Here is a 144,179-nt window from a genome sequence, read left to right as displayed (position 1 = left end):
TATTCCACTTATGAGTAGCTATCACCACAGATTCACAGATTTGGAGATTCCAAGGCCAGAAGAGATCATTGTGATCACCTAGTCTGACCTCCTGTATAACACAGGCCATAGAACTGCCACAAAATAATTCCTGTTTGAACTAGTACATATCTTTTTTTTTTTTTAAATCTATGAATCTCTGAAGAGCTCTATTTCTGGGAATGATCTGATAGCACCATATGTTGGAGAGTTTCCAGTTTCTAGCACCATATTTTAATTCTCCTAAGTCCTATCTTTTTCCAGAGGATTCACTTCTGAGAAAGATAACAAATATGTTCTTTCCCTCTTAGATTCATAAAGGTACCAATATTCACATACCCTCCATTTGTAAATGGATACATACCTGTGCCTCTGCAAAATCCTTAGCAATAGTATGATATCACACTGGAGCACCAAAAATCACCCATTAGTTTTACAGAATACACATTACCGGTCTCCAACCAAAGCCAACCATGCTTTCAACATAACAATATTGTTTTAGAGTTTGTCCAGAAAATTCTGACAGAACAGTTTTCTGTCAGAGTAAATAGAAAAATCTCACTGGAACATTTTGCATTTGTTGGACATTTCACAGGAAATTGACTTTTATAATATCATATAGAATGATAGAAATGTAGGGCGGAAAGGCAAGCCAAGGGTTCTCAACATTTTTTCCCTAAGGCCACCCCCCGCCAACATGCTATAAAAACTCTATGGCCACTTGCGACACAACCAAGGCCAGTGTTACAGGGTGGCAGACAAGGCAATTGCCTGGTGCCCCATGCACAGGGGGCCCCACGAAGCTAAGTTGCTCAGCCTTCAGCTTCGACCCGCGTGGTGGGGCACGGCCTTCAGCTTTCTGTCCTAAGCCCCAGCAAGTCTAACACGGGCCCTGGTGTCTAAATAAGATGAGGTGAAAAGCCTTTTATAGGGCGCACATGACAGGCCTTAGGGCTTCAGCCCTGTGGTGGGGCTCGAGGCTTCTGCCCCGTGGGATGTGCCTGCCAGGGCTCCGGGCTACTGCCCCCTGGGGCACATCTGCTGAAGCCCTGAGCATCTCCCATAGGGCAGAAGCCCCGAGACTCCCCCCTTCTTGCAGTGTTGAGGCACTGGCAAGCTCAACCCCTGGGGCAGAAGCCCTGAAGGCCCTAGCCCCACCACCCTTCCATGGAGTTGAAACCCCAAACTCTCTACCCAAGCCTGGTAGGAGGAGAATGGGGGAGGAGGGGTATGTAGAGGGCTCCACGAGCTGCAATTTAACAGTAAAAGAGCCATATGTGGCTCCCGAGCCACAGTTTGGCCACCCCTGTTTTATATGCTCTCTGGTTTATTTTGGCGGCTCCTCTGAACCTGTTTGCAGCCCCCTAGGGGGCCGTGGGCCCCGGCTGAGAACCACAGGTCTAGTTCATCCATCTACACTGAGGAAGGATTAAGTGTATTATTTATAATAAGATATAAAATAAACAACACATTTCCATAACATTCAAATGAATTATTTTTGGAATATTTCATTTCATGAAAAATTCCAAGATTTTGACTTTTCATCCTGATTCAAGATGAAACCAAATTTTAAAATTTCAGAATTTCCTGCAAGAGGGAAATTCCATTTTCTGACCACCTGTGCTCACATTACATTTCTCACACAGTGCAAGTCTGTGTATATGATGCAGGCGATGTCATAGCTGGATGAGGTAGGTATCTAAATACTTATCCAGGAAAGTTCACAAGTCCCACTATAATCTCTGTATTCAGTCAGGTTCCTGGTCAAAATTAACCAAACAAATATATATTCAAATGTTGTGTGAACTAAATAAGGACAGTGCCAACCACTGAAAAACAGCAGAATTTCACAAGCTAAGGCAAGATTGCATGAGATCTTGTATTTGATAGCTGAATTATATCATTAATAAATGTATAAGATATTCTTTGTATTATTTATTTGTGTAATCATTAGCCTAGGAGCCCCAGTCATGGATCAGGACCCCATTGTTCTAGGCACAGTACAAGCACAAAACAAAAGATAGATAATAAGCTCTTTGAGGCAGGAGGAACTAAGTACAAGGCATAGGGTAAATTCCTTTCTGGAATCACTGTGGCAATTTGTGAGAATGAGGCTGCATTATCTTTGACGCTGGGCTCCCCTTTGGCCCCAGTTCAGCAAAACACTTAAGCATGTCCTTAAACATCCTGCTTAAAGTTAAGTACTTTTGCTAGACTTTTACTTTTGCTAACTTTTGCTGTTACCTTTGCTAGATCAAGGCCTTTAGAGGCTCCAAAGGATCCATGCAGCTAGAAGCCATAGGACCTCGGTAGAGATTCCCATGTGACTCTTACACATTTGGAAGGTCATCTGCTTCTTCAGGTGGAGTAAGATGTTAGGGAGAACTTCATCCTTCCAATGGAAGAGTTCAGAGAAAACTCCACTAGGGAAAAGTCATGGAGTTTTCTTCTTTCTCCTGGTCCTTTCTTGTGTGTTTCTTCAGGCTTTAGTAGTGGTAATTTGTCCTGAGGATTGTGAGATAATATAATCAGCTTTTATAAATTAAAACTAATTTCATATCATGTCAGTTTTCCTTCCTCTTACCATGTTATCATGACTACTCATGAAGCTCAGGCAGGCTACCAACTCATCAATTCACAGCTTTCACAAACTTCTCAGCTGACAGGCTGAGGCCTGGTCTACAATAGAAAATTAGGTCAGTTTAACTACCTAAGTCACACCCCTGAGCAGTGTAGCAAAACTGAACTAAATCCCCATGTAGAGAGCACTAGGTCAACGGAAGAATTCATCCGTTGACCTAGCTACTACCTCTCAGGGAAGTGGATTACCTATGCTGACAAGAGAACTCCTCCTGTCAAGGTAGGTATTGTTTACACTGAAGTGCTGCAGCAGCACAAGTGCAGCAGTGCTGCAGCTCTTCTGCTATAGCATTTCAAGTGTAGACAAGCTCTGTTATTATGTTACACCATGATTTTTTTTGATAGCATGCAGAAACACTTGAAATGGATTGCGAAAGATCAGGTTGGTGGTAAATGTCAGTGGAATGGGTCAAGGATCTGCCGTTGCCACAATGGGAACACCACATACATTTTCATAATGTTAAGTGATGAAAAATGGAACATATAAGCATTAAGTTTTTATCAGGGTTTTGTAATCTTTTCTGATTTATTATTCTTTCTGGTGGTTTTTCTTTATTGCCCACAGTTGTATTTCCTTCATTATTTAGTCCAGAATTATGAGATCTTCTCCAGTTTTGGGAGTTTATTTGATTTTTTCCTCCTTGATGCAACATATTAATGTGCACAGAGAAATCATCTCAGGGTGATTAGTATCAGTCATATGTAAAGCAATCACAGGAATTTCTTTGAAGGGCTAGTGACAGCATTTCTGATTCTCACTGCTGTCAGGATCTTCAGCTTCTTTTTCATTTTCCTTTCAAGAGTCTTGCATAATAAAAGAAACTCACATGTCATAATAAATGCCTAGAGAAACAGAGGTTATTTGGTCAAAGCTTCACAAATTTTTGCCTACTTGGAGAATTATGGAAGTTATTATTTATTTTAGTGTTTGCCTATATTCCAGGGAGATCGACAGATCTCAGAGGGGGCCCTATCCTGCAAGGTGATGAGTTGTAGGAAGAGCCCTATGGAGCCTGACTCAGCATTACTGAAGCCAATGTGAGTTTTACCATTTACTCCAGTGGAAGGAAGATCTGGGCCTTGGTTTGAAGGTTAGGTTGATTCCAAATGAACATGTAGGAATTAAGATATTTTTCCAGTGTAATTTATCCAAATTACTGTGACCTCTTTATCCAGATAATTGGGCTAGAGCCTAGAGAACTGCCTTTCTCATGCATTTGCATATGGCCTGCTTTCAGATGAGCTAGAAATAATGTAGGAAGTGCCCTTCTTATGCCATTTTGGTAATTTTACTTCTGGTCCTGAATGAAGGCGTAAAATGCACGTGTATGCGATTTTAAAGAGAGGTTTGGGAACTTACTGGAAATCAGAAAAGGTAGGAGGTCAGTTTGGTTCAAGTTTTGAATGAAGGCTCAGACCATTCTGATTTTATCAAAACCAGTTTATTCCTTCCTGTGCTTAAATTACAGTTTGTATTAGCTTGGTCCTCTTTCTAATTATCTGCTCTGAACACCCTCCCACACACTGAGTACCTAACAGGATTCTTCCATTGCACTACATCACCTCCAGTACTGAAGGCCACCTTCTGCCCTTGTGCAACTCCATTGACTTCAGGTTCTGCTTTGAACTGTACCTGTGTAACTCAATTAGCCTTCATTCTGTCTGTGGTAGGTACTTATTGGGCCCCCATGATTTGAGTGCGTCACAATCTTTAATTTATTTATCCTCCAAATACTATGTGAGGTAGAGAAGTATTATCCCCATTTTATAGATGGGGAACTGAGGCATAGAGAGGCTAAGTGACTTGCCCAAGACCATAGAGGAAGTCTGCAGTGGAGCCGGAAATTGAACTTGGGTATTCTAAATCCCAGGCTAGCACCCTCTTTACCAACTTTCTTCTTTAGGATGGTTACAAAATAAACAATGGCAGAATTTGGCCTGTGGCATCTGTATTAGCAAAATGGTGTGGGAGAAGAAAAGAACCCAGCTGACTCTCAGGTACATCTACACAGTAATTAAACATTCACGGCTGGCCCAGGTCAGCTGAATCAGGCTCACGGGTCTTGGACTGCAGGGCTGTAAAATTGCCATGTAGACATTTGGGCTAGGGCTGAAGCCCGAGGTCTGGGATTCCACAAGGGGAGGGTCCCTAATCCGGCCTCCAGCCCGAACATCTACATAGCCTACACAGTAATTTTTAGCCCCGCAGCCAAAGCCCTACGAGCCCAAGTCAGCTAACCTGGGCCAGCCACGGCCATGTGGCAGATCTTTCATTCAGAGTAGATGTACCCTCAGAGCCCAGGGTAATTTTGCAGAATGGACAGTTAGGAAAACCATCCCTTTATTTGTAGCGTGAACACATCTGCTGAGAGATATAAGAAAAAGGGATTTAGCTTGAATTATACTTTAATTTCTGCAATCTCTGCCTCTATGTCCCCATCTGCGAACTGAGCATAAGAATATTTATCTACCCCACAGGCCAATGGTGAGGCTCAATGAATGGATCTTTGTAATGCTTTGAGATCATCAGATAGAATCAAACTGATCCTCCTCATGTTTTGTGTTTCACCCCAAACTAGTTAACAATAACCTTACTGTGGGGTTTTTCAAGGGTTCTTCAGATACTAATTTAGCTTCTAATTATCTTAAATAATCTTTCTGTCGTTTAATATACTCCAAATATATTAAGGTACTAATTCAGTAAACTGATGAGTAAGCTGTTCATGCTTACTATAGCTAATATCTTTTTAGCCTATTGAATATGAATATGAATTTTTATATGAATATGAAAAATATGAATGTTTAGCCTATTGTTCAGACAATGTTGAACTGAAGTTTAAATGGACTTTATCCTTTTCCTGCTGTTAATTAGCAATTTCAATGGGGAAAATTCATGTGACTTTGAAACATGTGAATCTGACCCTCTCTTTCAGCCCATGTCTCTGTAGTTGTTTCAAATGGTTCTTCCCTGTCAGCCTCGGAGGGAGGCCACTGTGCCTCACTACAGCACCGAGCTGTCAATAATCAATTGGCAGGGGATTAGCAGTCTATGGCAACAGTTAACAGTCTAGAACCCCAGCCCTTTGAGGTGGAGCCGAGTAATAAGCTGCCTGGCTTAGGCTGACAACAGACACACTCAGACTCTGGCCCTCAGGTGGGGCAGAGCAGTTAGCAGTCTTTAGGCCAGCTTTCTGGCTGGGCCAGACAGCAAACAAACACAAGTCATCCGGCCTAAGGCAGGTAGGCTACCACCCCGGGGATGGAGTTGTCAGCAGGGGGTAGGAGGACCTGGGCCCGCCCTACTCCACTGGGACCCAGCTCTGGACTCGAACAGTTGTGAGTGATACCACCACTGGGTCAGCGGGGATCCCACTGCAACACACTGACTCAACTCTTGGTAACACAACTAGACTTACTGTCTGGTTTCCCCTGGCTACTTCCTACTCTGTCTGTTCATAGGGCTCCATCGTTCACAGGTCTTCCGTCTCCTTGGTACATAGCAGGCAACAGTACCAGCAGCTCCTCTGGGTATTTGGCAGATGGCAATCCCAGCAACTCCTCTCTCCCACAGGTCGGGCACTGCACAGCTCAGTTCCTGGTGCAGGGCTCGGCAGCGAGGCAGAGTCGTCTGCCTTCTTCCTTGGCTCATGCTCAACTGAGCTAGAGGCCCCACCTCTTTTACTTCCTTTCCTTCTCCTCTCACCACGGCGTAGGAAGTTCCTCCCTGTCAGACTCAGAGGAAGGCCACTCTGCCTCACTACAGTCTCTAAGCCCCTAATTTTTAGTTCAATGTCATCTCTTTTGAGAGATTCTATCCCATTAGTAGCTTTTCCATCGGCCTCAGTCTTGCTTTGCAGAGCTCCTTAAGGATGTACACTGTCCACCCAACTCAACTCCCGAAGCTTGAGAGCTCACACTGCAACATCCACATTGCTATATTTAGCATGCTAGCTGGAGCTCCACTAGAACAAGTCTGTCTACCCAGGTTGGGAGGCTCATTCCCAGCTGCAGGGTAGACATACCCTAAACATACAACAGAGTAACAGGAGCCTGATTCTCTGTTGCTCTTCACCTGTTGTAGTCATTAACACCAGCACAAAGTGTAAAGGGGGTGCAAAAACACTACTAGATCAGTACTGTGGTGTTTTGCCCTGCTTTGCACTAGCCTACATGACTATACAAACCGGCCATTTAAGAATAAGGCTCTAAAGGTGAAATTCTGGCTCCATTTAAGTCAGTTGCAAACCTCCTACTACTTCAACAGGGTCAGTGTTTAGTCCTAGGATTTGCAGTGTATTCCTCTCAGTGCTGCATCTTCCATCACAAGGGATAGGTCTGAGTGTGTCAAGGGCAGTGGCAACCACAAAGGCTAAAACAGTCTCTTGCAATTACATTTCAAACCCATTACATTACCTAACATTGAATTCAATTACTGCACACAAAACTGAAATTCCAAAGCATCCTATAGAAATTTTACATGAGCCATTTTAATAGAAATTTGATCCATACATTTTCAGAGGGATCTCAAACTCAAGCTGTTATTTTAAGCCATGTTATCTGTCAAGAAGCACTGAGGAAGGGAGAGCACAGGTGAGATGGACGATATAGGTATTTAGGAAATGGATCTGATAACAAATGGATCACAAATTAAAATCACAAGTAATGTTGGCAAGACTATTCTGAAAAGAGGCTGCCCAGAGAGAAGGATTATCTCTAATGAGATTATTCGCTTGTGAATTTATGCTATGAAGGTTAGACCTGAAAGACAATTTTAAAATAATACAATAAAGGTTACATTACAGAGATGGGTCTCCTCTCTCTCTACTTGCTTTTCAGATATTGTGGAAATCAAGAGGGGATAGGTAAGAATGTGTTAGTACAAAACAATTGCATTAGAATTCAAAGTAAACCTACAATTATTTCAAATTTGTGATCTTTCTGTTTTCTGAAGATAATTTTTAAAAACTTCCTTCCCATCTATGGATGCTTTTTTATGGGATTCACAAGATGACGTGACTGACATCATCATTAGGCTGACAATAGTTGACAATATTACTAGTTGATCAAACATATTGACTTCAGGACAGTATGTTGATCTGATGCATGTGATCTAAATAATTACTTCCTTCATTTGTTTAGGCCCCAATTTGGCAAGGTTCTTAAGAACATACCTGAATTTAAGCACCTGAATAGTCCTGGTGCAGCAATATGCAGAAGGTATAGCAATCATTTCAAGGTTTAATATACAGCACTTGTGAGAACTTTGGGTTTATATGGTAGGAATATGCTAGTTCCTCAGAATCAGAAGTAGGTCTTGGACAACAGATGTCTTGAAGGACCGCCAACCAATAGTCTAGAGTTTCTCAACCAGCAGGTCGTGACTACCAAGGAGGTCATGAAAGGAAATCAAGGGAATGGGGGGGAAGTCATGAGGTGTTGAAAATGTGGTTATAATCTAAAACAAAGAAAATCCCACTGCCCACACACTCTTACCCTTCATGGTCAATTATTCTCTGTCAACCTCTCAAAACACACACAAATAAATTAGATAGACTGAGCACTGTTATAATTGATAGGGTTTTTACTCTTACTTTTATAGTAAATGTAAGGGAGGGGGAGTCACAAAACATTTTGACTTTGAATAAAAGGTGGCCAACTTGAAAAGGTTGAGAAACCCAGTGTCAGGCATCAGTATAATTTGATGATCAAACTACGTAGCAAGTCATTATACAGAAGAATCTTTTTATAGCTTGGCGTCTGCATTCTCTCATGAACAGAGAAGCTCAGATACTCTGAACAACATTTCGCAATCAAACCATAGCAGAAGTGTCTTTACTGTTTTTTTAAATATAAAATTAAGCTATTCCAAATTAAATATTGTCACTCCCATAAACACACGTCTTAGTTATAGATACATTAAAGACCTGATTTCCAGAGTGCCCATGCCTCCTATTAACTTTAAGTGAAGTTTTGACAATCAGGCCCCTAGTCACGAAAAGAGGTAATTACAAATGTGATATTTCTAATGTATTTACTATTTTATTAAATAAACCACAATGCACACTTTTAAAACCTGGGTGCTTGGTGTTTTTGTTGTTCATTTACTTTTACTGTCAATGTGGACCACCATAAGTAGATTTGTCTAGGTAACTGTTAATATCCAGTTTTCAATGATGCTGTATAGATATCACCTAATTAATCCCCACAACATTTCTGTGCAGTAAGAGGGTATTATTAATTCCATTTCACTCATAGTGAAACCAAGAGAGAAGAGTCCAGGGATTTACCCAAGACCTCCTGACTGCCAATCTTGTACTCATTTTTCCAACCATACAGCAGGCGAGTGCTCTGCTGCCTCCTTCCAGATAACTGCTAGTGACCCTCATGGGGACAACTATTCACAGTTTGAGATCTGACACACTACTTTATAATGGAAGCTTTAATTTTAGCAAAAACCATTCAATGCACTTTCACACTGTACTTATTCACCATTACCTTTTTTTTTTTTTTTTTTTTTTTGCTCTAATCTAAAGAAGAAGACCTGCAGGTAAGATGTGTTGTTTGGCTGATTTGTCTATATTCTGAGAGCCAAATCTTGCCTCCTTCTACTGGTATGTAAATCTCTAAACAAAGCAGAAGTTCATCGTTCTACTGGAGGGGTGGGCAGAGTGCAGAGAAGTAGTGCAGGGGAATGTCACTGTAGCAGCACGAATGGGAATTTAGGGGTGAAACAAAGTGTGGTCAGTTGGGAAGTGTGGGTCAAAACTCCCATGAGGAAAGAGATGAGCAGTCATCATGTCTACTACTTCTTATAGGCTGTTCTAAACATATGAAGTAGCTCGTGCTGTTGTCTCATGATCCATCAAGGGAAGGTGGGGCAGATTCTAGACCCCATGGAGCTACCATGCTCACAGCCTGTTTATTCTCGTTCTAGGACTTGTGTGCCTGGCCCATGGGCCAGGAGATACAAGTCTGTCTATATCTCGGTAAGGGCCATGTGGCTCTGATTCTTGGGTCTTTGGATCAGCCCTGGTATTTGAAGTTTCTGAATGGTTAATCACTCCCTGTTGGTGAGGGGGTGGAGATGAACAGTGAGGCTTAGTACATAAGTCAGTTAATAGCTGAACTCATGAGCAGCAAACATGGGAGTTTTGGAGAGAGTTCAGATAGGGTATGTGTAATGCTCTCTTTTCTAGATACCGTTCTATACTTAATACAGTGATGACCAGGGATGGAACAGGGTTGTGTCATGCAATGGATGTCCCATATTTCTTTCCTAATGGAAGCCAGAAAGGATTTCCTCTTTAGGAAGTGCAAGCTGGTGATTGTGCTGGAAGAAAAGATTCCTGATCTGGAAGACCAAGTACAGACACATCAGAGAGGCTGAGGAGTTCTCAGACTACTAGACTGGGGAAGCATAACAATCCCAGATTCAGGGAAAGAAGGAACTTTCCACCAAGGGACAAAAGGGTGGAAACAGAAAGGATGCTTGGCAAAACATGGTTGAAATTTCTAAAAATTATAGCCAATTATGAGCCAAATCAGCTGTGAGAAAGAATTTAAACAGAAAAATTTGAAGAATAATAATTGGGAACTGTTTTAGAATATTTTACTAGCTGCCCAGAAAGCTATAATCCCACATTCAAGAAAGAAGGCAAACTTTAGTTATAAAACCTACTTGTCTTAAAGGGGAAGTGAAAGCATCTCTCTCTCTTTCTCTCTTATATAAATGAAAAAAGACATAGTTGATAGCAGTTAATATAAATTAGAAGCTAAGAATAGTAGAAAATTGATAAGGGAAGCAAAGGACACAAGGAGAATTCAATGGTCAGTGGCATTATGGACAATTAGAGGAGTATTAGAAAAAAAATAGGAATCCTTACAGTGACTTTGTTCCTATTTAAATAGGAAAGGGTTCAGAGAAGAGCAATGAGAATAATTAAAGGACTGGAAAACATGCCACATACTAAAAGACTCAAGGAGCTCAAGGAGCACTGGAATGGGTTACCTAGGGAGGTGGTGGAATCTCCATCTTTAGAAGTTTTTAAGCTGCAGCTTGACAAAACCCTCGCTGGGATTATTTAGCTGAGGTTAGTCCTGCTCTGAGCAGGGGGTTGGACTAGATGACCTCCTGAGGTCCCTTCCAACTCTATGATTCTATTTAGCTTATCAACGATAAGGTTAAATAGTGACTTGATGACAGTCTTTAAGTACATACATGGGAAACAGAAATTTAATAACAGACGGTTCGTCAATCTAGCAGATAAAGATATAACGAGATCAAATGGCTGGAAGTTGAAGGTAGACTAATTCAAATTCAAAATAAGGTGCAAATTTCAAACATTGAGAGTAATTAACCATTGGAATAATTTACCAGTGGTTGATTCTCCATCACTATAAATTTTTAAATCAAGATTAGATTTTTTTTAAAAGATATGCTCTAGTTCAAACAAGAATGAATTCAGTGATGTCTTATGGCCTGTGTTATATAGAAGATCAGACTAGATGATCACAATAGTCCCTTCTGGCTTTATAATCTATGATCTATAAAAGGGTGTTCAGGGTTTCTCCCTAACACACTGTGCCCATTTTTGTGCCAGGGTTTGCAGGATGTTGTTGTAGATAGCTACAAAGAGGAGTTCAATGGATTTAATTCCTTTTCTATAATATTTCAGCACAGAAGAGGAAATAGATTTCCCTTTCTATAAGGTCTATAGAAGAATTGTTATTGTACTCAGGACACCCAAATTCATTATGAAAAGACTTCTTGAATTTCTTGGCTACTGAACAAAAAATGGCACAGAGGCATGTTTTTAAAGAGCACAAGTGCAACTAGTCCAAACTCTGGAGCTAAATTGGAATAATTGACACCTTAGAAATCTATCACACATTTACCTTTTGAGTAAAACGCAATAGAATGATTTTTCCCAAACTCCGAATGAATGAAGGCCTGAACCAAGGAGATGCTTGGCATGTCCAGTGGCATTCTGAGCATCCACAATCCCCAATGGTATCAAAGGTCACAGAAGACACTTGGCACCTAGCAGCCAGGAGAAAGTCGGTACCCCACAGGATCAGGTCCTACATGCACCACGATGAGAACAGCAAATGACAGCTACTGGTTGAAACTCTATGCGATTCAGCTGAGCTACATGTGAGAATTTATACCACCCTCCACATCAAAAGGGGAGGAAAAGAGAACTGGGGGAAAAAACTTCTTGGCAGGCCCTTGAAAATGTTACTATTTGGGTTCCGGGCCTGCCCACAGCTAAAACCCCCTCCCCCAACCTAAGGGGAGGAGCATCTGAGCCCAGGACTCAGACTTGAAAGTAATCTTCAAAGCCGTTTGCAAAAAATACTTTACAAAGTCAACAAAGTTGAAATAATGCACTCGGTGCTGTCAAATTAATAGAAAAGCCTATGTGCGTCAGTGGATTAATGTAAAGATAAGACTAGAATCTGACTGAAACAAATCTAAACACATGCCCTTGTTACCTCTATTTCTAATACTTTTTTGTTTTTCAACAACAAAGTTATTATTATTAAAAGTCATCTCTGTGGCACCATAAATTTACACTGTAGTTTGCAATCATAGATAAAAGCACATTGGTGGTGTTTTTCTTGCCAAAATGAAAAACTTGGGGAAAAAATTGTCAGGTCAAACCAAATGTTGCAAAAACTGTCATTTCAAATCAACATTTCAAAAATGTTGCTTTGAAACAAAATGTTGAAACATTTCATTCAAAAAATTGCTCATTCTGATAATATCAGATGGAAAAAATCAATTTTTTCCAGCCAAAACTACTTGCCGAATTTGACTTCAATTAGTGCTTTGTTTCAGTGCATCCCTCCCAAAAATGCATTTTTGGGGCAAATGTACTGTTTGTCAAAGAAAAAGATCACCCAGCTCTAACTCAATGATCTTATAGTTTAAGGCAGACAGAATCACAAAGATGAGTGAAGACATCCCTGTGTGTACTGTAGAGAAAATAGACCAGCTGCTTTGAAAACATGGCTGTGTATAGAGTCAGGCAGGACAGAGGTGGAGCGAACACAATGAGAGAAGACAATGCTAAAAGACTTTGGAGTACAGGCAAAAATCTAGGGCAAGGTATACTGACCAGAGGAGAAAAGGGGATAATTTACCAGCAATTTAGTAATTGTCAGGCCATCAATGAAAGCCAAAGTTTAGCCATAAAAAGCCTTTAAAATTTCTACAAAACATCAGTTAAAAGGGGCCTGTTTTAAAGAGATTGTAATTGTTAAAAGAAAAAATATATATAAATATATTGGCTAATGGGACTAATTCTAAACCCAGCAGAATAGAAAAGGAAAATACTCATGTCAGACTAAAGACAAATTCGTAGGGGAAGAATAATCTGCTATGTCCCATTAACCCAATTGTGTACTAATGCACATCTCTCATTTCTGTCAACAATTTCAATAGTCCGCACATTCAATCATTGTTATTATGTTATCTTTTTAGAGGAAGATTGAACATATGGCCATGGGAAGAATTGCCATTTTTTTCTGTGGATTATTCCTGTGATGAATGGAAAAATTATTTTCTCTAAATTTGGTATAGAATATTTCACTTTTTGATTATATTGTTTACTAGACAATTTTTTGCAGCTGGATTTTATGTACCTGACTAAAATAAAAAGAAAATCAGTTCAGTGAGCCTCAGACTATATTCATTTACTAAGGACAATATTCAGCAAGGTACTGAAGCACACATGTAACATTGACTGACATAAACAGAACAACTCTTATTATGCTTCAAGTTATGTACGAGCTTATGTATTTTGCTAGATCAAGATCTTACTCACTGGTAATTGGAAATAACTGTGGCTCCCATGTTCCTGTCTTAAATGAAAATGTAGAAGGGAAAACACTAGTAAAAATCCATTTTTCCCGCCTCTGCACACTACACACTGTGGACATGGTCTGAAAAAAATCACAGAAAAGAGTTTTTAAAAAAATCACAGAAGAAAGTAATCCAGAGAAATCCCAAGTCCCAATTCCATGGCTCCTTAGCAAGACATGAGAATGGTCTCCACATATCCCTCCTGCCTTAAACTCCCTATCTTCTTGCCCCATTTGCCGATATCTTGAGTTGCTAGGAGTTAAGTATCAGGAAATGGGGGCAAAGAAACAGATCTCCTCAGATATCTGTCATCTTATGATGTCCTATAATAGAAGCTGTAGTCATGGATGTGCTATTGACTAATGAATTATTTCTCAGTAATTATTCTGTATTTTTTCAGTCTAAGTCATATTGGACTAGTTTGTTGATCTAAACAGCATCAACAAATCTTCTCCTTCTCCCCCAGATTTTTTTTTTTTTAAATAGAGGGGACATTGATGAAAATATCCACACAGCTGTCTTTTCCCCTGATGCATTCTGCATTGTTTTGTTCCTTTGCATGCCATAAAGTAGGAGGGAAAACAGATAGACCTGTATTAACATCCTTAAAACAATAGAGGATCTGGATAGGCCTAAAACGGTTATATCATAAAAGGGAGCAGGCTTTCTAAGGAGATGTGAAGAGATGAAATGAGAAGAGGAGTAGGGTATGAAAAAGAGGACCAGTTAAAAAGAATACATACATGAAGTGTACATACTATTTTAACCTCTTTTCATATCTAAAAAAAAAAAATTCCAGAGCATGATATTAAAAAAATGCTGACAGAGCGTGTTGCTTGGATGTGCTTTTCAAATTATTACAACGTACTAATTAATTTACGGGGAGATAAATCTCAGTATGTCAAATAATGTATTGAAACATCAAATAAATAAATGCTCACACTTCTGCTGAATCCTGCAATGCAACCTGGAGTATATTAATAAATATTAAAACACCAATAGTATATGTGTTATATGTTTTAAAACAAAATAGTGTAACGAATTTTAGGGCACTTCAGACTCCTGGGCTGTTACTATGCTGCATACCATAGCCACTTGTAACTTCCTGGCAATAGGAAAGATAGAATTCAATCCTCCTCCTGCTATATGAGCTACAAAAGAATCTGCTTTAGCTCTTTTCAGTACAGGGGATATGATATGAAAGATAACGGAGCAAATAATTAAGCAGTTGATTTGCAAATACATAGAAGATAATATGGTGATAAGTAACAGTCAGCATAGATTTGTCAAGAACAAATCATGTCAAACCAATCTAATAGCTTTCTTCGACAGGGTAACAAGCCCTGTGGATGGGGCGAAGCAGAAGATGAGGTATATCTTGACTTTAGTAAGGCTTTTGATACTGTCTCACATGACCTTCTCGTAAATAAACTAAGGAAATACAACCTAGATGGAGCTACTATAAAGTGGGTGCATAACAGGTTGGAAAACCATTCCCAGAGAGTAGTTATCAGTGTTTCAAAGTCAAGCTGGAAGGGTGTATTAAATGAGGTCCTGCAAAGATCAGTCCTGGGTTCTGTTCTGTTCAGTATCTTCATCAATGATTTAGATAACAGCATAGAGAGTACACTTATAAGGTTTGCAGACAATACCAAGCTGGGTGGGGTTGCAAGTGCTTTGGAGGATAGGACTAAAATTCAAAATGATCTGGACAAACTGGAGAAATGGAATTCAATAAGGACAAATACAAAGTACTTCACTTAAGAAGGAAAAATCAGTTGCACACGTACAAAATGGAAAATGACTGTCCAGGAACTGGAGTATTGTGTCCAGTTCTGGGCACCACATTTCAGGAAAGATATGGACAAACTGGAAAAAGTCCAGAGAGCAACAAAAATTATTAAAGGTCTAGAAACATAACCTATGAGGAAAGATTTTAAAAAACCTGTTTGTTTAGTCTGGAGAAAAGAAGACCAAGGCAGGACATGATAACAATTTTCAAGTACATAAAAGGTTGTTACAAAGAGTAAGGTGAAAAATTGTTCTCCTTGACCTCTGAGAATCAGACAAGTTAAACTGCAAGTAGGGAAGTTTAGGTTGGCCATTAGGAAAACGTCCTAACTGTCAGGGTAGGTAAGCACTGGAATAAATTTCCTAGGGAAGTTGTGGAACATCCGTCATTGGAGATTTTTAAGAGCAGGTTAGATAATGACTTGTCAGGGACAGTTTGGATAATACTTAGTTCTGCCTTGAGTGCAGGGAACTGGACTAAATGACCTCTCATGGTCTCTTCAAGTCCTATGATTCTATGATACACACTTTTTCAGTTCTGATTCTGTTTAACAGGTGGCATCAAACACTGCATTACAGTAATTTAACCACAACTAATTATTAAATATTATTATTATTTGTATTGTGGTAGTGCAAGAAACACAGGGACCAGGATCCTACTGAGCTAGCTGCTGCACAAACACAGAACAAAAATATGATCTATAGCATATAGACCTTGCAATATTTAAGCAGAAAAACAGTCCCTGGCCCAATGTGCATATATCAAGACAATGGGGGGATGAGACAAACAGAAAAGGAGGAGAGAAAGGATGGTGAGGTATCAGTGAAACAAGCAAGCACTGTACAAAAGAATCAGTTATTGCTCACCAACCCAAGGAGGATAAAAAACTAATGTTCCATGATTGTTTTGACCAAGTGAGATATCCCTCATTGTATTACAACAATGTTTAAGGCTATCAATATGCAAATCAGTGTACATATTATTATTGTAGTTTTACATTTAAAATAGTCACATTGGTGTGGGGTTTTTTAATTTAGTTGGCCCATTCCCTGCATCCGTTGATGTTTTCACCATTTGTTGTTACTTCAAGGACATTCACATAAGGGTTTGCTTGAGTTGTGCCTATTACAATAGCAGAAGTACTATATGCCATGGTAACAGGAGCACATTTACTTTTGTGATCCTTGACAGCATTGCAACAATCACAGGAGAAGCATCATGCCAGAATGGAGAAAAATCAAGTTAACCCCTTTGTGAATGATGTGAACAGATTTACTGTCAATCTATCAGAGAAAATATGGAGAATTATAGTATAAACATACAGTGTGCTTTTCTGTCTTAAATTCAGAAGCATTGGAGATTAACCATAAAATGTAGTAGGTATTTGTATCATGTGAAAACACTGAGTTCAGGACATTGGCAGTATGAAAATAGATATTTTCGGAGTTACACAGTAGACACAGATGCCATCCTTGCCAGAACTGCACTATAAAATGTGTCACAAAGGCAGCTTGCTGAGTGTCTCTTGAGAAGTGTTGAGTGGCTTCAACTATCATTGAGTCAACTGGAGCAGGATTGACTTCTAAACACCCAATCCTGCAAGATGCTGATCATCCTCAACTTGAAGTTATTTTAACAATCAGCTTCCTTCTGATACCCCCCAATCATCGCAGTCATCCTTGCAGTCCCAGGCTACTCCTGTTAAAGTTAAGACTCATATCTGTGACAAACTCATTGGATTCACTTTGTGGAAGTTCCTGTGAGCATCTTCCTTGGCCCAGTCCACCTGGGTTTTCAAATGAACCCAAAATCTCAAAATAAAACACAGTGGAAATCATTGAGTTTCACCCACGTCTGCATTAAAACCAAGCAAAGCTGTGAATCTCTTGAGGCGCAGTGCAAGGTCATAAATCAGCTCAGGTGGGCAGTACAAAAGTTCCCAAATTCAAGAGATCCTTTCAGCAAATCTTGTCCAAATTCCAAGTTAGGCAAGATCCACATGCTTTTGGAAATTAGTATAAACATTTCATCACTCTAATATATGTCACAGTGGTCTAACTCAAGATTAAAAGCACTGAAGTAAAACTAGAATCTTTGGTCTAAAACTATGGTAAGTATATAGTTACTAATTACAGCTGTAATATGAAGCCTTACAGCTCATTCTAGTAAAGAGGCTGATAAGGGCTTTGGGAAAGCAATGCTACTATCACCCAGTCACCCGCTCACTAATGTTCATTTCAGTGCGGACAGAGAGGATTGTTCACGTTGCTGATTTCTCTGCACTATGCAGAAGCTTGGCACCACATGTGCTCAGCACCAAGACTGTGGCTCTCTGCACTGATTTCAGTGACACACTATAGGATCAAACCCTTACTTAGGAACCTTTACTGTCAGCTCATTGTAATTAAGGTTCTACAAGTAGCCCCACTAGCTATGGAATGAAGTGTTATTTGACATGAGTAAGGCCAGCAGAATCAAGCTCATAGACTCCAGAAGAGACCAATATGATCATCTAGTCTGACCTCCTGCACAGTGCAGTCCACAGAACCTCACCCACTCACTCCTGTAAATAGACCCTCCTAACTTATGACTGAGTTATTGAAGTCCTCAAATCATGGTTTAAAGATTTTAAGGTAGAAAGAATTCACCAGCAAGTGACCCGTGCCCCTTGCTACAAAGGAAGGCGAAAAACCTCTAGGGTCTCTGCTAATCTGCACAGGGGAGAAATTCCTTCCCGACCCCAAATACGACAATCAGCTAAACCCTGAGCATGTGGGCAAGACTCACCAGCCAGACACCCAAGAAAGAATTATCTGTAGTAACTCAGAACCCACCCTATCAAATGTCCCATCTCACACCATTGGTCATATTTACCACTCATAGTCAAAGGTCAGTTAATTGCCAAATTAGGCTGTCCCATCCTACCATTCCCTCCATACATTTATCAAGCTCAGTCTTGAAGCCAGCTAGGTTTTTTGCCCCCAGTGCTACCCTTGGAAGTCTATTCCAGAACTTCACTCCTCTGATGGTTAGAAACCTATGTCTAATTTCACATCTAAATTCCCTGACGGCCACTTTATATCCCATTTGTTCTTGTGTCCACATTGGTGCTGAACTTAAATAATTCCTCTCTCTCCATGGTATATATCCCTCTGATGTATTTATAGAAAGCAATCATATCTCCCCTCAACCTTCTTTTGGTTAGGCTAAACAGTTCAAGCTCTTTGAGTCTCCTTTCATAAGGCAGATTTTCCATTTCACAGAAATTTTCCATTTCATCCTAGTAGCCCTTCTCTGCACTTGCTCCAGTCTCTCTATCTCTACTGGAAATACTTCATGCATCCAAGGACTGAATTAGCTTTTTTCACAGCCACATCACATTGGCAGCTCATGGTCATCCTGTGATCAACCAATATGCCCAAGTCCTTCTCCTCCTCTGTCACGTTCAAATGATGCATCCCCAGCTTATAGCAAAAATTCTTGTTATTAGTCCCTAAATGCGTGACCTTGCACATTACACTATTAAATTTCATCCTATTTCTATTACTCCAGTTTACAAGATCATCCAGATCTTCTTGTATGATATCCCGATCCTTCTCCGTATTGTCAGTACCGCCCAACTTTGTGTCATCCGCAAACTTTATTAGCACATTCCCACTTTTTGTGCCAAGGTCAGTAATAAAAAGGTTAGATAATATTGGTCCCAAGACCGATCCCTGAGGAACTCCACTAGTAACCTCCATCCAGCTTGACTGTTCATCTTTCAGTATGACCCATCGTAGTCTCCCTTTTAACCAGTTTCTTATCCACCTTTCAATTTTCATATTAATCCCCATCTTTTCCAATTTAACTAATAATTCCCCATGTGGAACCGTATCAAATGCCTTACTGAAATCTAGGTAAATTAGATCCACTGCATTCCCTTTGTCTAAAAAATCTGTTATCTTCTCAAAAAAGGAGCTCAGGTTGGTCTGGCATGATCTACCTTTTGTAAAGCCATATTGTATTTTGTCCCAATTACCATTAACCCTGATGTCCTTAACTACTTTCTCTTTCAAAAATTTTTCCAAGACTTTACATACTACTGAGGTCAAACTAACAGGCCTGTAGTTACCTGGATCACTTTTTTTCCCTTTCTTAAAAATAGGAATTATGTTAGCAATTCTTCAGTCATATGGTAAAACCCCTGAGTTTACAGATTCATTAAAAAATCCTTGCTAATGGGCTTGCAATTTCATGTGCCAGTTCCTTTAATATTCTTGGATGGAGATTATCCAGCCCCCCAACATAGTCCCATTAAGCTGTTTGAGTTTGACTTCTACCTTGGATGTGATAATTTCTGTCTCAATATCCTCATTCCCATTAGCCACCTTGCCACTATCCCCAAGCTCTTCATTAGCCTCAATAAAAATGGAGGTGAAGTATTTGTTTAGCTATTGGGTCATGCTTAGATTTTCCTTAACCTCCACCCCATTCTCAGTGTTTAGTGGTCCCATTTCTTCTTTCTTTGTTTTCTTCTTATTTATATGACTATAGAACCTTCTGCTATTCGTTTTGATTCCCTTTGCAAGGTCCAACTCTACTTGGCTTTTGGTATATCTCACTTTATCTCTACATGTTCTGACCTCCAAGTGGTAGCTTTCCTTGCTGATCTTCAGTCCAGTCCACTTCCCTAACTAATTCCCTTAATTTTTTTAAGTTAGCCCTTTTGAAGTCAAAGATCTAATCACAGATCTATTTTTATTTATCCTTCCATTTAGTTTGAACAGAATTAGCTCATGGTTGTTCAAACAAGGTTGCCCCTACAACCAGTTCTTCTATGATGTCCTCACTACCTCACCGATACCAAATCTAAAATGGCATCCCCTCCTGTCTGTTCAATAACTATTTGGTGAAGGAATCTGTCAGCTCTCACATCCATGAAAATGTGGGCCCTATCATTACTACTATCACTTGTCCTCCAGTCTATATCTGGGAAGTTAAAGTCTCCCATAATCACACAGTTCCCAGTAGTATTTACTTCATTAAAAGCATTAAAGAGGTCTCTATTCATGTCCACATCAGATCCCGGTGGTCTGTAGCACACCCTAAGCACTATTCCAGGGGAAGCTCTAGTAGCTTTCTTCCCCAATGTGATTTTCACTCAGATGGACTCTATCTTATCTATTCCATCACTTCTAATTTCTTTACAGTCTACCTCATTATTGATATACAATGCTACTCCACCACCTTTGCCTTTATTTCTGTGTTTCCTAAAGAGCACATAACCTTTTATACCTGTACACCAGTCATGACGACTATTCCACCATGTTTCTGTTATCCCTATAATATCTGGTTTCACTTCCTCTACCAGTAACTCTAGTTCCTCCATTTTGTTACCCAGGTTCCTCACATTGGTATACAAACATCTTAATTTTTTCTGTTTGGCTTCGCTCACATTCCTTACCTGATTTGGCACAGTCATTCTACTGTCAGTATCGCCTATTAGACTGGTATCTACACTACTCTTCCTCTTAATGTCCATTCTCCTACCCACTGCTGTGTCCTTTCTTACTTTCCTCCCTCTCAATGTTAAAATCAGGTGTGGGGATTCCCTGGGCATCTCCCCCAACTCCCTAGTTTAAAGCTCTCTTAATCTGTTGTGCCAACTTCCATCCTAGAAGTTCATTTCTGTCCCTACTCAGGTGAAGTCCGTTTCAAGAGAACAGTCTTCTGTCCATGAATGCCTCCCAGTGACCATACATCCCAAAGCCCTCCTTATAGCACCATTGCCTGAGCCATCTGTTGATCATCATAATCTTGTCATGCCTTTGTTGTCCTCCTCTAGGGACAGGCAGAATCCCACTGAAGATCACCTGAGCCTCAATTTCCTGAAGAGTCTTCCCCAGCCTGGCATAATCTCCTTTGATATGTTCCAGTGATAATCTAGCTGTATCATTTGTACACACATGAAAGACAATCAGTGGGTTCTTTCCTGCTCCTTTTAGGATCCTTTTTCAGCCTCAGGTCCACATCCCGTATCTTAGCACCCAGCAGACAGCACACCCTTCTGTTCTCCAGATCAGCTCTGGTTAAAGGCCTATCTGTTCTTCTCAGTAGGGAGTCTCCAATCATGTAGACCTGCCTTTTCCTGATGACGGTGTGATTCTCCGGCCTATCCCCTGTTCTTTCTGGCTGCAAGTCCTCTTGTCTACTATTCTCCCTTGCAATCCTATGTAACCCTTCCTGTATCCTTGTGGGGCTCTTATTTGGTGGTATCTCCACTGGCTCATCCATTCTTTGTATAGGACTAGCTGCTCTTCACTTTTTCCTTGCCCTCCCACCTTCGGTTACCACCTGCTCTGCCTCTTCTTCTTTTTCCAACTCCGCAAACCTGTTCCTATTCACCTGCCCACAGGCTCTCACTCTGTGAATCAGGATCCTATCCTACTCCCATTGAAGACAGTGAATTCAGTGGGAGCAAGACTGGGCTTCCACAGAGTAAAATTAAAATCAAATTAGAAGAGAAAAAACACTAATATGAGAAAATACATTGAAATGTAGCTCTACATTAGCCTCTACATAACCATAATGTTACAACAGAGACTACATTCAAATACAGTTTCACCATAAAAATGATGGTTTTAAGTTGTGTCGTGGGTTTTGACATTTGATAACAATGTAATATATTTTATTACATGTGTTTTTTGTCAGGTCTTAATTTGCAAAACCCCAGGAATGCAATATAAAACAATAAAACTTTTGACTTGATATATTAATTAGGTGATTAAACTATCATGTAAGATAAGTTTATCATTTGTAAACTGCTAGTCCAATCCTAACAATTTGTAATTAGAGCAAATCATAAAACAAAAGATTTTTTTCACCAAAAATACCTCTAAAGCTTTTGCACAAAGCCAAAGAAGCCATGGAAAATTGATTGATCAAAGTTTCCACAGCCATGAATAGGCTCTGCTTCGTAGCAGACTTTTAGGGAGTCAATCCAAAACTCATTATTACTACAATCCTTTATGAACAACATGTGTTTGCTTTGTTTATGTGAAAGGGCATTGACATTATAATCTCATATATAAAAGGAGGGAGAACACAAAGATATTTTAAGCACTTACCACCAAGGTGTAAAATGCTAATCCAACATACATTGAAGTCAAATAGAAAGATTCCCTCTAGTTTCAGTGATCATTGGAGCGGGCCTTAAATTGGAACAGGCCAGTTAATTTTACCAAGTTTTTATAAAAGGAATCTTTTTGGAAAATAAATGGTTATTATTAAAGCATAGAATTACAGAAATGTAGAGTTGGAAGGGACCTTACGAGGTCATCTGATCCAGTCCCCTGCACTGAGGCAGGACCAAGAAAACCTAAAACATCCCAGTCATTTGTTTGTTTAATCTGTTCTTATTTCCTCCAATGATGAGGATTCCACAGCCTCCCTGGGCAACCTATTCCAGTACTTAACTAGCCTTATAGTTAGAAAGTTTTTCTTAATATCTAACTTAAATCTCCCTTGCTTTAGATTAAGCTGATTACTTCTTGTCTGACCTTCAGTGGACATGGAGAATCATTTTCTTTGGAACATATTTGAAGACTTATCAGGTCCTCCCTCAGTCTTCTTGTCTCAAGATTAAACACGCCCAGTTTTTTTAGCCTTTCCTCATGGATTCGGTTTTCTAAACATTTTATCATTTTTGTTGCTCTCCTCTGGACTCTTCTATTTGTCCACATCTTTCTTAAAGTGTGGGGTGCCAAACTGGACACAATACTCTAGCTGAAGCCTCACCAGTAATGAGCAGAGCAGAACAATTACCTCCCCTATTTTATGTCATACAGAGTAGAACCTTGCACAAAACCTTGTTGGGTCTGTCCAAAGAAAACAACAGAACCCCACTGGCCATCACCTCCAGTCCCCAGCTAAAATCTCTCCAACACATCATTAAAGATCTACAACCTATCCTAGCAGATAGTCCATCTCTCGCTCAGGCAGTGGGCGGCAGACCCATCCTGGCTTATAGACAGCCCCCCAACCTGAAGTAAATACTCACCAGCAACCACACACCCTACAAAAAATCCTACCCAGGAACCTATCCCTGCAACAAACCCCGTTGTCAGCTCTGCCCACACATCGTCTCTAATGACATCATCACTGGTCCTAACCACATCAATCACACCATAAGGGGCTCATTTACCTGCATATCCACTAATGTTATATATGCCATCATGTGCCAGCAAAGCCCCTCTGCCATGTACATTGGCCAAACTGGACTATCACTATGCACAAGGATAAATGGACACAAATCAGACATAAAAAATAATAACATCCATAAACCAGTGGGAGAACACTTTAATTCCCCAGGGCATTCTGTCTCTGACCTGAAAGTTGCTGTACTTCTCCAAAAAAACTCCAAAAACAGACTTCAAAGAGAAACTGCTGAGTTAGAAAAGATCTGCAAACTTGACACATTCAAACTGGGTTTAAACAGAGACTTGGAGTGGCTGTCTCACTACCAAAGATAAATTACTTTGCTCACCTATTCTCACCTCCTACTCAATGGTCGTCATTAGGTCTTAAGTACCGGACTCCACCTCCCCCTTTGTTCTCAATGCACCTGTATATCTATAAGATGCCTCTGTGTTACCTATTTTCTGTATTGCTGCATCTGAAGAAGAGAGCTGAAGTCTCTCGAAAGCTTATGCCTGCAATTATTAAATTTGTTAGTCTTTAAAGTGCTACAGAACTCTCGTTGTTTTTACTTTAGTACCTGGTATTTTGCACTGTAATCAAGTCACATCTCAATCTTCTTTTTGATAAAATAAATAGATTGAGCTCTTTAAATCTCTCACTGTAGAGCATTTTCTCCAGCCCTCAAATAATTTTTTGTGGCTTTTTTCTGCACCTTCTCTAATTGTTCAACATCCTTTTTAAAATGTGGACAACAAAAATGGGCCCAATATTCCAGTAGCTATCTCACCAGTGTTGTATACAAAGGGAAAATCTTTCTCCTACTCACTACTCCCTTGTTTATACATCCAAGGATTGCATTTGGGAGTTCATGTTCAGTTGCTTATCCACTATGACCCCTAAATCCTTTTGACTTTTTAACTCCCCCATCTTCCTGCACCTGTGCAAGTGTGATAATTTCAGTGATCCTTTAATGCACACAAAAATGCATGCCTCTCCCTCGTTGCTCAGATGAAGACTTCTTGTACCCTCTCCTCAGCTCAGAGAGGGAGGGAAGCTCTCATTCATTTCCTATTCCTGTCTTGACCCGTCAGCAACACTTTTCTGCTTTTTGCTGTCCTGGGGCTTCTCCTCCCTCAAATTCCAGCAGCACCACTTCCCCAACTCTCCCTTCCCTTGCCATCCATTGCCTTAAGACTCTCTCTCACTGTTCTAGGGCCATACATGAAGAAAGGATTTAGTGGCAGGGCAGGTCTGCGTCCCCAGCCCCAAGAGTCTTGCTCAGAGTCCTGCCCACATCTCCAACCCTGAAAAATCACAGGATCTGAGGAGCACCTCATGTCTTTGCAACAGTTCCTCCTGAAGGCCTCAGAGTTCCGTGATTCACCATCGGTTCACAAAAATTGGCTGCCCTGCCACACTGCCTTCCCCTGGCTGCTTGGAGGGGACTTTTTCTCTTCTACCACTACCATTCAAACCCCCCCCCCCATCTGCTACCCCATCACTATCTTCTGCATCCCCCTCAGCCTCCTGCCTGCCCCAAATATCCCTCTGCACCCCTTAAATCTGCCTGCTGCTCCCACTCATTCTCCCCATCCACCTTTTATTGTGTCTCTGCTGCTCCTCACAGTCACTGTGTCCTGGCTAGCCACCTGAACCATAGAGTGGCAGCTATTTTGCTTGTGAGCAGGGCTCCAACCTCACTGAAAACAGTGGAAGGTGACAGCTCCCGGGTCAGATTGGCAGAGACCCTGTGGGTTTTTTGCCTTCCTCTGCAGCATTAGTCATGGGTCACTTTCAGGTTTCAACTCGTGTAAATAGTGAATTCTCTGTAACTTGAAGTCTTTAAACCATGATTTGAGGACTTCAGTGACTCAACCAGAGGTTAGGGGTCTATTTCAGGAGTGGGTGGGTGAGGTTCTGTGGTCTGCTATGTGCAGGAGGTCAGATCAGATGATCACAATGATTCCTTCTAACCTTAAGGTCTATTAGTATATGAGAGTCATGGTACAGGCAGCCTGTCTCAGTTTCTTGGACTAAACTTCCCTTCAGGCTTTTTCTTAGTCAGAAGTACCCCTCTTTGGGGACGCAAATAAAACACAAAATCCCAGAACAAAGTCCATTCCTAAATTCACACAACACAAGGTTTCCTCTTCCCAGGCCCTGATTGTTCAGGATTTCTCCCAGGCATCTCTGCTTGTGGCAACTCCCCTGGCTCAGGGTCTTCCCTTTTATCCCACTCTGCAGATTCTGTCAGTTTCCTGAGCTTCCCCTATCACTGCAGCCACCTACTGCCCTTTATCAGGAATTACCTGACTCAATACAGGTATGCATCCTTCCGTAATCAAGGTTGGCTAGCCCCAGCCCTCAAAAGGTGAGCCACCCTGTTACCATGACACTGTCTTCTGCATCGCTTGTGGTGTGTAAACAGAGCCATGTTTCCCTGATAGTTTAATGCTCATTATGTGTGATGAGATGCATGTATAGCTTTTCAAAGAACTGTAAGCTTTTTCTGATAGAATGCTCAATTCTGTGAGCATTGTCTGTCCTTTAAGAGTAAATGATTTTATGGAACTTTATAGAAAGTTTGCTGCTTCCAGTCCAACGTGTTTCACAAATACCGAGAATGTCTATGGAAAAGGATGTAGCTCTAGTTTCTAGTTCATCAATTAACATTCTGGCATTCATATAGAGTTCTCATATCCCATGTTCCAAGGTGCATTCTTGTTTTGGTGCTGAACAATCTGTTATTTCCTAGTCAACTTTTTGAAGCAGCTGAAATTCCCAAATGGTTGGCATGGACATTTTTAGACTGGGAGTCATCCAATCGAGAATGGATATTATTTTGATTTTTGCTCATTTTGTTAGTTTCTTGGGTTAAGTACCAAGACAGCCAGACACCTCGAGTCTAGGTAGTCCCTGCCTATTTGCTACCCATTAAGATTACTAGAGTTGCACCGCATAGAGGTTGGAGTAGGACACTAGGTTTGTGGCCTGGTCAGGTTCCTGCTCCTATTTAAGGTACCATTGAGTTTGACTTGCCAGTAAGATCAGCTAGTAGGAAATCCACTCCTGCTTTGCAACCCAGAACACCATCAGTGGCCACTTTTCCCCTCTTTGAGACCTAGAGTATACAAGAGTAGAGCAAGTCTGGGCAGAGTTAACAGACATCTTTAATGCCACAAGCAAAGTGGTTATAGGGATGAGGTTATATCCACAAAGGAAAGACTGGGTGATGCCAGAGATTGAAAACCTATCAATAAGAAAAAAGGAAGTGTATCAAGAACATCTGAAAGCTGAAAATTGTCCTGAGGAGAAAAACAAATAGAGACAACTCAATAAGGAACAAAAAGAATGGTTAAAAAGACTAAGAAAGGCAGGCTCAAGAGAGAAGGCAAAGCACTTGAACGAATAATGTGAGAGGGCTTTTTCAGAAAGCCAGATAACTATCAAAGAATTTAACACCTGTAACAAGTCAGCTACAGGATGCTCAAGGGAACGATACAGTAGATGAAGATCAAAAGTCTAAAGGATGGGAAGAATATTTTTACTGTCTATTGAACATAAATAGTCAAGTTGACCCAGCTGTCCTTGATGATATTTACTGTAGCGTCAACCACAAAAAGAAGAAAAACACATAAAGGAAGCAGAAATTGAAGCTGCAATGAGATCCCTGAAAAACAAGACACCTGGCCCAGATGTTATACTACCTGAAGTGTTAAAACATGGTGGAAGAGGCATCGTCATGCTCCTTTGAAAACTTTTTAACCCAGAGTGGATGCGTGAAGGGACCTCCCCAGATTTCTGCCAGGGTTTATATGTCCTGCCCTTAACCCTGCTGCATACCACCAGACCTTTAAATTGTGCCCTCACCACTATCAAGAATTATACATTGTCTCTGATTTAACCTCATTCGGATGAAGGGTGAAGTCCATGAAGACTGGTAATGCTCATTCATTGTACCACTCTTTAAGAAAGGTGACCCGACAGATTGCAACAACTAGAGGAATAAGGCTTATAAATATTCCTAGCAAGGTATTCTGTGAAGTGATTCTCAGCTGAATGAAAAGAGCAGAGGAAATCCCTTCTGAGTCACAAGCCGGCTTTAGACCTGAACATTCTGCTATAGCTCAGATATTTGTCTTTCATTAAATCTTGGAGGGACAGAGTTCAACAAACCCTTGCCTTGCACTTGGTTGACTTTAAGAAAGCATTAGACTCTGTTAACAGAGAGGTTCTGTGAAAAGTTCTCAAGTAGTATGGTTTTAGCAACAAGCTGATTCAAATTTTGTGGAGTCTATGTAGCAGAGCTTGGTATTCAGTATAAGTCAGTGGTGAGCTGACAGAGTAAAACTGGAGTGAAAACTGAAGTCAAACAGGATGCATACTAAGTCCAATACTTTTTGCATTATATTTAGAAAACATCTGGTCTGACTCTCTTAGTAATATTGGTGGATCCTTTAAGATATCAGGGCAAATTATCAATCACCTTGATTTTGCAGATGATATCATAATAATAATGTCTATGGAGGAACAGTTAATATGTACACAACAGCTGGAGAATGGGAATTAAAAATGAATGAGTGAAAAACCAGATTAATGAAGAATCAAGAGACAGGCTAAACTAGTCATTAACAATGTAGACAACAAACAAGTGGACAGTTTCTGCTACTTGGCCTCCATTATAACATATGTGACAACCACCATGAAGCTGACATCAACTAGCAGAAAGCTACTGTCAACAGAATGTTAACATGCCTGAATAAAAACGTTTGAAACATTAAATCAGTGTTGACAAGAGTTAAAACCAGATTATAACAATGCTCACTGTACCCACATTTTATGGGTACTGACAAAGCATTTGAAGCAAAAGCTGCAAACAATTTAAATGAGGTGCATGTGTCATATCCCAGGTGTAAGAAAGCTAGATAGAAGAAGAAATGACAAAATCCATAGAAGACTGAAAGTGCAATGTGTTACTACCGTCATCAAAGGGCACTTACTACAGTGGTTTGGTCATGTTGCTAGAACGGCCCCATAGCAACAGTCTAAAACTTTTCTCTATGGAAAAGTACATAGGGAGACAGACCATGGACATCTAAGAAAACAGTTGTGGAACACAGTATATAATATCCAGGCAACACCCCAACAGTCTGAAATGGCGCCTCAAAACAGACATAGATGGAATCTACTCATAATCTCCTCCCTATGCAAGCTTGGAAAAAGGACATGATGATTGAAGGTGTGGTAAGCACGGCATTCAGTAGTAACTTTTTAATCGATTCATAGATTTTAAGACCAGTAAGAATCATCTAGTCATTATTTACCATGCCACCAATTTTTATGTCATCTGCGCATTTTACCAACAATGATTTTATGTTTTCTTCCATATCATTGGATATTGGATAGCATTGGTCCAAGAACAGCTCCCTGTGGGACTCCACTAGAAACCCCCTCACTGGACAAGGGTACCTCATTTACAATTACTATCTGAGATCTATCAGATAACCAGGTTTTTTTATTTATTTCATATGGACTGAATTGATTTAATGTAGTGCTAATTTTGTTTAATCAAAATGTCATGTGCTTCAAAGTCAAATCACAACCTCACAGAAGTCTAAGTAATAATATTATGTCAGCACAGGTACATTTGTCAACCAAACTTGTAATCTAACAAAACATGATACCCACTTTGTCTAACAAGACTTATTTTCCTTAAAACCGTGTTGACTGGCACTAATTATGCCACTGGCATCCTTTAATTCTAACTGATTACCTCCCATGTCAGCCTTTCCATAATTTTGCTGAGGCTTTATTTCTCAAAATTCAACAAATTCCATAATTCACAGTGGGTCTCCCAGCTATTAGTATGGGTCAGTTAGGTACTCTTACATTGAAAAAAATAATATTAAACTTGTCAATCTCAGGATCCAATCCTGCAATCCTTACTCTGATGAATATATTTTACAGGTGGAAGAAATTGAATGGTCTGATAAAAATTATGGGCAGTGACTGAAATGCAGCATATTTCACTGCTCAGAAATCAGATCTCATTACTTAGAAGTAATAATTTCAAAAGTAAATATAGCATTTTTGGAAAGCGCAGAGTATACTACACGTTTCCGCTCAGTAATATATTTTAAATAGCATTATGAAATAGTGGTAATGCATTCTAGAACGAGAATTATGTCAGATCAACATCTGCAAGTTTCACAAGATGTGAAATAGTACAACACATGCTCTGTTTTGTCTTAGTACTTAAATACATTGCCCTTATACCAATGGAATAATACATTTTTCTCTGTCTACAAAGCAATTCTGAGAGCTAAGGATTTTGTTTGTGTAGTTTATGTTAAACAGAAGGGAGAGATTATAATGTAAAATTAAATTTACAGTGAACTCAAATATTATAATTACCTGAATACTTCAAGTATACTGAAAAGCTCTGTTGCTATAGTAATATTAAGGCTTTAAGGCATTAATTGTCTCTCTCTCGTGGAAAGTGAACTACATTTTGTCCCAATATTGCAGATATTAGGGAAACTGAGCCCAGGAGGTTAAATGACTATCCCAAGGCCATAGTCTAACAGTCAGCATGTAGCACACAGGAATTCCTGGCTCTCACCTCTCTCAGCTAAAGCTCTGTATTTCTGGGATTTTCTTGTCTGCAGTCCTCTAATTCAAAAATCCTATACTAAGAAAGCCACAACCAGAATGGTCATGTAAGTTCAGTCATGGCCCTGGTAATGTCAGCAGCCAACATCTGGCACTGGCCAATGTCAGGTAGAATACTGCATTAGATAGCACACTGGTCTAATGAATTTCTATGTTCCAGAGTGACCTATCAACTGGCTTTCCCGTCACCAATAATGTTTGCATCTATCTATTTGATGCACAAAATGCAACAAGCATGCAGGGTGGAAGAATGGTAAAACATTGAGGATGACATCCTGGCTCCATTGAAGTCCCATTGAGAGGGACATAGTGTCCTCTGTATATAACATGGTGGAGATTGATAATAGAATACTGTATACAGTTCTGGTATCCAGTTTTTAAAGGATATTGAAAAATTGAAGAGCGTGCAGAAAAGAACCACAGAAATGATTCACGGTCTTGAGAAAATGCCTTACAGTAAGAGATTTAGAGCGCTCAATCGGCTTAGCTTATCAAAAAGAAGATTGAGAGGTGACTTGATTACAGTGTATAAATACCTTTTCAGAGAGAAAACATCAGATTCTAAAGGGCTCTTTAATCTAGCACAGAAAGGCATAACAAGAACCAATGGCTGGAAGCTGAAGCCAAACTAATTCAATTTGGAAATGAAGCACAGTTTTTTTTTTTTAAGTGAGGGTGATTAACCACTGGAACAAACTGCCAAGGGAAGTGGTGGATTTTCCATCTATTGATGTTTTCAAATGAAGATTGGATGCCTTTCTGGAAACACAAGTTATTGGACCTTTACCAAACACAAGTTATTGGACCCCACGCAGGAGTCAGACTAGCTAATCTAATGGTTCCTTCTGGTTTCAAACTCTGCAAATCAATGAACTTCAGCGGGGCCAGAATTTCACCAAGAGTGAATTACAGGTGTCTGAATGAACCTCTTGGGTCAAAAATCCAATGCTGAACAGGCCTATCAACTTAGTCAGGCACCTAATTAATGAGGCCTATGATAAGCAAGCCCAGAAGAACAACATTATTAAGGGCTGGAACTCAATCCATCCTAGCCTACTGACTCTAGACTGGTAGTCTGCTAAGGACATTATGGCTCAAACCGTGAGAAGCAAGGAATTTTGCAGTTGTCTTCCTGAAACTCTTATTGTTATATTTACAGTGCGTCCCCATATTACATGATCTCATATGAGATATGGTGGGCTGCAATATCTAAATGCAACAGCATCAGTTGAGATGAAGTTACAGTCTTAGTTTCCTTGCCTACATCATTTTGAGACAGCATCAAAACATAACAAATTTTATTTTATGCGTTAAGACCCATGTTGATTGCAAAGGGCCTTGTGAGTATATGATTGTGGCAGAATGTACCCGTGTCCACACCCTACACACAATTGTAATAATCTTTGTACAAAGTATGCCTCATGAGATACTATGTGAAAACTCATAATTTGCTGGTCATTATTGTCCTGGTAAAATATGTGTGGCAACATTGTATGTGGCGTTCTAAGATTTTGCTGAATGATGTTATTAACACATGTTCCAAACCACAGTCCTACCCAAGCAGAAGTTGGCAGCCAGGTCTGTCCTAAACAAAGGAATGTGTGCTCTGCTTAGTTTGCATTTAAGTAGTAAATAGAGTAATCAAGCAGGAAGTGGAAACAAAGAAAGCTCAAACAGATGAGAAAAAAAGCAGCAGGGACAACCTTTCACATAGATTTTGTGTCTCCTGGTACCCAGCTGGAAATGTTTTTCAAAACCGGGACTGAAACTATGAAATGGAGGGGAAAACACCCCAAGACACCCCTTCTCTATCTCCCTGCCCATTGCATTCATGGCACCTGGGGCAAAGAAGGAAGCATTTGTTCAGTTCTGGGAGAAGGGGTCCTGACCTAAGACGTTTGGTCAGTAAGACTGCTAACAGCATGTGGTGAGAAAACGTTGCTTTGAATTTAACAAAGTTTGTTAAGTTAGGCACTAGCTGCATTTTATCTTTCACTTTTCTTGTAACCATTTCTGACTTTTATTCTCATTACTTGTACTCACTTAAAATGTATCTCTTTACTGTTAATAAACTTGTTTTACTGTTTTATCTAACCCAGTGTGTTTAAATTGAAGTGTTTGGGAAACCCTATTTGGGGTGTCAAATTGTGTGTATGTTATTTCTATTTAAGAAATAACAGACTTTATATAAACTTGTATTGTCCAGGAGAGGGCTGGGCAGTATTGGTCATACATTCCTGGGGTCACTCTGCAGGATACCCAAGGCTGGTAAGAGCCAAAGTATGGCTGGCTGGCTGGCTGCAGGACACACACAGACATAGCTGGGAGTGTCTTGCATGCTGGAGGCTGTTTGTGAGCAGTGTAGGCTGGAAGCTAGAGCACATATCATTGTAAAGGACTCCCCAGGTTAAAGGACAGGGGTGACACAGCTACTCATTAGTCTCGATTGTACCATGGTATGTCACAGTGATGTTAGTTTATCATCTTTATTTCCTGCCGCATCCCAAGAAGGAATCCAAACATTTTGAGAAATAAGATGTATACCTTGTCTTAAATATTGAAATTTAGCATTTGGAAGGGATACTTGTATTTCTAAAATATCAGTGTGAATAATTCTATACAAAACAAAAATAACTTTCCTTATGCCAAGATTTTTTAAACTGAGTTAAAGTTAGGCACCCAACTCCAAATTTAGGCATCTAAATAAATGGCCTGATTTTCAAGTGTCTTGAACATCAGGTAGTTCCCATTAAAGTCAACGGAAGATGTGGTTGCTCAGCACTTTAGAAAGTCAGGAGAATTATGTAGGCAGGTAATATGGATTTAGGAAGCTATCTTATGCACCCAGTATTTTGGAAATCTTGCCAAAATATTTTTCTGAATACTTATAAATCCCTCATATCACAGCACATCAATATGATTAGAGCTGGGTAGGGAAAATTTTGATGAAGTGGTTTGTTATTGTCAAAATGTGCTGTTTTGTCAAAGCCAAAAAGTTTTGTGGAAATTTATCAATTTTGGCAAAGTTTTCAACACAAAGGTTTCTGAGTCCAGGGAGGACTTTCCAGTCACTGAGAGAGAGAGAGAGAGGCCCCAATTGAAAACTTGATCTTTTCAATCAAAAAATAGATGTTTCTACACAATTCCATTTCATGAAAATGTCCAAAAGGTTTTGTTTTCTCACAGAGTCTAAGGCCAGAAGGCACTATCATGATAATCTAGTCTGACCTCCTGTACCCCACAGGCCACACAGCCTCACCTAACAACTCTTGTAATACACCCATAACATCTGGCTGAGTTACTGAAATCCTCAAATATTGATTTAAAGACTTCAAGTTACAGTGAATCCACCATTTTCTCTACTTCAAACCAGGAAGTGACCCACAGCCCATTCTGCAGAAGAAGGTGGGGGGTGGGGGGGAAACATTGCCAATCTGACCTGGGCAACAAAACAAATTTTGAAACCTTACAAGTTGCCCTGAAGCAGAATAGTCTTCCATTGGATATGTAAATGTTGCCTTCTATATATTTTCTGTTTCTTATTTTGTTGTATCATTTCTACCAACTGCATCTGAGGAAGTGAGCTGAGGCTCACGAAAGCTTATGCCTACTGAAATTAAAATTGTTAGTCTTTAAAGTGCTACAGAATTCAAGTTGTTTTTCCTGTACACAGACTAACACAGCTACCCCTCTGGAACTCTTCTGCCAATATGCCTCTTCTTCAGATTTGAGCTGGATGGGCTATCTATACAAGCAATAGGGTGTGCGTCATTCTTCTTGCTCATTCAGTTCTCAGTCTCTGGGAGATGGAAGCGTCTCTTCCCTAGGAACTGCTCTGAAACCCCCCTCATCTACTTGTGTTCCTGTGGTAATGATTTTATACTTCTGCTGTCCTGAGTTGGATTAGAACCTGTAATCTGTAGGTTTCCATCCAAACATCTATTTTTGCCAGTATCACTGAAGGAGCATGAATAAATTAAATCACAAAAGTCTTGTTTTTGGAGAAAATTTAGGATGTTACTTGCACCCAAGGAATAAAGTTTTAGAATTCAGAATAAAAATCGATCCCTACCCAAGCCCACCCAGCCAATGAATTGCCAGGATCTCCAAGCACAACGTCATCTTACAGGCTTGACTGTTTCAATAGCTAAGCACCATGGAGTAGGTGTTTAAGGAAGGCAGCTTTTACTCTTTTTAATTTTCAGACTAAAGTCAGAGTCTTTACATGACTAGAATATAATATTATTTGACTGAATACAAAATCAGAAGTTGAACAGGAATTTTTTAGCACCAGAAGAAGATAAAAGTGAGTTACTGCTTTAATTGGCTTGTTGAATTAGCTCACATGAATAATAGCTTGTGGCCTTTCAAGTTCTGTGGTTTAATAAGACTCACTTTTACTTCTTTTTCTGATGATTCACTGCAGCAGGCTCATTCCTTCTGGCCATAGTGATTACATTGATATTCCAGACTTGAATTCCAGACTACAAAAAGGATACAGCCATGCAATAGAGAAAGCTGTGTACATTATATACTGATGGCAACGCTGTGTCATTCTGCCTCCTTCTCCATGGGTGGGAAGGACCCATTATGGTTCCATTAGGCATAGGGGGATGAAGGCAGAATTTGCGGTGAGCACCTGTTATATGTCATGGAGCATAGCTCCATGAGGGAACCATACAGAGCTGCAAGAAGAGAATGTTGAGAACCGGGCACAAGGCAGTCAAAAAGGGCAGGACAGGCACACACCACTAGGCAGCATAGGTGCCATAGAGCTGTTACACAGGCAACATAGGGACTACTGCAGGGTTAGGGCTTCACTAGTTCCTCTACCAACTGGAGAGATTGGATGTCTTCCCTCCCAGTCCCACACAGATAGAACCAGCACACAGCCCATTCCTTGGCACCCAGTGTGAGTGATACAGCATCCAAGCTACAATACAAGCCTTCAGTACTTAAGGCAATTACTTTTTTTCTTTTGAACAATTATTTGTCAAAATGTAATAAGCCAGTTGCTGTATTTCAGTAGTGCTTTGCATATACCTTTCAGGCCAACGACTCCTTGGCACAAATTGCATTCATTTGATCAAACAAATTAGAACAACTCACTCGTTTTCACAGAGAAGGAATGTTCCCTCAGGAGACATAATTCAGAAATAATGCAGTGCTCCAGAGTTCAAGAGAGGAGTTAAATCATATTTTTACAGCTTCAGCAATAAAAATGTACCTGTTTCTTCCCAGAGCCAGCTTCTTGAGATCTCCAAAAGTCTGTGACTGAAGGAACCCAATTTGTGTGTGACCCTCCAATTTGCAAGATAGGCCAGGGTAGAATGTAAGGGCTTGTCTACACTTACCTCAAAGATTCGGTGGCAGTCGACCAGAGTTACGCAAACTACGCAAAAAACTTGAGTAACTCCCATTGACTTCTGTGTTTCTGTTCTGCGCTCCGTCTTCAATGCGCTGCGCCACTTGACGAGGTGGTCTTAATACATCGATTTCTGGATCCACTGAGCGGGTCTTCACTGACCACTCAGTCCATCCAGATAAGTCGATTTGACGGCGGCGAATTTGCTGCCGCCAGTGAAGACATAGCCTAAGACTGTGACATGCTCTATTGTCTTCACTGGGCTTTGAGTCAGGCCTTTAGTGCATTAAATTTAGCTAGCTCTGCCTACTCTGAGTGTTATAGACCAACATGCTCTCTGATCATCAGCTTCCTGCCCACGTGACCTTAATTTGGGAGTGTATTAGTGAAGGAAATGGGAAAGGAGAGGGGCAATTAAGGGGCAAGGAGAAGAGATAGGAGGTGCCCCAAAATGCAAAACCTGGCACTTATTGTCTACAAAGCCTCCTCCCAAATTAAATCTGCGTGAAGGGACACAAGGGAAGGAAATCTCTGCTAGGTTTCCCTCATAGAGAGATTCCTCCACATTGTTCAATCAGGGGCTGGAGTTACCTGTTATGGAACAGGCCATTGGATCCTGCCCCAATGGCTGCTGATCTTTGTGGATCTGCATGGATCCAGGGAATCAATGATAAACCTGTGACCTTCACAGCTGGTATGTGCACCTGGTAGCCCTCACATCTCACACCATTAGAGCAGCAATACTATGCATTCTTCTTAGCCACAGCTACCCCAATATTACCTCCCTTAAAGGAGATGTCCTACCATACATGAGGCATAATGGGAAGGTAGTACAGTCCCAGGACAGGCTGTAAGATCTTTTCATTGTAAACTTGAGTGATATAGAGCCCATCCATCCCACAATGCAACTACAGGACCCTAAAGCAGTTTCACCACCATCTTCCATGGCCACTATTCAAGCCTAAGGGCTACTTACTCTTCACCAGATACTACCATCCCACCAGGAGGCAAAGTCTGCTCAGAGGCCAGTCCCAGGACATGGAGCAAGGTCCCACAGGAACTAAGGACTATCACAACCCTTACCAACCTTTGCTCCAAATGCGGGGGCATTTGTTGACCTTGCCTTTTCTAATATAAACACATAGCAGGGTGTCCATAAAAAAAATTAAATTGAACAAAAAACCCTCTGCTAAATCAAAACACTACAGTGCACACACAGTTCTCCCCCTGGAGAGAAGATGAGCAGCTATTCAATATTTTGTCTTGTCCTCATTGTTCAGTGTCTGGTCCTATGCTTTATTTACTGCACACTATTCAAACCCTGATCTGACAATGGATGCAATAACTTCCTCATGGGTTTTTCTGTGGCACTCATCACTGTAGCATATACATGATTGACAAACATTAATTAAATTATGTTCACAACACCCTTGTGAAAGTGGGCGGGTGTTATTATCTCCATTTTACAGAGGAGGAGCTGAAGAAGAGTAAAAGTAAAGGTTAAAAGTGTCCAATACTTCTGGGTGCCCAATTCTAGACACATAGAACCTGATTTTTCATATTTAGCATTAGATAGCACTTTATATCTTCAAAGAATAGCTTCCCTTGATTTCACTTGCAGTTGTGAGAACTCAGCATTTCTGCAAATCAGGCTCCAGGGTATCAAGATGAGCATTCAGAAACTGAGGAGCATACAGTTAATGGCCACTTCTGAAAACTTTGGTTTAACTGACTTGCCTACCATCACAGAGAGACTCTGTGGCAGAGACAGCATTAGAATCCAACTTTCTGGGGTGACATTCAGCAGCCTTAACCAGGACATCATCCTTTTGTCTTCCAGAAATCCACTGCCTCATTCACTACACCCCTTCCATTTCCTCAACAAATACTGCAGACTCCTACAAACAACGTCCTTTAATACACAATCCTAATTCTACCCCAGAACAGGTCCATCTGGTGCCCTGAATGAAGCAAGGGTAGGTTATGCTAGGGGTAGTCACACAAATAAAAAGAATTTACTTAGACCTCTATTTTGTCCTTTTCACAAGAATAAAAAGGACATTAAAAGAGCATTCCTCCTGTGGACTTACTTAAATGAATTCCAAAGTGTCTGGTCAAAGCAAAGAAATTAGCCCTCGGCAAAATATTATAATCAAATTAAGAGATTAAGAGTCAATGCAAAACCCAGTGAAGTCAGTGAGAGTCTTTCCATTAACTTCAGTGGGTTTTGAGTCAGGCCTTAAATGAAGAAAACTGAAATGTCATAAGCATGCTGGGGATTGGGGGTTATTTGGATAGTATCTTTAAGGATATTCTAAACTCTTTGCTTGGCCCTGAATAAAAAAGAAATCCATGAATAATGTGTTCTATTTCACACTGGCTAGAGCATAGGGCTCAACGAGTAGTGATCAATGGCTCCATGTCTAGCTGGCAACCGGTCACAAGCGGAGTTCCCTAGGGGTCGGTCCTGGGGCCGGTTTTGTTCAACATCTTCATTAATGATCTGGAGGATGGGGTAGATTGTACCCTCAGCAAGTTTGCGGACGACACTAAGCTGGGGGGAGTGGTAGATACCCTGGAGGGTAGGGATAGGATACAGAGTGACCTAAACAAACTGGAGGATTGGGCCAAAAGAAACCTAATGAGGTTCAACAAGGACAAGTGCAGAGTCCTCCACTTAGGAAGGAAGAATCCCATGCACAGCTATAGACTGGGGACCGACGAGCTGGGCAGCAGCTCTGCAGAAAAGGACCTGGGGGTAACGGTGGATAAAAAGCTGGATATGAGTCAGCAGTGTGCTCTGGTTGTCAAGAAGGCTAATGGCATATTGGGCTGCATTAGGAGGGGCATTGCCAGCAGGTCACGGGAAGTGATTATTCCCCTCTATTCGGCATTGGTGAGGCCGCATTTAGAATATTGTGTCCAGTTTTGGGCCCCCCACTACAAAAAGGATGTGGACAAGTTAGAGAGAGTGCAGCGGAGGGCAACCAAAATGATTAGGGGGCTGGAGCACAGGACTTATGAGGAGAGGCAGAGGGAACTGGGCTTGTTTAGTCTGCAAAAGAGAAGAATGAGGGGGGATTTGATAGCAGCCTTTAACTACCTGAAAGGGGGTTCCAGGGAGGATGGGGCTAGGCTGTTCTCGGTGGTGGCAGATGACAGAACAAGGAGCAACGGTCTCAAGTTGCAGGGCAGGAGGTCTAGGTTGGACATTAGGAAAAAGTTTTTTACTAGGAGGGTGGTGAAGCACTGGAATGGGTTACCTAGGGAGGTGGTGGAATCTCAATCCTTAGAGGTTTTTAAGCTGAGGCTTGACAAAGCCCTGGTTGGGATGATATAGCTGAGGTTAGTCCTGCTTTGAGCAGGGGGTTGGACTAGATGACCTCCTGAGGTCCCTTCCAACTCTAATATTCTATGATTCTATGATTCTAAGGTGTTAGAACCTGGATAACAAGATTGCTGGTTTTCATTTAGAAATCGGAGTTCAAAACGGACGCTCTGAGATAATATGAGTGCTTAGTGTGGAATCTAAAACAATATACTGCTCACTCTCCTGCAATGGAAAAGTTTTTTTTTTGCACAGAAATCATGTTCGTGGAAACTGACCTACGTAGTGAAAAGGGCAGGTGATGTATTTGCAGGATCAGCAAATTTGCAGTCGGCTTGAAAGTCTGCCTCACATGCCGCATGTAGAGATAAATATTTCATATATATAATTCTCATTTATTGTTAAACCATCATTTACCTATATCCAGAAGAAATAAAGAGAAACTGTATAAGACCATTATTCAGCTTCCTGATGGTGTCACTTTTAACTGTATTGTGGTCACTATGTACAACATTGGCAGTATAGAAGCCTAACTTGACCCAGATTCCATCCTGCTTTAATAGCGGTTTAACAACAAACCTATAACATCCCAGCATGTGAAGTTAATGCCATGCAGGACAGCTAATGGTGACAGCTTCTGGGGCCGGTTTATCCAATTATCTTTTAGATTGATCTTTTAGGGTGGTTTTTTTGATTCCCTGTGCCCAGTCAAGTGGGTGATTTAAGAAGGAGAGCGATGCTAGTACAAATGTAAAAGCACAGGACCATTTCAGTGCTGCAGTGTTGCATAAGTAAATGAAAGGAGCACATGATTATATTTCAAACTGTGATCATGGTTCACTTATAACACAGTGTTACACTATTTTTTCTTCTACCAGACAGCAAGCAACTGAGATTTTTGCCTAACTATGTTTGTTACATGGACAGTAGGGATTGTTTTATAAGACAAGATTAAAAGAAATGACGTATTTAATTAAGAATTAGCCCTTTTTATTTATTTATTTATTTATAACTGGATTCTTCTTTTTTCTTGGTTTTTATGTCTTTTATATTATAAGAAGGGCTGGTAAAACAATCTATTATTAAGGTTGCCTTGTACTTTCTGTTATAAGAGCCTGTTTCTAGTTGCATAGAACTTTGGCAAACAACAGTTTTGGCTGAAATTTTTCATAAAAATTCAATCTGAGGAAGACACATTGCTTGGAAAATGTCAGCCCAAATGTTTCAGCTATTTCTGAGAAAAAGGCTGAGAAAAATACATTGTTTTCCTCATCTTAAAAAATTGCGGGCATCCTTTACTTTGAAAATCTCTCTCGCCCCATGCTTTGGAACAGGAACTTGAAATATGCACAGGGGTGGTCTTTGTGCCATGACTATAACTTTTGTCATTCCTGAGAAAATCTCCCGAAATTTGGTCATGTTATAAACCTCTGAAAAATCACAGTTCATACTTGCCCAGTAGTCAATACGTAGATTTTAGTGTCTAATTCCCCCAAGATTCTATCTGCAAAGGGCATGCTCCAGCCTGAGATTAAAGGGGTGAAGTTGGACTTTCTCTGCAATTAAAACTCTGGGCTGCTATGAGCTATGTCAGGTCCAGGCACCTGAACTGACAGCAGGGACCTGTCTCTTCTGTGCTCTCAATGACACACACACCCATCAGCCCAGGCAGCATGGTAGAGGAAGCTGCCTGACTGAATGCAGAAACAAGGGCTGGACCTGCAAAAGGGATGGGCAGAGTAGACTGAGACAAGGAGCTCCAGTCTCGGAGATACAAGGAGAGGGAAACAGACTGGGAGTTGAGGTGAGGGAAGACATGGACAGAATGGGACAGAGAACCAGTGGGGAAGGAAAGGAAACAAATCTAATGCGGAGCATGGGTGTATGGGGAATGTGACGTTCTGCTCAGGACGCCCAGAACTGTAAGCCACTTTGCTACCCCTCTGTCTCAGCAAGTGAGAGCTTTGTGACTGCTGGACTGTGTGTCAGCTCCCTGACATTACAGCTTATCTGCCTGCCAGCATGCAAATGCCTCAAGTCTCTGCCAGTCTAAACCTTGTCAGGCAGGAAACAATCAGTGAACCCCAGTTCCTGAGTTCCCCAGAAACGTCTCTCTGCAGTGTCCAGTCCCTCTCACTGGACACTCACAGAAATTAAGTTTGTTACCTCCAAAGAGACAGAGCACACACTGGACTGTTAGTTTAGTTCAGGACTCAGTCTATCCTTCAATATAACAGAACGGAGATGATTTATCATAAAACTAAGATTAAGGGTATGTCTACACTGACGGCAGCAAAGTCGCCACCGTCAGATCGACTTATCTGGATCGACTGAGGGGTCAGTGTAGACCCGCTCAATCAATCAGGAAGTCAACATACTGAAACCACCTCCTCAAGTGGAATGCAGTTCCCGTCAGCGCAGTGCAGTGAAGACACCGCACAGAACAGAAGTACAAGAGTTGATGGGAGATACGCAAGCTACTCTGTGTAGCTTGCGTACCTCCTGTCAACTACTGCCAGGTAAGTGTAGACCAAACCTAAGTTTATTAGCAAAGAACAGAGATTTAAGTGATACTAAGCAAGAGAAAAAGAGACAGATATGGTGTCACGGGGTCCCCTGGGGTGCAGCCTGGAAACTGTGGAACCGCAGTGTCCCCTTAACCTTCCAGTATGGGGCTGGATTTCACGATGCCCTGCCAGTGACAATTCAGACCCTACCTGTTCAATAGGTAGTTCAAGGTGTTAACAAGCCACTCGCCATTAGTATGGCTCCACAGAACAAAAGGAACCAACTCCAGCTTGCTTCACTGGAGCATAGCTTCACAGGAATATGACATGGAAATAATACGTTTTGGAGGGTTGGAGAACAAAGTAGCCAATGCCCTATCTAGAAAAGAAAGGGCATCGAACTCACAAGGGGGATGTGACAATTAGAACTCAGGCACGCCAAAGGGAGAACAGAAGACTTAAACCCTGAAAATAAGAAGTTAAATCAACATTGCATACAATGTTATTGTACTATAAAAAATATATTGAGTGAGGTCTTTTATGAAAGCCTGTAATGTTCTAAATTCAATAATCAGTATGAAATATGTATACAGGCCATGGTTATGAATTTATGTATTCATATATATAGAAAACTATGTTGTAACTTCAACTCTACTTCATAGCAGAGCAGGGAGCAGTCCAACAGGGAGGGGCACTTGCCAAAATAGTTATTTACACAAAACTGGATTCAAGTAACTTTCCATTGTCTAGCATAGGAAAAGATAGCGGTGGACCATTAGTGTTAATAGAAAGACATTGTTAGAAATTATTAACTTTTATGTCTATTAAACTCTCATAATTCTTTTAAATGCTAACCAAAATCACTTTTACATTGTGTATCAATATGTTTAGTGGCCTGTATCTATTGAAACTAAAATGGTAATTGTCCTTCAATTGAACCTAACTGATGAAAGAAAAATAAACTCAGTAGTGGAATGTGTGTAACTTTTACCCCTGATTTTCACTTTGACTTTACTAATATAGTCTGAGTGTCCAGGGAAGAGACCCCTCAAACAAATGAAAAGTGTCTATACAAGTATGTTATAAACAAAACTGGGTGACAAGGAATGCCTGTTATTGCAAATGGGTTCTGTAATGAATGAAATAATGACCCTGTAAGCTGGTTGCAAGGTCCAACCAGGCGTTGCAACCCTTCCTTGGGCCCAGGATCTGAGGAAATCCCCAGTGCCTTGGTCTAGGGGAATAAGCCTAGCTGATTATGAGTCTGTAGCCCCGGCCCTCACGTACGGCAGGGCTGACAAGGAGTCCCCAATCCCACCTTCCAACAGGCGGGGCAGGCGAGCAGTCTATTCCCTGGCCCTCAGGCAGGGTGGGCAGGCAAGGTGGTCTTTGGCCCCCCGCACTCAAGCAGGGCAGACAAGTACAAGTGTTCTATAGCCCCCGGCCCTCAAACAGGGCGGGGCTGGAAAGTAGTCTGGTGCCCCCGGGCCCTCAGATGGGGTGGGGCAGGCAAGCAGTCTATAGCCCCTGGCCTTCCCACAGACGGGGCAAGCAAAGCAATCTACTGCCCCCAGCCTTCCAACAGGCGGGGCAAGGCAAGGAGTCTATAGCCCCAGCTTTCCACCAGTCTGGACAGTCTGTAGCCCCCAGACTTCCAATAGGTGGGGTGAGCAAAGCAGTCCACAGCACCCGGCCCTTAAGCCAGGCAGGGCTGGTGAAGGAGTCAACAGCCCCCGGCCCTCAAGCAGGCAGGGCAGGCAAAATAGTCTAAATCCTCCGGCCTTATTGGCAGGTGGGGCTGCTACAGCTCTGTAGCCTCTGGGCGCTCAGAGGAAGCCAAGCACTCCCAGGGTGGTTAGGGAAGGGGTAGGGGGGGACGCAGGCCCACTCGACTCCACTGCATCCCAGCCCAAGGCCTCATCAGTCAGCGGGGATCCAGCCACAACAGGCTGACTGGTTTGGCCATGCACTCAGCCACTCTCTACTTGGCTGTCCCTGAGCTACTTCCTCCTACCCAGTCCCCAGGTACTTGCATCCAATCTCTTCCCTCCGGGTCACTGGGGTAGACGGCATGCGGGAGTCCTGTGAGTCCCTCACCATCAATCAGTGGCAGGTCTGGAAACTCCTCAGGGTCGTCTGCGGAGGGCAGCTCCTCCAGGTCACAAGGTCCCAGGGGTTCCTCCGGTCCATGAGGTTCAGTCCGATTCTGTGGGTCCCCCATGTCAGGCAGCTCCTCCAAGTCAGTGCCGCCTCAGGGGGTCTCTCCCACCCAGCAGGCTCAGGTAGCTGTTCCTAGCTACTAGGGTCCGACAGCCCTCTCCACTCACTCGGGCCTGGCACCTATCCCGTCACTCGGGCCCGGCAATCTGGGCAGGCTTTAGAGGCTCCGGTTGGCAGTGCGGTTGCTCCAAACAGCCACAGGGCCTGGGTCAGGCCTAGACTGCAGCCTCTGGGAAGACATATCTGCCTCTAGCAGCAGCTTTCCCCTCGCTGAGTTGGTGGGCCAGCCTTTTATACTTCCCTCCCTGGCCCTGGCTCCGCCCCTCTGCTTCCGGGTGCTTGGCCTGCAGGGCCTGGTTCTGTCCAGTAGGGGCGTCTCGAACCTTCCTCAAGTCCAGGTTCCAAGGAAGGCCACAGCGCCTTGCTACAAGCCCATTGAAAGATGTTTTAACTCATTAAGAACTGTCAGTTGTCACAGCCATTAGCAATAAAGACCAGATTACCTGATTCGTAAGCAAAAAGGAATCTCTAAACTGAGGACCATAAAAGAAATTCTATTAGTAATTAAGAAAACAGAAAACGACGTAAAATTAATCATGGAAAAAGTATTTTCCTGCCAAAAAAGAAATTCTTCTTCTCACACTCTATAAAGAAGGACAGGAGGGTTTGTAAATTAATTTAGGGAGTTTATCCCACCAGTTTCAGAGAAGAGACACAGAGCCCCGCTTCTTACCTTACACTCGGGGGGTTAATGTATTTATTCTTTCTGTGTAGTGCTGCATTAATTTCTAATTGATAAATGGAATTATTTAAACCAAGGTTGAGTCTCTTATTTGGCAATCTCAAATTATTATTAAAATCAAACAAGTAACAACACTGAGGCAAATTGAAATTGAAAACAACATCAAGTCAAGAAGTTCCAGAGGGGTAGCCATGTTAGTCTGTATACAGCAAAAACAACGAGAGTCCTGTAGCACCTTAAAGACTAACAAATTTCTGTGAGCATAGGCTTTCATGGGCTGCAACCCACTTCATCAGATGCATGAAATGGAAATCACAGATAGGGAGTATATATATATATACATCCAAGGGTAAGAACCAACAATGGGGAGAGCAAGTGTTAAAGTCAATTCAGTTAGAGTAGATGAGGCCTATTCACAATGGTTGATCAGAAAGTGAGAATGTGTGAACAGTGACAATTACTTCTTGTAATGAGAGAACCATTCCAAGTCCCTGTTCAGACCCAGTCTGATTGTGTCAGGTTTGCATATGAGTTCCTGCTCTGCGGTTTCTCAAAACTTCAAAAACAGATTTCAGCGAGAAACTGCAGAGTTGGAACTCATATGAAAACTTGTCACAATCAGACCGGGTCTGAATAGGGACTTGGAATGGTTATCTCATTACAAGAAGTAATTGTCACTGTTCACACATTCTCACCCTCTAATCAACGGTTGTGAATAGGCCTCATCTACTCTAACTGAATTGACTTTGTTAGCACTTGCCCTCCCCATTGTTATGTTTCTTACCCTTGGATGTATATATATACCTCCTACTTGTGATTTCCACTTCATGCATCTGACGAAGTGGGTTGCAGCCCACGAAAGCTTATACCCGCAGAAATTTGTTAGTCTTTAAGGTGCTACAGGACTCCTGTTGTTTTTATCAAGTCAGGAAGGAGTTTTTCTACTCTGATCAGCAACGAAGCATCATGGACTGAAATGGGGTTGGGGGGAAAGCCTTTTAAAAGCAGGCTTGGAATTGAGGTTGTTTTATCCAGAAGTTAAGGGGCAGTCTTGAGGCAGGAGGCAGACGTGAATGCTGGATCCCTCCTATCTCCTATCTCATACAGGAGGCAGTATGCTGGGATACCATTTTAAGGCAATAGGTATCTCTGATTAGAAAAAGGATTTTATTTAATATAAAAATGTAATGGTTGTGCCATTATGTTTATTTTGTGTAACTTGTCTGTGTTTGTTTTCCTTTACTATTTCATCTTGGAAACTGGTTTTTCTATTAAATACCCTTGTTTGTTTATTTTTACCCTGCAGAGATCTCTGGTGTGCAAACTGTGTGGTGTATGTATCCCAAAATAAACTGGTTTCACACCTTTGAAGGTGATGAACCAGAATGGAATGGTCCGAGTGTCTGGTAATTAAGAACTCAAGGAGGCTGTATGTGGGGAACCTCAGGATGGCAAGATCTGTTGGTGTCACCCTGCAAGGTGTAAGTTGGCTGATGAGAGCCAGGATGAAACCCTATGCTTGCAGGTAGGCTACTGGTGTCAGGGAATTGAACCACAGCTGCACAGCACTAGGGCATCCAGCATTATAGGGCAGGTGGTGACAGAACCCTTTACTGGTCTGGGTGGACCCCAAAACATCACACAGACCAAGGAGAACAGGGAAACTCATAACAGAAGCAGAACTGAAAGCCACTAAAATGATATGGGAAGCCGCTAAGACAGCAGCAAGAGACCACCAAACATGGAAGGCAGTGGTAAAGGCTCTATCTTCTGCATGGAATAAAGAGTCATAAGTTAAGTAAAGTGCTATATTGCTATGTAAAGTGCTATGTATGCATTATGATACAGTCTCTAATTACATGATCACACACTATTTTTTCCACAGGACCTCAGCCTCATTCAGTTCACAAGAAGGACCCACCTTCAGGGTTGACTACGGAAGGAAACTTTTCTATAGGATCCTGCCTCATTTCCTGCAGAAACTGGAAGAGTTAATGAGGCAGGAGATTGCAGAAAAAGAAAAGACAGTTTAATGTTTAAAGCGGTTGAATGCTGACCTGGAGAACTGGATTCTTTCCCTACCTCTTCCAGAGAGATCATATGTGATGCTGGGCAAGTCACTTAACCATACTTTTCAGAAGTAGTCACTACTTATTTGTTCTTAATTTTCTAGATGTCTTACTTGAGGCTCTGAGGTCTGATCTGTAGAATTGCTGAACACTCATAGCTGCTAATGAAGTCAATGAGAGTTGTCCTTTGAACATATAAAGTGCTATATAACGTTAAGTATTCTAAAAAATCAGGTCCTAGACATCTCAAATTGTGTGCCCAAAATTAGTGGATATTTTGTACCTTAATCTTTCTGTGCCTTAGTTTCCCATTTATAAATTAGGGATAATCCTCTCCCTGCTTACCTCACAGGGGTGTTGTGAAAATAATTCATTATAAAGTAAGGGATGAGTGCCAAAGAAAAACCCCTGAGGAAATCATTAATTATATCCTCAGAATAGATTTGAATAGTCTGCAGCAAATAAAGCATGGGGCCACCTGTAAGGAGAAAACAAAATATTGAATAGCTGCTCATTAAGTGAGCACTGTCCATCCTGATGGAGGCAGGGGTCCTGTGGAAAAAATAGCCATGTGATCATGTAATTAAAGACAATATTATAACGCATATGCACAAAGAAGAAGAATTAAAATTGAATTAGTTAATTTAATTCTGGCATCTCCCATCTTTTCACTTCTTCTTTTTACAACTTTTACAATGTTCTTTTAACATAGTTCTACGTATAACATATAAATGAGGAGGGAGTCTCCCACTGAGTTTGACAAATGAGCTACAGTCACTTATTATGGGTCCTGAGATGAGACCAAAGACCAATTTTGAATCTACAACCCTGTCCTCAAAGACCACAGGTTAAGACAATTGTAGATGAATGTGCACTGCTTTTAGCTGCATGCCTCACATATCTCTCCTTGATTGCAGCAATCCATGAACTCTCAAAATCTTTCAGTTTGAGGTGACAGAGTTGCTGCCATCAGTTCTTGTCATGGGCTAAGAGCTCCAACGTGTTCAGGTTAATATTGCAAGAATGGATGTTGGCCTTCTTGAGAGTGTCTTTATAATGTTTTCTTGGTTTAATGAGTGCTTCTTGGAGCAGCTAGTCATTGAAACCACAAGTGGAGAGGCAATTTTTGGTTTAGTCCTAAGTGGAGCACAGGATCTGGTCCAAGTGGTGAATAGCAGGGTTCCCCAAGGATCTGTACAGGGACCTGTGCTGTTCAACATATTCATAAATTATCTGGAAAAGGAGGTGAATGGTGAGATGGAAAAGTTTGCAGATGATTCTAAATTACTTCAGATAGTTAAGTCCAAAGCTGACTGCAAAGAGTTACAAAGGGATCTCACTAAACTGGGTGACTGGGCAACAAAACGGCACATGAAATTTAGTGTTGATAAGTGCAAATTCATGTACATTGGAAAAAATAATCCCAATTATACCTACAAACTTATGGGGTCTGTTAGCTGTTACTGTTCAAGGAACAGATCTTGGAGTAATTGCGGATAGTTCTCTGAAAAAATCCACTCAATGTGCAGTGGCTGTCAAAAAGAGCTAACAATGTTAAGAGGCATAGGGCTCAACGAGTAGTGATCAATGGCTCCATGTCTAGCTGGCAGCCAGTCACAAGTGGAGTACCCCAGGGGTCGATCATGGGGCCAGTTTTGTTCAACATCTTCATTAATGATCTGGAAGATGGGGTAGATTGCACCCTCAGCAAGTTTACAGATGACACTAAAATGGGGGGGAGTGGCAGATACCCTGGAAGATAGGGATAGGATACAGAAGGACCTAAACAAACTGGAGGATTGGGCCAAAAGAAATCTGATGAGGTTCAACAAGGACAAGTGCAGAGTCCTGCACTTAGGACGGAAGAATCTGATGCACAGCTACAGACTGGGGACCGACGAGCTAGGCAGCAGTTCTGCAGAAAAGGACCTGGGGGTTACAGTGGATAAAAAGCTGGATATGAGTCAGCAGTGTGCCCTGGTTGTCAAGAAGGCTAATAGCATATTGGGCTGCATTAGTAGGAGCATTGCCAGCAGGTCACGGGAAGTGATTATTCCCCTCTATTCGGCATTGGTGAGGCCGCATTTGGAGTATTGTGTCCAGTTTTGGGCCCCCCACTACAAAAAGGATGTGGACAAGTTGGAGAGAGTCCAGCGGAGGGCAACAAAAATGATTAGGGGACTGGAGCACAAGACATATGAGGAGAGGCTGAGGGAAGTAGGCTTGTTTAGCCTGCAGAAGAGAAGAATGAGGGGGGATTTGATAGCAGCCTTTAACCACCTGAGAGGGGGTTCCAGGGGGGATGGAGCTAGGCTGTTCTCAGTAGTGGCAGATGACAGAACAAGGAGCAACTGTCTCAAGTTGCAGGGGGGAGGTCTAGGTTGGACATTAGGAAAAAGTTTTTCACTAGGAGGGTGGTGAAGCACTGGAATGGGTTACCTAGGGAGGTGGTGGAATCTCCATCTTTAGAGGTTTTTAAGCTGCGGCTTGACAAAACCCTCACTGGGATTATTTAGCTGAGGTTAGTCCTGCTTTGAGCAGGGGATTGGACTAGATGACCTCCTGAGGTCCCTTCCAACTCTATGATTCTATGAAATGAATATATATAATAAGACAGAAAATACCATAATGCCACTATATAAATCCATGGTATGCCCACACCTGGAATATTGCATGCAGTTCTGATCACCCCATCTCAAAAAAGATATATTAGAATTGGAAAAGGTACAGAGAAGGGCAACAAAAATGATTAGGGATATGGGACATCTTCCATTGGATCATCCAATAATTGCCCTGTCCTATTAATTCCCTCTGAAGCATCTGGTACTGGCCACTGTCAGAAGACAGGATACTAGGATAGATGGACCATTGGTCTGACCCTGCATGGCCATTCTTATGTTCTTATATCCCTAAAACGAGTTCCAGTCTGTATTTTTCTGTAAAAAGTTGACAGTTGACTACCGAAGGCCATGGACCACATGACCACATTATCTCAGCTGTGATCTCACTATAAAAGCTTCAGGGTTGCAGCACTGAAGGACCTCATTGTTTGGAACCAAATATTGCCATTTACTTCCCGTTATCTGTCACAGACATCATAGATGGAATTGGTCCAAGATTTTATGTGGCATCAATAAGTCATCCATCTATCACAGCCATAGAGGAGTGTCATGATGATAACTGTATGATAAACATCAATTTTTTGTTTTCAGTCTGACATCTTGATTGTTCCAGAGACAATGCTTAAGTTTTCCAAAGGCATTGCTGGCTGCAACAATGCACTTCAGAGTGTCGTAGTCAATCTTGTGAAATGACACTGCATAGGTAGCAAAATTTGTCAACAATTTTGAGTGATATATTATCAATGGACACAACTAGAGTAGTTACCATATTTCCTGGTTGAGGCTGGGCCATGACTTCTGTTTTCTTTAGGCTGATCATTAAGCCAGAATGTTTTGCTGCACGCTCAAAGTAGTCAGTAAATATTCCTGAGATTATGGGGAACTGAGAAGCAGCCTTGTTTCAGGACACAAACCTACAATCACGGGCTAATAATTAAGTAATAATGATTTTCTAATATCAGACAGATATAAAAAACATTAAGAGAGAATTATTGGTTGGGGTTTTCCAAAGGCATGGAAGTGGCGAAAGGTAAATTTAAGATGTTCTAAATGAGGCCTAACACATTTCCTAATACAGTCTATTAGACTGTATAAAAGTCTTCCAAAAGTAACCAGTGGGAGTCCCATTTCTGGAGTTATTTAAACTAAGTGAGGCAAAAGCTCTGAAGAATCTATGGCAGGGAACCACCCAACAGTTGACAAGATGTCTCTTCCATTTTTTGGCACTTCTCTAGCACTAATATTCTCCAAAGTGTTGTGTAGGCACTTATCTGCTCAACACCACCCAGAGGCACAACTATTATTATTGCAGCTGCCAACTGGCAAAACTGAAGAAAGAGGTTCAAAGCCTTGGCCAAGATCACAGACATGCTAGGATCAGAGCTCTTCCTTCAGCCCATGCCTCTCCAACCATTTGGAGGTAATTAAGGACTACAAATAATCACAGCTTGTGCATTCATATACCCAGATGAAGGCACAGTTTAGGACGACACACCCATACACTTCAATATCAAACAAGAGCTTCAGAAATCCACATCTTTTGGCCCACTTATGAGAGAAAGTTCCACTGACAGAGAATGACACTCTTGGCTTTGGTAGCAAAATCACGTTTTTCCTCTCAAATCCATGTTGAACTCACCATCAAATGGCTGTGTGGATCCGAAATGATATATGGAGTGTCTGATCACTCCTCCCCATAAATAACTGTCTTGTCAAGTGCTGGAGGTGACATTGATTGTCATGTAATTTCTTGGGCCTGTTTCTTGGCCAAAAAAAAAAAAAAATAAATCTAAGGCCCAGTGCTTCCCCCCACCCTCTCCTCTGGGGAGAGCCAGCTTTTCTTCACATGCCTGACAACACAATAAGGTAACCTGCTATTCTCCAGCATGTATTGGCTCAGAAATGGGATCTGCCTCCTGAAAGACAGCTGAGGTGAGAAAAAGCTTCCCCGATTGGGCTCAGGTCTCCTGAGGAGAGGCGGGGGCTGGCTCTGAGCGGCTCTCCCTCGGTCTCAGCTGAGGGTGGCCGGAGAAGAAAAGACACGAGCCGCCCCACCCTCAGCTCGAAGCAGGAGTGTCAGTAATTCCTTCCGCCCGCTGGGACAGCCCGTCCGGCTCCTTACCCGCCAGCGGCGTGATTCGGAGCCGCCTTTGCCAATCACACCGGGGAAGGGGGGGCTCTCTGTCTTGGGAGCGGGGGCAGCGGGCTCCTCAAGGAGAGGTGGGAAGGGAGGGCGGGGCACCAGACGGGGTTCCCCGGGCCGGGTGTGTCAACTGCAACCTGGGGAGAGGAAAAGGGCAGCTCGCCGGCTGCACGGGAACCAGCAAAGGGCAAGCGGCGGGGTGACTTGCAGAGGAAGCCTCCGCCCGCTCGCTCCTCGGAGAGATCCCCCCCGCTCCGGCTCTGCCGCTGACCCTGGCTGCTCCGCTTGGCTCGGCGCTTTTTTTTTTTTTTTTTTTTTTAATAAAATGTCTCCTCTGCGGGTGGACAAGGCTTCTGCAAAGCGGAAGCGGAGCTGGTTTGCTAGTTGTGGGCAGAGAGCCGGGGTGGGGGTGGGGGGCTGCATGTGAGCTGGGGGGTGCCTAGCTGTGGCTTATTACTACAACAATGAAACAATGGGAAGAAGCAAACCCCGATTGATCCGGGCCCCGTCTTCAGCATCGGCTTCCCCGGTGCTGTCTGCGCGGTGGTGACACCGGCCCTTGCAGGGCAGGAGCATCTACGTGTGTGGATCTGCCGAGCAGCTCGTCTTCCCTCCCCCCGTTTGATGCAGCGGCGAGCGGGGGGAGGGGACGGCGCTGGTTCCAGCCGAGGCTGTAAGATGGGGCGCTGCGGGAGGCGGCAGGCCGACTTTTCAGGGCTAGCGCCGTTTCAGCACCCAGGAGAGCTCCAGCCTCTTTCCTGAGGAAGCGGTTTATCTAGGAAAGATCTCGTTGAGGGCCCAGGTGAAGAATACAAAGTCAGGCCCTGTGGACTAGATCTGCACACAGCTGCATTAGTCCCGGGAGGGGCGGGGGGTGACTTCTGCGAAGTTAAAGTGGAAGAGTCTGGCTGGGTCCCTCCATGAGATTCCACAGCTCGGCGCAGCACCCTTGCCTTATTCCAGCCGCCCAGCCCCAGCCCCCGGGGCACCCATCCCAGAAGTCTCCCTTTCTCCACACCCCAGCAGCACCCCAACTTCACTCAAGAATCCCCCACATATCCCCACTTCCCGAGACCCCCACTCACCTGCAAAGAGGGTCCCATGACCCAGCCCAACAATTCTTTGCGCTCACAAATGATGGTTGCAGTGGGAATCTGGGAACCATTTCTCTGCCATCTGTGTGATTCAGTAGTATTGGGTCGGGCACTGGGGGAATGAAGCTCTTCACCACACCCCAGCAAGCTATCTCATTTTCCCAACCGGTAAGCTAACAGACAAGGTGTCTTGACAGCTCACCTCAAACAGCCTGGGCCCTGCAATATGTCCACGCTGCTGAAAATATATACAGCCCACACCTATCAGCCTTTCTTTCTTCAGCTGCATGAGATTTCCTCTCCCCAAACGACTTCCAGTCTACTGCTCTCATTTAAAAAAGAAACAAAACCACCACGCTGCAGATTGAAAATGACAAAGACAAGGAGAAAAGGTGGCCACAGCCTCACCCCACCCGCTGGGCCCCACTTTCACAAGGGATGCTGTGTTTCTTAGTTTATCAACCACACTGGATAACGACACTGGACTATTGTCCAATACAAGGAACACCACTTAGTTGTGTCCAATGTGGTCGCCAATGGTACATCTGGAGGAAGGAGCAGAGTATTTCTAACCCAAGCACTGAGCATGTTCTGGAAGCCTATTATTGCAATGAAGATACACACACACACACCCGGTCCCATGGTCCTTCCGCCCCAAATTCTTTATCCCGAACTAGAAATTTGTCAGATGCCTACATCCATGTGTCTCAGTGCTGTAATACTTACCACTGCTATTTTCTTATGCTGGGTAGAGCGGGGATACTTCTCTCTGGACGAGAAAGTCCAGCAATAATGAGATAAATGCAGTAAAGGATGACGGGACAACCTATCTGCCACTTACTCCTCTGCCCTGCTCTGTACACTGCCTACACCTGGACAGTGATTTTCTCCCAACTAGAACAAATATTAGGGTGACACCAGATTTCCACCCATCGCTTCAGACCGGGATTTCTCTTAAATTGTTGCCAGCCAGGTCACTGACTTTCCCCTGAATATAATGAGGGAAAACGGGTTTTTTTGCCCCTCGATTCTTTCTTTTTCTCCTCCTCTTTTGCTCACAAAAGATGTTTTTCTTCATCATGTTTGAAAGATGAAAAATATCTTTTCATTTCTCAAGCCCCAGGCAAACCTCTTTCAGGTGTTGTTTTTGAGCATTCCACACTCTTTTACCAAGCAGGTTTTGATGGTACATCAGAGAGGTGCTATTGCTCTAATGAAATAATCATAAAATAATGTTCACATTGAGATTGCTTTGCCTTTTCTAGAGCGCTTTCCAAACATTAATTAGTATCGCCACCAGGCTCTAGGTTCTACCGTTGAATGCATCGCTGATGGATGAGTCTGGGACATACAAAATAAATATTGAAAAGCAAGAACTTGCAGGGCAAGCGTTTGCGTGTGTTGCAACAGCCAAATACACAGTAATGTAATGTGCAGAAGCACAACAAGGTAAACAACTGTTATTGCCGAAACGACTCCGAAAACCTGTGAATTACTCCTCCCTTTGTCGGATGGGTCTGAAAACGTGTTTAAAAATGCATTGGTGCATATTTCCAGGTAGCAACAGCCGAGCTTTCAACCCCAACAGGCTTTTCATGTAAGACATAAAACATTTGACATGGACTGTACTATTAAAATTAGAAGGTGGGGGGAGAGGCATTCAAGGACTGCTTTCCATTTCAAACTCCATTCTGGCCCTTTGTGCTCCAGCACCATTGGTGGATCAATATTTAATGCTTGGAGACTCTCGCTCCGCGGGAGTCATGTCAGGGGACCTCTGGAGCCAATCTGCTTGGGTAGAGGAGTGATAATTATTCATGGGCTCCTGCCTCTTGCTCCTTCTCTTGCACAGCCCCAAGCTGCTGACTCAGTGCCTTATTCAGTCTTCTCTCTCGCGCGCGCCACTGCTGTAGCTGGACCCCTTTGCCTTCACCGCCTCGGAGAATCTGCACATCCCACCATGGCTAAAACAGCAATGGGTAAGAAACCGCCTCTCTTTTTCTTCAGCCAAGGCAACGGCCACTCTTTCCTAGGACCAGCAGCTGTCCTGGGGGCTCTCTTAAGAGGCTTTCATGTTTAAAGAAGCCAAGACCATGTTAAACCCTTTTTGTTTTAAATCAAAAAGCCGGGAGAGGGTTGGGAGCCCGGGGCTCTTTGGAAGTCCTAGCCTGAGATCTGCTTACAGATTGCTCTTGGCTGATTGAGGCAAATCCATTGAAATTGAACACTCGTTTCAAGGGTTATTTGATTTTAAAGGGACTTTTTTTTTTTTTTTTTTTGAGTGGCATCCAAAAAGTTACCTTACCTATTCGGAAATGTGGTGTGTGGGGTTTTTTTTTAGCTACTTATCGCCAGGTCTCAAGATATTGATCGCTCTTCATGTCAGCAATGTCTTTGATTAGATGTTCAAAGCAAAACACCTGCAAAGTGAAACGGATCCGTTTCGTGGCTGAAAATGAAAGACGCCCTCTTCGCCCCGGCGACATGATTTAGAGGGAGGCTTTTTCTCTTTTGCTAAATGTGATAAATCCGCCGATCTCCTGGCAAAGAACAGGTCCGCCCTTTGTTTTGAGGAGGGAGGGGTGTGGGGTTAGGATGGCGGTGACACGGGAGCTTTCTTTGTGTAGCGCTGTGCACCGCTGCTGCAGGAGGTCCTGTGGAGAGGGCACCTGCAGAGCTCAGCCTCCAGCACAATGCAGCCAGACGGACCCCACCCATAGGGCTGCTGCTGCTGTCTCCTCGCAGGCACGCTAGGGAGGGAGCCAGCGCCCAGTGGACAGTGAGCCTCCCCAGGCCCCTTAGAAATTAAGAGGCAGGAAGGAAGGATATCAATGCAAAGGCTGTATCATCAGAACAAACCCAGACTGCACTCTCCTGCCTGCTCTAAAGCCTGGACTCTTGCACCTGGCTACACCTGCAGTCTGAGTATACAAAAAAAAGTAGGTCATTGATTAATCAATGTAGCCTCCTTCCATGACAAGCTTTTTTTTTTTCTTCTTCTAAATAACGCAGCAGCTTCTACCCCCCACGCCTCCGTTTTGTTCATGGGTGAAAAGCTTCCAGCATTCTGATTTTTCACTTTTACATTAGAGCGAAAACAAACTGCGTGTGTAGACTCAGCAGCCACGCCCCACCCGTCCCCCCTCGCTCTCTTTATGTGAATATGTTTAGGGTTGGGGGCTCTGCCTAATCTGTCATTCCCTTTGGTATCGGAGAAGCAGGAAGGCGAGAGATCCAATGGTTGCAGAGGTTCGGTGCCTTCACAGATTATGGGGAGCATCCAGGCATTTTAGTTGCTGCTCCCCCCCCCCCCCATTGAAATACAAAGACTGGCTTATTAAAATGACTTTTCTAGACTTTATTTAACCTTCTGGGGAATCACCACTACCTAGGGCTAAAATTAAGAGGCACAAGTAGAATATCCTCCCCCACCCCTTTTGTTTAACTGACTGCGATTAACTGCTCTGTGGTGGAAATGAGTGGAAACCGAGGTTGCAGTGGAGGGTGTGGAAAGGAGAGAAAAGCATTCGACACCAGAGCATTCTTTTAAAGGATCTACCTATCATCAAATTACTTTCTGCTTCCTTTGGAAAGGGAAAAAATGTGGATGATGCCTTAGAAATCAAATAGTTTCCAAATACTTCCCTATTAAACGCCCCCATGCTCCGAACAGCCACACAGAATAATGAAGGAGAGGTTTAAACTCCTTTATCTGGCCCTGAGAAAGAAACCAATCCCAGGTACTCACTACTGAATCTCTGTGGCAATAATCCTGTTTCATTCTTGAGCATTTGTCCAAAGTTAACATGAATCCTCATATGCTAGCTCTATATTTAAAACCACCACCACCACCAGTATACTGTTTCCTTGATCTTAGAAAATCCCTGTGAGTGGAAACCATTCTAACCTGGCATTGTCACCTCTCAGGAAAAGGCCTGGGCTAGCTGTATATGCAAATAGATTGAGACATGAGCTGTGGGAGTCTGGCCAGCCCTGCAGTGATGAGCCCGCCATCCCCTTCCCATTGCAGCATTCTGGTAATCAGTATTGATCATTTGTAACCAGTTGGAGACTGATCACTGCAGAAGGCCCCTGTTAGGAATTCTGTCGCCATGGAAGAAAGAGCTCTTCTGTCTTTGATTAATGATCCTGACCATCTTCAAATAGAAAGGTTTCTGCAGCAGGCGAGGTGGCTGAAATCATTAGATTCACCCAGAGACTGACTACATCTTCCCAGCCTGCCTATTAATTAGGTCCTGATTAGTGAACCTCTTATTTGCTTTCCCGAAGAAATATAGCTATATATTTTTTAAAACTTCCTCAAATATTAATTGCATTACAATTTTTGAAGAGTTGCTTTTTTAACTATTTGATTAAAGATTAAATAGCTTCTTTATATAAACTCACAAGGGAGTAATGGCTCCATTATCCATTTCTATAGTCTTTGCTTTTTCAGAGATTAGACTTTAGAAGCTCCTTCAAGTGCTATAATATAACAGGGCCTTTTTGTCTATTCCAAAGGATTGCTAAAGGAATATTTTTTCTTCAGCATATAAACTTCAGTTTTACCTGGAAAAAAGGAGTATTTCCAATCTTGCAAATCTCCAGATGCTGTTAAATAAGCCACATTTGTTCGGGATCAGTGCATAAAGATTTTACCCACTTGTCCATTGAGGGGAATCACAGCACTTTAATTCATTTTGTACTGTATTTATTACAAAGCACTAAATCAGTGCCAATATGAGCTGGCCCATGAGTCAACAGCAAAACTCTCATCAGCTTAAGCTGTGCAGGATCAGGCTCCCCATAATGCTTATGGTCACAGTCCAGCAAGGTGGTTAATCACATATCTAACTTTAAGCATATGAATAGTTCTATTTACTTCAGTGGAACTACACATGCTCTTTAAGTTATGCATGTGCCTATATTCTACAACATTAAAATAACACAGGGCCTAACTGTGAATTCCTTACTCAAATTAAATTACCTTTAGAGTTCAACAGGAATTTTGTCAGAATGAAAAATTCAGGATCTAGGCTTCAATATGCTTTTATTAGTGGCCAATTGGGTTTTAGTTGTTGTATTAGTTCTATGTGTATGTGTTAGTCACTAGATTTCCTATAAGCTGACCGTATATAGGATTGCCATTGCTTTTAATTTTACTCTAACATGATACATAACTTTTAACATTTTGTTCGAAATAAAATCTGAATATATTTGATGTGTTTGTTCATATACCCACAATCCAGTCTATACATCTAAATGACTAGGAGCAGCGGGGTGGGGGACACTACAGATATAATGGGCTATACATATCCAACATTTCTTCTAGCATTCTGGTAATGGGAGGGTGAAGCTCAAGGGGTGTGTAATGTCATTAGAACTCAGAAATGAGTCTGAAAAGCCTAATCTAGTTTCTCTATGTTCTGTCTTATACATTTAAAGGATATTTTAACATGAAAACATGTTCAGACAAAAATCTTACACAAAACTCTCCCTCTGACCTGGTCCTCCTACATGCTTAATTTTCATTAGAGTCTGTCTAATAGAAACACACTGGGAAACTGTGAATAATCCTTTAAATAATTGTTCAGTTTGATTTCAAAATAGTAATGAACAGTGGAAGGGTGACAGAGAGGGTGGGCAGGATTGTGCCACCAGAGAAGCTCAACCAATCATACTTTAGCTCATTTGCATATTTCAGTCATATTGATTAAAATGCTATAAAAGTGGTTCAGAGTTTTTCTTCTATTAAAAAAACCTATTTTCTTAACTATGGACTCAGAGTTGAATATACATCCTGAAGAATATATAATAGTTGTTAAATATGTGTTCCCCAAATATCAGCATATAGCATTATTGATATATCCAGTAAATAAATATGGATGTGAAGATATTAATATGCATATTGTTGTTTAATGTAACTGTTCAAATCATATGTATAACATTTTAATAACTCAGGATTTGATCCTACCAAGTGCTGAGCACTGTGACCATCATCCAGAAAAACACTTAAGTGGGTGCTTAATTCGAAACCCTATTGATGTCAATGGGATAACGTGTTTAAAGTTAGATTCGTGGCTAAGTGCCATGCTGAACTAGAGCCAAAAATAAATTCCTGCCCATTATTTTGCAGCCTCAGATTGTACAAACCTTCATGGTTTCCCTTCTTAGAAAAGTGAATCCAACGTTTTAATAACCTTTAATGTCAGAAAATTAAAATTAATATTCAAAATGGTAGACCAATTCAGTGGGAAATTATTTTTAAATGGTAATAAAAATAGAGATGATACAGAAAATAATTGCTTAAGGGAACCTAGGGTCCAGGGAAGTTAATGGAAGTTTTTCCTGAATTGGGCAGGAACAGGCCCTATCATTCTAAGCTTTTGTTGAAATCCAGCATTAGAAACGTTTTCAGGGCCTGTTATCAAAATCAAATTATTTGAGATTTTTGGTCATCAAAAATCTGCTGACAAATACTAGTCATTAGAGAAATGAAGACTTCATGTTATGTATAGTCACTTCCTGTTTTTAAAAAGTAAAAGACAAGTCTTACTTTTCATGTAATTCAGTTGGCAATTTTAAAAAACAGCTCATATTGTCCAGAAATTACTGGATTTCATATGACCTCATAGCATTACTTCACATGACACCTGATGCTTCTGGACATGGGTGTGACCTCATATATTACATCATCCCATGCATGACATCACATAATTTTCTGGGCAAATAAACATAAAATGCAAAAGACTGAAAATTTCTCAGAAGTCCATTCACCCACAAATATCTTCTGAACCTTTTTATTCCATCTCAAACTGTTTTTATACTAAAGGCTTTGCATTTATATATAATTCACGTGTATCAATTTTGGTTTTTCATCAGCAAGTAATTTAGGATTTTATTTTTTGCTCATTTCTTTCTGTTTGCAATTTAATGCTACATTTCACTAGATTATGTTTTACACAGATATTCTTTATTATTAAATAATGACTGCATAGGTAGCTACAGTGCAAAACTGCTAGAATATAATTATTTTCTTATAGTAATATTTATTTGTTTAAGAATGAAAATGCTAAATTAGCCCCCAAAGAATTTGTAAAATAATATCTTTAATCAGAATTAATTTCAAAACATGGTATACAGTATTAAGGCTGAATAATCATTCTTAGCATACATTTAAATCGCATTATACAACTTCAAACACTTGTACAAACATTAACCAATTAATCCTCACAACACTCCATAAAGGAGATAAGTATTACTATCCAAATTTTACAGATGGGGAAAATTGACCACAGAAGGCAAATTTTTGCCCTGCCTTGCACCGAATACTCCACCAAAATCAATGGGGTTGTATGGAGTGTAAATCAGGGCAAAAGTCAGTCTGTACAGAGTACCCATTGTTTTTGGCTGTTTAACTTAAGTCACCAGGGCCTGATTTTCAGTAATGCTGATTGCCCACATCTTCCAGCAAAGTTAGTAGGAGCTGCTGATATTCAACACCTCTGAAAAATCAGCCCCTAGGTGCCTTAAAATTGACGTCCAGAAATGGGGTCATCCAAATTTAGTGATCACACTTGAAAATACTTTTCTTAAGTGATATGCCAAAGATCAAACAGTAAATTTGTGGGAGATCCACAGATAGAACCCAGGAGAACTGAGATCCAATCACTAGACAATGGCCCTCTGGAATCAAAGAGCACAAAGAGGATATCTTTTCATACATTGGTATCCCCCAAGGCCCTGTGAATGTTGAGCATTTAGCCTTCTTAACTAAATCACTGGGCTTCAGCATTTTAAATGCTGGCATTCCCAGAAGCACTGCCTCCAAAAGCAATACTTCCAGGAAGAACAATCATCACATCATCAGTCAGTGTTGAAAGGCTACTTCTGTGATATCTATCTCCATCAAAACTAAAGCCAACTGCTCATAAAATAATGTTATAAAGAAAAACTACTACTACTACTACTATCATCAGATGTTATACATGAATAAATATAAAAGGCTGACTGAGGAGATATCTGAGCCATTAGCAATTGTCTTTGAAAACTCATAGAAGATAGGAGAGATTCCAGAGAACTGGAAGAGGGCAAATATAGTGCCAATCTAAACCCAGGGATTTACAGATCAGTCAGCTTAACTTCAGTACCCAGAAAGATAATGTAGCAAATAATCAAGCAATCAATTTGCAAAGACCTAGATGATAAGTAATAGTCAGCATGGATTAGTCAAGGACAAATCATCTCAAACCAACCTAATAGCTTTCACTGACAGTTTAACAAGTCTTGTGGATAAAGGGGAAGTGGTAGATGTCATATAGCTTGACTTTAGTAAGGCTTTTGATACTGTCTCGCATGACCTTCTCATAAACAAACTAGAGAAATACAACTTACATGGAGCTACTATAAGGTAGGTGCATAACTGGTTGGAAAACCATTCCCAGAGAGTAGTTAAATCAAGCTGGAAGGGCATATTGAATGGCGTCCCATACAGCTCAGTCTTGGGTCTTGTTCTGTTCAATATCTTCATCAATGATTTAGAGGATAGCATAGCGAGTACACTTATAAAGTTTGCGGACGATACCAAGGGGTTGCAAATACTTTAGAGGATACGATTAAAATTCAAAATGAGCTGGACAAACTGGAGAAATGGTCTGCAGTAGATAGGATGAAATTCTATTAGGACAAATGCAAAGTACTCCACTTAGGAAGGAACAATCAGTTGCACACATACAAAATGGGACATGATGCCTAGGAAGGAGTACTGCAGAAAGTGATCTGGGGGGATACAGTGGATCTCAAGTTGGTCAACAATGTAACACTGTTGCAAAAAAAGTGAGCATCATTCTGGATGTATTAGCTGGAATGTTGTAAGCAAGACATGAGAAGTAATTATTCCGCTCTACTCCACGCTGATTAGGCCTCAACCGGAGTACTGTGTCCAGTTCTGGGTGCCACATTTCAGAAAAGATGTGGACAAATTGGTGAAAGTCCAGAGAAGAGCAACAAAAATGATTAAAGGTCTAGAAAATATGACCTATGAGGGAAGACTGAAAAAACTGGGTTTGTTTAGTCTGGAGAAGAGAAGAACAAGAGGGGACATGATAACAGTTTTCAAGTACATAAAAGATTGTTACAAGGAAAGAGAAAAATTGTTCTTGTTAACCTCTGAGGATAAGACAAGATGCAAGGGACTTAAATTAGAGCATGGGAGGTTTAGGTTGGACATTAAGAAATACTTCCTAACTGACAGGGTAGTTAAGCACTGGAACAAATTGCCTAGGGTGGTTGTGGAATCTCTGTCATTGGAGGTTTTTAAGAAGAGGTTAGACAAACACCTGTCAGGGATGGTCTAGTTATTACGTAGTCCTGCCTGGAGTGCAGGGCACAGGACTAGATGGCCTACTGAAGTCTTTTCCAGTCCTACACTTCTATGAGTCTAATATAAAGAACAAGTATTCTGCTACTTTATCAATGAAATGGATGACTAAGGGTTCAGCGGGGGACGGGGGGAGATGTGGACTCTCTTGCCTAAGGACCAGACCCAGCACCCATGGTAGTCAGTTGAAGCTCTGCCACTGACCTCAACTTGAGCAGGACTGACGTCCTACCCTCAAGTGCCATGGGGCCCCTGACACCAGGTAGTTGCTTTAATAGGATCTGCTGCAATTCATACACAGACCTGAGGATAGGACTGAATCCCAAGGGTCCATATTCCTTTGATACTGCCTGAGATGTTGATCTTTGTTTGATTTATAAACAATGATAATCCTAAAGCAAGTATCCCTCTCGCTATAGATAGGAGTCCAAATTTTCACATTTACATGTCTACAGTTGTGTCCCAAATCCATATTTAGGAACCTAGAAAACAGTGACCTGGTTTTAAGAGTTGCTGAGAACCCACAACTCCCCCTCAAGTTAATAGGAGTTGTAATTGCTCAGTGCCTTTGAATCTCAGGACAATTTTATTCTACATATGTCTACATATGGATGTGGGGGACTAACTATAGGAACCCGTCTTAGAAAATGCTGGTCTGTTGAAACATAATGTGCTTCAGAGTATTGTGTATCTGAGCAGTACCGAGCACGCATATCTGCTTTGTGATGATGTCATTTTCTCTTACATCTATATGCTTTTCCTTTCCTGTCTGCTATCTGGTAATAATATTAGTCAATGAGTGAAAGTGAATTTCAGCTACCCTTACAGGCCTCAGCTATGAAACTGGTGCATGGCATTAACATCAAGTATTAGGCTTTATTGAACATTTTTTTCATTTTAACATACCATTCTAATCTATGGAATGTATATACATAATAAATAATTATTCTAATGTGAAGAATCTGTAATTACACTAATATTATGTAGAGAAAGGATGGTCTTGTGGTTAAGACACATAACTGAGACACAGTAGCTGGGTTTTGTTCTGTGTTCTGCCACAGACATTTTGTTTAATTTGGGCAAGTCACTTAATTGCTTTGCACCTCATTTTCCTCATCCATAAGATGGGGATAATACTATTCATTTACTCCTGGAGCGTTGTGTGAAATTAAATTTCTTAATGCTTAGAAATGCTTTGAGAGCCTCTGATGTTATACAAGTTTTAAAAAATAACCCCGTGATCAGATCAGTGAATATGGCAACTTTCTCCCTTAAGATAGATTAGTGTTCTATTTCTTAAAGGGGTCTTTATAATCCTTAGGATAGCTTTTGGTTGAGAAATAATATATATTTTTAATATTAGTGAATGGCATGTGTGTCTCTAAACACTGTGGATATTTACTAAACCCTTACTTTGCAATATACTAAAAGACTTGTTTGTGTTTATAAGTGAATTTAGTACTTCTATATACATTCCCAGTGGAGACTCCATGGCTATAGCTTTCCATCTCAACCCTATTTTCCACCACTTCCTAAATTTCTTTAAAAAATAAAATGAAAAAATCCCCCCCCAAAATTAAAAACATACAGACCTCAGCCAGGTCAGATCTCCAGTAAATGATACTCTGCCACCTAAGGACTCAGGCACTGCAGTACCCAACATATATGCATGAAAGAGCAAAATCAGTGTATCCCCCTAGGAAATATTTTAAATTAAAATGTTATACATAAATCAGACCCGATCATTTCTCAAAGAGATTTTGTGGCAGTGAAATTTGTTCATGTAACCCATTTTTATTAGTCCTCATTAAACATCACAAATAGCTATTTGTGTGTATTAGTTCTTCTCAAACCTATCATATGAGCAGAAAGATGAATTGACACCATTCAGCATTTTCATAGTCACTTGAAAAAACAGTTTCTCTCTGGGTACTGACTGTGGAATAAGTCACTGTGGGAAGTCTGCACATGACTCTCCAAAAATTACATTGTAAAGGTGTAACACAAAAGATTGCATTTCTAGTTTAATAGATATCTTTTCTGATACCTTTAGATTTTTTTAATGCTGTCAAGATTGTAGTCTGATAGTTTGCAATATCGTAGTCTGATTTTTCTTTTTATAGAGATAAGTAGGTAAAATTACAACCCACACTCACTGTGGTTTATAAAGTGATTCTTCAGCATTTATTGAAGACCTACATGTTTCCAAGGAGAATGACTTTTTCCAGGAAAGCAAGATGCTACGTTTAAAAAATTAATACATGCAATATAAATAATTCATTCTTGAAAAACATTAATAGTAAAATATTCATTTTAAATCTGAATGCAATTAGGGATTTGCACTACTCAATTCAGTTTATTCACTAGTGAAATTTTGGTAAAGGCTGGGAGCTTACATGGTGACCTTTAATGTGTATTGTAGTGGACTCAGCATAAATGGTTTTGCCCTCTAGTGATGGGAGGCCTCAGGAGTAAATATACTTGTGAAAGTCAAATGTAGTTGAGATACTATAAGTGCTGTGCAGATTTATTAACCTATACATCTTGTAATGGTGCGCCACAATTTTAAACCGCAAAGCCCTGGGCCTCTCCTACACAAAGAATATACCGCCAAGATGTGAATGAAGTTTGAACAACAAACAAAAAAAAAATGCCCAGCCATTGAAAACAAGATACTGCACAAAACAATTAAAGTAAGTCTGCAATAAAATGTTTTATCACATTAAAAACAACCACAACAAAATCAAACCCACATTTAATGTTGTTTTTGGATGTAATTTCCTAGGTATTTAAAAAAAAAAAAAAGTGAAAAAACAGTTCCATTCAGGTTCTAGAAAGAAGTGCTCTCTAATGGTCACAGATGCTTCTGCCCTTGTGTCCACAAGCCTGGCCCCTTCTTTTCATCCTCTTCAAATTATCCCTGTTCTGGTTCTGTCTCCCCAACCCCTAATATCTCCCAGCTCTTCATCTCAGTCTCCTTCCCCAACTAGTCCAGGCTTCCCCTCAAGACTCCCCATCAGATTTGGATGTCCCCCTCTTACCCCAGATCCCAGTCATAGTCTGTATCCCATACTCCCCATCCTAGTCTCTTTGTCCCAATCTACTTGCCCAGCAAGTCTGTCTCCACCACACCCCTTGTCCAATCTCAGTCTTTCCATACTCCCCAACTGGCTCCCACTCCCCACTGCCCTTGTTTTCCCCACTAGTTCCCAAACCCCTCCCCCCCACTTTTATCCCCCAGTTCTCATCTCCCCTTTTCGTCCATCCACCCCAGGGTGCTCCTTATCCAAATCTACTCCCTCTGCTGCCACCCAGGTCCAGCTATTGTCCCCTTTGCATTTCAGGGAGGTTTCTTCCATCTCCTTCATGCTGGCTGGGTGCCAGAAAGGGGGAAATTGAGAGCAGAAGACAGACAGTCTCTCTGCACTCAATTCCTGAGCATGGCACTACAATGGCCCTCAGCAGCTGGGAGGAGCTGTTCAGGAAAAGTCCTGCTTGGTCTCTGCAGCCCTGGGATGGAGCATGCTCAGTGAAGGTGGAATTTTCAGGGAATTTAGCCAACTGCTAACACATCTTTACTGAGCATGTGTGAAGAGTGAGATGATATTTTTCAGAGGTTTATAACTTGGCCAAATTTGGGTGGATTTTCACAGGAGACACAAAAGGCACATCCCCAACACAACAGCCACCCCCTGCCTACTGTCTAGCCCTGGTTCCAAAGCCTGGAGGTGCTATAGCTTCTCAGCCTAACGATTGTAAGAATTTTAAAATGGGCAAACCATCATATATTTCCCTGGTCTTATTCTCTGAAATAGCTGGACTATTTTTTTGCTGAAACTTCCCCAGAAAGTTCAGCCTGAGCCAAACACCTGGCATGGAAAATTACAGCCCAAATGGATAAAGTCTTATAGATGAAAAATGCTGGGTAACCTGCAAGGTTCTTTATTTTCTGTTGTGGTGGTGGGACAAAAACCCTGTGTTAGTCTTTGAAAAATGTAAATGGTTTTAGTACTATTAATTTGTACTGGATACACTTAAATATCTGAAATGTTTTAAGAAATAAAAAATACTTTGGCCAGATCTTCAGATGATGTAAATTGACTTAAATGATTGGCCATGTTAATCATTGGATATTTATATAATCATTGGGCCAGAGAAAGAGAGCGAGGGAATGACCCTGTAGTCCAGTGATTAGGGCACCTACTTAACAAGTGAGAGACCCAGGGTCCAGTCCCCCTGCTCCAATCACTTATTTATCCACAGTAGAACAGCTTCACAAGGAGAGACTGAGGGAGCCCCACTTCAGAATATCCCATATCGCAATGGTTAAAGCACTCGCCTGAGAGGCGGGAGACCTCCATTCAAATCCTTTCTCCCTCCTTGGCAGAAGGGGGAATTTGAACCTGAGTGTCCCATGACCTAGGTGTGTGCTCTAAAAACTGGGCTGAAAGCTACACAGTGGAAACCATTACCACCACCTCCTCCTCCGCTTTGTGGATCACAGTGTTCCTGTGATTTCCTAGGTGCCTAAAATGTAGGCATGCTGATGCTCAGTCTTCCAATGTCTACATCCCCTTGTGGATCCCTAGCTCAGTAACTCCACACAGACAGACACCTGTGCCAGTGTGGAGCCCCATTCTAGTCAATGGAGCCCAAGGATCTGGGTGCAGAGACCATCCATGCAGAGTCATTTTCCTGTGGGTACCTTTACATACATGGGTAATCACAGTGAAATTGACAGAAGTACTCATGTATATAAGTGTTTGCAAGATCAGAGCCTTAGGACTGATCAATAATTTTAAATAATCAGAAATCCATTTCTCAATGCAGTATTTAAGATCAGGAAACAATCTATAGATATGATATATAGTCTGAAGGAAGGCAGAGAGATATCATGAAAGCCTTGTTTATTATACTTTTAAAATATAGTGCCTATTCTTAATCTAAAATAAATGCATAAATGCATGAGCTGGAACAATTTATGATCAGACAATCATTGCAGTTCTATTATGCAAATCTGATCAAAGCTAGTTGTAATGCAGGAGGCTTCTTCCAGCCAGTTGCCTTTATTCTAGTTTTATTACAGTAATGTTACAACTGAAGGTATCTCACCAAGTCACTTTTGTTTGTCAATTAAATACATTTGTTTGCTCCACCAGCTAATCAGGATCCAAATAAAAGCTTGTCATAGGGGGAAATAAATATTTTTCTCCCTCAAACTTTTCATAATTTTCTGATTAAAGAATTCAGTAATGTTTCTAATCCTGCTTCTTATTACTGGACAGATCTGTGATACATTCTAGCAATATACTATTAGATTTGTTTCTTACCAGTAGCAATCAAAATACTTTACTTGATTTATGATTCAGCTAGTGCATTCTCCAGTTCTTTATAAATGCATTAATTATTAGTAATAAAATATAGCATTTGGTTTTAAATCCTATATAAAGCGAAAGCCATAGAATGACATTAAAATTAGAAACAGGTCCCAAATATCACATTATTAACATTGCCTCCTACTGTGCTTTCCAGTCCATTGATAAAATATTAGGTGAAATCCTGGACCCATCAAAGTAAATAGGAGTTTTGCAATTGACTTCAGGATTTCGTTCACTTGATGAATTAAATTATATTTAACTGGCAATCTTCAGCAGTTAGAAAATTTCAGACCTACTTTAATAAGAATGAGGATGAATTTGTGAAGATAAGAATACTACAGGAAATGGACCACGTCAGGTAGGTGGACTTGTTCTTTGTGGCCCACATCCTGATGGGAGCACAAGCTGCTTCCCTGACACTCTTGATATCGCCTCATATATTTTAGCTGAACTGCAGTACTACACTGTACAGACACTGCAATCCTCCCCAGTGTAACACGCACAAAGGATTTAACTCTTTTCTTCAATATCGCTCAATTCCAGGAAAATCTTTGAAACAACCACTACCATTTCTCTGCCAGATTTCTTTTGATACTGAAGGATTCCAGTGGGTCCATTTGCTCCAGATCTAGTTTCCTTCTCAAACCGTGTAATACAGGTGTGATACACAAGAGTGGGAGTAGGAGACTTGTCTTTATTTTCTGGTCCAGTCCTCTGACATGGGTCAAGGTTACTGAAGGTTAGACCAACCACATGGCTGGGGTAAGCACTTACTCACTCCAGTGACTACTGTTACTCCCAGTATTCTGAAATTGCCAGCTTTACTGAACAAAGAAAAGCAAGTTCAACACACAAATAAAATCATCCAGATTTTTGTTTGGGCCATGTAGATGTTTCCAAATATACTAATCTCTGGTTCACACATTTGCTCTAAAATCTGCATGCTCCACCTCCAGTACGATCTCATGGTTTTGTTCAATAACAGGATCCATTGAGCTACACCAACTGCAGAACAATTTTATTTGTGTGTTTTATTTGTGACTCTTCCCAAACAGATATTATCATTTTAGATGCTGCAAACAATGCAGAATTTTCTGCCTGACCTGAAGGCATCTGATCCACTAAGGTGTTCACACACTTCCACTTTGCTTCCATGAAGTTATGTTACTGGGCTAATATTTACAAAGACTGTTACAATGACAGAAGAAAATATTTACAAGGGTAGTAAAGACTATCTCCTCCCCCTCTCCACTCTTCAAGCAGTATAGCTTGTTTCACTAGCACTGACACTCGGGTGTTTGCATATCCCTTGGCGATCTTGAAAGCATGTCTGCCTTCCTATGTTCCAAAGACTCCTTACAATTAATAGAGAAGTTGCATGTTTAGTGATCAAAACACAGAGCTGGGACTTTGGGATCTATTGCTGGTTTTGCCATTCACTTGCTTTGCAACCTGGCACTGGGAATTCCAATACAACACAGAATTTCTGGAGATGGCAAAAACAATGCCTGTAGTTTCCCTGATTATGCCCCAATTTCTGTGAAGTATAGATTTTCTGTATTGCACCCATAACACTGTATACTGATAAGTAAGACCATGCCACTTTCCACTCTTCCCATGTATAATGGGGTTTCTGTCTGTTTTGGTAGCAATTTATTGCAAACCACTCCCCTCAGCACTGTTCAATGGAAGGGGAACATACTGATAATCAACACTGATTTCCAGAAATGGGGTATTCACATACAATTCAGAAAGGATTGATTCTCACTTTACAATCCTCACAAATTCATAGCCTACTATCCGTATTAGGGAAACACACAACAGATCTGACATAATGATTATGAGAAACCTGGAAAATTATCACTTCATCTTCCAGCTCCTGGAGTTGCTGATTCACAGCATCTCTCAGTGCTAAGGTATTTATTTAGTTTTCCAGCTATGTCTTTTTTGTGAACTTTTGAGTTGTCTCATTTCTTTGAATCAAATTGATTCCTCATTTGAGCAGAGAGCCATGTTTAGCACCTAATCCCTCTAAAGGTCCATGACAATTCTTGAGCAGCCTAACATTAGCTTCATCCATTTTCAGCACAGCAGAAGGGACCTTTATCTCTTGAGATATGGAAAGTGTTAAATCCTGACATCTTTGATGACATCACTTTTACTGGCATTTTACCCTGTATTCCTAACGGTTGTGCTGCGCAGGCTTTCAGAACCACATCGCTGGATTCCAGTCTACATTTACACTGACTTTGTTTGTATAGAATTTTTTGAAGCAACGCACTGTTGCCCCACTAAGAGTTTTCATTCTGATCTTTAGATTCTCACCTTTCAGCATTAACAGGTATGGGTTTACATAGCCACACTCTGAATTCATCACATAAAGTCTCTCGTAAGTATTTTCAGTGTTTAATCTATTTCTAGCAGCACATTCTCTATAGTCTGGTACTGCTGGATATGTTGAGTGAAATCCTGGACTTATTTAAGTCAATAGGAGTTTTACCCTTGATCTCAATGGGAACAAGATTTCACTTTTTGTTTTAATAGCATTCTGATGTGTAGTGTTTGAGAACAAAGTCTGAGTAGGGTCTCTGGTGGTTTTCATGTCGTTCGAAATGATCCCATGTTCTTAAATGCTCGGAATATGCATCCTTACTGTGAACACAGCTAACATTGATGTTCCAGCTGGATGCCCAGTTTTCAATCTGACAAATGAAACAAAATTGAAGATTCCTGCCCTCCTCCCCCCGGTTACTCTCATGTTTTACCTACAAGGACCTGTGTTTCCCTGAGAACAGAATCTGCTTGCTACATGTGTGGTGGGACTTGACTACATGTACATCTTTGCATACTTTGTGCAGTGCTTTCAAAATTATTCAAAACAGCAAGACTTTTGCACCAAAAGAAATTTCCCCTATAGTTAAATACAAGAACGTGCTTAAGTGTTCTCCTAAGTTAAGATGCTTTCCTGATTAAGGGCCTCAATTTTTCTACCCCCAAAAGTTGTACTGCTTTAACCCCCCCCTGCCCCGCCGCACACGCACACGCACACGCACGCAGTGAGGAGGCAGAAACATCAGTAAAAAAGTATTTACACGGGTATAGCTATTTCTGTACAGGAAGAAGAATAAACTATACTTGTAATAAAGCCCTTTTATACCAATATAACTGCATCCACACTAGGGCTAGCAATAATAATAAAAATCACATCCCTAACCAACATAAGAACATAACATAAGAACAGTCAAACTGTATCAGACCAAAGGTCCATCTAGCCCAGTATCCTGTCTTCCGACAATGGCCAATGCCAGGTGCTATCAGTACAAAAACTGTGGGTAGACCAGGTCTAAGTAAAAACTCAACTGGGGCCTTCGCTAGCAGCCACAGACTGCTATGATGTGTCATTTATTGTTTTGTTCTGGCATACACATTTAAAATACAATTATTAATTAACACACTATAAATGCACATCTTTTATCACTTAAATACATGCTTATATATGACAGTTGGAAATGTATACAAGCATCCAAACTAACTTTTTTTTCAAACTGATGGGAAGTCTTTTGTTTAAAATATCCTACTGAATCCAAGTTTCCATACAAAATGGGATTTTTAAAATCTCAGCCTGTGTTATCTATCGCATTCTGATATTTAGTCAGTAATGGTGGCAGAATGCAATAGTAACTGTGGAGTATGAAGGAGGAAATAGTTACACATATTTGGCTTTTGGATTAAATATATTTCACGCAGAATGCAGAAAATTATATTAATCAAAATTATGTCACATTACAGAAATCATTTTCTGAAAATAACTAGATCCTGCATGGTAACTGGGCTTTTTTAAGACACTCTATAATAGGAGTTTCTTTAGTTGACATATCTAGGTTAACCTGAGGCATTGCTTTCACAGCTCTTACAGCAATATATTATCTCTCAAATGGATTCTCAAGGTAATTATGATGTGACCGTAATAGCAATAGGTTTGGCCCTAAATGTAATCGTTCAGCAAGCACTGAACATCTCTAATTATGCGAAAATAAAAATGAAGAGCCTGCCTGTATTGCAATTTATGTCATTAATTCTACATATTAATAGAAATTTCTATTTAGCTGATTGCATTCCAGGCTAAATTTATCTAAAACAAACAGAGAAATACACCATGTAATTTAATTTAGGAGCTCATTTTCAGTGCCTGGTGTTACAATACAGTTGAACTCTTGCAATGGTGGCTTCAAAGCAGAATTTTAAAAGTACTAAAAAGCTATCTAAAATTTTAAAATATGTACTTAGGAGTGGGAGATGATGGGTATTCATCAGAAATTTGTTTACAACAACTATTCAACATGCAACATTTATTCTAGTTATAAGAAACTCATTTTCCACAACTGTATTCCAGTTACAGATCAACTGAAAACAACTATTTGGATCTGGTTTCTGACCCAACTCTTCAGCTGTTATAAATTGGCATGGCTTCATCAATGGAGTTCTGACAATTTGATTGAACTATGCCAGTTTACACCAGTGAAGGATGTGACCCTGAAGTTTGAGACTAGCAATTGAGCAAGAGCAGTATTTTATTATTTAGTAGTATTGTTTATTTGTATTGCAGTAGCACTTAGGAGTTCTAGTCATGGACCAGGCGCTCATTGTACTAGATGTACACAAAGCTGGTCATATTTCAGAACATTTTGGTAATACTACTAATTTCACGCCCTCTTCAGAAAGGCAGTAGAGTGATTACAGTGATTTGATTGTAATATCAATGCAAATTTTGGTGAGACTGTAAAAATCTATATCCATTCAAGTAAAAAAAATGCTATTATGCCAAGATGAAATCAAACAGTGTGTCTTTGAAATCCAGATTATGATGGCAAGACAACCAGTATGTCAGGATTACATCACCACTGTCTAGTCAAGGCATTGCTCTATCAACATGAAATAAAAATGACATCAGTTGGTCAGTGGTCCATGCAAGATCACATGATGCATCATCAGAGAAAGGCTGTCCAGACCACATTAAGATATCAGTGTGATCCCAAATGGAAGACAATGTAAAGGTACATTATCAAAAAGAAAATTACCATACTGCTACCCTTCCAAAATATTTGATTCTGAAGTTGAGATATAAGTCTAGAAAAGCAAAGAAATTCTGAGTTAAGTCTAAGACAATGTCCAACGCCTTAACTTTGTCCTATTCTGCTAAGACATTGCATACAATCCTCCAGGCCTCAGAACAATGCTTTATCCCACAGGGAAGGATATTGCTTTCATCAAAAATGGATCCATTAGATAGGCAATAACAATTATACTTCTGTTTAATTTAATTTGTAGTAGCAGCATGTTGAAGGGTATTTTGCCAACCAGAATGCATAACATTACTGTGTGTTATAAAAGAGTTAGTGTGGTCATTGATCTGGGAGTCAGGAAACCTGGGATCCTGTAGCCAGTTTTGCCACTCATGTGCTTTGTGACCTGGGCAAATCGCTTCACCTCTCTGCATCCTCTGTTTCCCCTCCCACCCTTTGTCTGTCCTTTCTATTTAGAATGTAAACATTTGGCACAGGCACTCTCTCATACTACATGTCTGTACAATAGCATGCACAATGGGGCTTAGATCCCAGATAGAGACTCTAGGTGCTACTTGTAATATAAGAAAGAAGAAGAAGATGATCTTACTGGGACAGACCAATGATCCGGCTCTGATAGCCTGGTACCCTGTCTCTAACAGTGACCACTGCTGGATGGTTCAGAGGAAGAAATGCACATAATGCAATGAGAGTGACTGTGGTTTGCGGGGGATCTCACTTCCCTCCCTGGCACCTGGATTACCATGGAGTAAAAGATCCTAGACCTGACTGACTGTTGTCACTCACTGGCTAATATCCCCATTCCAGAGTTATCAGAAGGGAGGGTTCTCTCTGAAATGTGCAGCACATTTCATGATCTTTCCAGCCATGGGTTCCACCGGGGAGGATTCCACACCTTCTTTCCTTATTGCTGAGACATTGAGGAGGTACTGCTTTCCCTTCATCGTCATCCTTCAGAGCTCCAGCTGCCAGAGGTAGAGTCTATGGGCCTGGCTCTTTACTGCCTTGTACTTTCCATTGTAATTAACACTGGAGCAAAGTGATTGCAAAATGCTAGCACATCAGAATTCTCCACTGAGTTCACCAGTGGCACCATATTACTCCTGTTGACCTCACTTTGTTTGCACAGATGTAAATGACTACACAAGAGGCAAGACAACGGAGAAGCAGATCCATTGACTTTGCCCCACAGGAGCAGAGAGGCTTGGGTGGTTTCATAGATACTATACAGCCACTGCTGGGGCCGGATAGAAATCTCAGGATCAGAGTGCCTGTGCGGTTGTGGAGGTCCTGAGGATCCCACCCCTATATAGGCACCTTAGACCAGAATTCAAGATCTTTGACACAGGGTTACACATAGTACAGTGCCTAGGTACAACAGGGATGAGGTAAGTGTGCTGTGGCAATTTAAGAATTCATTTACTTTCACATCTGAACCTTAAAATTACTTTAAAGCTACGTTACATGCTGTGGAGAGATTAAGATTCCGTTTGCATGCTGATTATCTTCAAAGCCACATTAGTAAATACATTTTAGCACTGGAAATGTTGCAGTGAACTGTTTGGCTTTAAGCAAATTCTTAGTAAGCTGTCTGTACATATTACATTAGGTTACTGATAGTTTCAACAAGCTTTCAAAGCATGAGCTAATTATAGGTTGATTTGACTTTTATTTACCAAGTCACATTTAGGGTACACCACATGTGGGGAACTAGTTCACCAAATGCTGCAATTTTGGTGTATGCTGTAGTTGACATATCTTATGCTCTTGGGAGACCAATAATTTAGCTGCTGTGTGAGATTTGTATAAGCTATTGAGCATGATTTTTGCTGGGACTTCAACCAGCCCTTATTTATGTACCCACAACTTTGCATGCACACTGTTCCAGCATGAATACCTGTCACAAAGGTAGCAGATGCTAACCCCTTGTGTGCGTGCGCAGCTGAAAACTGGAATACACAAAAACCATTTGAACAAACAATGTGAAGGATACACGTTAAAAACAGCAACATTCTGGGAGAATTGCAGATCCATCTATTCAAAAATCCAACCAGTCTATTAAGATCTGATCCTGCAATCCTTATTTATGTGAAACTCCCATTAGCTTCCATGAGGGTTTTGTCTGAGCAATAGTGTAATTAACTGCAGGAGCAAGTCCATGTTGATATATGTTTCCAAGTCAAGTGCTTGCAGTTTTTCAAAACAATATTAAAACAAAGTCACGTGGCACAATGATGCAAAGACTGCCACAGCAACAGCCTAAACAGGGCTCTGTTTCTTCTCAGAGTGCCATAATATAATAAAAGCCCCATTTATCGAAAATTCTCAGGCAGCTAAAGCAATCTAGTGATGAGTGTCATTGCATTAGAACTGCACTGAGTAGACCTTTTAGGGCTTTCACAGAATTCTGGGCTCCATTTTAATTTTCTAAAGCATAAAGAAGAGAAGCATCTGGCTTTCTTAAATAAAATCAGCAGCTGGTCTGAGAGATACTGTAGCAGTTCCCCTCCCCCATGCACAGTATTCAGCACCAACCATCAGAACAGAGTGTTTTACAAGTGGGCAAAAGGCCCAAGAGCACCCGCCTACCTCACCCCAGCAGCACACGCTCCCCAGTCCCTTTTTGATCTATTATTCACTAAATAGCTGGGAAAAAATCATCCCATGACCCAAATTCCTTAATCCTTTGCTGCATACGGGAGTGAATGGTGTGGTGGATCACAGGGCGATAATTTTTGGCTGTTTTCTGGGCTGTGAACCAAAAAAAGGCTGTGAACCACTGATGGGAACTAAAACACTACTTCTGGTTTTACACCTTGCGTCATGTTAGTCCATCAGAGACAATCAAAGACAGAGGTGGTGGCCTCCTGTGAAGTGAGGTGAGTGCTAAGAATTAATACTCCACTCAGTTGTCTACGGCACAGGATTAGTAACATTCACTTTCCTACAGGCACCAGGGACAGGCAACTATTAAAGGGGAATGTTGGGATGACAGTTAGTTGGAAAGGAAATACAACCACCATAGGAACACTGACTCTTCGAATTCACTCCCCATTTTAAAAGACCTCTCTCACTCTTTCTTTACATGGTCCATTGAAATGGCTCAGATCAGATTTTCCTGTGGAAAAAGCCTGCATGGAGAGGAATTTGGGGGAGGAAAGCTCCATGAGGAGCCTCTTGCAGAGATAACTATCAATAGTTCTGCCAGCAAGGGGAGCAGGGTTTGCTCCCTTCCAAGAAAAAGCCTTGGAGCCTACTCCAAACATCTGGCAGATTCCCTAGGATCTGAATGGATACTAGGGATCACAGGAAACCTCAGTGCCTGCACATCACTTTTGGCACCCATTAGAGTCTCCTCAGTTCTGCTGGAGTTGAATTACCAGAGGCTCCCCCTGGCCAGGATGGCCCACAGGATCCCTGAAAGGGCTAAGCAGCGAGATAATACAGGTTGTGATTTGTATTATCTTAATTGCCGAGTTTCTGCAGAGCTGGAGAGTGAGGAGATGCACCTCCCCCAACCCCACCCTGCCCACTCCTGTTCTGTCATCTCCATGTCTCCCCAGCATGGCTCTGTACAACAGTGAGGTCTCTCTAGGCTTCAGGGGGGGAGGGGACGGTGGACAGTGTTGTTGAGACAGTAGAGTCCCTCTTCCAGACATGAGGGAGATTTGTATCTGGAGTGTCCCCTTTCCATGCACAGATCTAGGGGCTCGCAGTTAGTGACATCTCAAGTCCCAATGGCTTTTTATAACTGCTTTGATCCAAAGCCTGGGCAGCATATGCATTTCTGTTCTCAAATGCGCTGCGAATCACTATAAAATTTTTTCCCTCCGGGAAATGAAAACACCATTAAAATATCATTTTAACAATGTGGTTGCATTAGCTCAGCAAAATAACCCCATTAACTCATGTCACAGGTCACCATAACCTACAATTTGATTTTTCATAGCTTCACCAAGCAGAATTATGTAAACGAAAATAACGTTAAATGGTAAGTTCACGACTTCCAGACCATTAACCTTGTGACATTAGAAAATAAAATGAATGGGACTAATGTGAATCCTACTATACACCTTCAATACAAATCATACCATTGCCAGCATATAAAGTAATTCATTTGGTGAGAATACCCACTGAAGTGATCACTAATTGTACCCCTAAATATTCAATCAAGTCTCTAGCCACCCTGTGTTTCTATACGTTCAAAATAACACATGCCCATATTTGTGCCTACATATTGCAGGTGCAAAAAACCCATGTATGTACCCTTTAAATAGTCTAACATCTGTTTGGACAGGGCTCCAAATGGGTGTTGTGGGTTCATATGCTATTTGACTTTAGAACTTTCTGTGCACGGTGGCATACTGTAAAGCAACTCAATTGAGGGGAGAAACGGGGCTTGCATTTAACGGGCATAATTATGTGCAGATACCATTTTGTACATGCACAAGTGGAGGCTGAGGGCTAACATCTGTTCCTTAACATTAACTGTAATAATTTCTAGTGTTTAGGGGAAGCATACCATGATACTCATTGATTATAACTTAACCCAGGATGGTAGTACAAAGAACATTGACATTAATGCTTGATTCCATTTAAAATGAATTTTTTTTTTAAAAAAAAAAAAAAAAGCACTCTTTGAAGACAGAAAACATCACAATTACTTCTGCTCAAGCCTACATAACTTTGTTGATCTCAGCATAGCATCCAAAAGGAGCCCCAAGATTGCAAACAAATGTTAGATCAAAACTTTAATTGCCATGAGAATTGATTAAATTTGTACCCTTTACGTTTTCATTAATGGATAGACCTATGCTGTGCAATTCCCTAGTCTTATTAGAATTATTGTCCCAAGAAGACCATCAGAATTTTAATGTTTCATATATTTTCTAAACACAATGAGCAATTTTACTGGATTACTTTTTCTTATTCTTCTCCCTTCTGGTTTCTTCTATGGTAAAGTCAAAGGTTGTTATCATTTTGTCCCACAATAATCAGGCCGTGAATTTTACAAATGAATCTGCCAATTCATACAGAGTTCTTTGGAAGGGCTTGATCCAAGGTATCCAATCCAAAACCCTTCCCTTTCCTTATGTCACAATAGCTTCCTGGTGTAGACAAGTCCTTAGTTACATCTGGTTCATATTTCTGAGGTTTACTTTTCAACTAACAGTTAGAAGCGTACTTTTTTTTTTTTAAATGAAAGCTGAGATTCTGAAGAACAAAAGTAGTGGTTTCAGAGAGATATGACATATGGTGTCTACTGGTTTTTTTCAAGCCCTGATCATTGGATATTGGAATACTGGTATCTAATTCCTATGTCAAACAAAGATGGTTGAAAATGAATTCATAATGATGCCTGATTTTTCCACACACACAACTCAGAGAGTCAGATATAAAAATCAGTGAGACAAATCCTGAAGTGAGAGTGAGTTTAGTCTGAGTAAGAGCTGCATAAAAACTGAGTAGGGATGTCAGGAGTTGGCCAAATAGTTGTTTTGTTTTTTTCAAATAGTTACATGACTACAGATAGTACAATATTATACTCAAAAGCATGGGAGAGTGATCAAGCCTGCTCTCAACACATCTTGCAGAATGGCTATATCTTGGTCCCACCTCTACTGATTTTCATTCCTGCAGTGTGCCCCATCCACAATCTCACAATAACAGATATTATTTTCTGAGATGCTGTGATGTGAATCAGAAGATTATTCTTCTTTTGACCATTTCAGCTAATATTTCCCTTGATAGGGCATCAATATCCTCAACCTCTGTCATTCCAACGTGAGTTTCTGATCTTCCCATTTTGGCAGGTCATCAGTTACCTTGCCCATGTATACACCAGCATGTGATGGAGCACATTGAAAATTCAACTTATTGCCTTGCTCTGATTCTGTGAGCCTGCTTGTGAATTGCACTGTTGATAGTGCTCTGGTTTCTTCTAAAGAAGCTGAGGATTGCTGTCTGTGAGTCAACAAAACTTATACAATTAAAGGGCTTCTCCTATGTTCTACAGAAATTCTTTCAGAAAATAAGGAGAGATTCTCCCCTGCACTGAGCTACTTTGCACTATGCCACCAGTGCACAGCAACTGTAAAGCCAGCTGAGTTGTCCATAATGTGGCTCCTACGCCATCTCTCCCATCAGCCAGAAAAGGGGACATTGTCGGGGCTGAAAGGGGGCATAGCCAGTGCTTTCCTGCATGCCACTGATCTCTACCATACAGAACTTTCGGGCCACTGACAGCGAGCATAATTTAGAGCAGTCTTTAGGTTAATCTAATTTGTGATGGCGAAACCAGACCGGTACACAGATAGCCTGGGAGTGCAAAAGTGGCTTAAAGTCACCTTTGTGTGCACAACACCCCCTCCTGAGTTGTGCTGTGTATTCAGTCACAGCCAAGGGTCAGACTGGAGAGGGGGAAAGGTGTTGGCATTCTTCCAAGCTCCACGCACAAAATAAGCTCTGCTATATGAATCACAAAAACTAGATGCAGCTCACTATAGGTTTCAGATGTGTAAAATATAGCACTGTAGTGTGTGCTGAATTCCAGTAGGCTTTGCTCCCCCTCACTGGGGCTTCAGTAAGCCTATGACCTCCCAAGCTCTTTAGCTTGCCGCCTCCTTGATTGGGGGGGCGGAGGGGGGAATTAGTAGCATTTCCGAAATGCCATCCACTTGTGGCATCCAAATCAGCGATCACTCATAGTAAACCATGCTGCTTTGATTTCTTGCACGAGGAAATAAATAGTTAACTGTTGACATTTAAATTACATTGCTGGGCAGCTAAACTAATGAAAGGAGCAAGTCACACTTCAGAGCTATTGTTCCAAGCTCTCTGCAGATTCATACACACTTCTCTGCATCAGTGCTTATCTACACAGGGAAATAACCTGGAACTGCTAATTGTGGAATTGTTAATTTTTATTATTGATAATTATTCAATCATAGAACCTGAGGCCTAGAAAGGACCTCGAGAGGTCTTCTAGTCCAGTACCCCGCACTCAAGGCAGGACAAAGCATTATCTAAATCATTACTGACAGGTGTCTGTCCAACCTACTCTTAAAAATTTTCAATGATGGTGGTTCCACAACCTCCATAGGTAATTTAGTCACATGATTAACTACCCTGACAGTTAGGAAGTTTTCCTAATGTCCAACCTAAACCACCCTTGCTGCAATTTAAGTTCATTGCTTCTTGTCCTATCCTCAGAGATTAACAAGAACAATTTCTCTCTCTCCTCCTTGGAACAACCTATTATGTACTTGAAAACTTATGTCCCCCCTCAATCTTCTCTTCTCCAGACTAAACAAACCTGGGTTGGGTTTTTTTTTTTGTTTGGAAAAAACAAACAAACAATCTTCCCTCATAGGTCATGTTTTCTGGACCTTTAATCATTTTTGTTGCTCTTTTCTGGACTTTCTCCAATTTGTCCACATCTTTCCTGAAATGTGGCACCCAGAACTGGATACAATACTCTAGTTGAGGCCTAATCAACACGGAGTGGAGTGGAAGAATTACTTCTTGTGCCTTGGTTACAACACTCCTGCTAATACATTCCAGAATGGTGTTTGCTTTTTTTGCAACAGCTTTACACTGCTGACTCATATTTAGCTTGTGACCTGCAGATGCCTTTCCCCAGAACTCCTTCCTAGGCAGTCATTTCCCATTTCGTATGTTTGCAACTGATTGCTCCTTCCTAAGTTGAGTACTTTGCATTTGTCCTTATTGAATTTCATCCTATTTACTTCAGACCATTCCTCCAGTTTGGCGACATCATTTTGAATTTTAATCCTATTCTCTAAAGCACTTGCAACCCCTCCTATCTCGGTATAATCCACAAACTTTATAAGTGTACTCTCTATGCCATTATCTAAATCACTGAGGAAGATATTGAACAGAACCGGCTCTAGAACTGATCCCTGCAGGCCCCACTCAACATGCCCTTCCAGATTGACTGAACCACTAATAATGACTCCCGGGGAACAGTTTTCCAACTAGTTATGCACCAAATTTATAGTAGCTTCATCTAGGTTATATTTTTCTAGTTTGTTTATGAGAAGGTCACATGAGACAGTACCAAAAGCCCTACTAAAGTCAAGATATACCACATCTACCAGTTCCCCCCATCCACAGGCTTGTTTGAATTTATAATATTTATATATGTAATTATTAATTGTTTAATTATTGTGAGATTATTCTACTCTAGCTCCTCATGTGAACACTAAGTGTGTAGCATGGTTTAGTTTAGTGCATTTTGGATTAAGTGCAGAATAAGTGTCCACATGGAGAACTGGTGCAGGATAGGCATTACACTTTAAATCTGCACCCTAGCTTATTTCACATGAGGTTCTCTGCAAAGACTAGTCCTTAGTTATACTTGGTACATATTTTTGAGGTTCTCTTTTCAACTATAACAACTAGAATCTTACTGCTTTTTTTAAAAATTAAAGCTTTGATTCTGAAGATTTCAGAGAGGCGCTTGTATGGTGTATGATGAGTACTGGTTGTTTCTAAACCCTGATCATTGTATCTTAGCATTTTGGTGTCTAATACCCAATTCAAACAAAGCTGAATGAACATTAATTCATTCTCATTATGACTGATTTCCCCCCCACACACAGCACTTACAAAGAGCCCAGTATAAAAGTCAATGAGCCAAATCCTGAAGCAACAGTGAGTTTAGTCTGAGTAAAAACTGAGTAGGGATATCACATAGATTTGGTTTTGTTTTGCTTTAATATTGTACTATCTGTAGTCTTGTAACTATTACTTCAGGCATGTGTTAATACTTGTCACCAGATCAAAAGCCCATAGATTCCAACCAAGTTTATGCTCCTCTCTCTGAAAGTTTAAGCTCTAGAAAGCATGTTATGATTTAGTTTTGTGTGTAACATTTCCAATATTCTTACTCATCATTTGAATCTCTATTCTTTGAGAATAAACATTCTTTTTTTCTACTAGAAGTGTATCTAAGTGCTGTGGTATATAAGTGTACCTACGTGCTGTTAAGCAAAGTGTTAGTCCTGAGCTGAATCTTACAAGTTGGCGTGTACTGGTTCCTTAAGAAGAGCAGGCCTGGTTATTCAGTGGGTAAGGGCCTGAACATGACCGGGCCAGCTCAAAATATTCAGGGGTGGTGTGTGCCTGTTGCTACCTGTACAGACAGAACAAGGCCTGCAGGAGCCAGGAAGATGGTGCTTCTGTTGCCAGAGGCTAGTGGTTTCAGGAAGCTTATCCACAGCAGGCACAGACAAGACTGCTTCACGCTGAGAGGAAGGTGGTGGTGAGATGCCACACAACACTGGATACCATCACACCCATATCCTTCTTCCTCCCTCTTCATTCTTAGTGGATGTTATGGTCTCATTTATCTGTCGAGTCCATCATTTACATAGTGAGATTTGGGGGACAGAAGCCAATCTCTTGTGCTCTCTTTGCAGCACCAAGCACACTTTCAGATGTTATAAAAAGACTACTACTAAGCAAATATACCGTTTATAAATGGTATTGTGAGTTGCCTATAATATTGTCCTAAAAGAATGAGAAAACACAAAATGTGAGCCAAATACAATGGGTAGATATATAACCTTTCTATGTGGTTCTGCTATAGTTTAATCCATCAGAAATCAGTTACAATTATGATCATATAATCCCTTCATTTGACAATAAGGATGCAGCACATAGTTGTGGATTACATAAAGAATTACCAGCTAAAAGATTACTCTGAGTTTGACATTCAAAGAAATAACACAGCCCTCAGACTGACAGTATTTCTATTACAAAGCAAAAGGGCCGGGCATATCAAAGTCATTATAAACAAAGTTAACCTTCAGAATGTAACAAAGTGTTTTTGTCAATGAAATCCCTGAGAGATCAATATAAATATTGTTATAGTAGACCAGAGTGATATAAACCTTATGTCTCATGCATTTCATGCTTCATCTAATCTTATCTCTTACCTTTTTCCCGAGCAGTCTTTTCCAAAGCAGAAAACAAAATTGGATTCAGGTTCAATAACTAGAATTCATCCTGGAAGGCTGACGATCTGACAACAAGCTGGAGAGCAGAGATATGGGGAAGGAAGTGGACTGTGTTATGAGTTGTGCTTTGTGACCATTAAGAAATAGCACAGCCGTAGCATGCTAGTCATTGGCCCTTTGAGACGTGCAATACCATAGGACACTGATTAACTAACTAGGGTGTGAAGAAAGAACTCCGTTGAGGTCCCTTATACGTTATTATTTACGGACCAGATTCAGCAAAGGGATAATGAGTAGATACATTTTCATTTGCCAAATGTCAATGAATAATACCATGTATTTTCCTTATTAGTCCGTTTTCAAATGTTAACAAATAGCCCAACTGGTTAATAAGGAACTTCCTGTGGGCTATGTTGTGACTAAGAAGTAGTGAGCATGGAAGGAATTGTGACTTTATCTCAGTTTCGTTCCCTGGTTTCTCTGCTTTCTCCACACAGGCAGTAATCTGTTGCTGGTTTATACCGGCAGCCAATTATTTATTTCTCCACGTCAGTTCATGGCACTGGCTGGTGTGCAGGGGTGGGAGTGGTGGAGCCGTTCCTCCCCTCTTCTCAAATCCCACCGTCACCGCCTGCATAGAACAGAAGTAACAAGCCCCTGGAGGCCCACACTGTGATCTGCAATGCAGGGGACTTTACAGCCTCCTCTGCGCAACGATGCAGAGTTCAAGAGTTCTGTGTTAATAGAAAGTCAGCACCTATGCATGTAACAGCCCACTTTGAGAAAACAGAGGACACTATTATATTCAGGACATTACAAAAGCTGATAAACTGATGCTATTTAATCACAAAGTCCAGCATTTTTTTAAGGAGCCTATGGGAGTTAGGCACCCCATTCCCATTGACTTTCCGTGGGATTTAGGCAACTAACTCCCTTAGGCGCCTTTGAAAAGCCTAGGGTTTTTTAATCTTCATATTTATCCCTTTGATGAGCCTAACCCAATGATCCAAAGAAATTGAAGTCTATTAGATACATGTCTGTAGGGACCAGGGCAGTCATGCCTAAGAGTTAGAATCAGGAACCAGAGACAGAGTCAGGTGCCAAGCAAAAAGGTAAGAGCTAGAATTAGCATCAGGGGTAGAATCAGAGACCTGAACCCAGGCAGGAAATCAGAAACTGGTAACAGAAGGTTAGAAACAGGCAGAAAGGCAGGGCTCAGTAGTCAGACAAGTAGGCAGGGTGCACAGTAGCCAGTGATTCACCTAGTTGCACAGACAATTTCCTGAGCCTCTATCTGACTTAAGTAATGTGTCCCAGCCAATTGATGGAGGGGGCTGGTTGTCTCCACTAATCAGGAGCTTCATGAGCAAGACCCTTTGTTAGCTAGAGCTTCACTAGACCCCTTCTTTGGGGATTTGACTGTGGTAGTAGGTAATAGCCACAGCCTGGAAACCCAGAGGCCTTGGTTCAAGGCCTATGAGCCCTTCTAGTGTCTTAGTAAAGTACACCAAAAATGGCTATTTTAACATTTATTTTCCATTGTACCATTATCCAAGTGATTTTCCAGTCCTTCAATATTGCTTCATTAGCAAACATCTTTTAACAGCAAAACTGACTATCCTATTCATTTTAACCCATTTTCAGCATTGCCAACTACAACACTCAAAAACCGAGAGGCAGGCCCCCAGAAATCATGAAAGTAGCTTAAAACTGAGATTTAAAAAAAAAAAAAAAAAAACTACATTTGGGGATCATTTTAAGAACATAAGAATGGCCATACTGGGTCAGACCAATGGTCCATCTAGCCCAGTATCCTGTCTTCCGACAGTGGCCAATAGATTTTTTATTGTTTATTTTATTTATTGTCCCATTTCTGAGCCTTGAGGGTACACTTGGGTTCACGCTTACAAGGTTTTCTCCACAACCATAAGGGCTAGACATTTTCTTTTTTTAAATGAAAACTGAGTGAAAGTCTCATGTATTCCCATGACTCCAGAGTTGAGGATTAAAGGAAAAAAAACAAAACATATCATGAAACTCCCAAGCAAATCACAAGAGTTGGCAACACTGCTTTTTTTCTCCCTTTTTACTAATTGACTGATCTCTGAACCACCTATTTCTAGGCGGCAAGTCCAGAAAGCTCTAAAATATTAAAAATTAAATTGTAACTCAGCCTATAGATACTAGACATTTTCTAAACAAAACTAGACAAAAGGGAATAATCCAGAGAGGAAGAGCTAGTGGAAAAGGAGAGGCCAGAATAGTTAGAGATATAACAACCTAAATAGAAGCAGCCTGAGGTCAGCAACAGAGGGGAGGAATGGCTCTACCATCCCCACCCCAGTACATCAACCAATTCTTCTCTGAGAAAATTCCATAGGTAGGATCCCTGATCCAAGATAATTTTGCTGATGGTCCAGTTCAGCTACAACCTTGAAATGCAAGGACAGTCCGTTTCATGTCAATGGCCTGGCATGCCTGAGTGGGAGACAGAGGGAGTTGAGTACACAAGTAACTCAAACTCAGGCAGTGGTTAAAGCAAACTGAAACAGAATGGGAAGTTCTCACTGCACCAGTCCTGGAGGACTAGGAAGTGTCTAGGAAGTTACTTACCTGAGTCAGGGAGAGGTGGGGGAGCTTCCAGTATTGCCAACTCCAAGCGCTCAAAATTATGAGTCAAGCTCCCCAAAATCATGAAATTGTCTTAAAATGATTTTTTAAAATACTACATTTACAAATAAATTTTATTTGCCTTGTGCTTTTGAGCCTTCAGGTTGCACAGAGGCCGTGTTTTCCACCTTTTTACTACAACTTTGAAGACAAGAAACTTACTTTTAAAAAAATTAAAACTGAGATTCTGATATAGTCACATGATTCCAGGACTCAGGGCATTAAGACATACACTATCACAAGACTCCCAGTCAAACTACAAGAGTTGGCAAGACGGAGCTCCCCTCTGCTTTTAGCCAGTGCGTGACAGCAGACCTCCCTTCTTTAATTCTCTAGAGGTAGAATTAAAGTGCTTTATATACTGTAATTAAAACTATGATTCTGAGAAGGTTTTATTGCCCTCATTAGTGAATATCATCCTTTTCTCAGTCATTTCCTTATCAAAGGATATTGTAATCTCAAGATTAACATCATTTACTTTCCTTCATTTACTACAGAAGTAGTTAACACAGTTATGTGCACAATATGTGACTGATTGAGGATCCATACAATTAGGAAATCCAGTTGTAAAACTGACCCTGGAAAATACGCCTTGTTATAATCATGATTTTCTTTACAAGTTTTAAAAGAATCAGCAATAAGAGCCATCACTTTCGTGTTTATATATTTCAGTTAACACATGATTTTAAAAGATTAAATGATATAGCTGAAAATCTTAATCAAATGTTGATAGCTAATCACAGCCATTATGAAGAATGGAGGAAGACAACTGGCATTCATACATGGATGCATCATATGAATGAGTGGATGTTGCTTGCAGTGTCAATCTTCTGTGATCTGAATTTAGAATGTGGTTGTAGGAAGGGAGGATTCATTCACAGACTTGAATGCAAATAATAAAAGCATCCAACGGGGAGAAAGATCATACGAAATTAGCTGTCACCACCCAAATGTTACCCAGACACAGATTTCTTAGCTGTGGTTAAAGAAAAGGCTAAACATAATGGTCCCTCTCAATTACGATAGCTTATGAAAAATTAATGTAAAAGCTGAAAGAAAATTTTATTAAGATACTAAAAAACCACTTTTTTTAGTACTTCCCTCCCCACCTCTTTTCCAAAGGGTATTTTGCATTGGGACATATTACATCAATTTATGTTCTTATCTATTCTGTGAAATATAAAACTGGTGAGATATTAGGCACAGAAAAGCTTAGTTACCCACTTCTCTGGGCCTGATCTGAAGCCCATTGTGAAGTCAATGAAAAAAAGATCCTGTGGATTTTAAATCATACCCATCTCTCTTCCCTTCAATTTCAAAATTCAGAACAAATGTTTAAAAAAATTTAAAATAACCTCACCAACTTTTTGAGTTCGCTCCTGCCCCATCACTAAAATAGGCTCATTAGCTTTACTGCAGTTCTTATAAATTGTAATCTTCTGTATCATCTATCACTTAAAGCACTTTGTAGGGTTTTCCACCAAACTGAATCACCACTGTTATTGAACCTTTTCTTTCCCATTCACTAAATTAAAGGAAGGTGGTCCATAAATTCTGTATCCGGTGTGGACTGGTAGAGGAGTTTAAAAAACAAAACAGGGTTTTGGGAAATACATGTTGCAAAGCTACCTGAATTGAATTAAATGGAGAGAGGGGGGGGGAAAAGGTTCACTATATGGCATTTTATCTGACAAATAAAGTGAGTTATTGCTCCTTACACAGATGTAAACATTGTGTCTTCAAAAATATGGTCTGAAAAAAATGCTTTTTGAATAAAATATACTCCTTTTCCACAGAGGGTGGTTCAATGGGGAGGCAGCTAACCTACGATTTAGGAGACCCAGGTACAATTCTGTGCTCAGTCACAAATATCCTGTGTGACTTGAGCAAGTTACTTACGTTACACCTATACTATGAGGTAGGGGCGTGATTCCCCTGCTCGCATACACGTACTCACAGTAGCTCTCATCAAGCTGGCGCAAGCATAAATAGCAGAGCAGCTTCAATAGCACAGATGGTGGCACTGAAGGCATGGCCGCGCTGTGCCGAATATTTACCCACCAGTGTGTATTCGGTCCGGCTAAGCTGTGCTTTCGTTGCCTCTAGCCATGCTACTGTGGCAACTGCTCTTTTATACTTACACTAGCCCAATGAGAGCTAACGCAAGTACATGTACAGGGGGAATCACGTCCTTAGCTCATGTAGTGTAGGCATAGCCTTAGTATCTCCGTGCCTCAGTTCACTATCTGTAACATGGGATTGTCACGGGGGACCAACCCCATTTGCCCAGTGCAGGGTTCATACACCCCATCACACCGTCGTTGGGTTTCCCTGTTGAGTCAAACAATCATGATCAGGGGACTCAGGACCCCTGACAGGGCAGAACAACCAAGCAGTTCATAGTCCCTGGGGCAGGGCAGAGCAAATACTCAGTCTATGACCCCTGAGCCTCCTGGCTGGGGCAGACAATAGCAGTTGGGGGCATTGACCCTCTGGGCAGAGCAGAGCAAATAATCAGTATGCAGCCTCTGGGTCAGGATAGAACAAACACACAGTCTTTATCTGGGGCCCCCTGTAGCCATGCCTACTGGCAACTGTGGGGGGGAACCCAGGCCCACTATCCTCCACCAACTTACAACCCAAGGCCCTATGGAGCTGGTAAACTCCTGATTAAGGGTTCAAGCATTGGCTCTTAATATATTTCCTGGGTCACATCCTACCACATGGTCCATCCCAGGCATCTCCTTGGCTAGCAGCAGCAGCAGCTCAACATCCCCTCAATCTCTGCAATCCACTGATCATCCACAGCATAGTCCAGGTGCATGGTCCCCACAGCCTGGCAAGTTGACAGTGCCTCTGCAGTAGCCAGTAGCACACATCCTTTCTCCTCCTTAGCCACTCCAAACTGAGTTGTGCAGCCTCCTTTTATCTGTCTCCTCCACCTGGCGCATGCGCAGCAGGGACAAGGGGGGTGTGGTCTCCTGGGCCCACAGTGGTTGGTCAGCCCAGCGCGGGGTTGATACACCCATCACAGGGACTATAACACGTCCCTATCTCACCGGATTGTTGTGAGGGTAAATACATTAAAGAGGTTGTGAGGCACTCAGATACTACAGTAATGGTGGTCATAGAAGTACCTAAAATAAATAGACCTTTCCTGTAATGTGCTATATTTTCTGTATGTTTGGCTGTTGGTGCTGCAGGGGTCTCTAGAATCATTCAAGCCAATTTACAACTCTGGCTGAAGGTCTTTCTAGCGCAAAGAGTGACTAAATCAACACAAAACAGAGCATGGTACTTGTTTAGCCTGGTAAATGATCCTAAAATTGTGACTGCCCAGGATGAAAAAGGAAAACAACCTCCACGTGCTTTTAGTGCAGCTAAAAGCTATTAGCTAGGTACTAATTAGTACCTAAATTACTAATTAGTAACTAAACTAGTACCTATTAGCTAGGTACTAATAGAAATGAGACCAGAGCACTCTATTATCTCTCTCGAGTCATGTTCTGTAGATGACAAGCTGGAAGGACAAAGATTTTTTCTGATTGTTTTAAATGCTTTTAGAAAATACAAATATCAGCCACCTGGCAAAGGTAAAAAACAAGAGGCAGGATTAGAGGTTTTTAAGGTGCGGCTTGACGAAGCCCTGGCTGGTATGGTTTAGTTGGGGTTGGTCCTGCTTTGAGCAGGGGGTTGGACTAGAATAGATAACCTCCTGAGGTGCCTTCCAAACCTAATCTTCTATGATTCTATGATTGCTAGGATAGCTAATTCATACAAACATATACAATGGTATTTTGTAGCCCTGATCCAGCAAACCACTTAAGGGAGTGCATAATTTTAAGCATGTGAGTAGTCAATGAGACTCTTCATTTTCTTAAAGTTAAGCATGTGTTTAGGTGCTTTGCTGGATTGGGGGCCTAATGAATAGACGTTAGCCTGCAATGTTAAAACATATAGCCATTTTAAATGTAGGGAATCATTTGCAGGATTCCATATACTAACAAGTGATTCTACTGTAAATGTCATTTGGACATAAAAAATTCAGACGTGAATGCCATAATGATGGAATGTACCCAAGGACTGCCATAATTCCAATGATTCCTCCCAATGCAAGATAATTGCTTTAACAGCAGTGGTGCAAAAAACTGTTTATGAGATCCTTTTGTGTGCCTTTGATAATCTTTTCCATAAGACTGTTGATTAAAACATTGATTGTGTTCAAGTCAACATCTACATGTAACTGAATTTTTTCACCATCTATAAACAGACCTGCAAAGACTTGCTAATCTCAGGATGCAGAAAGCAAGATCTCTTGGTGCAGCTTTGTGCTAGGGTATTGGGCAATCAGTCTGGGTTAATGTGAGGGCATACAATAGGTCATGTGTGCTTTGGATGGATGGATTGATTAGTGTCCCATGAGCGAGATCTATAAGTTGACCCTAAGCAGCAGTCTACTGAATACTGATTTGAGACCTGGCCCTGAAAACTGCTTAACTTGTGCATCCCCAATTGCCATTGCCTTTAAATGGCTGCTGAGGGCACTCAGCCACGCACAGCAAATGCTCAAACTCCTTGCAGTAGGCCCTTTTTTAAGTACAAAATGTCAGAAGGAACAAGTAACATCAAAAGAAGGACTGAATGGCAGTTTTATATATCTATTGATTTCTATTAATTATTTTAAACTTACTATATCAAAGCCATCACTGGCATAGCTTTATAGATTGAATGCAGTGACATCCAGGTTGAATTTGGTCTGATATGTCAATTATAATAATGTCAGTAATAATTATATTTTAGGGCATGTTTTCATATCACAGAAGCTAACTTGTATCTGCACTTGTATGTACAATTAGACCATTTCTCAGCCTACAAGGCACTTCTGTATGCAAATCAGGGATGTAAAAATTTGTTTAAGAATCCATTTAAATGTTTTAAAAATAGAACGTTTAATCGGTTAAATGCGGTGGGGAGCCGTACTGAGGTTGGCTCCTCACTACCAAGCGAGAGCTGCCTAGCTGCAGCTCCCCTTAACCCCCACGCTCTGTACTTGTGGGAAGAGCTGCGCTGGGCTCCGCTCTCCCCGGAGCAAAAGCTGCCCAGCTGCTCTCGCTCATGGGGAGCCAAGCTGCCACTTCCCTCTCCTCCTCCTCCTCCCTCGCCCCAGTTTAAATGGTAATCAGCTGTTTAAAACATTTAAAAAGCTGATTACCATTTAAATGTTTGAACATTTAAGCTTTTACATCCCTGCTGCAAATGTGTGTTTTGAAGCTACAACATGGGTGCGTGCACGTTCTGTATACTGTACGAGTGGATGCTCACAATCCAGGGCATGAAATTTTGCCTCCCATCCACTTTTACAATATACATTTGTACAGTATGAGCCAGTAGGTATGGCACTAAACTAGAATTCAGAAGACCTGGGTTCTAGTCCTGGCTCTGCTACTGGGCTGCTGGGTGACCTAGAACTAGCCCCTGAACTCCTCTCTGTGTCTCTATTTACTCATTCATAAAATTGCAGATAATGATCCTTACCTTCTTTAAGTGTTTTAAGATGTATAGATGAAAAACACTATATTACAGCTAGATATTATTATTAGCCCCAGTGGGCTCCAGTTCCTGACTGGGGCCTGCAGACACTACCAAAATACAAATTATAAATAATAGTAATTAGCGTGTAGTTGGTATATACATTGGTTTACACTGGAGCTGGAGATGAGCGCTAACTAATCAATCCAATAGGACAGGCAGTTAAAACCTTTTTGGCTCTGAATATTAAGGGTATTATTTTTTAAAGAGTTTTGCTGAAAATCTTGTTATCCATAGTTCTGGTTTTCTTTGTAATTATTTGGATGACATTTGCATTTGTGTCAGAGAACGCCGTTAGCATCTGCCTGTGGCAATATATGAACCAGAACTTCAGGAATCTTGATGAGAGTTGCATTTGGAGAGATTTTTAAGTTTCTCTGAGTGGCACTTGCTTCTGGCTGCAGAGAGAGAGGCTGGATTATGGCACTATTCCAATATTAAGATATATTTCTGGTCGCCATCCTCAGCTCATATAAATCAGAGAGAACTACAGGACATTAGATCTGAAGTTGAGACTATGTTGTAGGAGACATGGGGGGGTCAGAAGCAGTCTGTACACTACAAGTGTCCAACATTTGTGTACTGCATCCGTTCCCAAACTGTGGGTATGCAGAGTACACATTTTGCTCTGCACAGCATGACCTTGCATGTATGGTGCATGCAAGGTCACACTGTGAGAAGAGCAAAATGGTGTCCTCCAAGCTGTCTGGGGTCCCCAGGAAATACGTCATTAAAATGGGGTCATGATGACAAAAAGCTTGGGAACCCCTGACGTACTGTTAAAGATTTGCATATTCAGAAGAAATGGTCCAAGGAAAACATTTCCTTTCAGATGTTCTATCGGGCAGATTTAACAGCTACTGTAATTATGATCTAACTTAAAAACTCACAGTAAGAAATTTGGGAAACTGATGTATGCTAACATAATCTCTTATTTCAGCCTATAAAGAAAAGATGAAGGAGCTGTCCATGCTGTCTCTGATCTGCTCTTGTTTTTACCCTGAACCTCGCAACTTGAATATCTATACATATGATGGTGAGTAGCTATCACTGGAAATCATCCTGCTTGTTAAATAATTTGGTAGTGCTGGGATATGACTCATTTCACTTTCACAGTTTCTAATGTTGTTTAGTCAAAACTTTGCTGATTTAACAATTCACTTGCTGTTTCTGGTTATTAGTTCTTACTGATTGCCTATTGCTCATCATGGTGAATGTTTGGTCCTAATAACACCACATTAAAATCTCATTTTAAAAAGCCTGTGGCTGGCTATTTAATAATTAGCTCTACTTTACCTAGTACCCCAAGAAAAGCTTCCCATCCAGGAACTGCAGATATTCACAGTTGATGTAATTCTCAGAACAAATTTTTAAAATGTGCTTTCCCCAATGAGCACCAATGAGGGAATTCTTAAATAATTAATAAACCTGGACTTTTATCACCCACACTTGGGAAGCCGTGATTTTGAATTCATTATATCTGGGGATTTTTCCTTGTGAGCATGTAGATGGAGGTCATGATGGTAAACAATTGAACAAGCTATTTGAGGAGTTGCATCTTTGGGCTGCATGAGAGACTAAAAGACAGCAGGAACTCAGCAACAGCTTCAGCATCAAAAGCAATACAGCGAGGTCTGTAATATCTGCGAGGTCTGTAATGCCCCAGGGAGCCAGGAGCTATCCCTGCCCCCTCACCAGCATAAAAGGAGACAATTCTGGAGCAACATTTTAAAATCTAATGTAAGCATTAGTGAAAGCTGCTGGATTGCCAGCCTTGGAAATAGAAATTCTCTATTTAACCATAGGACAGGTACAGCAGGAGTCAGGCTATGCAAGCGTCCCCCAATGATCTGATAATGATATCTCAGCCACAGACACATGAAAAACTCTAGTTCAGTCTCCATTCCAAGTCAATACGTGGCTTAGTTGCTGAGATGAGCAATATGGTGCCAAGTGATATCACGTGTGACAGTGAATTCTCAAGTATGGACACATTTTCCACCAGGAACTGGACTGAGCTCACCAATTAATTTCACATGACCATCAGTCAAATGCAGATTACTTTTGGTCAAACAACTGCTTTCTAATTCAACTTTGGAAAGCCAGGTTGGGCTTTCAAAAGTAGGTTTGTTACTATAAAAAGTGTCAATAGTTTTGAATATTTTTACCATTACTTCTCCATGACTTCCTATATATATATTCCCCTCTAAAGTCATTGATAAACTTTTTCTAACCCTGAGAATTACCAAAGAGTAAATTTACTGTAGTTCATTTTCATGAAGCAACTCCCAGGCATGGCAAGTGCTAGTGAAAAACTATTTTTTACATCAGCCCTTCACATTCATTAGTCCATATTAATCTTTCTTTACTACCAGTATAAATCCCCATATGCACACACATACATATGCTTTTATAGACTTCCAAAATGGCATACTTATTTATCTTTATAGGATAATTTGTACTTACACTGTTACTAACAAATAGGAATGTACCTCTCCTGAGAGCCATTCTCAGTCCATACTCTGGAATTTCCCTTAAAATTGCTGCCTTTGGCAATTTATGTGTTATTTCTCTCCTCCAGTGTTGAGCTTAGAATTTTTTATTTTATTTCATAGATATGGAAGTTAAACAAATCAACAAACGTGCCTCTGGCCAGGCCTTTGAACTGATCTTAAAGCCGCCATCTCCTGTCTCAGAAGTACCACGAACTTTAGCTTCTCCAAAGAAGAAAGAACTGTCCCGTGAGGAGATCCAGAAAAAGCTGGAAGCTGCCGAGGAAAGGAGAAAGGTATCTTTACTTTTCTTAAAAGAAATTAGTAGCTGTGCCTTGCCATATACAATTGCAACAAAGTTTCCTATCATTTCTGATGAAAAATCATCTTGCAATGAGGATACCGTCAGCCATAAATGTCAGCGAAAATACTGGCATTATTTCTATTGACCTTTATGCCTGACAGTATATTCATTGTGAGAGATTTTTCATCAGAAATGTGGAAAAATGTTGAATGAAAGAAACTGTTTTTTTCTTTCTAATATTTTAGCCAAAAAAAACCCCAAACCCCTCCCCCCCCAAAAAAAAACCCCAAATTCAACCAGCTCTAATGGTCAGGAAGTATGGGGTACATAATGAAGGTATCTGTGGACAGGAAGCCTTACGAAGCTTTACATTCACAATCTTTGCTCCATGTTTATAGTGCTAGAACTTGGCCTGTGTAGGCTCCTATATGGAATAAAGCTGTTCCCCTTTATGACCTCATTCAGCATGTCAGACTTCCATGGGTGTTTATTGTGTACATGCTAAAAAGAGGTCAGACCTTCTAGCAATAAAAAAGACAAAGGCAAATGCAGGGTACTTAGAGTAAGCAGACAGAACTATATTTCAGTTCTCCGGCTTTCACCCTGATGGATGGGCTGAAGAGATCTTCTCTTGCACTCTTGTCAAATATTTTCAGGAACAGATTTAGCTATTCTATAAAGTTAAGGCTAGGTCAGACTGTGTTTGTTAACATTTTTAACCATGTTGAAACAGGATAGAGGGCCAGATTCTCAGCTCTAGCCAACACGCACAGGTCAGGGGATGGGGTGCAAAGGTGATGGACAGTTCATTGTTGCATGGCTCTGGCACTAGGTGCTCCTCCGTGGAGGACTAACAGGACTTACGCTCTATTAGAGCATTCTGAGGGCTGTTCTAAATTATGCCAAGCTGCAATGGCCATGACAGGAGACAGAAAATGCAGTTGAAGACTGGAGACTATGCTGGCCATTCCCCCTTTCCTCCTGCCATCCCTGCCACACAGAAGAAGGACAGTGGAGTAAGAGCTTCTAACCTCTATGCCACCAAATGATCTATGTCAGTGGTTCCCAACCTGTGGCCCAGGGGCCAAAAATGGCCCTCAGTGGCTTTCAGAGTGACCTGCAGCTCCCCTCCTGCTGGCTGCAGAAGGGAGCTGCTGCCTAATGGCCCAGGCAGAGTGCATTGCCACAGGGCTAAAAGACCAGTGCAGGCTCCTTGCTGTAGCAGGAAGCACAGCAAAGCACTCTTACTGGGTCCCTGGGCTCCCTGCTGGAGTCGGGGGGTGGAGATCAGTGCTCCCCTCCCCCGGCTCCAGCAGAGAGCAAAGCGCTCTGCCTGGGTCCCTAGGCGTTGGGGTCACTGCTGGAGCCAGAAGGAGGGAAGCACTGATCTCCCATCCCCCTGGCTGCAGAAGCAAGCGCTGTCTAGGGACCCAGGTGGAGCGCATGGGGCTACAGGACATGTGCAGTTTCCCTGCAGCAGCCAGGGGGACAGGAGAGCTTCTGTGCTGAATTCCTTCTGTCTGGCTGCAGGGAGGGAAGTGTGCTGCTGGCACAAACTGGTGGCCCTTCAGGGTAGTAAAAATTATATCTATGGCCCTCATGCCAAAAAGGTTGGGAACCACTGATCTAGGGTATCTTGCAGTGATCCTGTCCAGGCCAGTTAAGCTGGCATTAGACTCACATTTCACCAGTGAGTTGGTGCAAAGTGGCTACACTCCACAAAGAATCTGGCTTCAAGTGCATGAAAGTAAAACAAGCTCAGCTGCTTCTGAGCCTTTAGTCTGTCTCTTGAATCTTATCATTTGTTAAGAGCACAGTTTGCAGAATTTTGTCAAGGGGTGGAAGAAAATAAGCAAAGAAATTAAGGGGCTCATGCTACAGCCCGGAGTCACATGCAGCAGGTTCTAGATTGCTTCCTTACAGAAAAATGACATAAAAGGGCTGCATCCTCCACTCACTTACACTAGTCTAAATCAGGAGTAACTCTGCATTGGAGTCAATGGAGTGTGAGGAGAATCAGACCCATTAAACTCAATAGGACTATGCTGATTTACACCAGCTGAGGATCTGACCTTATTTTAGTCCATTTAGAACACTGCTGAAATAAAAAGATCGAAATGGGGAGGAAATGCAGCAATTAAGAAACTTGATGGTTTGTGCATATTTTACTGTGAAAGCTAAACCTTAGCGGCCAAGTTATTTTAACTGATCATAGTGTGTATTTCTTCCAATATAAAGCCTAATAATGTAATTAGATTGGAAATTGGCAATAGAGTTGCCAACACTGGTGTCTTCTTTTCCCCTATAAATATGTTCATTTTGAATGATGCTCTCCGTATATAATTTAGTTGATTTAGTTGGGGTTCGTCCTGATTTAGTTAGGGTTGGTCCTGCTTTGAACAGGGGATTGGACTAGATGACCTCCTGAGATCCCTTCCAATCCTAATCTTTTATGATTCTATGATAATTCACTAGCTGGGTTATTATAACCTACGAGATCCACAGATCTCCTTTTCTACCCATGCTCTACAGTTGTCAGGCATAATCATTCTAGATCATGTCCTTCTGGCACAGCTTTAAATAAAATCAAGTACAACTAATCGATTGCCTTTTAAAAAAATCATGAATTGATTTCACACCATTGTGTTAATTTGGTTAGTGTTCATTAATACAGTCTCAAATTCATGTGAAAAAGCCTACAGCATGCATACATTTCCTTAGTTATGCTCTTGGTTCCCTAGATTTTTGATTATCACTCCTTTTATTGCTTTATACTCATTCCTTTATCATTTTCATTCCTTTCTTCCTCATCTCCTGTGACAATCACTACTCCCTAGCTGTTTGAGGAATTTCTTCAAAATAATGCATCTCAAAGTCAGACCTACTTTGGATAGTAATATGCAGACTCCTCCTTACTGCATGCCATTATTATCCCATTATTTTAATGGTGTACATATGCTGTGTTTTCCTCCTCTAGCAGGTAATCAGAAAGATCACATCATCCTTTCCAATTAAGAAATGAGAGTTCATTATCACTGTAAGAAACAAAGTTTATTTCTTAACAGTATGGGAAACTCAACCAGATTTCTAACAAGCAATAACTAATACCCATTGTTGGCCTTGGAATATGTAGCTATCAGACCAGATTTCTACGCTTGAAAAGCCCCAGGTTGAATTATACATTGTGATCATCACTAATCAGCATGAAAATTAGACTCTAAAGGGATATCTACTAGTCTTTGGATTAGAGTAGAGAAATCATATGTAATTAAATCCTCTTAATGGCTTTGTATTTGGATGACATTTAATTGCACTAGTCCCTAATGCATAACACCAGAGTGAATGCAGAATAATGGTCATATTTTCTAACATTCACGCTGTCAATTAAAGCCAATGTGTCTTTTTAATACCATTATTATTAATGCTGAAGGATAAGCTCCCACCCAGGCATCACAGCATGGGCATTGTCTACCCTGTTGTGGGGAGCAGTCAATTTTCCTAGATTTGCCTCTCTATCTGCTAACACCAGTGCAGTACTCACCATCTGGCTGTGGGATTGGAGCATGCTGCCTCCTTCATTAGCAAAGGGTATTTGATTTTCCTCTTCTCTAGCAGTATCACTAAAGACAAAGGCCCCTGTTTTCCACTCAACTGCTTACTATAAAGACAAGCAAAGCCTCAGTAGATGTGCTGCAGAGGACACAAACCCCCAGGGAGGAGGAAAATAGAGCCTGGAGACTATTGCTCTCCTTCTGTGCAAGAGCTAATGGAAGCTCCTCCACCTCTCACATGCATAGTTTGGGGAATTCGGGGTGATTGGCCAAATGAAATGGGAAATAAAAGCAAGGTAGCAGCCCACTCTATGCAGCATGTTTCCTTGCCAAAGCTGGAGATTTTATTGTGAATTTCCCCTTGGGAATTATTTTTTTCTCCTTGTAGCAGCCTTAACTTTCAAACCACGACTTCTACCCTTTTAGGAGGAGTTGCAAAGGTTAGTGTCACCCATCTGAATAGGGCTTATTAGCAGTAGGGCCGCACAGCCGACAATGCTGTCCTGGGGGAAGGAGACTGGGAAGCAGCGCGGAGAGGCAGGCATCCCAATCAGAAATGTCAAACAGTGAGGAGGTGGGGAGTGTGACAGAGACCAGGATTCTGCATTCTGTTTTCTCCTCATGTCTAGGAGGCCATGCCCCTGCCCTTCAGACAGCCACTAACCCCTCACCCTGAGAGGATAGTGAATTCTCTTAAATGTTTTTTAGCTTTGAAGCTGCATACACTTTGCATTGGTGTGGTCCCGTCCAGATGTTTTTGCATGCAATGGCATAGGAGATAAATGCCAGAAGCCACCTGTCACAAACAGTAATACTAAACAAAAGCCAATGGCTGGAAGCTGAAGCTACACAAACTGAAACTAGAAATAAAGGGCAATTTTTTAACAATGAAGGTAATTAATAGTTGGAACAACTTACCTAGAGGTTTGGTGGATTTTCTGTCACTTCAAGTCTTCAAATCAAGGTAGGATGTGGTTGGAATTATTATTAATTTAATAATACAGGGTATCATCAGACTCTAATTCAACCTCAAATTCCTTTATTAAATCCAAAGGCCAAATGTTATTTATACAATTGATCTAAACATGCTTAAAAAGCCTAAATAATAACAATGTGTTACACCCACACAGTAACAAACATTCATAAACATTTGATCTGAATATTCACAGAAGGGCTAGACCAAGGGGTGCTTAAACTCATGTGGCTGGCCCCAGCTGGCCAGGCAAGTACTAGTAATGAACCTTGAAGAACTCATCATTTTTTACTCTTTAACAAACAAATGATGGCCCTAGAGCTTAGGACCTGTTCTGGGCAGTTTGAGACTGACCCCTTTCCTGCCTTGAGTACACAAGATTTTATGACTGGGCCTCTTTCTCCAAGATAACACTGCTGTGTCAAAGTTTACTACCAGTTCACCACAGAGCAACTTTTAAACATATTTTGACCATCTTCTATAATTTAGGTCCAGTTTTGCCAATTAAGCCACATTCCAAGCTTCACATTCTCCCCAAAACATGTCTTGTTAGATGCCATGTGCCTTCCAACTTTTGAATCTATTATTTTCAAGGCCATGTTACATATTTTTCCTCTATTTTCAAAGTCTTTTCATGGGTTCTATGACTACTTTATTTTACTTAAATGACAAAACACATATATTTTCCTTCATTCCTACAGACGTCTTGCTAAAATATACACTATAGCTCAACCACAAGTTACCACAGAGGTTCCCAAACTGTGGGACCATCAGCAGACGGCATTACAGCAATCTCTATTGTGAGAGGACACCATCTTGCTCCACACTTGTATGGTGTGTGCGAGGTCACAATGCATGGAGGATGTGACTGTGCTCTACAAAATGGCATCCTCTGCACAGCGTGACCTCTCATGCACTGTACATATGAGGCCACACTGTGCAGAGAATGCCATTTTGTAGAGCAAAATGGTGTCCCTCCATGCAGCATGACCTCACAAATACGGTGCATGCACGGCCATGCCGTTGTAGAGGGTGATATTTTGCACTTCCAAATGGCATCCTCCATGCTGTCTGAGGTCCTGGCAGAAAATATTTAATTAAAATGGAGTTGTGCCAGCAAAGAGTTTGGGAACTGTGAGTTATGGTCTTGATAAAGCAATCACGGGTGAAGTTCAGTACTCTGTGTTATTGAGGAGCTCAGACTAGTTGATCATAATGGTCCCTTCTAGCTTTAAAATCTAGGAATGAATGAATCCAAAAGCAGAAGTCCCAAGGTTATTCCTGAACTCAGGTCTCCAGCTACCATCTTATTGTGACTGGAACAACATGAAGTCTCACAGGATGAATATTAAATTGCTTCCCACGGGATTCATGCTAAAAAGTTTATTTAAAAAATAATTTGTGAATAAACAAATGCAGAAGGGGGCCTCGCTGATGAATGTGTGTGAAATAAGGCTTTGCTTTTTCAGTTAAACAATTCTGATGCCAAGATCTTGGAAAAGAATGAAAAATTAAAGATTTGCACAACATCCACAAAGAGAGAGAATGATAAAATACCAAGACAGCTTAGCTAGTTAATTGGGTGTGCAACATTGGGGCCTGAAACACTCCCTTTCCCAGACAGCTGCAAGGAGTGAGAGGTTAGATTTGTTTTCCACTTTCCCATTTCTCTTCCTACTGACCTTTTAAAAAATTTGTGAGTGAACAGAGGACATATAAACGGCCTCAGCGTTTGCCACCTCTCTCCACCACCTAGCTAGCATTCCTTTCTATTTTGCTTTCTTTTGTTTAATAATCTTTAATGTCCTTTGGCTGCTCCGCATGACAGCTGTGTTTGTTTGCAGACAGAATGCGAAATGAAGGGCAGGACTTTTACAGAATGAGCTCTGCAGTGGATTGAAATGAGTAACAGAGCTCCCACTAATGGTGCTTTTATATAAATTACAGCATATTCTGGTGCACTGTTCTCCTCATCTGTTGTTAATAAAATCAATTGAAAATAACTCCGTGTGTGCTCACACAGCAGTTTCTCACAAAGAAAGCATAAGGAATACGGAAGTTAAAGGCCTGCCATTAGAAGAGGTATGTTATTTACAGGGTGGAGAATAGGCACTAGATATAAAGGTCTGACAGTCGTCAGTCTGGGTTAACTCTGGAAGATGGTGGAGCTGGAAAGCTGGTTAAAGCCATGTTTCTTTTTGCTATATTTCATGTATCATTATTTCATTGCACTCTTGTTTGCACGCTCTAGGCCTGATCCCAAGCCCACTAGAAGAATCAGGCCCTAAAGCCATATTTTGCATCAAAACTCACAAATACTGTGTGGTGCAGTCAGAATTGGGATGTCGTTCTTTACTATCCCCCATTCCCATCACAACCAAACACCGACACCTTGGCTTGTAAAAGGAGTCACACAACAAGGAGGAAAATAGGAGCCTTAAAATGGAATTTCTATTGCAAGAGTTGTGGAAAGTGGTTGATTTTTTCAAAATAGCAATACATTTAACATGGGTCCTTCATTCAGAATATGGTTACATGGTCATATGAGACCAGAGGCAGGCTATCCATCTATTACATCTATACTATTTTGATGACAATGCTGACAGCGCTGTCCTATACACTCCTAAACATTGTGTATCCTGGAAAGACAAACACATTTTTCTGCACACACACAAAAATCCAAACTGAGGAGAAAGTGAAAAAATCCTCTCCTCACGTCTCAAAAGGAAACAACTAATCCCAAGCACAATTGTGTTTTATAGCATTTGAATATATCCATCTCCATGGCTCCTTATGACATTTCTTTTCATATTATAATTGCCCCACCCAAAGGGCTTATGCAATGTCATTCTGCCAAGGAAAGAGTTGTCACTGAATGAGGAAACTACTCTAGGACTTCATCCTGCCATGGGATGCATGCGGATGAATCCTTATGCAGGACAAAGTTCCACTGACTGCTGTAAGAGTTAAAAAAATAAAACCAATATTTAATTGCATACGAAAATCTGTGTTCATTAAGGGTGGGAACTATACACCCAATTCCTATACATTTCTAGTGAAAATTGGACATCTAAAACCCTTAGACCAGTGGTTCTCAACTTTTCCAGACTACTGTCCCCCTTTCAGGAGTCTGATTTGTCTTGTGTGCCCCCAGGTTTCACCTTACTTAAAACCTACTTGCTTACACAATCAGCCATACAAATACACAAGTGTCACAGCACACTATTACTGAAAAATTGCTTACTTTCTCATTTTTACCATATAATTATAAAATAAATCAACTGAAATATAAATATTGTACTTACATTTCAGTGTATAGTATATAGAGCAGTGTAAACAAGCTATTGTCTGTATGAAATTTTAGTTTGTACTGACTTTGCTAGTGCTTTTTATGTAGCCTGTTATAAAATTAGGCAAATATCTAGCTGAGTTGATGTACCCCATGGGAGACCTCTGTGTTCCCCCAGGCGTAGCGTACCCCTGGCTGAGCACTATTGCCTTAGACAGCTTTGAAAATCTCAGCCTCAAAATATATTGAATTCCTTCTTCCAAGTGTGACATTTCTCTTTTGACTTAGCTTTAAATTTAAAAGCTATTTACCATTTATTTAGGGTGCCAGGAATATCCCTAATTTTCTTCAGTAACATGGTATGAAAGAAGTACGCTAAGTCAACATATTATGGCAAAATATTTTTCCTGTAAAGCACATCAAATGAAAAAGTAGCTATCTGGATCCAGTTAAGTACAAAATTATTCCCACCAATGTTCTAAAATAGGAGTTATCAACACGAAATGTTAGGGACTCAGATATAGTAATGTTCATGGTTAGATGTATATTTTCTGTGCCTGTCCCGAAAAACAATTAACTCAAATACCACACAGTCAAATAGCCAGTTACACAGAAGCAAGTAGAAAACTGACAGTTTCAAAACTCAGGTATACTAGAAAGTCTATTCTCATTCCCACACGTGTCTATAACTTCCATTAACACTCAATGTTAATGGAAGTTATGTGCATTTTGTCTAGTCCCTCGCTAACTGATGAAGAGGAGACAGTTGTTGAATTGCTAATTTTACATTAATACACTACTGACATCAAATGTTCGGACCCGATTCAGGCACTTTATTATACCAGTTGTAATTGGAGGCAGCCATTCAGTGGATGGCATTTAATTATCAGTATAAATCAGAATTGAAGTAATTAGACATTCAGAAAGATGCATTAAATACTGAAAACAGAATATTATGGCTCAAGAACTTAGTAAATGAGTTATAGAGCCTATGTTGGTTCAAATCCAGCTCCATTCATCAATGACTAAATGCTGTTAGCATCTGACAGCTGGTTGAGGGCCTCCATGAAATGTGTTGGGGGCCTCAAACAAGTTCCCAAAAAACAGATGTCTCCCTTGTAAAAACTACTTGCTGTCAACACTAATTGTTCTGCCCCCACGACTCTCTTTTGGTAGAGAGGAAAGGATTGAGTGGGCGTGGAGACTGACCCACGCTCTCAGTGCTATGAGGGTATGTCTACACTGACGGTGGCAAAGTTGCTGCCATCAGATCGACCTATCTGGATCAACTGAGCGGTCAGCGAAGACCCGCTCAGTCGATCCAGAAGTCAACGCAGTAAAACCACCCCCTCAAGTGGCGTAGTGCTGCATCGACGGGACCACGGTTCCCATTGGCGCAGTGCAGTGAAGACGCCACGCAGAAGGGAAGCACAGCAGTCGACGCAAGCTACTCTGCGTAGCTTGTGTAACTCCCGTCGACTGCCACCGAATCGCCCGGTAAGTGTAGACTAAGACAGGGCTAAGACACAAGGGAGAGAGCAGGAGTCTGCTGGTGCACAACGATGCTTTTGGAGGATGATTTGTAGAACCAAACCCAAAGTCCCCATCTTTCTGTCCCCTTTTATAGGGGTAAGCTCTTATGCCATTCTATAGGTTCTACTTCGTCATGCTGCATCTGCATCCAGGTGTGATTATTAATCGCCCATGTTTTGCAAGCATGACTACTGTTATTTTTCATAGTTCATCTTGTTTTCATCTTTCAAGGTGGATCCCAGGGTCATGGCGGTGGGCAGTCTTCGGCCATCTGGGTGGTAAAAGTTATCATCTTCACTCTCTTCAACATCCGAGGCTGGCGCCTTTTCCCGTCACTCTCCAGTCTCACATACACACATCACTCATTCATCTATTCACATTTTAATCTCTTAACATTTACTTAAAACTTGTAACTGGAAGACACAAATGTCCTTCAGAAACAATAACATTTCTTTTTATCTAAAACATTCACTATTATTACAAAACGTCCTCGTTTAACATTGAATCTTTCTGTTTCAGAACATTTGCTGATGTTACTTTAAGCCGTGATCTTAAAACATGTGTAATTCAATAATAGCAACAGTTTCACAGAATGATCTTTGGTAACTCTACAAACAGGATAATCAATTACCAGATATTAGTTTTGTACAAACAGATGGTGGTTTCAAACAAACTTATCAATAGTGAACAGATCACCCTACATACCCAAAATGCAAAGCCTCACAGAAACTTCTGTGGTGGTTTGTCATGTACCAAAAGAATAAGGGTATTTCACATAGAATCAATAGAAAAGAAGCAAGATCTGGGCCTACACTGGTGGGTTTGGAGAACTTTGCATTGCCATTATTAATGCAGTGTGATTGGTTCCAAATAAAGAACACCTGTCTTCTGGATGGTAAATCCAGTTCCTTTCACAAACACTCACTCGTACAAATCTAAAGGTGAAAAAAGCAGGACTTCTATTATTCTTTTTCCAAATAGCTAAAAAAAAACCAAAAGAACAAGCCTCATTCTGAGTCAGTCCAATACAGATGTTCACAATTTACAGGGCCAGATTTTCAACTCATGGCCTCTGTTTGTGACTGTGCAGCCTTGTGAACACAATTATATGCATGTATTCACTTAATGTTATAGTTAGCTCGCTATAGACCCTACATTCACAAAGGCCATGAGCACACAAAAGCTGAATGCAAATGTCTTTCACACATATAAATTATATTATTTGTGTATATAAAAACTGTTTGTGAAGCTGCATGTGATCAAATGGTGGTCTCAATAAGACACCTTTGAAAGTTTGACTTGTGATGAGACACCTTTGAAAATTTTTCCATACTTCAAAACCATGACACGGTTTAGCACTGCTGGCTCAACAGAGGATACAGATTAGAAAACAGAGATGCCAGACAGGGTATGTGCTTGTGGGATAGGCACTGGACTGAGCCTTAGGAAACCAAAGGAGAAAACTAGCCCACTTAAGTCACTGGGAATTTTGTCTTTGACTTCAACAGAGCCAGGATTTCATCCCTGGATCCTGCTGCTAGCTCTGCCACTGATTTCTTGTGTGACCAAGTCACTTCACTGCAGTGCACTTGTTTCCCCTCCCACTTTTTGTCCATTTTGTCTACGTAGATTATACTTTCTTCAGGACAGGGTCCGTCTCTCCCTGTGTATTTATACAGTGCCTAGTACAATGAGGTCTCAGGCACAGCTGGGACATCAAGACACTACTGTAATAACATCATAATTCATAATAATAATTCATAATGTGTCCCATGTGAGGGATAAGATGTACTGGCAAAGATCTATGAAGCATGGGGTAGAAGTCTAGTTCTACCCCATTCCCTCACTTTGATGCACAACAGCAAGAAAATAACTAAATTAATTTCCCCTGAATATGCCTTTGCTTGATCGCAACATTGTTTTTCTATACTCAGTTGGTCTTTACTTCAGCATTCACACTGCAGGAGGAGACCTTTATGCTGTCTTAACATTCTATTCGATTAACATTCTCTCATAAATATACAGTACCCTGAGATACACCAAAGTTAATGCAATTCCTGCTGAATGTGTTAATTAAAAAAAAAAAATCCAGCAACTGGATTAATTTTGCAGCATCAAAGTGAACCTCTCATAATTGGAACTCGCCCCCTATATAGCCTTAAAACTAATACTGCCAGGGGAATGCATTCAAGTGAAAATTTCAACTTTAAAGCAAATTATTCTTCTAATTCACTTCCTGCTATTAGAGTAATCCTTCTTTTGTCTTTCTACAGAACTGATTTAATATATTTTTGGATGTACTTGTCAAGGGAAAGTAGATAAATCTGAGAAAATAGAAAATCCTTCTATATACACTCACACACAACAGAGCCCAATTTTCAACTCGGGTGTTTTAAAAAGACACACCTCTATAGCCGGCATTTACAAGATCCACAGACACTGACATTTAAAATGGGCATTTAGTTGATTACATGTCCACTTAAGCATCCTAATGTGGGATTTGGAGCTCTTGTTAAAGCACCCTTTGAAAACTGGGATTGCAGTTGCTTTTTTACAACAGCCACTAAAAAAAATGAAGGTCATAAACAACCTTGTTGCATTGGTCTCTTTTTCAGCATACTTGAATATCGGCATGCGTTGAAGGATCTGTGTCTCGGGTGCCTTACAACACTTATAAACAGATTTTGTAAGGCAAAATAATGTTGCAAGTCAAAAAAGCTAACAATGTTAGGAACCATTAGGAAAGGGATAGATAATAACATAGAAAATATCATAATGCCACTATTTAAATCCATGGTATGCCCACACCTTTAATACTGAGTGCAGCTCTGGTCGCCCGAGCTCCAAAAAGATATGTCAGAATTGGAAAAAGTACAGAGAAGGGCAACAGAAATGATTAGGTATATGGAACAGCTTCCATATGAGGAGAAATTAAAAAGGTTGGGACTATTCATCTTGGAAAAGAAACAACTGAGGTGAGTTATGAGAGAAGTCTATAAAAACATGAATGCTGTGGAGAGAAAAGTGTTATTTACCCTTTCACATAACACAAGAACCAAGGGTCATCCAATTAAATTAAAGGGCACCAGTTTTAAAACAAACATAAGGAAATATTTCTTCACATGTCTCACAGTCCACCTATGGAATGCATTGCCAGGGGATATTGTGAAGGCCAAAAGTATAACTGGGTTCAGAACAGAATTACATAAGTTTATGGAGGATAGGTCCATTCATAGCTATTAGCCAAGATGATCAGGGATGCTCTAGGTGTCCCTACACCTCTCACTGCCAGATGCTGGGACTGGATGAAAGGGGATGGATCACTTGATTATTGTCCTGTTCTGTTCACTCTCTCTGAAGCATCTGGCACCAGCCACTGTTGGAAGATAAGATACTGGGCTAAATGGACCATTGGTCTGACCCAGCATGGCCATTTTTATGTTCTTATGGTAGTTATAAGTGTGCAAGAAAATTGTTTGTGCTCTGTGAAATGTGGTGTCTGGAAGTTAATAACCTGATCATTGAAAACACATAGGACGAGACAAATGGTGTAGCCTATAAACTTTCTGATTCTGTTGGAATTGTGTGTGTGTTACTTTTGGAGCCCCAGCACAGCAACAGAATTCCAACAGAAGTTAATAAAGAGCTAGCTTGCTAATCAGAGTCATGTCAATAATCAGGGGTTACTCTTTAGCTCCTACAACATGTGCAGTAGACTTTGATCAGACATGGTGGCAATGTTCTTTTGCCAACTGTTTGTGGCACCGATATCATTCCACCATTCCAGTGTGAAAAACAAATTGGCTTCAATCCAAGTCTTGCTTAGTTAGACTATGATAGTGATCTGAACATTGAAGGCCAGATTCACAGCTTCTGTAAAATTGAAGTCAACGGAGAAATTTACACTAACTGAGGCACTGTCCCTGGTTCTTTTCCATTAATTTTGCATTTGCCACTCCTTGTAGCTAGACTTGTGCTCAGCTCACAATGGAAATCTTCCTTTCAAATTCCTGTTAATAAGTGGTTGCTAAACCCTGGAGTATTTATGGAAGAATTTATAAACATACCCAGGCCATTTATATTGAGAGATCACAACTCTTCATAATGTACAATATACGGAAAATACCAAGACTAACAAATGATCAATACAAAGTCCTATTCAGTTTTTAGTCAGGCAAACTCCTATTGGTGCCAATGTGGTGTCTCACTTTCTAGAATTCTGTATACTTTGACAGGGAATTCAAAATCATTACTGTAAAATTCAATATGTTCTTGTGTTCTTAAAATTATGTTCTTAAAATGTAAGGGATTTGAATTCCTGACAACACAGCTTGAGAAATGGGTAACATTTTCAAAAGCACCTAAGTGGCTGAGATGCCTAAGTATCATTGAAAGACAATGGGACTTATTTTGAAATTTTTACCCAGAATCACACTGCAAAAGCTAATTTTCAAATACATCTTCTAAATGAGCCCTGTGTATCTCAGAATATCTGCTGTTTTATTTCAGTGGACCTGTTTCATTGAATTAATAGATAATAGGGCACATTTAGCTATAAACACTTGCATGGTTTTAATCCTCTTGAAGCTGCTGTTGCTCAAATTACTAACTCTTCAACTACAACAGCATCACCTTTGTGTTAGGGGAGATTACTGTTTAATACTATAGTCATTTTTCTATGGGAACAGTAATCAGAAATCACTTTTTATACAAAATAGAGGTTCTTGTCCTTTAAGCTAAGGGGTGTTCAAAATTCTTCATAATGTGGACAAAAAGTTTTAATGGAGACACTATCTCACAAATTATCTTCACTCCTGGTCATGACTGTGTGGATCACCTCCCCTCCTGTTTGTGATTCCTTAGCCCACTTTCTGCTTCATCTGTAATTCCACATGTCTGTGGCTTCTACAATGGTTGTTTACATGGACATTAATATTTGGAAAAGATTAAATATGATGTTAGCTTTCAGCATCTGATTTAGCAGGTGGAAATGAGAAGTATTGGCTATGTATCCAGTGAACTCACCATGTACCACCAGTGAGTGCTCTGAGGACCATGGTTTGAGCACCTCTGCTTTATACACTTCCACGAAACCATGCCAGAGATGGAAGAATATACACCACACATGGCAGAAGTTCATCAGTGTCGGTTTCCTCTTTCATCTGAAACAGGTCATTTAGTCCCTTTCCAAAGCTGAACATTTCTTATCTCAGGGCATCACTGCAGGTTGTGAAGAGCCACTCATAGGAGTTCTGCTGCACTTTTTGGAATCTGTTCTATTTCTCTTCTCAGCAATCTTTGTGTTGTGCATAGTTCATCTCTGTTGTCAGAATTTTCTTTTTAATCTTATTACTCTTTATCTCATGTGAGAGAATTTCAATGCTTTCCCTTCACTTAAGTGACTACAAGGAGGTTTAAAAAAACTAGCATCATTATTGCAATTTGTAATTATTGATGAAATCCCTCAATTTAGCCCCTAAAAATGGGGGCTATAATATGTTGGTATAATTTTGATTATTGTGTTTCGTGTGCAGGTGCTGGGTGGTGTTGGTGACCTGTGATATACTAGAAGTCAGACTAGATGATCTGGTGGTCTGTTCTGGCCTTAAACTCTATGATTCTCATGTATTTTCTAGAAAACAGTGGCCACATCCCATTGTAACCTTTACTGAAACCTGCACATATCAGGCCCTACCACATTTCATTCCTTTCCTTCATTCTTCCATCTTTCTCTCTCTGATTCATTTTATACAACAGCCTACAGTGTTGCTCAGCATTCCCCTTAAATATGTTTTTTTGGATTTGAGATGCTCCTAGAATAATTTCAACATTGCAGCCTCGTTGGCTTGCATCAGAAGATCAGTGGTTTCATTTTATTTTAAGCAAACTTCAATGTAATAAACGTAATTCTAAACTAAAAGCAAAGCTTGTGTTTCTGGGAATTGAGTTCATAAACAAGTGTAATAGCATACAGTGTGCAGACTGCATGCATTTAAGATCCTCTGTAGATTGCATGGTCTTTGCAGAATTTAAGCTTTCAATTTTAAAAAAAAAATCTTTTTAGGTCTTTTATTTGGAAAAATAACCTTCCTTCTGTAAATCAATGGACGTACAGAAACAAAATGGAGTCAGATCAGGTCTGAACTTCCTACATTCATCTTAAGGGAATGTTAACTTATATATATACATATATAAACATTTAAGTACACACTTCTAAAGATAGCTTGAGCAAAACAAAAAATTCATAGCTTTTGTTTCTGAAGCCTAATTATAAAACAGTACGTATTTTTAGACTGAAATCCCATAAAATTTTGAAATAAAATGTTCATGCATAAAAATTGCATCTCTTAGCACTGAAATATTTAAGACAGGGTCACATGGTGACTTTATTAATCCAGAATTCTCACATACTCTCTTTCAGATGTTTCCTTATTTGAATTCCTCACATATGTTCAGTGGCTTCATACCTCAGTTATTGAAATGGGTCTTGCTTATAACAGATGTGGGGGAAAACACAGTTTTTCCAGAATGTTCCTCAAAGCTATTGCCACTATCAATAAATATATTTGTTATTTCTTACCCTTTATATATATATATATATATATTTTTTTTTTTTTAATTAACTTAGTTTTACCAAGCATTTCAAGAAAAAAAAAAAAAAAAAAACAGCAGATCTCATAAAACTCCAAGCTCAGTGCACTCATCCTTTCTAATGAATGATGTCATTGTTAGTATAATCTATTTACTCAGACTGCCTTATCCACTCTTCTGACATTCTCTGGAGTATTGCCTCAGCTGGATGTGTCTTTTTTCCCAGTCCCAGGAGGCCCAGGTGCTGAAACATCTGGCAGAAAAGAGAGAACATGAGCGAGAAGTCCTTCAGAAGGCTTTGGAGGAGAACAATAACTTCAGCAAAATGGCAGAGGAAAAGCTGATACTGAAAATGGAACAGATCAAAGAAAACCGTGAAGCTAATTTAGCCGCTCTTATTGAACGTCTTCAAGAAAAGGTAATCATGCCATGATTCCACCCCACAGCCAGCAGCAAGAAAGCTTGTGGTCAACTTTTTCAAAAGTGATTAGTGATTTTGTCTGGTTCCATTTTTTGATCCTTTCATTTGACACACATGAAAGGGGGCTGATCTTCAGAGGATGAGTTCTCAGGGCTTTCTGAAAACCACATCCCATCAAAGTGACAAGCGGAACACTCGACATCACTAGTCACTTTTGAAAAATCTTGGCCTCCTTCTCAAACTATATCAGCTACTGCTCTATTGTACTGAACTCTGATACGCTCTCAGGCCTGTTTACCTGTTCCCTTGTCTGGCTCAGAACTGCATCTTTATCCTTATGGGCAAAGAGTCTATGTTTTTTAAACCAAAAGGCCCCAAATTCAAAGATAGAAAAAAAGCGAAAAAAAGGTTGTTTGGGTTTAATTTCTGGATTCTAAGAGGGATTGATGAACAGTGTGGAATAAATCATTTCTCTTATATTTAACCACATACATCCAGAACAGCCTGTATTGCAATTAATCATTCTCCTAACAGAGAGATTAGATCTATTTTTGGACCCCTTCAATATACAGCCAGAGGGATTCCTTTTGAGGAACACATGAACCACCACGGGCAGAGTATACCATTCCTAATGCAACCCTGCCAGTCAGAAGAGTGAAAGTGCAGGACAACTTACCAGATGTGATAATGTCCTATTAACTTGCTCCACAGAGAATAACTTTTCTCTGTTAGAATGCAATTTAGCTGCTATTTAGAGGTGTCTCATATGTCAGCAGACAAGTATATACACCTCTCAATTGTCCCTGATGAAGAGGGTTGTCCATTTTAAATCTACGTTTTTTTCCATCCTACATTCTCATCTTACACCATCTCACCTTCTTAACTGTAGATAAGTGGCAACAGAAATGTCAAATCATGAAGCAGAGCTGAACAAGCAAGAGAGGGCAGTATTCGGTCCTAAAGAAGGATGTAACAGGCTGTTTCGACCAAGCTCCTAGGAGCCCCAGGATTGTGCATGACCTACTTGACAGTATTGTTTTAAATAAGCTTGCATTCACATATCTCAAAGTCCAGCAACTCAAAGGAAAAGGACAGTTAGCTGTCCTTGAGGTAATGAAAGGAAATAGGGAGGGCAACAGGAAGAGCTGCGTGCTCTAGACTGATGTCACACAATAAGTCCATTTATATCCTCGTCCATCCATCTTAGAAATTAAATGACATCTGCATGAAGTCAAAGGAATGCCTCGGAGCAGAGGCTGTCCTCTCCCCACTGGGGGTGAAGTCCAGATGGGAAATGTGGGTAGACCAAAAATTAAGAACTTTAGGATTAAAGAAACTATACTACGAGCACCAAAAAAAGCCAACCATGATGATATAAAAGGGAACAAAAATAAAATAGTGAGGCCAAAATCTTCAAAACTGGCCTCTAATTGTCTGTGCCCAATTCTGGGGTGCCTTCTTGCAACCAGAGGCCATTTGTGCATGCTGAAGTCAATGGAAATACCAAGTGCTCAGCCTATGGAAATCAGGCCTGCCCTAACCATCTAACATTTGGCACGCATGCCAAGTGAGATCAACACAAGTTTGACATGGGCCTGTTCCAAAGCCCTGGCTCACATCGACTTCAATGGGCTTTGGATCAGTCCCCATAAAAGAACATGACATATAAATCTCACATGGCAAACTCACCGGAGCATCTTCTGTTGCAGTCAGTTGGCCAAGGGTCTTTGTTGCTGTTTGTCATTTTGTGTTTGTCACTGGGTTTTCAGATTATATTCTCAGAGCTAAATACACAAATGAGATCAAAGTCTGATAATTAGTTTGTATTGGAGGACAGCACGAAAAAACATTCCCAAAAATGTGCCAAAGAGCCAGAAACAATACAGCTTTTTAAACACTCCGAATGGAACCTTCCCACATTCATTCCACAGCTATTGCGTCTAAGGACAGGCCCACGTTACGAGGACTATCTGAATTTATAGTGGCGCCAATGAAACTAAAATTACCTTTGTCAACCTTTGCATAACAGCCATTAATGGTTATTAGTCTAACCAGAAATGGTGTGCTTCCCCACAGGGGAGGAAAAAATTAAAAAGAACCCTGCAGTAAGAGGTGGTGACAAAGGGAGGAGAAGTTGGCCAACAATGAATAGGAAGGCCTAATGCTGAAACTTGAAGACAGTTACCATTTTACCTAGAAGTTCTAGGAGAATCTGCAGGGCTGGCCATCTGCTCAATCTCATTTTTGGACTACTCAAATCGCCCCTTCTGGGTGATTTTTTCTTCACCCATTTCGAGGGGCTTTCCCATGCCTGTGTCAACTGTAAAGCCTCTTGGCTGTGAGATGGTGTTTTTTGTGGATTCCTTCACAGTGCTGAGGTATATCTGAATCCCCAGCTCTTCTAGATAGTGAGTTAATTGCCACCCTAACTGCTAGTGTCAGTTGTGAGTTGGGGCTCTCAACTCCCACACCCCCGCAGAACCCTGAGGGTTTTCACACCTGGATACCACCCTGGTGTAATGGTGATCTCTGAAAGTTATAGTAACTAGAGCACCAACTACGGAGGAGATGGCTGGGTGGCTGTCCCCTACAGCAGCATCTTGTTTTATACAAAGATTGAATTCTATGTGTAAAGAAGATATGATATTGTCCCCAGCCACAGGACAGAGAACCATCCTCTGCAAGAAATTCTCCTGTTTAATTTTCTTTAGCTAATGTGCCATCTGATTCATCCAGATGACTGCTTGAATCTGTCAGCAGCTCCTTTGGATAAGACCACAAAAAGCTGTGACCTTCTTTGAGAATACAGTTAGGGTCTCTCCATGGCTTTTGACTGTAAGAGTTGCAAGCTATTTATGGACAGGATTTGTGACTGGTTTCTTGTTTCTGACTAGGATGTCCATGGCTCTCAGAAGCTCATGGCTGCAGTTCTTATTCATGTCCCTTCTGGCTTGTTTTGATTCTTGCCCAGTGTCAACATACAGCATTCTGCCTGCATCCTGTCCAGATGCCTTAGTGGAGGGAAGGAGAGGAGGGACTCGAGTCCTTTTCCTCACACTGCATCTGCATAGGGCAGTCAGAATTAAGCCATATATTAGAATTGTTCCCTTTTTTTTTTCTTTCGAATCTTCCATGAGTTCAGGTCTTGTCAGTTGTTAGTCCTGGTATTTGTTCTGCCAATGATGGTAACCTCACTTGTTTTCTTGTCCACTTCTCCCTCAATCACCTCCATGCTTCCTCATATGCCACCCCCATGCAGTGGAATATCTCCCCATAAATATAAATAAAACTTATCCTCTTTTACATCCCTCCTTAAAAGCTACCTCTGAAGTGAGGCCTATAAATCTCTCTTGCTGGCACTGGGTAGGGTAAATGATGAGCTGCGATTTCTCCTTTTCTGCTCAACTCTGGTCATTTCGTTACTTCAGTCCCCCACTCTTTCCCCATCATATATGTCTAGTTTTCCTCCTGTTGTGTCCTGTCATGTAGAATGTGAACTCTCCAGCTACCTTGATGGAGCCATGATCCTTAACTGCAGCTCCTAGGTACTATTGTAATACAAACAGTAATAATAACCACCTCGCACACACAAAGATATGGTAACTGCAAGCAAGAAGGTAATTGCCTAGAATCAATTCATCTTCGCTGAGATTAAATTTTTGAGCAACATTTTGGAAAACAATGGGAGTTGTGCGATTTAGCACCTAAAGGAATGGGACCCTTTGGGTGAAATTCCCTCCTGGGCAGAGGACCTTCCACAAAGCCTATGTCCCTCTCAAATCCTACTTAAGACATCAAAATAGGGCTTAAGTAGAATTTATGTAGTGAATAGGCCTTGTGCTTGCCTGGTGAATGTTATCCTTCATGAGCAGCACCCTGAAAATATTGTGGTGCTACTGAGGCTATCTATGCACAGGGGAACTGTAGACACAGAACAAGGGGTTGCCATTACAGTCTTCCTGGGCAGGTACAACAAGGAAGAGGTTTGATCTTTCCCTTCTTAATGTTTTCCAGGAAAGGCATGCTGCAGAAGTCCGTAGAAACAAGGAGCTCCAGGTGGAACTGTCTGGCTGAAAAAAAGCCGTGGTGGATGTGGTACATCCCCACCATTAGTAAACTTCCCTGCCTATCTTATTATGGATCATGCGATATCAGTATGGGAAAATGTATGACATGGTTTAAAAATAAATAAATAAAATCAAGAACTCAATTAAAAACAAAAAACAAAAATAAAAATACAGTCTCTTTGCAGAATGATTTGCTTGATGTTTAATAAAACTTGGATCTTATTTTGTAAATACTTACATTTTTGTTAAAAAATACAAGTATTGCATTATGCAAGTTATTTCATAATCTTACATGTCCTGTAACAGGCTTTTGATGTTGTTTATTTCCACTCAGTTGAAGTTGCTAGGTCTGTTCATTTGAAGCAGCCCAGGTCCAATTCCATTCCCTGAAATGTTAATTCCACCCATCCAATGAGGTTGGTTGTAGGTCTACGGTGCTAGAGACCAATCATTGCCAACTAACTTAGAATGCTTCGTAATCAACAAGCTTTGTTAAAACAATAGCTAGATCACAGGTATTGTGACTCCACATGAAGCTGTCCAGATAAAAAGCTCTTAAACATTATGTGTTCATATCTATTTACACCTAGATCTTGTAGCGTACAATGAACCGGAGATTAAATTGTTATTTGCAATGTTTCATTTTGTCTGTGCTCATCAGATCAGAGGCAACAAATATTGCTTTTTTAATAAGAGTTACTGATAAGAAGGCAAGTGACATCAATTTGAGCTGAAGTTACGAAGCTGAATATTATAAACAGCTCGCTACAAAAATCTTAGATGGTGCAAAACAGCCATAAAAACTGCTAATTATCACAAACTTAATTCACCCATTGAAGATTTATTAATGGAGCAATTAATCAACGTCAAGTGGCTTTATCTGTAGATGCCATGATCTAGGATATTCATTTGAAGTTACTATATTACATGTGTAAAAGTACAAGACGCTACAGAATATTTCCACCTGGAAGACGTGAGCTGGTGGTTTTTAAACACTGCTGACTTCCACTCAACATGACCTTTCCTCTTCAGTGTTAGTCATCCTGACCTACTTTAAAGACATCTAGAAAAAAAAAGAGGGCTGATGCAGCAGGAATAATTAGACAGGATGCTTGTGCCAAGTATGGTATCACCAAACATAATATAACCCCTAAAATAGCTGCCATTTTGAAGTTGTCCCTAGCCCCTGGAGGTTGCTGCCTGCATATTTTACTCTTCATTAGTGCTATTTTCCTGTATGTCATTGTGAGCAAGCTGTGATTAATAAAGAATTGGGGTTCTGTGAACTGAAAAAGGGCTTGTCTGTTCTCTTGCTCCATCGTTTCTTGACATGTTCCCCGGTGAGGTTAAAGTCCACTGACATCACAGAATCATGGGCATTAGAAACAGATAAGGCCTATTAATAGGTCAGGGAGCCCATTCCCCTGCCAATATAGGATTAATCCCTACAATATATATTTTTATTGTCGAGATCTAGTGCTTATTATTACATGTCTCCAAGGCTGAGATATAATGCAATGTAGAAGGGTGACTTTACAGAGCACTGAATGTAATAAAAAAAGAAATCACCAGTAAAAGGTCATGTGGAGATTCAGGCTTACCAATACGGTCATGGCCCACAATAGGCACATACCAGGGCCCCAGCACCGGCTGTCTGTTAATATGTTGATATTAGAGTTTAAAGAAAATCACTTCCAGGTTTAAATGAACATGGCAAAATAGCTAGAGATGGCACTAAGCAGCAGGGTTTGGCAGTAGAACTGGATCTAGACTCACACCATGTAGAGTCTCAGGTTTGGTCCAGAACCACCTCTAGAAATCATTATTTTCAAATAATATCTGATTTAACTCCACAAAAGCAAAGTTACTGAGAGACTGTTCCTGAAGAAAGAGGGGCCAAAACCAGAAATATTTATCCTAATTCCCTGAATTTGAGGGATTCCAAGCCCCCAGATCTTAACCAATCCAGAGTTTGGTTTTGCAAAACCAGAATCTACCCAACAGGTTTTTCCAAAACCAAACTGAGGCCATGCAGGGTTCTTGGCTGATTTCTCAGACAGTCAGCAAATGCCCACACAAGCACAAGGCCACAAGCAAAACAGATTGGACAAGACGTGCACCACATAACAAAAGGAGGGATTAAGCCCTCGACAAAAACTCATTTGTTGTCATCTAAATTCCTGTGTGTTTATGGCAGTATTAACAAAAGTGGAAGGGAAAACACTAGGGATTGGTTCAAATAGCAAACTTTGGATCTGGAATTCATACATTCCAAAGCTGGCAGGTGTTTGGACCTGACATTTTGGTTGGAACCATTATAAAAAGGTACATTCATAGATTCCAAGGACAGAAGGGAGCAATGTGATTGTCTAGTCTGATCTCCCGAATAAGACAGGCCATAAGAACTTCCCCTAGAACATATCTTTTAGAAAGACATCCAGGAGCTGTTATACTGGTTTTGTATTTTTAATCTCACCTAAATTCAGGGGGGGGGGGTGGGGGGAGAATTCAGTTCACCAGGTTTAAGCATTTCTCAAGCAAAGGCAACACACTGGCATCTGAGGATCCTTCAAAACCAAATTCCTGCCATATCAATTGACTAATAAGATTTAGCACCATTTTGAGCACCGTTCCTATTACTCAATCACTGTATACTTTCTAGCTTATCCCCATTTATACATTGGTGTAATGGATCTGTAAAATGGGGTTGCAGGTTAAAAATCTTCCTGAGAAGTAATAACACTCAGAACACCATTTTTAAAGCATTTCTATCCCGGCCATTTTAAATATTTGAGCTTTTTGAAATTCAGTGGGATCTGTAGATGCTCTGACACTGCAGCCACTTCCTTAGGTGACTAACCACAGATGTAGGTGCCTACGTTTATTTCCAGACAGATTTGAATATTTTTAGCCTAAGCGCTTAAACTGAACTAACTGAAATTGCAGGTAGATCCTTAAACAGTGCGGTGCATACAGGGACTAATGTAACACCAGGGCAGATGCTTGACTGTCTCAATGAGTGTTGTAACAGCACAACTGCAGAGCAGATATATGCCAAGAACCCACAAGAGGCATTTCTGTACTGTTTTCTTTGCATGTCCACAGCTAGCCCCAGTTTGCAGGTGCACGCATGCCCCTTAAGTTGTTGCTGTGTTTTATGCTAGTTTATCAATTAATTAGGTCAAGGCTGGTAGAAGGACAATGCTTGAGCAACCAGAAATGAAGCTGGTGTTCCAAATCAAGCTTGAACCCTCCCAAACTTCAGTGGTGTTTGGGGATCCAGAATCTGGGGTCAGGCCCATCTCTAGTCCATATCTTAAATCTTTTTCTAACTTTATCATCACATTTAAGGGTGTTTTTTTTTTAAAAAAAATAAATAAATACAAAACTATAACAATACTTTACTTCCATAAGAACTTGTATCCCTTCATTTAATCAAGAATCAAACCAACACACTCACAGCAATACGTGCCAACAATGGCTGCATGGGGTTTTGGTATGACCCAACAGTTACTCCCACCCGCCTACCTCTTACTGATCCTTTTAGAGGGAGAGCCACTGGGATCAACGGTCTCCTGAAGATCTGAAGAGGTGAGCACCCAAAGGAGGTATACTCCCTTCACCCGAAGTCACCTGGAGAAGTTCTTTCCACTTCTAAAGGCTGGGTGGCTAGAAGAGAGAGAATGACTGAAGGGATCTTAACACCAAACTGCCCTTGGTGTGGAATAAAGATTTCCATCTCCTCAGGCTTTCGGGAGGAGGACATGCGGACAGCCCCTGTGCAATCAGACCCCTTCGCTACAAGCTCTTGGGGAGGAAGGAAATGACAATTCCATTCCTCTTCAAGAAAGTGCAGTAAAGTTGGTCTCTATGGGCCCTTTGCCATTGGATAACTCTCAGAATACTGTATACAACAACAAAAAAGAGACAGAGTCTTTCAATGGAGAGGCAAATGTCTGCTTACATTTTAAAACACATCACTCATTCTAACTGTATTTCAGCAATGAGGGAGCAGGGGAAAAGAACTATTTTGTTTAGAAGCAGCAATTCACCCATTCGGAATATGGCCAGGCTAAGAAAGATAGAAATCCTGAAAATCTTGTACATTTGCTCTACTGCCTCAGAAATACTGGTGCAGTGGCGCCATGCAGTGGTCAATTTTAATTCTGTCTGTCTCCACTAGGGACAATCTCCAGAGAGTGCCGTGCAAGATCTTCTTTCAAAGAGTTTTCATTTAATCTTCACTGTGCTTTCACTATTACACATGTAATACATTTGATAGCTGCTCACAAACAGGGAAGAATTGGATGGGGAAGTAGAGGTGGGTGGCAACCTGGGCAGCAGTGATCATGAGGTGGTTGGGTTCAGGATCCTGAGAAAAGGAAGAAAGGAGAACAGCAGGATATGAACTCTGGACTTCAAAAAAGCAGACTGACTCCCTCAGGAAACTGATGGGCAAGATCCCTGGGGAGGTTAATATGAGGGGGAAAAGGAGTCCAAGAGAGTCAACTGTATTTAAAAAAAACCTTATTGAGGGCTCAAGAACAAACTATCCCAATGTGCAGAAAGAATAGCAAATATGGCAGGCGACTGGCTTGTCTTAATAGATAAATCTTCTGTGATCTTAAACACAAAAAGGAAGCTTACAAGACGTGGAAGATGACTGGGAAGGGGTATAAAAATATTGCTCGAGCATGCATGGGTCAAGTCAGGAAGGCCAAAGCACAATTGGAATTGCAGCTAGCAAGGGTCATGAGGGTAACATGAAGGGTTTCTACAGGTATGTTAGTAACAAGAAGATCAGGGAAAGTGTGAGCCCCTTACTGAATAGGGGCAACAACCTACTGTCAGATGATGTGGAAAAAGCTGAAGTACTCAATTTTATTTATTTATTTTGCCTCTTTCTTCACAGACAAGGTCAGCTCCCAGAGTACTGCACTGAGCAGCACGGTATGGTATGGAGGAGGTGAGCAGCCCTCAGTGTAAAAGAACAGGTTCAGGACTATTTAGAAAAGCTGGACACACACGGGGCCATGGGGCCGGATGCAATGCATCCAAGGGTGCTGAGGATGTTGGCTGATGTGATTGCAGAGCTATTGGCCATTATCTTTGAAAACTTGTGCTGATTGGGGGAGAGGTTCCAGATGATTGGAAAGAGGCAAATACAGTGCCCATCTTTTTAAAAAGGGAAGAAGGAGGATCCGGGGAACTACAAACCAGTCAGCCTCACCTTAGACCTCAGAAAAATTATGGAGCAGGTGCTCAAGGAATCCATTTTGAAGCCCTTGGAAGAGAGGAAGGTGATCAGGAACAGTCAGCATGGATTCACCAAGGGCAAGTCATGCCTGACCAACCTGATTGCCTTCTATGATGCGATGACTGGCTCTGTGGGGAAAGCAGTGGACATGATATACCTTGACTTTAGCAAAGCTTTTGATACAGTTTCCCACAGTATTCTTGCCAGCAAGTTAAAGAAGTATGGGTTGGATGAATGGACTATAAGGTGGATAGAAAGCTGACTAGATCATCAGGCTCAATAGGTAAAGCTGTTGATCACGATGTCTAATTGACAGCCAGTATCAAGTGGAGTGCCCCAGGGGTCCATCCTGGGGCCAGTTTTGTTCAACATCTTCATTAATGATATGGATGGATTGCACCCTCAGCAAGATCACAGATGACACTAAGCTGGGGGGAGTGGTAGATACACTGGAAGGTAGGGATAGGATACAGAAGGACCTAAACAAATTGGGGAATTGAGCCAAAAGAAATTTGATGAGGTTCAACAAAGACAAGTGCAGAGTCCTGCGCTTAGAACGGAAGAATCCCATGCACAGCTACAAAGTGGGGACTGACTTGCTAAGCAGCAGTTCTGCAGAGAAGGACCTGGGGGTTACAGTGGACAAGAAGCTAGTTATGAATCAACAGTGTGTCCTTATTGCCAAGAAGGCTAATAGCATATTGGGCTGCATTAGTAGGAGCATTGCCAGCAGATCGAGGGAAGTGAATATTTCCCTCTATTCGGCATTGGTGAGGCCAAATCTGAAGTTGTGTCCAGTTTCAGGCCCCCCAGTATGGGAAGGATATGGGCAATTGGAGAGAGTCCAGCGGAGGGCAACAAAAGTGATTAGGGGGCTGGAGCACAAGACTTCTGAGGAGAGGCTGAGGGAATTAGGCTTGTTTAGTCTGCAGAAGAGAAGATGAGGGGGGATTTTATAGCAGCCTTCAACTACCTGAGGGGGGGTTCCAAAGAGGATGAAGCTAGGCTGGTCTCAGTGGTGGCAGATGACAGAACAAAGAGCAATGGTCTCAGCTGCAGTGGGGGCTGTCTAGGTTGGATATTAAGAAAAAGTTTTTCACTAGGAGGGTGGTGAAGCACTGGATTGGGTTACCTAGGGAGGTGGTGGAATCTCCATCCTCAGAGATTTTTAAGACCTGGCTTGACAAAGCCCTGGCTGGGGTGATTTAGTTGGGGTTGGTCCTGCTTTGAGCAGGTGGTTGGACTAGATGACCTCCTGAGGTGCCTTCCAACCCTAATCTTTTGTGATTCTATGATTTGGAGTCCAGGAACTTTAGTTTATGACTGTTTCACTGCACTGCACTGCGAGTGACTTGTAGAACTGGAAGCAAATCAGTTTATTCATAATTTCCAAGGCCAGAAGGGACCCTTGTGATCATCCTAATATTGGGTTCTCCTTAACAGTACTACCAAAACACTTCTCATGACTCAAATATAACAGTAGCATGACTGTGACATCACTGACTCCCTAGTACCAGTTGACAATTGCTGGTTTGTTTCTACTGTCTTCCCAGGCTGCTGACGCCATTCCAAGACATGGCCCTTTGCTCTACGTAAAACTATATTAAAGAACTTGCCATTATCATTCAAGCCCTCCCCCAAAATGTGGTGGTTTAGATAAAATTTAACCCAGATCTGAACAAACCTATAAACTCCACCCACCCCTTTTAACATTTTTTTTTCTAGGGATGTCTCAAAAGCTCACCAGATCTTCCCTAATAAACTATTTTGGCTTGTTTTGGTGCTGCTAGCTTTCTCAAATGTAGGCTTTTTGAGGCATAAGCTCTGAAGGGATCAGCTGGTTTCTGTCCTTTGTGCGAACAAAGGGTTTCACTAATAATAATTCCCTCAAAACACAAAGCCCCATGTGTGTTCAGTTTCCTATTCATCGGTCAGTTACTGGTAGTTCTTTATCCAACTTGGGTAAAACTGCAGGCAATGAATGACAGAGACCAGGTCACACAGGTCAGGTCACACAAAGGAGATTGTGTAAGACGTGCCTTTAATCTTGCCTCATCATGAAGTGCATTCTGAAGTGCAAGGTGCCCATGTCTATTTAAAGCTTTTTCTGGGTTCCTTACAGTATACTTAATAAGACAGGTATTAAAAGTATGGAGTGGGTAACGAGGAAGATATATTCATACAAAATAATGCAGACATGTACCTCAGTTACCTGCTGAATATTATTCTGACTGACTATGCAGAGTTAAATCATAGATTCACAGAATCATAGATTTTAAAGCCAGAAGGGACCATTGTGATCATCTAGTCTGATCTCCTGTATTGCACAGGCCAAAGAACTTCCCCCAAAATAATTCCTAGCACATAGCTTTTAGAAAAACATCCAATTCTTGATTTAAAAATTGTCAGTGATAGAGTATCTACCACGACCCTTGGTACACTGTTAATGGCTAATTACTGTCACTGTTAGAAATTTATGCCTTATTTCCAATCCAAATTTTGTCTAGCTTCAACTTCCAGCCATTGGATCATGTCGTACTTTTTTTCCTAGATTGAAGAGCCCATTATTAAATATTTCTTCCCCTTGTAGGTACTTATAGACTATAATCAAATCACCCCTTAACTTTCCCTTTGTTAAACTAAATGGATTGAGCTCCTTGAGTCTATCACTATAAGACACGTTTTCTAATCCTTTAATAATTCTCAAGGCTCTTCACTAAACCCTCTCCAGTTCATCAACATCCTTCTTGAACTATGGACACCAGAAGTGGATACAGTGTACCAGCCACAGTCACATCAGTGCCAAATACAGAGATCAAATAACTCTCTGCTAGGATCACATTAGCCCTTTTGGCCACATTGTCACACTGGAAGCTCAAGTTCAATTGATTATCCACCACAATCCCCAAATCTTTTTTAGAGTCTTTGCTTCCCAGGATAGAGTTCCTCATCCTGTAAATATGGCCTTCATTCTTTGTTCCTAGGTGTATACATTTAGTCATATTAAAATGCACCTTGCTTGTTTGATCCCATCTTATCAAGTGATCCAGATCTCTCTATCAGTAACCCATGTCTTCATTATTTACTATGTCCCCAAACTTTATCACCTGCAAACTTTATCAGTGATTATTTTATTCAGTACATGGCAACAAAGTATTCTAACTACAGAGCATGAAGCGGGCAGACTTATTTGCTCTGCTGCCAGAAGTCCTCCATAACTAAAAGAACAGCTAGGCTAATGTGACTTTAGAGAAGCCTAGCATTATCAGAGTCCTGGGCGGCTGCTGATGATGCAAAGCAAGCAGCTCAGAAGAAAAAAAAAAAAAAAAACAACCAAGAAGTAAATAGGAGCAGTTGCAGAAAGATAGGGAACAGAGTGAAGCCAGCAAAAATGTTCGGTAACGGATCATGTGGGCTACACAAATGAAGAAATAATCTTGCACTTAAAATGTAGGCTTAGCATCGCAATAGAAGAAAGAGACTGCTTAGTCTTGAATTTACCCTTCTACAAAAGGTGTGCAACCATAGAAGGCTTCAAAAGGGGGACATAACCAGAATACATTACAAGTAGACCTACAAATACAGCCCACAATTTATCTGTAAACATAAAAACTATGAGCTACATCTAGTATCAGAACTCCCCTCACCATTGTATGGCACTGAAAAGAAGAAAAATAATCTAAAGTGTTTCTATGTCCATGACAAATAGTTCTGGGTGCACACATATATCACTAGAGACAGAAGAAGACCTGAAAGCAACCTTAAAACCAAGATAAAGAACAAGAAAGTGGAATGTGTTAACTAAGGAAAGAGCCATGCCACAGCTTTTCAGACAGGAATGTACTTCATTGTATTATAAAAACCATACAGTCATTTTTAAACAGACATTCAGAATTCATATTATATTAAAACATAATTGAAAAATATAGCCCTAAATTATTAAAATTAGTACAACTGTAATTTTTAAAATGATTTTTATATGTTAGACTTGCTTTTCACACAATCTTTTTAAAAATCTGTAAAATCATTCATGACCAGCAGAGGGCAATATATTATTAATTATTATTAAACGTGACTAAAATCACTTCCCATTTCAAATATGTCAATCTGTGCACTAGACTAGGGCCCTGATATGGAGTATCATGAAGTATAACGTTCGTTTACTTGTCCTGAGATCTGGATTTGACTCAAAAAATGTGTTATCCTTTGACTGGGGAAACCTGATGCCTTGGCTGGATTCCTTTACAGAAAAGTCCTATAGAATTTAAGGATGAAACCAATGGAGTCCAGTGCAGTTTTCATATGGTTCTACAGAAGTTACTCTAAAAACCTACAGAATATAAGAAAGATCTCCTTCTGCACATTTTTGAACCATGCTAAAGAAATTCTATAGCATGGATAGAATTATCTATACAATTCTATAGGATAGTTCAGAAAGATAAACATTTTTCTATTAGCTTTTAAAAAAGAGACTTCTCCATAAGTGGGAGTTTACCCATATTGAAAGAAAGAAATACTACAGGTCATCTCCTCAGCTGCATAGCATCTCTATGAAACTGGAGATAAGTCAGTTGAGTGTCTCTGGGTTAAGCTTACAAGCAAGAACAACAAGCATGAGGTCGTAGTGGGTGTCTGTTATAGACCACCAGACCAGGAGGATGAGGTAGATGAGGCTCTCTTTACTCAACTAGGGAAAGTTTCCAGTTCACAGGACCTGGTTCTCATGGGGGACTTCAATCACCCTGACATCTGCTGGAAGAGCAATACAGCAGAGCACAAACAATCCAGGAAGTTTTTGGAGAGTGTCACAGACAATTTCCTGGTGCAAGTGCTGGAGCAACCAACTAGGGGCCGTGCTTCTCTTGACCTGCTGCTTACAAACAGGGAAGATTTGGTAGGGGAAGTAGAAGTGGGTGGCAATCTAGGCAGCAGTGACCATGAGATGGTCGAGTTCAGGATCCTGACAAAAGGAAGAAAGGAGAACAGCAGGATACGGACCATGGACTTCAGAAAAGCGGACTTTGACTCCCTCAGGGAACTGATGGGCAGGATTCCCTGGAAGGCTAATATGAGGGGGAAAGGAATCCAAGAGAGCTGGCTGTATTTTAAAGAGATCTTATTGAGGGCACAGGAGCAAATCATCCCGATGTGCAAAAAGAATAGCAAATATGGTAGGCGTCCAGCTTGGCTTAACAAAGAAGTCTTTGGCGAACTTAAACACAAAAAATAAGCTTACAGGAAGTGGAAGCTTGGTCAGATGACTAGAGAGGATTATAAAAAACACTGCTCGAACATGCAGGAATGAAATCAGGAAGGCCAAAGCACAATTGGAATTGCAGCTGCAAGAGACGTGAAGGGGAACAAGAAGGGTTTCTACAGGTATGTTACCAACAAGAGGAAGATTAGGGAACGTGTGGGCCCCTTAGAGAATGAGGGAGGCAACCTAGTGACAGAGGATGTGGAGAAAGCTGAGGTACTCAATGCCTTTTTTGCCTCTGTCTTCACAGACAAGATCAGCTCCCAGACTGCTGTACTGGGTGGCACAGAATGGGAAAGAGGCGAACATCCTGCACTGCTGAAGGAACGGGTCCAAGACTATTTAGAAGGCTTAGACATACACAAGTCCATGGGGCCGGATGCAATGCACCCGAGGGTGCTGAGGGAGTTGGCTGAGGTGATTTCAGAGCCATTGGCTATTATCTTTGAAAGCTCGTGGCAATAGGGGGAGGTCCCTGAGGACTGGAAAAAAGCAAATATAGTGCCCATCTTCAAAAAAGGGAGGAAAGAGGATCCAGGGAACTACAGACCGGTCAGCCTCACCTCAATCCCTGGAAAAATCATGGAGCAGGTCCTTAAGGAATCCATTTTAAGGCACTTGGAAGAGAGGAAGGTGATCAGGAACAGTCAACACGGATTCACCAAGGGAAAGTCATGCCTGACCAACCTCTATGATGAGGTGACTGGCTCTGTGGATGTAGGGAAGGTGGTGGATGTGATATACCTTGACTTTAGCAAAGCTTTTGATACTGTCTCTCACAGTATTCTTATCTGCAAGTTAAAGAAGTATGGGTTGGATGAATGGACTATAAAATGGACAGAGAACTGGCTAGAGCATAGGGCTCAACGAGTAGTGATCAATGGCTCCATGTCTAGCTGGCAACCGGTCACAAGCGGAGTTCCTCAGGGGTCGGTCCTGGAGCCGGTTTTGTTCAACATCTTCATTCATGATCTGGAGGATGGGGTAGATTGCACCCTCAGCAAGTTTGCAGATGACACTAAGATGCGGGGAGTGGTAGATACCCTGGAAGGTAGGGATAGGATACAGAAGGACCTAAGCAAACTGGAGGATTGGGCCAAAAGAAATCTAATGAGGTTCAACAAAGAAAAGTGCAGAGTCCTCCACTTAGGAAGGAAGAATCCTATGCACAGCTATAGACTGGGGACCGACGGCAGCAGTTCTGCAGAAAAGGACCTGGGGGTAACAGTGGATAAGAAGCAGGATATGAGTCAGCAGTGTGCCCTGGTTGTCAAGAAGGCTAATGGCATATTGGGCTGCACTAGGAGGGGCATTGCCAGCAGGTCACAGGAAGGGATTATTCCCCTCTATTCGGCATTGGTGAGGCCACATTTAGAATATTGTGTCCAGTTTTGGGCCCCCCACTACAAAAAGGATGTGGACAAGTTGGAGGGAGTACAGTGGAGGGCAACAAAAATGATTAGGGGGCTGGAGCACAGGACTTACGAGGAGAGGCTAAGGGAACTGGGCTTGTTTAGTCTGCAAAAGAGAAGAATGAGGGGGGATTTGATAGCGGCCTTTAACTACCTGAAAGGGGGTTCCAGGGAGGATGGGGCTAGGCTGTTCTCGGTGGTGGCAGATGACAGATAAAGGAGCAACGGTCTCAAGTTGCAGCGGGGGAGGTCTACGTTGGATATTAGGAAAAAGTTTTTCACCAGGAGGGTGGTGAAGCACTGGAATGGGTTACCTAGGGAGGTGGTGGAATCTCCATCTTTAGAGGTTTTTAAGCTGAGGCTTGACAAAGCCCTGGCTGGCATGATATAGCTGAGGTTAGTCCTGCTTTGAGCAGGTGGTTGGACTAGATGACCTCCTGAGGTCCCTTCCAACTCTATGATTCTATTGTCTCACAATATTCCATTTCCTAATTAGACAGATTCTATGCCCTATAACTAGTTTACATTTACATTGTAATCAATCCCTCCTTATCAGGGATGTAGACATCATTTTTACCAGGTGGAAGGGAACTAGAGTTAAAAAATAATGAGATTGCTGTTGAATATAGTTTTTACACTATTTAATTATTGAAGCAAGGACAGTCCCCTGATAACTCACAATCTGTTCTCTCCAGCCTATCAAGGGGACGGGTCTCTGATGATTTCACCTGCTTAAAGTTCCTTTCTTTCCCCCAGGGTATCTGCTGGCTTTTGGTAGCCAAGGGCCCAGGTTGAAGTTCTCTCCTACAGCAGGCTCTGGCTCCTTTCTTCCTTGGCTGGGAAACAGCTCAGTAAGCAGGGGCTTCTCCTCCTCCTCCTGGGATAGGCCCAACCATCTGCCACTGCTCTGGGGTGGACTCCCAGAGCCTCTTGTTTGGCTCTTCCCTTCTCGTCCCTCCTCCACACAATTTCAAAGTTCCATGGACTCCTTTGACAAAGGGAGAAGGGGTGCCAGACATCAAAGAGCCCATGGGACTCATTGTATTCAATATTTTTACTGTTGACCTTGGCACAGAAAGTAGGAGTGTGCTAATGAAATTTACCGATGATACGAAGTTGGGAGGCATCCTCAATATGAAAAGAATTAGAATATTATTCAGGCAGATAGATCTGGATGACCTTGAAGACCGGAGTGACAGAAATAGGATGAGATTCAATAGTACAAAGTGAAAGGTCCTGCACTTAGGGCCTAATAATAAGAATTTTTGCTATAAGCTGTGGGGGGGGGGGGGGGGGGGGAGGAGGATCATCAGCTGGACGTAACAGAGGAGTAGAGACACCTGGGTGTATGGGTCAATCACAGGATGACTATGAGCCACCAATGGGATGTAGCTGTGAAAAAGGCAAATGTGATCCTAGGATGTATTAGGCAAAGCATTTCCAGTAGAGATAGGGAAGTATTAATGCCATTATAACTACACACTGGTGAGACCTCATCTGGGATACTGACTACAATTCTGGCCACCCATCTTCAAGAGAAATTAATTCCAACTGGAATAGGTTCAGAGAAGAGCTATTAGGATGATCAGGGGAGTGGGGGCCTGTCTTATGAGAGGAGACTGAAAGAGTTTCTCTCATTTAGCTTAACAAAAACTGAAAGGGGATATGATTGCTCTCTATAAATACATTAGGGAGGTAAATACCAGGGATGGTGACATGCTATTTAAGCTAAAGATCAATGTTGGCACTTCCACAATGTTGGCACTAGAAAAAATTAAGGTAAACTGTCCATGAACAAACTGAGGCTGGAAATTAAAAGGTTCCTAACCATCGGGGGGGTTGGGGGGAAGTGAGTTCTAGAATAGCCTCCCCATAGGAGCTGTGGGGGCAAACAACTTAACTAGTTTTAAGTGATAGTTGGACAAAGTATGAGTGCAGATGTGTGAAGGATTGCTTGTGATGGGAGGGGAGGGGAGGGGCCTCGCTTCCAGTTTATGACTTATATTCCTAAAGCTAATGTTTCCGGGTTTCAGCCAGTCACCAGCAGGAGTCAGAAAGGGACTCCACCACCCCAAAATGTATTCTGGGCAGGGTTTTTTTCTCCTTCCTCTGAAGCATCAGGGATAGCCCTGGCTGGAGATGGGACACTGGGCAGGTTGGCCAGGGCTCTGAAGTGGCAACGATCATTCTCTCTCTCTCAGGTGCTTGGCCAGCTGGTTTTTGTTCACATGCTCAGGGTCTAACTGATCACTATATAGGGCATTGGGCAGGAATTTTTCTCCAGGCCAGACTGGCAGTGGTCTTTGGGATGTTTCACCTTCCTCTGCAGCATGTGGATGCAGGTCACTTGCCAGGATTATTTGGCTATATCTCATTTAAATCTTTCCCTCCCATTGCAGGGGCCTCAAGCACTGGTGCACCTCAGTCCCTCCTCGTCTCTGCCTGTGGCACATAAATAGTGTAGCCTCCAGTGGACTGTAATACTTTGGTCTCTTTTTAGTTGTTGGGTTTAGTGAGAGAGTGCTGGTTGGTCCTGGTGGCCTGGGATATACAAGAGTTCACACTGGGTGATCTAGCAGGCCCTTCTGGCCTTGAACTCTATTTATTTGGCTTTCCTTTTGCAGCCTCTGATTCCAGGCCCATCATGCCTGGTTGTCAAAGTCTCCAGTTGCCTTCTTATTTGTAGTCTTTTTCCTTGTCAGAGATTCTGGGAGAGAGAGGAACCCAATGAATTACATAAGCATAACATAAAAACGATTGTTTTCCAGCGTTATCAACAAATCAGGTAAAGACAGACCCCTCTCTTTATTCTGCTACATTAGCTACTGTTCTACAAAGAACACTGACTATATAAAAACAAGAGGCCAGCCAAATGTTTCAGTTTGCCAGAGACTGTTGGGCGTGCTATTTAATCCTGTAATCCTGCACCACTCTTTACTGAGCAGTGACTGAGTGAACTACCAAAATAAAGTGTATATTTTCAAGAGACTAAAATGAAATCATTTAAAACATGGCTGATTGTTAAAAAGGAGGAAGCTACCCTTCCCACAACAAGTGGATCAAGTATGCTGGTTGCAGTAGTAAGCTGTCTCTGCCATTGCCTGCAACAGGAACCAAATGCCAGTTGCCTGATACCAGTAGCATTTCTGAGACCTCATCAACTATGACGAGTCTTTCCTGGTGCGTAATTTTAGAAAATAAGGTCGTTATTTCTGCTTATCTGGTTTGAGGATTTTCAATGGTTCCCTTATTCTGAAACTTGTGACAGCATACTTGTTCCTAGTGTTGTACAGCTTTTAGGCACTCACTACTTTTGACTAAATACACAGATGAAGTTTTCACAGTCTAGATTCTCTAATTGGAAAAAGGCTTGAGACAAATTTAAGAGGCTCCAAGCTTCATGTCACCACAAAGCAGTTTATATTCTTCAAAAGACCACAAAGAATGTTGGTAACATGCTAAGTTTTCAGTACTCTCAGAAGAAAACAGGAAGATCTTAATGAAAATGCTAAGTACTCTATGTTATCATGCCCAACAAGGAATTGCACTGTGAGGCCATTATACTAAACAAGCTGAAAATATGTCCTTAAGTGGAAAGTTTGACTGCAACTTCATTCAGTTGTTTCGTTTGCAGGAAAATTATTATCCCAGCATTTCAAAGTGGCTGAAATAGTGTCAAGACAAATTCATAAGTCCAGTTGTTCAAAAATATGATAACGGAAATCATGGCACTTAAAATTGTGAAGGCTATTTCTGAGAGGTTCTGGAAAGTTGCATACTATTAAGGTAGATGAAACAGACTTTTCCAACACAGAAAAAGTGGTTTTTTGCCTGAGATATGTGGTTGATGACAAATGATTGTGGAAAGTTCATTGGCTTGTACAATGTGCCTGTACATCAGTGGCGGCAATCATATATGTAATTAAAGATATATTATTGCATCTAAAATCTGAGAATCAACAACTGTTGTGGATAACGCTATGATGGTGCCTCTAATATGGCAGACTTAGTATCAAGTGCAGAAACAAGACTGCCGCAGGAAGAACTGTGAGCTACATATACTCATTGCTATGGGCATGCTGTGAATTGGACATGCCAGGACGTTATTAAAAATAATACTATCCTGAGAGATACTGACACGGTTTATAAAATAAAAAAAAGTGTAAAACATCACCAAATGAGATGCTATATTTCAGGACACACACAAAAAATGAACTGTTAAGTACCTCACCAGACATCCTGTCTGTGTCAAGTCAGATGGACTTTGTGAAAAAACACTGGCTTCAATTTCTGAACACTACTTTACTCTCCGTGCAGCTTGGAAAGTTGCAAGGAATGTAAAAAAGCTCCTGAAATGAGAGTTCCCATTGGTGGCATAGCAGCTCAGAGGGAAATGTTTAATTTCCTCTTTGGGACTGATTTTGGTCAGAAAAGGATTTTCAGAAACAATCCTAGACAATCTTTGTCCAAAACTTTGCAAGGGTCAGACATTTCAGCAATAGAAGGCCAATCTCTTATGAAAAATGATCCTTAATTCACTTCAGTCCATCCGATCAGATGAATAAGTTTTAGGGAGCAAATGCACCAGAAAAGTTGAATGGAAAGAGAATGCCTAAGCTTCCAAGAAAGAGAAAAGTTCTCAAGAAAATGCAAATACATACAGGTGAACCCAGCTACCTAAATTCAGCAAAGGAATCTTATAAGTACATCGACTTAGAAAAATTTGATTTTACTGTGTCCAGTATTCATTCAAGATTTGATCAGACAGGCTACAAAATTATCCTAAATCCTGAAACTCTCATAACAAACCCAAACGTAACAGAAGCACACGTTCAAGACCCGTGTCAGGTGTATGACTCCAATTTAAACCATGACCAACTCATTTCTCAGCTTCATTTGTTGCAAGTCAACTGTCAGCTTACAGAAAGATCATTGTAGTCAGTTTGCTGAATATCTTAGCTTGCTCCCCCAAAGTGCATGTCAGCTGTTTTCCAAAGTGGTAAAGTTGATCAAATTGATTTTGGTGGCAGCCAGTGCTGTGAGCATAGTTTCCGTTCTCAACATCAGATTCAAACATGGCTTTGATCCACAATGGGACAATCATGACTCAACTGGTGTTTGATTTTATATGTAACCAAGGACAAAACTGATGGCTTACAGCCTGCAGATGTTGCAGAAGAATTCATTTCTAGAAACCCAGGGTGAAGGTCATCGTTTGGAACTTTCAGATTTGTAAGTTGTTCTTTTCAAATTATGTCATGAGCAGTTCTGGATCATGATTAAATTTGTCCACTTTTAATCAAGTGGGATAAACTGTTTTAAAGTCACTGTTTCCTTCATTAGTGCTAGCCCTAAAATTTGGGGGGGATGCTACCACCCCCTCCAAACTTTAGCTGGTTACGCCCAGGCCTGTTCACAGAGTGAATATCCTGGTCAGAAAACAAGACCAGAAATCAAATGTCAGCCTCCCGCAACTTACACTTTATAGTATATTCTATTCAAGGATCTCAGTGCATTTTACAAACATGAATCAATTTTATTTTTCAACCCATCTGTGAAGCAAGGCTTATTATTCTCATGTTACAAATGAGGAATCCTGAGGCCCAGAGAAGTTCAGTGACATAACCAAAGTCACGTCGGAATCTCTGACAGAGCTCTGGGTAGAATGTCATCCTCCTGACCTCCCTGCTGCACCTCACCCATAAGACTATCTTTCCTGGGAGGGTGCTTTTCATAGTAGTGCAGAATGAAGCACTGAGCTAACCAGTTCAGAACACACCCATTCCCACTTTTTACAGCACCATCTTTTAGAATGTGAGACCCGTTCTGCTGAATCCACTTGACTATCATAGGAGTAAAGAAGATTACCTCTGTGTGTGTTTGTGGCACTGGGCCCTTATTCTGTAGAGCAGTAATAAAGTGTATTAATTTTTATAGTCTTGAAGTGTTGCCTTTCACAAAGCATTTTCTTTAAAAACAAGCCAGTTACGATCATCTGGGAGGAGAGGGTCTTAGTGGCCACAAAACAGAAAAAATAAAGAAAGGAAATGGCTGGCAGTTTCCAGATTGTGTATTTTTTTATCCCTGTATTTTGTCTATAGCGTCACACTGTAAGGTAATGCTTTAGAGTACTGGTAGGTCTATTTCATGACAGAAGCAGACCTTCCTTTGGGAATTGCACTAGAGCATAAAGCAACATAAATAATACCGTAACACTTCATTTTAAGTATTTGGATGGCATTAATTCATGTGACACTCCTTGAAACTGCGCTGTACTGACCCTGTGAAAACTTGTTTAAGTCACACACAAGAAATTGTACAGAAGCCAGTACTTGTTGTTAAATTGATTTAAGTGTTTTATGTGTCCCTTTTTGAAAAATAAGCTGCATTACACATAGACCAGATGAAGAGCTGTAGAATTATTTAGGGTTTGGAGGTGGGGGGAGTTTCCACTAGAGCGGCACAAGTCTTGATTACATAGCAAATGGTTTTCAAACTCAGATCATGGAATGGAACGTTAAAGTATAGAATGAAATGGCTGCAGCATTCCGCAAACAAATGGCATTTTCTGATTGGTTATCAGCAATCATTGACACATTGATAGGGTTGATTTATACTACCATAGCACTTTTGTTTTGATCACTCTCCCTGCTCCCTCCCTTGTTCCCACATATTTGGTTATTTTCAATTTTGAAATATAATGGTGATTTAGATTATTGTAAAGGAATAATAATTACCATGGTATAGGAGTCATGTGATAAACACAAGCTAACAGATCCAATATCTTCACTTACTATTTAAACCTTAGATAGTGTCTTGATGGTGTTTTTAAAAAACATAACTGAAAATTAACTATATCCTTCAACCTTAATATGGTAACTTAAAAGATCAAGGGCAGCGCACGGGGATATGACAACTTCATTCACAGGTTTGGCTCCTGATGCAGCATTCTTTGAGTTTGCCCATTGACTTCAACAGGCTCTGGACCAGGCCCTAAGTGCTGTTCAATTTCTTGAACTGGAGGATGGTTGGTTCTGATCAGATGGAAGTATTTTGGTCACTTCCAGTTGCTAATATTAAAGAATGTGCATAGCTGGGGGTAGTAGAAAAGGGGGGTTAGGGCCGTTTAGATCTAATTTATTTTTTATCTGACTGTCCCCTTCAAATGGTGTAGCCACTTTACTATCTCCCCAATAATGAAAAGTATTTTGCTGCTAATGAGTCATTCAGGAATGATTACAAACATTCCTAGAGAATTAGCGATTGTTCGTGTGCATTATAAAAATAGCCGTTTCTTGTCTCCACCGGTGCTCTAGAGCAAGGAAAGAATAATGCCAGGGAAGGGAAGCAAAGGGCTGTCTGTACAAAAGGAGCCAAAAAAAATTTGTATAGACAGTATTAAGGAAGAAAAAAAGCCATGGAAGTTCTTTTAATCAGGGCTAGCTGGCAAAGTGCTATGGAGGGTCACAGTCCATATGGCTACCATCATGCTAGATGCTCAGACACATGATTTGTCAAGCACTCTGATTGGAGCTAGTTGGAAAATGGGAAGGGGGGTTCCATGGAAAATTTTGACTTTTGGGGAATCACAAACCAAAATATATTGGCTGAAAACTAAAATATTTTGATTGGGAAATGCTGCCATGGTGCCTCAAAGGAGTTGTAGGTGCCTCATAATCCCATTGTCCTCTATAGGCTGGGCTACCCAGTCAGACTACATCTCCCAAAATGCACCATGTCCTCCCTGGTGTCTAACTTCCTTTCTTTAACCTGGCTAATTGACAAGGTATAGCAAACAATCCAGCACTGCCTTCAGCAACCGTCAGTATCCTAGATCCTTCTCAGTCAAGTTTCAAGCCAGCAAGTGGTACAGAGGCAACAGTGACTGCTCTAGGAGGAAACATTCTCTTGTTTGTAGTCCATACTGTCCATACCCATCTTGTATCTGATACAGTTGACCAACAAATACTGTTGTATCACCTCTACAATGATACATGGTTGACAAAAATGTTCTGAAATGACTGAAGCCCTTCCACTCAGGCCAGACTCAAAGAACGGTTAGGGACACCTGTAAAGGCCTCATCTGCAGACTCTCACAAAGCTCACAATTCTCCTGCATGTTACTAAATGATTTATTTAAAGCCATTGGGACAACTGATGTAGTGAAACAATATGGGCTGAAATTCCAGCAGCAGGGTGGTTAAAAATAAATTTTTAATGGATTTTGTTGATATTTAAACTGGATTTTTTATTTAAATTAAATATAAGTTGTTTTTTTTTAAACCTAAATAAAAAAAATTTGAAATTACTACAATCTATGTTAAGATCTAAATTTATTAAAATCATAAATATTTATTTTTAAAGAATATTAATCAGTTCATGTTTGCTGCCAAACTTTAAAGAAAGTCAAAGCACTGAACTGGTTGAAGTTACTGGCTAAGCACCTGGAATCAGGGTTTGTTGAAGTGCTAAATCAGCTTTTGACAGCAATCACATCTTCTGCAGGTACAGCAAGAATATTTTCTTCATTTCAGTTTATTCAACCAGTTCAATTCAATGACTGTTCATTCAAAGTTGAGAAGGCAATTAGAAGTTGAAAAAGCAAGAAAGCTCATTTTCCTCTCCCAATTGCTGAATAAAAACCCGATGTGAGAGGATGAGATTTACGAGTTCTAAAATCTTGAATGACAGTGATCAGAAACAATAAATTTGATCCTTAATAACAGAATATTTCTTTTATATAATGATTCATTTAGTTTTAAATGCAAAACAAATTTTTTCTTATGTATCCAACACATTTATTTTATTTAAATCATCATCCAGTAGTTTAATATTTTTAAATTAAAATGCTCATTTTGTGAATTAATTGAATTTTAATTTTTATTCAAATAGTGCCTCACACAAATCAAAAGTAATCAATCATCTAATAAATAAAAATGCATCATTCGCCATTTCCTAACAGTAAAAATAAGGAATCTGAACATATATATTAAGCTACATAATTGCTTAAATGAATGTGCATAGATTTAGTATATACTCCTAGACAGCAATAAGAAGCACCAAATTTAGAGCAAAGATTATATTTTGTTGCAAATCAACATGTTTTCATGGTTACCAACCAATGAAAATCAACCTTTCTTTAGGAAAGTAATTGAAAAGTGTAAATGCAAAGCAAGATTAAAATCAATTTAAATCAAGGTTTCCTCCTTGCCGATTTAAATCAGTCCTCCTGCAGTAAGTACACGGACAACACCAAGCTTTACATTTATTTTGTGTCTTCCATAAGTGGCGCCATCTACCAGCTTTCTCAGAGGCTCATCAAAATCAGTACCTGGCTGAATCTGAACCCAGGCCAGACTGAGGGGATACTCGTAGGAAGAGAAAATGCTCTGAAGAACTTGCTCTGTAATAACCTCCAATCATAAGGCCATCTGCCTGAAGTGGATGAATTGGTCCACAACCTTCATGTCTCACTGGTTTCTTCATGTTACTGGATAACCATGACAGTAATACACACACTTTTCCATCTGTGTGCCAGAAAATTGTGCCTCACACTAATCTAGCCACAGTGCTGCGTGTGTTCATGACCTCTATGCTTCATTACTGAAGTGTATTATATCTAGGAATGAAGACATATGCACTGAAAAAACTCCAAATGCTACAAAATGCAGCAGCAGCCCTTCTACTCAGCCACACAGATTACCATGAACAACCCAGCACTCTGCTCTGTGCATTGGCTCCTCATTGAATACAGAGTCCAGTTCAAATTCTTCATCCTGATAATCGAAGGCCTTCAAGGAACTGACCCTAGCTACCTGAGAGCGCTCCACTCCCTCCAGGGCCATTACTTCCCACAACTATATTCCAATGGAACAATGAAACTGTTGAATATGGGAGTGTGACGGGGTGTGCCTACCCCACACTAGAGACAAAAGAGTTGATCCTGCATTATGGGCAGAGGAAGTCCCACCCTATAGACCATGCTGGGCATGCTCCAACTCCTGCCTCAATACAAAAGGGAGCAGCCCAGCTCATTCAGGGCTGACTGCTGAGAAGGAAGGAGCCCTGCTAGAAGCTTCTGCCACGGAACCAGCAGAGCCGGGGACCAGGAGAATTGGAGACACAGTGAACCCAAGAGGAACCTCAGAGCCTGCGACCACCCAAAGACTGGACACACTAAAGGACCCAGAGGCCTGACCAAATGATGAACCACCATCAGGGGAGTCAGGGTAGGAAGTAGCCCAGGGAATGAGGCTAGCCCTGACCTGCAGGAAGAGTCAGCATGTTGCAGGAGGATCCCTGCTGACTCGGTGGCGACTACCCTGCCACCATTAGGGCCCTCAGAAGAACAGGGAAGGCCTGAGCCTCCCTACCCCAGGTGTCACATGCCCCTAGGTGGCACCCCACTCCCTCAACGGGCCAACCAGCCCCACTGTGCCTCAGAATCGGGCAACACTACTGACTCAGGCCACTAGGCCATGCTGCCCTGACCCAGAAGAGCCAGATACTGAATCTGGCTGTCGGACCATACTGCCTTGCAACCCCCAGGCAGTGCTACTGACTCTGGCTATCGGGCAATACTGCCAACCCCCAAAGGGAGTTAGAACTTTCACAGGGGCTGGATCTAGCCTATGGAACCCACAAGAAAGAACCGTAGCCCTTGCCCTTTTAAGAAATAGATATAAAACTTATTTCTTTGACTTAGTTTTCCTTCAGCAATTTCTGCACATACAAATGTTATCAAACCAGAACTCTGCATCCAAAGAACCTTGAAGGTAGGATTCAGAATCTGAATCCAACCCCAAATGTCACATTTGATGTCTATCTCTATGTTGGGTGGGGAGGGTGGAAATCCTGTCATTTGGAGTTGTTTGAAATACAGATCAAAATACTGCAGTGTGGACCCTTTTCTAACTTTGACTGAATTACCCTGTAAGGTTTGATGTGTTTGAACCCAAAATGTAAACCACAACTCAAGCAGACTGGGTGTGTGTTGGAACCCATGTGGACGGAAACCAAATAAAATACTCATCTTTACTCTGTGAAGCGAAATCTCCATGTTTTGCACAACTCCCATTGGCACCTGTTTTGGAAGGATTGGTGAATGAGTTTTAAAAATAATCTATGTGTAACAAATTTAATTTACTGATATGTGTTAAATACTCTGGTATGCTCCTCGTAGTCTGTTATTTAGACCCTATGACTAAATGAGTAGATATGGAGCTAAGACAATAGCTCTATGAAAAGATAGTCTAATGCAGTAGCTCTTAGCTGCATATGTGGCCCACAATGGCAAATAGGTTATCTGTGTTATGTGGGCCACATCCACACAAAACATATACTATGTGAGGATGTCACATGAGCTGCAGCTGTGTGCTGATCAGGCACAAGCAGCTGGCAAACCATGCATTGAGAACTGGTCTACTGGTTGAGCTATTAGCCTGGGCAGCAGGAGGCTCTAAATTCAATTCCCTTTCCTATAGAACTTCCTGGGCAAATCACTCATTCTCTTGTGCCTCACTTTACTGTCTGTAAAATGGAGATAACAGCACTTCCCTACCTCACAGGGTTGTTGTGAGGATAACCACATCTTTGTAAAATGGAAGCATTCGGATACGTATGTGGCTCCCATTACCATTGTATCACAGATAGAAATAAATAGAAGCTGCGGTAGGAGGAATTTGATCAAGTAAAGGGTTGGGAGGGTTAAACTAATATTTTTTATTAGAATCCATTTAAACTTGGGGAGTTGAGGCTTCGCTGAGCGGCACTGTTCTGTCAGCTAACCATTAAGTGAGCTCACATTCTACCAACTCAGAATCTCTTCCAGGACTTTTGAAATAGCTGTTTTATCACTTAGGAGGAGGCCAGAGTAGTAGCACTAAAACAAGAGATTTCGAATCAAGACCTTCCAAGTCTCTGAATGGAAATGGCTTTCATGTCAGAATGAAGTAAGTGTCAAACATCAGTCTGTTGTCATTTCTCCCTGCCCAGGGAAGGAAAATTTATACTTTGTGGTAAAGGCAAAGCATAGTTTGATGATGTATACTATGAAGTTTGACACCGGTACAAATAAACTGTTACAACTCAGTAAGACTCTCTCACCTTAACACACAAGGCATTTCAACAACACTCTACAAAAGAACGAAAAAAACGTCCATCCAATATGATTTACCAACCTTTCAATGACAGGATGTAATTTTTTTTAAAGCCCCTCTGAAATACTGCCACGGTTGGTAGCTGTGGTGACTAATAGCAAGGGTTTTTTTAAAATGATCGTGCAATAAGAAAACTATAGCTTAGCCTAATTTTTCCCCATATTTTATGCCAAATGTATGTGATGATTGACAGTTTGCTGCAATAGCCAAAGTCTGGGTTTTTAAAATAACTGAAACTGCTTCTTCTTCCAGTCTTATAGGCAGGGCTGGTAGAGCACCCTATTATTATGGCTGCCCATCACTTCCCATTACAAGACCATGTTTTCAGTTGCTTATAACTTTACCACACTTCTATCATATGGGCTGAAATTTTCCAAGCTGGGATCTGCCTAAGGCTGACTCTTTTTGGGGAGCAAAGGGGGAGCAGGGCATTCCTGCAGATGAAGTCTACCAGAATGGTCCCAATCTCCCAGCCACATGACTCAAGAGTCCAAATTGTGGTGGCCACCCCTATGGCTATTAGGCTGCATTGCCCCAGGGCCAGGACTGTGAGGCCTAGTGGCCGGAGTCAATAGCTGCCCTTGGATCAGAGCGGGGCAAGCAAACAGTCCATAGCCCTGGCTCTCAGGCAGGGCAGGGAGAGCCAGCATGTGTAGCCCAGCTCTCAGGCAGGACCAGGCAAGAGTTGCAGTCTATAACCCCAGCAGCACAGGGCAGGCAAACAGTCTATAGTCCTGGCCTTAGGTAGGGAGGGACAAGCAAGAGGTCTGTAGCTACGGCAGTGGTTTGCACACCTCTGCAGCCTGAAGCTCAAATAGGGGGGTTGCTGTCACCCCACAGGGAGTGGCAGGGAGGGGTAGGTGGATGCGGGCCCACCCAACTCAACTGCATCCCAGCCCAGGGCCCTGTTCATGACGTTCACCACCCTGGCCAGCAGGGATCCCACCACAACATCCTGACCTGTCTCAGGCAGGAGACACCACTCACTCCATTTCCCTGGGCCACTTCCTCCTGTGCCTCCTGACGCTGTCTTCCAGGTCTCATCAGGGCCTTCAGGTTCTCTGGTGTCAATAGCCCCCTGGACGTCTGACTCTGGGGCAGCAGGTCCCAGGGCCTCCAGTTCCCTCAGTTGAAGCCGCTCCCTGCTTGGAGCCTCCACTAAGTGTCCTTCCTCCTTGGTGGTCCACCTGGAATGAGCTGGGCTGCTCCCTTTTATACTGTGGCAGCAGTTGGAGCATGCCCAGCACAGCATGAGGGGTGGGACTTCCAACACCCCTCGTGTGAGTTTAACCCTTTCCTGCTCAGTGTGGGGCAAGCCCACTCTGTCACAGGGACACTGAGCGGAGAGCCCCTGATATCACCCACGGCTCTTCAAAGGCATCTAAGGAGTCAGTGCACACTGCCCAGAGGACTCTGCTTGGAGGCATTACTTCACAAGGGATAAGAAATAGACCCAACAGTCGAAGAGAACTCCCTCCCCCACATCCATCTTCCTCCTTCTGGAGTAATAGCTGGCCATCTTGGCCGGCACCTGGAGGACATTGCAACTCTGTGGAGCCACAAATGGGGTGTGCATAAAGGAGGAGGTGTGGGGAGAAGTGCAGCCAGAACCTCAGTAAAAGCTTCTGGAGGAGCCAGAAGAGGGGCTGCAGTATGGTGCACCCTACATAGATGTGTGCCAGGGTACCCCCCTCAGTGCAGAAAGGACTGTGCCAGGAGAGTTTGAGAACCCCCCTCAGCTGCCAGAGCCTCCTCAGCCAGCTCCAGATGCTGGACTTTTTCAGGGGTCACAGAAGCAGGCCCAGCAGTGGCCCCCCAGATGCCTTATGGGAGGCCTCCACCCCCTTCCAAGAGGGAGGTGCTGGGCCCGGGACTTGGGCTTGCTGTCACTGCCCCACTGGGGCACTGATGGTATCGGCAGCAGTGTTAATGGTGATTGCCACAAGGGCAGATGGGGCAGAAAGCCAAGCTGGGGCAACATCGGTGGTTGGGCATCTCCCTCCTTCAGTCTTCCCGCTTCACCCCAGAGACAAAGCTGCTGAAGCTTCGTGCGTGGCTGAGTCAGGGTCCGCCATTGAGTGCAGGTGACAGGAACAGCCACTGGAGCGGGGGATAGGAACGATAAATGGAAGGGTGGGGGTAGGGAAGACAGAGGGTAGCTGCTCTTCCCCACTGAGCTGCGTGTTGGGGGAGGAGAGTGACAAGGTATCTGGAGTGGCTCACGAACGTGGATGCCAGCCTCAGGACAGACTGTTACAAACCAGGGCACAAACCCCAAACTGGCTGTGTGTTCCATAATTATTATAATTCACATCAACCAAGTATCAAGGGTGAACTCCACAATTCCACTATAATAGCCTTAACATGAAGTCACAGTCAGTCCTCTTGGGCACTCTGGTCTATCTTGCCACCCAGGCAAGCTTGCTTTAGTGATAGAGGATCCCTTACACCAACAATCACAACAATATTCAGGTTACTCCCAATCCAAAAGGCCCAGTCACTTACCCAGGTCAGTTGTACCTTAGATCTCTCACCAGAGACAATGCTTGTAGCCAATCCTAAATAAAATAACTAAAGATTTTTTAATTAAGAAAAAGAAACAAGAGAGTTATTTCCAAGGTTAACGCAGGTAAACACCCACAAAGGAGTTACAATCTTGGATTTCAAAAGGTAATAGAAGCTGCTGTAATATGCTTAGCACCTTGGGGATCCCTTGCTTATGCTTAGAAATATTACCCTCTCCAAATTCCAAGCAGCATAGTGAAAAAGATCCTTCTGGTCAGGGATTTTTGTTCCCTTCCTCCATAGTTCAAACTGTGATGGGTCAAGGGTTTGTGCACATCTCCTCTTCTTGGGTGTGAGGGGAGTAAGCAACACAGTCTTTTGTCATATCAAACACTTTTATATATTTACAAAGCAAACACTTAAATATTATCTTATAACAGCAACTCTCAGGCATTTCATAAGTCCAAATACTAACCACATCTCTATAAATCTAACACCTCTTTTAACGATACTAACACACAGGTGCAGCAGCCTGGTTTCCAGCTATGCATTTGTCAGTGTTCTGTAAAGCCTAGGGGCATTGGCATTACCTAGCACCTGGTCTGCCAGCATCACAGAGGGAACAAACAAAAACTGAGAGGAGGGGGGGATTAGTGAAACAAATAAAAGAAGGTGGGGAGGTCACAACCAGCATTTTGGGGGAAACTGTCTTTTCCAGTTGCACTGGGAATGAGAGGTAGATGTAAGGGTGAGGGGTGCTGGAAATGGGGAATCAAACAAAAATGGCAGGGGAGGATCTACAAGAGCAGAGATGTGCAGGTGCACAGGGGAAGCGGGGCCAAGCAGGGTGCAGGAGGCAAGGAACAAACAGTAAGGGTAAGGGGTCTAGTTAGGGAACAAACAGCAGAGGGTGGGGCCTGGACAAGCTTAGGAAGGCGGGCAAGCTTGAGTGGGGCAGGAGAGGCAGGCAAACTGCTAAGGGTCTTGGGCGGGGCAGAGGAGGCAGGCAAACAAACAAGCAAGGTGGCCCCTAGCAAGACAGGTAACAATAGTGAGGAAGCCCCAGGGGCAGGGGAAGCACGTAACAAACTGGGGTGGAGCAGCGAACTGCAAGAAGAGGGGAGCCAAATGAGATGGGGGCCAAATGAGATGGGGGCCACAGAAAACTGCAAGGGAAAAGGGGACCACGTAGGACTGGAGGGGTGGCAAAGCATGAGGGAGAGGAGCAGGTGAGCAGACAGGAGGAGAAGGCCCACCAGCCCAATGCAAACTAGGAGGGTAGGGAGAGAAGGTCCAAGGGAGGGTGGCACATGTACCCATGTGTGCTTGCAAAAAGTCTCTGCTGCAGCAATCGCAGGGCAAGTGGGTGGAGGCAGCCAGGCAAGCATGCTAGCAAGCCAGCCAGCAGATGGTCTTCAGCAGGAGGAATGGGGGAAGTGGGTGGAACGGGGTCGGGGACTCCCCCCAGCAACAACAGGGGTAGCTCAGTAACAGCAGCAACTCCAGCAGCAGCCTCCTCCTCTGCCAGCAGCAACTAGAAGTCTCACCCACAGAGTCACAGGTGGGCAGGAGATTGCTAAGAAGGTCTCATAGTTCAGGTAGTTGAATGCTGCCCTGGAGAACTGGATTCTATCCCTGTCTCTGCCACGGCGTTCCTATGTGGTACCGGGCAAATCACTTAAACCAACCTTTTCACACATGGTCACTAACTGTGTAGTCTTTGTTTTCTGCGTGTCTGGCGTGAGACCTTGGAGTTTGATTTGCAAAAGTGCTGAGCCCTCACCACTGCAGCTGGATTCAGTGGAAGCTCCCTTTCATCGTAAGTGTTTTACAATGCTAAGTACTCTGAAAAATCAAGTCCTAGATGCTTCAAATGGAGCACCCAAAATTAGTGGGTCCTTTTGACCTTAGTCTCTCTGTGCCTCAGTTCCCCATCTGTAAAATGGAAGTACTCCCACCGTCTCATCTCACAGGACTATTGTGAAGATATTAATTCATGTGTGTGAAACCTCAGATCCTACAGCGAGGAGCACCACAGAAAAGCCCATGAGGAAATGAATAATTCTGTATTCAGAACAGGGTTTGAATAGTGTGCAGTAAAAACACGCAGGGACCCACATGGAACAAGGAGGATAAAGCAAACATCGGATCACTGCACATTCGGAGAGCACTGCCCACCCTGTGCACTGAATGTGCACGTAATGTATACGCACACGGGGGCCAAATTAAAAGCGTACTGACATCTCTGGCATCTGCTCACTTTTCAGTGCTTGACTTTGCAGTGTTACTAATGTTCCTTGAATGTATTTTGGGGATTATGTTATCTACCACTGTTATCACCCCCTCTCCGGAGGCATCTGGCTCTCTCTGCATTTTCTCTGCGGCTCTTCTAGGGCAGGCCAGGAGAATGAGAAACAAAGATGAGAATTGAACCCTATGGGGCAGTAAGCGGTGTCTTTTAGCTCATGCAGTAGAGGCTTGTGCAGAGGTCCCAGATCTGACCATGGCCAACCTTCACTGGGGTCTGTTGGTGTTACAATTTGGGGCTCATCCGGGATATCAACTTGGAAGTCTCTGAAGCGCTCAGGGACACGCTTCCTCGGTTAGGGGAAGTTTGTAACCCAGGCTTGCTTGGTGTGGCACTTTGTCCCCCCAAGTGGTGGCTAGACCAACTACAGCTAGACGAGTCTGGTAGAGCCTTGGCTAAGAGATGTGTGTCTTTTGGCTCATGCATTAAGTTCCACAGGTCCCAGGTTTGATCCTGGCCGATGACGACTGGCGTCTGTCAGTGTTACACTCTGACAGTTTACACAAGCTAAGGATTTGGGCCCAAGGGTTGTAGTCTCTGGCTCTGTGGGCACGTTCTATACAACAGTTGTGACTGCTCTCAGCAGCAGATTGATTTGTTACTCTACAATCAATAGAAGCTAGTCAGTTACATGCACCATTCGCTTCCCCGGAAAATCCAGATGGTAACAGTGTAAAGTTTAATCATTAATTACGGAGGGTGCACATTCCAAATAAGTAATTTTAGCATTGATTTGTCATTGTGTGCTATAGAGAACATGCAAGTCTCTACGGAGCTAAAACTTCCTGTAACCAATGCCTTAAACTTTGCCCCACCTTTGTGTGGTAAAGCAGCTTGTGGAAGAATGACATCCAGCCTAACAATTGACTATTTCTTATGTACAATAACGTCAGACTCTTTTTTTAAATAAAAAGCTGGCCGTTTCCCTTCTAAAATAATTTATCTGTTTTATGGAGTGTTGATTTGATTATATACAATTCCCACAAGAAGGGAAATACCTTTAAAATAAGGACTATTCAGTACTAGTACAGGATTTCCTCTTGTTGTTGATAATTTCCTCCTAACCGAAGACGCAACGAATCCCAAAGAAAATTCAAAGGGGCGATCTACAGACAACTAGGCATCTACATTATATAGCAAACATTGTCCAAGCTAATTGATGTTTTCCTTACAAAGTAAAAAATAGCTCTGCTCACTGTTCAACATGCTGCAGAACAGTTTTTACTACATTTAGGATTCCCCTCACTTTCTGCTTATATTATACAGAAAGTCACATCATGTACTCTCCAAGGCCATGTGCTTATACACCACCATTTCCTAATAACAGGAAGTCACACCTACTTTTACTTCCTCTTCAAATATTGAAATTCAGTCCCACAAACAATCATTGTCATCAATACCCTACTACACTTAACGAAGAGTAGATCAGTACTCTCCTATCAACTGATCAGTATCATGGCTGAAAAGCACCTAACCTAAATGCCTTCATTGACTGGACTTAACTCGTAAGTGGGCATATCATTAAACAAAATCGGAATGACCCATTCTGACCACAAGCCAGGGTTTAAATGTTGCTTGGGCCACATGACAGATCTCTGCACAGGCATGATTTCCTCCCATAATGAATTATGACAGGCATGAATTGGCTGTAAAGGTTTGGTCCTAGCCCAACCTGGAAATCCAGAGTCAATTTCCCCCAGGGTAGAAACAAGGAATGTA

The 144,179-nt window shown here is 41.4% G+C and overlaps 1 protein-coding gene across 1 annotated transcript; it reads left to right on the top strand.

Moving 5' to 3' along the window:
• Positions 1–54,092: 54,092 nt before the first annotated feature.
• On the top strand, positions 54,093–114,857 carry STMN2 (stathmin 2). Its single transcript, XM_067553579.1, has 5 exons — positions 54,093–54,238; positions 91,283–91,378; positions 92,958–93,130; positions 109,302–109,493; positions 113,511–114,857. Exons 1-5 carry the CDS (start codon positions 54,220–54,222, stop codon positions 113,568–113,570), a joined length of 540 nt encoding a protein of 179 aa, XP_067409680.1. The 5' UTR covers positions 54,093–54,219; the 3' UTR covers positions 113,571–114,857.
• Positions 114,858–144,179: the final 29,322 nt, after the last annotated feature.

Source organism: Emydura macquarii, unplaced genomic scaffold, assembly GCF_026122565.2.
Source record: "Emydura macquarii macquarii isolate MOO-44397 ecotype Brisbane River unplaced genomic scaffold, CSIRO-AGI_Emac_v2 contig_1477, whole genome shotgun sequence".
Lineage (NCBI taxonomy): Eukaryota > Metazoa > Chordata > Testudines > Chelidae > Emydura > Emydura macquarii.
This window is presented reverse-complemented; position numbering and strand designations above follow the sequence as displayed.

Excerpts from the sequence above, each read along its gene's own strand:
- STMN2 (XM_067553579.1), top strand. Across the intron at positions 91,379-92,957 it reads GAATATCTATACATATGATG|ATATGGAAGTTAAACAAATC; the intron begins GTGAGTAGCTAT and ends TTTATTTCATAG. Across the intron at positions 109,494-113,510 it reads TTGAACGTCTTCAAGAAAAG|GAAAGGCATGCTGCAGAAGT; the intron begins GTAATCATGCCA and ends AATGTTTTCCAG.